We start from the raw sequence: 121,896 nt of genomic DNA on the forward strand, positions 1-121,896 counted from the left end.
GGGTCGCTACAAGTCGGATGCAACTGAAGCGACTTAGCAGCAGCAGCAGTAGAGAGTGCCAGGGGCCTGCTAACTCCCTGAGACCCAGAAACCAGGGAAGGGAGTGGTTTCTGGGGCCCTGGTAGACAGAGGGGACACCTGGAGAGGGGCAGTGACCTTCAGTGGTCAAGGGGTACAGACAGCCTTCAGCAACTCAGCAGGGAGGGAGAGGGGAACAAACATTTGGATTCATGCTCCTCTCTCCCTCCTCTGCTAGGAAGCCAGGTGGCAAAGGAGACACAGTTGTCACCCTCGAATGGATTGGCCTCTTGGGGTCCAGCTAACCAATAATCTTAATTCCATCTGCAAAGCACCTAGATTAGAATCTTGGAAATGTTAGAACTCAGCCAACTACAACAATAATCAGCATTTTGCCAAGCTTATGTTGCTGCTAAGTCACTTCAGTCGTGTCCAACTCTGTGCGACCCCATAGACAGCAGCCCACCAGGCTCCCCCGTCCCTGGGATTCTCCAGGCAGGAACACTGGAGTGGGTTGCCATTTCCTTCTCCAATGCATGAAAGTGAAAAGTGAAAGTGAAGTTGCTCAGTCGTGTCTGACTCTTAGTGACCCCATGGACTGCAGCCTACCAGGCTCCTCTGCCCATGGGATTTTCCAGGCAAGAGTACTGGAGTGGGGTGCCATTGCCTTCTCCGAAGCTTATGTTACTCGCTTTTTAAAAAAAATTACAGCTATCTTTTAAAAAGCAGATTTATTGAGATATAATTTACATGCCATGCAATTCACCCATGTAGTGTACATTCAGTGTTTTTTGGTATATTAGTAATTTTTTAAAATTGTGGTAGACTATATATTGCATAAAATTTGCCATTTTTAAGTGTACAATTCAGTGGCACTAAGTACATTCATAGTGTTCTGTAACCATCACCCCTATTTATATTCAAAACTGAATTACCCTAAGCAAAAACCCTGAAACCATAAAGCAATAACTCCCCATTCCTCCTGCCCCTAGCATCGGGTAGCCTCTAATCTACTTTGTGTCTTGATGAATATGTCTATTCACATAAGTGGAATAATAATATTCATTCCTTTGTGACTGGCTTATTTCATTTAGCATAATGACTTCAAGGTTTATCCATGTTACAGCGTATGTAAGAACTGCATATCTTTTTATGGCTTGGTATTACTCCATTGTATGTGTACATTAGATTTTGTTTCTCCTTTTGTCTGTGGATGGACTCAGGTTATTTTCATTTTCCGGATTTTTGTGAATAATGCTGCTGTAAACAGTGGTGTACTTAAAGCATCTGAGTCCCTGCTTTCAATTTTTTGGGTATATTCCTCCAAGTGAGTCATGTGGTAATTCTATATCCAACATTTTTAGGAACTACAAAACTGACTTCCATGGTGACTGCGCCATTTTACATTCCCAGTGGAATCACACAAGGGTTCCAATTCTCCACGTCCTCAACACTTGTTCCCTTCTGTTTCTGTTTTTGATAGCCATCCTCCGTCTTAATGGGTATGCAGTGGTATCTAATTGTGATTTTGATTGGCATTTCCGTAAAGAATAATAATGCTGACCATCTTTTCCCGTGCTTATTGGCCATTTGTATATCTTCTTTGAAAAAATGTTTATTCAAATCCTTTGTTTGTTTTTTAATTGGGTTGTTTTTGCTATTATTGATGAGTTGTAGTTCTTTATACATTCTGGATATTAACCATTATCAGATATAGGATTCACATATACTTTCTACCCTTTCATGGGTTGGTTGTCATTTCACTCTCTTGATAGTATCCTTTGATGCACAAAAGTTTTGAATTTTGATGAAGACCAGTTTTTCTTTAAAAAAATTTTTTTATTGGAGTGTAGTTGATTTCCAATGTTGCCGGGGTCCAGCCCCGGCTGATCCAGGGTATTCGAAGCGGGGACGGCGTCGGCGAGGATCAGGATACAATAGCTTCAATTAGATATTAATTAGAGATATAAAGAGTAATAGAATGAGGATAGCTCAGTAGGAAAATTCAGTGGAGAAAAGAGGCTGAGTAGCTTGGTTTACGCGGGAGACCAATAAAACTTCAAGACAAGAAGTTTGCACCACTTACGTAGGCCACAGGCTCCTTCCATTCTCCCGAAGGAGAGGAGACACTGAGGCCTCCCCGGTCGGATCTTAGAAGCCCAGGCATAATTAGTAAGCATGGCGGGTTCCGCGCTCCAGATGGAGACTCAGCCAGAGTGAGAGAGAGCGACATGGGGAGACCAGTCTTTCGAGAAACTGATCCCAATTCTTTATTTTCCATGGTCTACTTTTATACACTGAGATGTTATGCAAAAGTCACGTGGGGTCAGCAGTCCTGACTGTTACCAAAGTCAGGTGCTTCATACAAATGTATACAGAGGTTTTAGGGGTGTTACATCATCTTCTGGCCAGGGGGCCTGCTGACAATTTATGACCCTCTCCTTGTGACAGCGGTCAGTCAACCAGGACACTTATTTCTCCAGGGGTGATTATTCTTAAAACAGACGCCATCCAAATAAAGTTACATTCCTATAGGGTGAGGGTATAGTGGGTTTTAGTTAAGGAAAGAATTTACTTAGCCTAAGGTCTAACGTGATTTATATCAAAGGTTAATACTTATTTCTTCTATATATTCATTAATGTGTGTAAGGGCAGGGGATGTGGAGACTTAGCAACAAACATTGGCTCAACAAATGAAAAACCCTTCACCAATACAATTTCTAATCAGCCCACTATACTTATACTAATGTTTTTTCTAACTTCTCTAAAGAACCTGTTTTCAGAAGGTTTAAAGCATCTTGTGCCTCTCAGTTGGGAGGCTGTGAGCAATCACATGTGGCCAGACAAGCCTGTCAGGCAGGTAGAGAACCTTCAGAGGAGTTTGTAGGTTTAAACACTCTTGTCACGCCCAGGAGTTTTTATTAACTGAAGCTCCAAGTTAACTCCTTCTCCGAAAGAGGTGGTGGGGGACAGCCCCTCATAAAGTCAGAGGTGTAGGTGAGAGCACAAAGTAGCAAAGTAGGCAGGCTCTGGTTATGGGGGTAGATGCTCGAGGATTTCCAGGGGGACTCCTGAGGCTCAATCCCGCCTTTGCGTATGTCGAGCCTCCTTCCTAATGACCTTTGCCACGGGCCGAGTGCCTCACTCTGGCCCCCAACACAATGTTGTGTCACTTTCTGCTGTACAGCAAAGTGAATCAGTTATATGTATGCATATATCCAAACTTCCTTTAGATTCTTTTCCCATGTAGGTCATCACAGGGTGTTGAGTGGAGTTCCCTGTGCTATACAGTAGGTACTAACTAGTTGTCCAGTTTGCATATAGTAGTGTGTATATGTTTATCCTAATCTTCCAATTTATCCCTCCACCTCCCCCCCGATAACCATAAATTTGTTTTTTTTTTTTTTAATCTGTAACTACTTCTGTTCTGGAAATAAGTTCATTTGTACCGTTTTTTGAGTGCACAGCTAAGTGATATCACATGATATTTGTCTCTGTCTGGTTTACTTCACTCAGTATGACAATTTCTAGGTCCATCCATGGACCTAGATAATAAATAATGCTGCAAATGGCATTATTTCATTATTTTTATGGCTAAGTAATATTCCAATATACCACATCTTCTTTATCCATTCCTCAGTGAATGGACATTTTGGTTGTTTCCATGTCTTGGCTATTGTTAATAATGCTGCAGTGAACACTGAGGTGCATGTATCTTTTTGAATTACGGTGTTCTCTGGACCTATGCCCAGGAGTGGGTTTGCTGGATCATATGGCAACTCTTTTTTTTTTTTTAAAGGAACCTTTACATCATTCTCTGCCGGGAGCCGGCATATTGCATATTGAGTGCATATTGCATATTGAGTGCAGCACTTTCCATAGCATCATCTTTCAGGATCTGGAATAGCTCAACTAGAATTCTATCACTGCCGGGAGCCAGCGTGAGGAACTCCGCCCATGACAAAGGTCATGAGGAAGGAGGCTCGGCATACGCAAAGGCGGGATCGAGCCTCAGGAGTCTCCCTGGAAATTCTCGAGCATCTACCCCCAAAACCAGAGTCTGCCTACTTTCTGCTTTGTGCTTTCACCTACACCTCTGACTTTACGGGGGCTGTCCCCCACTACCTCTCTCTGAAAAAAGAGTTAGCTTACAGCTCCAGTTAATAATTCCTGGATGTGACAGTGTTTAACCTACCAACTCCTTTGGAAATCCTCTAGCCTGCCTGAATAGGTTTTTCTGGCCACATGTGATTGTTCAGAGCCTCCCATCTGTGAGAGGCAGGAGATGTTCTAAACTGTCCAAACACAGATTCCTTTGAGTAGTTAAAAGATTGATTAGAAATTGTATTGGTGAAGGGTTTTTCACTCATTGGGCCAATGTTTGCTGCTAAGTCTCCATACCCCTTACCTACTGTGTCCTTGGCAGTGTATTGATTGATATAATGGGTGTATAGAAATGTAAGTAGTAGCCTCAATGTTTGTAACCTTGGACCCTTGAGTTAATTCTTTTCTTGATTGAGCCCACCTCACCTTTGCCCTATAGGAATGCAGCTTTGTCTAGTGCTTTTTTGGAGGCTGGTGCCTGACTTTGGAATAAATCACCTTTAGAGAAAGATAAGTTTCTTAAAATGTTAACAGGCCTCCTGGCCAAAAGATGATGTAATTCACCTGAACTTTTGCATATGATAAGTTTGAAAGCCTGGCTTCGATTAGGACCAGGAACTGCTGTCCTTGCATGACTCCACCCCTTCCCCCATTATCCTCTATGCACAACTTAAGGTATAAAAACTACTTTGGAAAATAAAGTGCAGGCCTTGTTCACTGAAACTTGGTCTCCCCATGTCGCTCTCCCTCCCAAATTCTGGCTGAGTCTCCATCTGGAGCGCGGAACCCGCCATGCTTACTAATTATGCCTGGGCTTCTAAGATCCGACCGGGGAGGCCTCAGTGTCTCCTCTCCTTCGGGAGAATGGAAGGACGCCTGCGGCCTACGTAAGTGGTGCAAACTTCTTGTCTTGAAGTTTTATTGGTCTCCCACGTAAACCAAGCTACTCAGCCTCTTTTCTCCACTGAATTTTCCTACTGAGCTATCCTCATCCTATTACTCTTTATATCTTTGATAAAATATTTAAATAAATAGGTCGCCGACGCCGTCCCCGCTTCGAATACCCTGGATCAGCCGGGGCTGGTCCCCGGCAATTCTCCGTAATGGTTGTACCAATTTACATTCCCACCAATTAGGAGGGCTCCCTTTTCTCCACACCCTCTCCAGCAATTATGATTTGTTTTTGTCTTTTTCTTTTGTTGCCTGTGCTTTCGGTGTCATAGATAAGAAATTATTGCCAAATCCTATGTCAGGAAGATTTTTCCTCTATTCTGGCCCCCAAACAATTAGAAGCAGTAGTCAGAACCCACAAATCTGATTTTTGGAGAGCAATACTGGTTCTTATCGCTCAACCTGGTCTTAGTAAACTGTACTAGGAACATGGGCTGCTGTCGCCATAGCTGAGTGTCTTGGGGCTGGGGAAAGGGGATGGCTGCCACTATTAAGGGGAAGCTGAAACTTACCAGTCTCTTCATCAAACTCTCTCCTGGGTGCTGCAAGCATTCTACTAGACACAAAGTTCTAAAGTAGTTTATTCAGATGGCTCCTGCCAGTTCAACTATTGTTTTATAGAAGGGTGGATTCCTAAAGCTTCCTACTGCACCATCTTCCCTGACATCACTTTAATGTATCTAGATTTTATGACCAGAATAAAACACTGGTCTTAGCATTTAGCCCTAATATCAGTTGTCCGTCAGTAATTCCACAGCGGCAGGATGTATTAATAACTGATTCCATTGGTGGTGCCGTTTTATAGGCAGGCCCTGATGCACCAGGTCCCTTCTCTACAATGATTGCAACCTCATTCCTGCCATTTCTGAGCGCCCTTCACTCTGTCCAAGTCAAAGGCCCATTCTCATCCCCGTCAGGAACCAACAAAGGTAGCATTAGGCATTGGTGGCAGCTGAGAACAGACCAAGGGCCTCACTCCATGGCCAATGCCAGGAAGATAAATTTGTTACTTCTGGATATGAAAAGGGGGAAAAAACACAGCTCATCTTCAGAACTGAACCAGGAAATGCTACCGCCTGTAGCTAAAATTTTTATAAAAAATTAAAGCAATGTTTAAAAGTGTGAAGTCCATGATAGAATTATTTTAAAGTCAATTATCAGCCCCTAAGTTTGTGGAAAAGCAAGCGAGTTCCAGAAAAACATCTATTTCTGCTTTATTGACTATGCCAAAGCCTTTGACTGTGTGGATCACAATAAACTGTGGAAAATTCTGAAAGAGGTGGGAATACCAGACCACCTGACCTGCCTCTTGAGAAACCTATATGCAGGTCAGAAAAAAACAGAACTGGACATGGAACAACAGACTGGTTCCAAATAGGAAAAGGAGTATGTCAAGGCTGTATATTGTCACCCTGCTTATTTAACTTATATGCAGAGTACATCATGAGAAACCCTGGGCTGGAAGAAGCACAAGTTGGAATCAAGATTGCCAGGAGAAATATCAATAACCTCAGAAATGCAGATGACACCACCCTTATGGCAGAAAGTGAAGAGGAACTAAAAAGCCTCTTGATGAAAGTGAAAGAGGAAAGTGAAAAAGTTGACTTAAAGCTCAACATTCAGAAAACAAAGACCATGGCATCTGGTCCCATCACTTCATGGCAAATAGATGGGGAAACAATGGGAACAGTGACAGACTTTATTTTGTGGGGCTCCAAAATCCCTGCAGATGGTGACTGCAGCCATGAAATTAAAAGACGCTTACTCCTTGGAAGGGAAGTTATGACCAACCTAGATAGCATATTCAAAAGCAGAGACATTACTTTGTCAACAAAGGTCCATCTAGTCAAGGCTATGGTTTTTCCAGTGGTCATGTATGGATGTGAGAGTTGGACTATGAAGAGAGCTGAGCGCCAAAGAATTGATGCTTTTGAACTGTGGTGTTGGAAAAGACTCTTGAGAGTCCCTTGGACTGCAAGGAGATCCAACCAGTCCATCCTAAAGGAGACTGGTCCTGGGTGTTCATTGGAAGGACTGATGCTGAGGCTGAAACTCCAATACTTTGGCCATCTCATGCGAAGAACTGACTCATTGGAAAAGACCCTGATGCTGGGATGGATTGGGGGCAGGAGGAGAAGGGGATGACAGAGGATGAGATGGCTGGATGGCATCATCAACTCAATGCACATGAGTTTGGGTGAACTCTGGGAGTTGGTGATGGACAGGGAGGCCTGGTGTGCTGTGGTTCATGGGGTCGCAAAGAGTTGGACACGACTGAGTGACTGAACTGAACTGAAGTTTGTGGACTCACTTGGAGAAAAAAACCATCCCTTATAACACTAGGGGCTAAATAGGTTTTGCAGATTATTAAACGACTGTCTTTCCATTGTGAATCTGCCTCCTGAGATTAAGTATCTTCATTCAAACAAGATAAAAGGAGACTTTTTTAACAAAAAAAGTTTATTTTCTGCACTAAAATTTATACAGCTGTAAACTTAAGGAGTTATCCAATACTTGTACAAATCTGGGGAACAGTTAATAAGCACCTTCAATAGTTTCCACAGTTTAAGAATTTACCGTTTAAAAAATTTTTAGAATGAATCTAGCAAAATGAATAAAATAGCTATAAACATTATACAAAAATCATGACAAAACATTTGATATAGAGGGTTGGATATGGAATGATAAATAGAAAAGGAAAGTTAAACTAATTTATGTGGTTGGGCTATATAAAAGACTCATGTGTTCCCCAAACCTTGTGATTCTTGGGGATATAGTTGCTTCTCAAAACAAACTCCAATTATTCAAGGAAAGGCTCTTTCCATTCAGGCTCCTATGTGCTGTAGAAAAGCAGTGTGTGTACAGGGGAGTTCAGGGTACTGAGGTTTGCAGATTAGAAGAGGGATATCTTCCTTAAGGAGAAAAATAGGGAAATTCTTTCATGTCCATAAGTGTAGAAATGTCCTCTGGCAAAGAACATACCATTTTTTCTTTGGCATTATTTAAGAGCTTTTCTTATTGCTATTGTTAAATCTCCTCCTTTATCCTTCCTCTTGGGTTTTCCATTTCTGCTGTTGATCAATCTCTTCGTGATACTTTTCCCAGAGTCTTCTCACTTTTCATTGAGTCTTCTCACTTCCTTAACCCGATCTTAACTGACTCAAATTCCTTACCCTTAGCTTTCAATTCAAAATTTCCATTTTTTTAGGACTTTGGGAAGCAGTCATCGCACCCCGCCTCCAAATACCACTATCTATATATGGTCAGGAGATGTTTTCTAAACAAGCTCTAGAAACATAAATGTGAAATGTGGTAATGGTCCTTTTAATTACACCAATGAGGAACAAACAGTTTGGCCTTCCTGGATTGTGTCTGTGGATGAGACTACAGTGAGCAAGGGCCATGGATGGAGGATGAACAAAAGAGCACAGAGCTCACGATTGATTGCAGATTGGCTCTCATGGGTGGAGGGCAGAGATGAGGGACTTCAGGGGGTCCCCAGTCCCAGCCTGTATCTCAGATGGGTCTCCACGTGGAGGCTGGACACGGGTGCCAGCAGTGGGGCTGTGCTGCCCAAAGAACCAGATGCTAGGATCCAAGTACTTTGGATAAAGAGGAATACTTTGGTAATCTTTGGTATAATTTAAGGCACATCGATAAAATCCCCATCCTCAAACATCTGACTTTGCACCTTGAATTTCTCTGGACACACTTGATTTAAGCCTTTGCCTACCAACAACTACTTCAGAAATGCCAATAACTTATCTGGGAGAGGCTGCTCAGTGTCATCCACCAAATACCCATATATCTTTTGGGCACGGTGAGTTTTGACCAAAAGGCAGGGCTTGCTCGCATCCTGCCTTGGGCAGGATGCAGGATGCAGGTGATATAGAACTCAAGGGTTAAATGCTATGAGTATAAAGAGGGAAATCAGAGCACCAAGAAAAACTGTGGGAAAGCAAGCTCCCTCCTTCGCTCACAGCCTTGATGTGTCCAGCAGCTGATGGAACAATGGGTGTCTCAAAGTGAGGCTGAGCTCGTGAGGCCACAAGGAAGGGGGGCAGCTCAGGCCATGAGAAGCTCTGCTCACCATGGGGGTATGAAGGTTGGGGCCAGTTTCCAGCACAAGGATGGGGCATATAATCCTCACTCAGGGCTGTATAAGCTAGTCTGAGGGTTAGGGTCAGGGAGACTTTGTGTAGGAGTACAGGCTTTCCCATTCCAGAAGCTGAGGGCATGTGTTTTGGGGAACAAAGAAGGCAATGCTGTTGGGGCTCAGGCTGGGTTGGACCTGGGCCTGGTGGCCATTCAGCCACCAGGTCAGACAGTTTTCAGTCTGGACCCTTTCAAGAAGGGCGCTGCTGTGAAATACTTTGGAGAGCACACAAGGAACTCTTCATTTCCGCTCGATACAGTCAACTCCCAGGGTGTTGTCAGGGCAACGGCAGGTCCTGCTTCCTGGGGTGGCCAAGCAGAGGTGGGTGCAGCCACCGTTGTTCACTGAGCAGTAGTTGTGACCTGGAAAAGGCAGAAGTAAGCTCAGTGGTTCGATCAGTTGAGAGAGTGACCTCCATACTAGCCCCCTGTTTGGTCTCTGGGAGGCCAAGCTTAGGGGGGGTCCTGGAGAACAAGGAAGCTGTATAGAAAATTTAACTCAGCTTATCTCCTAGCTGTTTCCTCATCATTAAGGATTTGCCAAATGTGCAAAAACCTTGATTCCTGATCTGGGGGATATGCAGATTTACCATCGAAGCTATTAGCAGAGCTCAGGGGGGTTTTTTGGGTCTGGTCATAACATGGAGCTGGAATTTTAAAGCAGAATATGCTTTCTATGCAGTTTGGCTGCTTCGCTAGGGGGCAAGAGGGAAGCCAGGAAGGAGGGAGCCATAGCATAGACTCTGCAGCCAGGCTGCCTAACTTACCCCCATGTCTGCTGCCACGAGCACTGGAAGTGACCGTGTGACTCTGGGCAAGTGGTTTCAGTATCCTCATTTATAAAGTGGGCAAAATAATAACACCTACCTCATAGGGCTGCTATGAGGATTAAGTGAACCAGTGGATACAAAGCACGTAGTGACTTTTAATACACGGGATGTACCCAGCTCACAGGAAGTATCACATCCATGTTTGCAGTTATTATTGCTATCAATTATTGTTGTTGCTGTCTGGCCAAATGGATGAACTTTTAAAGCAGGAGAGACCCTAACACTGCTTTTCCTCCTTGGAGCCTGAAGACAGCATACTTTTAGACCCACTCGAAGAGTCAATACTTCTCCTCACCCTTATCCACTATCCACTTCATTCCCTAACATTTTCTGTTGATTCATCTGGTTTACCCACTAATTAATGAAGACCCTTGATGGAATGGACTAGGTCTCACCTGCCCTGTGATCCGGGCTACCACAGGCCACATAGGGGGCAGCCAGAGTGTGGGCTCTGAGCCCCAGGGGCCAACCCAGCCCCTGACTACATAGAGCACAGGTGAGTTACCTTCAGGACACTGAGACAGGGCGGAAGTGATGCCATAGAGCCGGGTCTGCTTGTGGGGGTGGAAGGAATCCGTCTCTTTGGAAACAGCGAGATCTACAGCGACCACAGAATTCCTACAAAGGATGGAAAGTTAAAACGCATCTAACAGCAGGATTTCCCTGATGGTCCAGTGGATAAGACTCTTCACTTTCAATGCAGGGGGCGTGGTTTGATCCCTCCTGCTATGCGGCATAGCCATACAAACAAAACCCAAAAATATACTAACAAAAAACACATATAACGGCTTGAACTTTTCTCTACAGGGCAACCTCTTTTGTCGCTTGGAGGATAAAGTGAACGCGTTAGTCTCTCGGTCCTGTCTGACTCTTTGTGACCCCATGGACTGTAACCTGCCAGGCTCCTCTGTCCATGGGATTCTCCAGGCAAGAACACTGGAGTGGGTATTCTCTTCTCCGGGGGATCTTCCCGACCCTGGGATTGAACCTGGGTCTCCTGCATTGCAGGTGGATTCTTTACCATCTGAGCCACCAGGGAAGCCCTTGGGGGATAAATTGGAGGCCATAAACGGCTTCCCAGGTGGCTCAGACAGCCAAGAATCTGCCTGCCCATGCAGGAGACACAGGAGACGTGGGTTTGATCTCTGGGTTGGGAATATCCCCTGGAGGAGGAAATGGCAACCCACTCAAGTATTCTTGCCAGGGAAATCCCATGGACAGAGAAGCCTGGTGGGCTACAGTCTGTGGGGTGGCAAAGAATCAGACAAGACAGCACAGACAGACACAAAAAAAACCAAACAGATACACTGGCCTTACTTCCTAGCCATCCCTCCCTCTTCCTGAAGCCTGCAATTCTCTGGCTTCTTAAAGAAAGGACGAAGGTCAGCTAGCTCTGCCCTCTGGCTCTAAATCCCAAGCTGGGAAATCCACTTTCTATATTGAAGCTCCTGCCACAGCCGCTTGCTTGGTTTAAGCCTACTTTTCTGCAGGAAAGGTCAAGAAGGAGCTTTGGGAATACTGCAGTTTAAGAATTAGTGGCATGGAGTAGGCATGGTCTCTCCTAGGGAGAGAAGGGACACACGCAGCAAGTCCCCATTTATGGACTTGAAGCTGCCCATCCAAGAGCGTCTAGATGATACATGGCACCCCCTGCTTCCCTAGGGTTACTGCCCTCTCCTTCCTTGCCCTCCTCTCTGACAACCAGAGGGCGAGGCAGAGGGGGCATCTCTGGAGGCGGGAAGGTCAAGCCAAGAAGCTGCTTGGAAAGGGTGTGGCCTCCAGAGAGGGCAGCAGGGCAGGTCCCCCAGCCCCCGCACTGCAGCAGCTGACGTACGTCTTCCAGTCTGTGTAGTACAGATTCTTCCCGAAGCTTGTAACGGCGAAAGGATACTGCAGCCCTTCAAGAACCTTGCGTCTGCTGGACTGACCAGGCTTCAGGCACTCGGCCCGGTGGGCGCCTGTGTGGGGTGAGAACAAGTCGCCCATTGTTCACACAAGAAATGGCCCCTTTGTGTCCAAAACGAAAAGCAAGGAGGGCAAATGTTACACGCTCAGATCCAAGAGAACACAAGATGTGCTCTTCTAAACTGGGAAGCTGTCTGTTATCCTCCCACGCCCCTCTCACTGCTCAGTCCCACCTCCATCCGGTACCCACACCTGGTTCTGATGGGGAGAAGGGAGCCAGAGCAGAGGAAGAGCACCCCATTTCACCCATTTCTGGAGCAGCCAGGGGCTTAGTAAGAAGGATGCCATCTTCCAGCTTCTGTTCAAATCCCTCCTGCCTGAAGCTCCTCTAGACCTCCCCTCCCTGTTTTCAGAGCCCTTAGAATTGCTAAGCTGCTCCCACTGGGTGAGCAGGTACGCACAGCCGCGCATCAGTGGCTGCATTATGACCAACTTAAGGCTTGGGTTTTCACTTAACTGTGCTGCTTTACTTCCTGCATCTCCCGTGGTACCTCACAGAGTCTAGAACAAAGGAGGAACTCAACAGAGACTTGATGGATGATTGACATTCTTTCCCAACTGAGCATCCTGCCCACATCAGGGGCACCCCAAATCTGCCCAGGCAGGAGCACACATCGGGACTGCCTTACTTTATCTTCCTTGGCTTCAAGTCCTGCCTTAGCCCTCCTTGGGGACAAGCAGGAGCTACAAAAATGTAAGTCATGAATTGCTTAATAGGTACCAGGATGAGGACAGGCTCTTGGGGGTCAGCAAACTTTTTCTTAAAGGGCCAGATAGTAACTATTTTAGGTTGTGTGAGCCAAGAGATGAAATCGAGGACATTATATAAGAATTTGCATAAGCTTTTAAAATGTAACATTTAAAAATGTGAAAACCTTTTAAAGCTCCCAGGTTATACTAAAACAGGTGGCCAAACCATTTGGCCCAAGGCTGTAGTTTGCTGACCCCTGACCTGGAAGATTAAGAATACTCCCTGGGCTACATCAAGCTGAGGGAAACAGTTTTAGAGCAAAGATATGCAGCTGATGTTTGTGCAGAAAAAAAGCAGTTATCTTATGCCTTATTCCCCACAATAGCTACTCTTGATAGTACAGTGGGTAACAATGATTATTTGGTAAAAAACGGTAAAAAACCCAGGAGCCAGGCCTGGGGCTTTCCGTCACCTGCATCCACCCAGCAGAGCTGAGACGAGTAGGCATCGAAGGTCAGCCCGTTGGGCAAGCCCAGGTCGTCCTGCACCAGGATCCTCCGGTTTGTGCCATCCATGTAGGAAGTTTCAATTTTGGGGTTATCTCTGTTCCAATCCGTCCAATAAAGATTCCTGGAGCAAAAGGAAGTGAAAGTGGAAGAGAAACAATGAAGATGTATGAGAAAAAGTTCACTTAAAGACACTTAAAAAGAACCTATGATAGGGAATTCCCTGGCAGTCCAGGGGTTAGAACTTTGCATTTCCACTGCAGGGGGCATGAGTTCAACCTGGCCAGGGAATTAAGATCCTGCAGGTCATACAGTGCAACCAAGAAATTTAAAAATAAAATAAAAATTAATGGCTATAAAGGATCTGGAGGTGCCAAGACACATTGCCTTTGTAAAGATCCTTCTATTTGGTTTTTCACTTGAATTGTTCTGTTAATAACAACTTCACTTCCCTTAAATATAACTGACATATCTCAATGAAACTGTTTTTAAAAAATAGAGCACCATAACTGACATAAACACATGTGGATTCTCATATGCTGTCAGCACTCAGGAAGGCACAGCAGACCCAGAGGATGAAGCCCAGAAGCAATGCTGGCAGGATAAGTGGTCAAGGCACCTGAAATCAGAGAGGCGGCCAAACAGCCACAGAACAAGAGATGTGGTCTCACGTCAAAGCATCAAGGAGACATGGGCCTAGGGTGTAAGACTCAGAGCCTGCAGTGAGGGAAAGAATGTGCTCACAAAACCCCTAGGGAGGGCCTCCAAGGTGTTCATGCTGGGTTGGGCCCCCGGAAGGAGCCCCAGGGGGACATTGATGCTCCCTTGATATTCTTCTGGGGTTGATACAACTCAAATATTTGATTAACATTCAATCCAAGTGGAAATATCCAATTTCTGAGCCGTCAACTTACAAAGCTCTCGGTAGAAGATTTGAAAGTGGAGCATGGTACTGAGTTCATGATTCCGGTGGATTATAATAAATGTTCTGGCTTCACCTCAGATATCTAGAAGCCACCAACTGTGGCCTCATTCATCCTAAACTCATTCATTTCAGGACAGCAATGCTGGAGTTACAGTCGAACTTTGAGAATATGCACAAGGGCAGATGCAAATAGAAGAGACACACACACAGATTTACACAGAGATACCCTTTCACGGGGGCTTCCCTGGTGGCAAGATCCCATCCCAGTGTCCTTGCCTGGAGAATTCCAAGGACAGAGGAGCCTGGCGGGCTATAGTCCACAGGGTCACACAGAGCCGGACACGACTGAAGCGACTTAGCATGCACGCACCCTCTCACGGAATCTGTTACGATGCCTCTGGGATTCACCAAGTCAGTCTCAAACAGCACCCGGCGCTGGGTCCCATCTAGCTTCGCAACTTCGATCCGATCCAGTTGAGAATCCGTCCAGAAGATGTTGCGTCCAAGGTGGTCAAGAGCAATGCCTTCGGGGCTGCCAAGATCTAGAAGTAAACACCAAACATTACTGGTTTGTTTTTTAAACGAGTAAGATGAGGTTTTTCTGATTACTCAGCGCTTTTTCATCTGGCATCCAACCCTTGCACTTTGAGAAAACCAATGGGCGTGTTAAATGCTTGTTAAGATAAACACTTAGTGACAAACGTTACGGTGCTACTCGTTCCCTTGATGGACGTCCATATGGCGAATGGACGGATGTGTACCATACTGGGAACCTGACCCATACGGATGCTGCAGCTGTGGCCCTGCCTTCAAGGAGCCCACGGCCAAGCACAATTCAGACTGAGTTCCAGGCTCTGTGGGAGCATGGAGCAGAAACACTGGACTTAGCCTGGGGAGACCAAGGAACACTTCCTGGGGGAGGCAATGCCTCATAAGGCTGGCTACTGCAGGAACAACAGGACTTTCTCAGGCAAAGACCCTGGTCAAGGTTTTCCGAGTAGTGAGACCAGCACACTGATATAAAGGAAGAATGGATATGGCTTGAAGTATACAATGTCATTCTGTGTGGCTGGAGACCCCGAGGGTGGAGAGTGGCCAGAGATGAAGTTAGGATGCATGTGTTAACAAGCTTAGAGCTTATCTCTTATGTAAAGGGGAGGCACAGGAAGATCTAAAGATGGGGAATGGGACAGACTTATCTTATTCATTAACGAGGGAAAATAGGTCATTGCCGAGAAATAATATATGCAAGAAATGACAGCTGTTATTACTTTCATACAAGTGTTAAGAGTACAAAGAAGGGGTATCAGTGATTGCAAATAACACCCCAGAAGTCTTTACTAGGCTCTAAGTAACTGATTTTCAAGCCAGGGGTTACCACAGTATAAGCTGACTGCAATGGGAGCCTTTAGCACCCACCAAACCTAATCAGGAGTTCAAGATTGCAATGGTTTCCTGACTATAAATACAACCAAAGGGTTTTACTGGGGTCACCTTGGACTCTTCCCCTCTGCTGATTATGGAGGTGAAGGTCATTTAGTATGGCTGGAAGTGGTAACAGGAAGGGGAAGAGCCAAGGATGGAGCTACCCTGCCCCAGGGACTTGGTATGAAACCAGCCCTGCAACACTGTGTTCTTTCATCAATAGCGAAGCAGTCCCAACCCTCAGCCCCCTCCGTATCAGCTTTCACTAAACTCCTACGATGATCATGACTATGAATGATGGAAACATCCAAGCCCCCCTGAAGGACTCCCACCAGAGAAAGCTTATTAAGAGTTAGAAACAATTGTTTCTAATTCTAAACAAGGTCTTTATTATTCCAACCCAAAGCAAAGATTTATAAAGTATAACAAACTGGTTCCAAATGGGGAAAGGACAACATCAAGGATGTATATTGTCACCCTGTTTATTTAAACTTATATATGCAGAGAACATCATGAGAAATGCCGGGCTGGATGAAGCACAAGCTGGAATCAAGATTGCCAGGAGAAATAGCAATAACCTCAGATATGCAGATGACACCACCCTTACGGCAGAAAGCGAAGAAGAACTAAAGAGCCTCTTAATGAAAGAAGAGAGTGAAAATGCTGGTTTAAAACTCAACATTCAGAAAACGAAGATCATGGCATCTGGTCCCATCACTTCATGGCAAGTAGATGGGGAAACAATGGAAACAGTGACAGACTTTATTTTGTGGGGCTCCAAAATCCCTGCAGATGGTGACTGCAGCCATGAAATTAAAAGACACTTGCTCCTTGGAAGAAAAGCTATGACCAACCTAGACAGCATAATAAAAAGCAGAGACATTACTTTGCTAACAAAGCTCCATCTAGTCAAAGCTATGGTTTTTCCAGTAGTCATGTATGGATGAGAGAGTTGGACTATAAAGAAAGCTGAGTGCCAAAGAACTGATGCTTTTGAACTGTGGTGTTGGAGAAGACTCTTGAGAGTTCTTTGGACAGCAAGCAGATCCAACCGGTCCATCCTAAAGGAAATAGGTCCTGAATATTCATTGGAAGGACTGATGCTGAAGATGAAGCTCTAATATTTTGGCCACCTGATGCGAAGAACTGACTCATTTGAAAGACCCTGAAGCTGGGAAAGATTGAAGGTGGGAGGAGAAGGGCATGACAGAGGATGAGATGGTTGGATGGCATCACTGACTCAATGGACATGAGTTTGGGTAAGCTCCGGGAGTTGGTGATGGACAGGGAAGCCTGGTGTGCTGCAGTCCATGGGGTCACAAAGAGTCGGACACAACTGAGCGACTGAACCAACTGAAAATATTTCCCACATCCTTGGAGGCAAAGGGACAATGAGACTGACTTCCAAAGACCCCTTCAGACCTTCAGACAAAATCAGAAGAAATCATTCTAGGGTATATTTGGACCGAGTACATCCTGTCTGAGAGGCACGGGCTATTCAGACATGGTGGGACCAGGGAAGACTGTTTAACAAGAGTATCTTTACAAGTTCCCGGAAGGAACTCCATGCCAATTGTCTTTTTAGAAACAGCCTGGTCTTGACGTCAAACCCAAGAGCAACCAGAACTCCTCCCCCAACCAGAAAAAAACTTCTTTAAAGGCTAAGGAGCCAAAAGGAAAGGCCTGGAAAACCTCATCCTTTACTGTGAGTCAGGACAAGATGGGAAAATTGCAGGGCTATATATTCCACACTGATTATATCAAAAGGAAACAGATGATGATACTTATTAAAGATATCTGGCTAGGACTTTAACTCAAGGAAAAACAGAGAAGCCCGGGATTCAGACATTATGAAATTAGGAAGAAAAAGAAAAGATACCCACTACCATTTTCACTCGCTAGGAAAATACCATGATGAGAATGTAAGTGGAAGCTTCTTTCTCTTTTTTGAAATTAAAAGGACAATGTATTCCTAGTGATCTTTCTTCTACAAAGATCACATTCTGATTTAATTCTGTATTTTCACAGTGGGCTTTTGTCTGGAATGTTTCTTACTGGTCTTAAAGCTTTCTTGGATCATTATCAGTTCCAAAAACAACAGGAAATAGCAAACGATGACCTACTCCCCACTTCCTGTGGGTTTTGAAGTCAAATTACAGATAATAGAAACAACATTTTCAACAGCATTAAGATGCAAAAAGCATTCTATTCATTAAAGCAAGCCATGAAAACTAGCAGACATTATTTAAATAGCACGGTGGCTTCCAGAAAAGTATTTGAGGTCTGTGTCCATAGTTGACCTGTGTAACTCAACCTCAGCTTAATTCCTGCTATATTATCTGTTATGAAGGAGCCAAGGAAGGAAAAATATATCCCAGGGGCTGTTCCACAGGCACAAGGGCCCTTCTGACATTATCAAAAGTTGTTAGAGAGACGTTAAATTAGAAAAGCTACACCTAGCCCTTGGAAGAAAAGCTATGACAAACCTAGACAGAGTATTAAAAAACAGAGACATGACTTTGCTGACAAAGGTTCGTCTAGTCAAGGCTTTGGTTTTTCCAGGAGTCATATTCAGATGTGAGCGTTGGACCATAAAGAGGGCTGAGTGCCAAAGAACTGATACTTTTGAATTGTGGTGCTGGAGAGGACTCTTGAGAGTTCTTTGGACTGCAAGGAGATCAAACCAGCCAATCCTAAAGGACATCAACCTGAATATTCATTGGAAGGACTGATGCTGAAGCTGAAGCTCCAAAACTTAAGCCACTTGATGCTAAAAGCAGACTCATTGGAAAAGACCCTGATGCTGGGAAAGACTGAAGGCAGGAAGAGAAGGGGATGACAGAGAATGAGATGGTTGGATGGCATCACTGACTCAATGGACATGAGTTTGAGCAAACTCCAGGAGATGGTAAGGGACAGGGAGGCCTGGCATGCTGCAGTCCATGGGGTTGCAAAGAGTCAGACACAACTTGGCAACTGAACAATAACACTCAGCCCCAAGCATCAGTAAAAAGAAATACCAAAGAGGCTCAAATATTTTAAAGATGTATCTTTGCTTTTTCCCCCAAGCCAGGAAGTCCTTAAAGATGTACCTTTGAGTGTTTTGCAGAGAAAACAAGATGATTTTACATAGCACATCTCATTGGCAAGGCAATGTTTTTTGACTGAAAATATCTGCAAGGCAGCTGGTTAAGTCACAGACTGAGCAATGTGCATTATTTGACCTTTTCAGTAGAGGAGAATTTTTACAGGTCCTTGGACTTTTTGTCATAATGGACTTGAATTTTGATAAAACATACTCATTTAAAATAGTCTTGACTTGTTGACTGTAGGCATTAAAATAGTAGAGTCCTTGGCTTAAATTGGCACCCGTAAGTTAAGGAATTGAGGTTAAATGTTGAGGGGTAGGCTGTGCCAAAGTGTCATGTGGTTTACCATTAGTGATGCAACAGAAACAGAAGTATCTATAAAAGTTCAGCCTAATTTGCTGTACTCCTCTGGCAATCTGAGCAAGGTCCAGTGAGGGTGAGATGGAATAGAGGAGACCCACCCCACCATGAGGTTACAGGTTGAAGTGATAACCCTTCAAATTGAAAACTGTCTTGGGAATAGACTCACCTCTCAGGGACAGTATTTGCCAATATGCTTGTGACCCTCCCATCTTTATGATTTTTCTGTTTATTGCCTCATGGACCACCCCAAGGGGCACACAGTCTGAGAATCAACTCGAGGCTCAGCAGCCAGAGGGAGATGCATATATCCAAACCGGATGGTTGAGTTTAGCCTTTATTATTCCTTAAAACTGGCTACATACGCTTTCAGAGACAGGCATGGACACTTACCCTGTTTTAATTTTATTTCAGCAACACATCCCAGCTAAGATGTTCATGATTTAGTGATGAGTCCTTGGACTATTCAGAGAAGGCTAGAAAGGGTGATGTTTGGGCCCGAGAACCCAACCCATCTCCAATCACCATATCCTGCAAGCAACCATACACCGCACGACTCTGCTCTCTCCCCCAAGAGCCACGTGGGCTACTAAAAGCAAAACCCAGAATGCTTGCTTGCCCACCTTGTCGAACGATGGTGGCTGGCTCTCCGCCATGCAGACTGGCTCTCCCGATGGAAGGTTGACTGATGTCGGTCCAGTAAACCATCTTGTCCACACAGTCGAAGGCCAGTCCGATGATGACTTTACCCTGGAAGTGTAGACCAGTGGTGAGAGGGTCCCTCTACTCGCGCCTCATGATAGTAGGGATCTTTCATGTGCTTACAGGCATTTGGACACCTTTCAAAATGAAGTGTCTTCGAGTCTTTTGTCCCTTTTTAAAATTAAATTATCGAGTGGCAGGAGTTTTTTTATAAACTTCAGATAAAAACCCGTTGTCATATAAGTATGTATACGTATGGGGCTTCCCAGGTGGCGCTGGTGGTAAAGAACCCATCTGCCAACGCAGGAGACGTAAGACACATGGGTTTGATCCCTGGGTCAGGAAGATGCCCTGGAGGAGGGCATGGCAACCTGCTTCAGTTTCTCTCAGCAAATAGCACTTTTTCATTTTCTTAAATGATGTTTTTTGGGAGCAAAAGTTTTCAATTTTTGTAAAGTCCAATTTATTATTCTTTTATGGATAATGCTTTTCGTATATTATCTAAGAAACCTTTGACAAACTGAAGATCATAAAAAAGAAATAAAACACATAAATATTGGAAAGGAAGAAGTAAAATGATTCTATTTTAAGACAATATGATTATTTATGTAGAAACTCCTGGGGAATCTATACTAATATTTTAATTAATAATTGAATCTAGCAAGGTTTCAGAATCCAAGATCAACATAAAACTGTATTTCAACATACCAGCAAGAAGTAGGATTTTAAGATAATAATGTTTATAATAGCAACAAAACCAAAATATTTTAGGCTGAATACTATAAGACATTGCATACCAAAATTAAAGAAGATGCAAATAAATGAAGAGATGTTAGTTTAATGGATCAAAGATCCAATGCTATCCATATCAAAATCCCAGAAGGCTTTTCTTTCTTTCCTTTTTATAAAGTAGAAACTTACAAGTTCACTCGAAAATATATATGGAAACATAAGTAAAGCCCCTGGACACCACAGAAGTAAAAGACCAGGAAGATGTTTTAGGAGAGAACCAGTTATCAGCACACACTTCCCCTTTAGAGGTCAGGTCATAAAGGACACAGAGACCCTCACCTTACACCGTATACAAAAATAAGCTCAAGATGAATCAGAAACCCAAATGTAACCATTAAAACTATAAATTTCTTAGAAGAAAACATGGTTGAAAGCCTCATAGTGTTTGATTTGGCAATAATTTCTTGGCTATGACATCAAAAGCAAAAAATAGATAAATTGGATCTTATCAAAATGGAAAACTTTTGTTCAGTAAAAGATACAGTCAACAAAGTGAAAAGGTAACCAACTCATGGAAGGTGAGGAAATATTTGCAAGTCATGTATCTGATGAGGGGTTGATAAAATATATGAAGAACTCCTACAGCTCAGTAACAACAACAAAATAACCCAACCACAAAATGGGCGAAGGATATGAATAGATATTTTTCCAAAGAAGATATATAAGTGGCCCTTAAGCACATGAAAAGATGCTAACAAATGTCCATCTAGTCAAAGCTATGGTTTTTCCAGTGGTCATGTATGGATGTGAGAGTTGGACTATAAAGAAAGCTGAGCACCAAAGAATTGATGCTTTTGAACTGTGGTGTTGGAGGAGACTCTTGAGAGTCCCTTGGACTGCAAGGAGATCCAACCAGTCCATCCTAAAGGAAATAGGTCCTGAATACTCATTGGAAGGACTGATGCTGAAGCTGAAACTCCAATACTCTGACCACCTGGTACAAAGAAGTGACTCATTGGAAAAGACTCTGACGCTGGGAAAGATTGAAGGTGGGAGGAGAAGGGGATGACAGAGGATGAGATGGTTGGATGGCATCACCGACTGAATGGACATGAGTTTGAGTAAGCTCTGAGAGTTGGTGATGGACAGGGAGGCCTGGCGTCTGCAGTCCATGGGGTTGCAAAGAGTCGGACAGGACTGAGCAACTGAACTGAACTGACCTGAACATCTCATTCACAATCCTTGTGAATGTGAAGTGAAAGTCACTCAGTCGTGTCCAACTCTTTGTGACCCCATGGATTATATAGTCCATGGAATTCTCCAGGCCAGAATCCTGGAGTGGGTAGCCTTTCCCTTCTCCAGGGGATCTTCCCAACCCAGGGATCGAACCCAGGTCTCCCACATTGCAGGAGGATTCTTTACCAGCTGAGCTACAAGGGAAGCCCAATAATACTGGAGGGGGTAGCCTATCCTTTCTCCAGGGGATCTTCCTGACCCAGGAACTGAACTGGGGTCTCCTGCATTGCAGATGCATTCTTTACCAACTAGAGAAATGCAAATCAAAATCACAAAATACCACTTCACACATATTAGTATGGCTACAATTAAAAAAATAATAATAATGTGTTAGCAAAGTAGCAGAGAAATTTGGAATTTTTGTGCTCTGGTGGTGGGAATGCAAAATGGTGCAGTTGCTAAGGAAAACAGTGTGGCAGTTCCTCAAAAAATTAAAAATAGAATTACCATGTAATTTCATGTCTGGTTTATTTCCAAAAGAAGTGAAAGTAAGGACTTGAACAGATGTTTGTAAACCCATGTTTATAGAAACATTAATCACAATAGTCAAAAAGCAGAAGCAGCCCAAGTTCTCCACTGATGAACAGATAAACAAAATATGAAATATCCATATGATGGAATATTACTCAGTCATAAAAAGGAAGAAAATTCTGACACATGTCACAATATGGATGAAATCTGAAGATATTATGTTAAGTGAAGTAAGCCAGTTACAAGAGACCAAGCACTGCATGACTCCACTTAGAGGAGTTTCCCTAGAACAGGCTAATTCATAGAAAGTAGAATGAGGTTGCAGAAGACTGGTGGAGGAGGAGGGAGCATTAGTGAATGGATCCAGAGTTTCAGTTTGGGACAATGGATGGTGATGACAGTGGGATTTAATGCCATTGAACGGTGGCCTTAGGTACAGTTAAACTATAATACCTAGATGGTAAAAACAGATAGCTAGATGGATGTATCCATAAATGGATAAATGATTGATAGATAATAGATAGGAAAGACACAGTGAACATTGTTTCAGCACCTTCCCCTCCATGGATCACATCTCAGTTTCCTGCTTCTCACAGCCTCATTTGACATTTAAGCCTCTCCCCTGGGTGTCGGGGGAATGGCTTTCCCGACTCCTACTACCTGGGAGTGTGTGCTGGTGGATACAAGAGAAGAACAATGATTGACCCTTGAGGGATTTGTGCTTCAGTGAGGCAATAGGAAATCATAAAGATCACTTATGCATTCCTTCAGTAAATACTTCTCAAGTGCCAAACACTGGGGTCTGGAAACAGCATTTGAAACAAACACCTCCATGAAACAGACGGACAACTTCTGGTCTTGGTGTGCTTACAGTCTTTTTTTTAATTGGGGTATAGTTGCTTTACAATGCTGAGTTAGTTTCTGCTGCACAACAAAGTGAATCAGCCATATGTATACGGCTATCTCCTCTCTCTTGGACCTCCCCCTGCCCATCCCCTCTAGGTCATCACAGCACTGAGCTGAGCTCCTGCCCATCCCCTCTAGGTCATCACAGCACTGAGCTGAGCTCCCTGTGCAAGACAGCAGGTTCCCATCAGCTATCTGTTTTACACATGGGAGTGCCCATGTCAATCCCAATCTCCCAATTCATCTTGCCTGCCATCCCCCACCCCCACCCCATCCACTCATCTGTTCCCTATGCCTGTGTCTATTCCTGTGTTGCAAATAGGTTCATCTGTACCGTTTTTCTAGATTCCACACACATGCTTTAGTGTATGATGCTTGTTTTTCTCTGATTTATTTCACTCTTTATGACAGACGTTAGGTCCATCCAGGTCTCTATTCTTGGTGGGAAGAGATACATGAGATACAGAACATGTACCCTGAGGAGTAGTGCTGAGTGTTTGCTAAAAGACAGAGAAGGGTGACTGGAGGCTGCAGTCTGAACAGGGCAGCCAGGACAGGCTTCTCCCAGAGGTGATGTGCAGCAGAAGTTTGTGTAAGGTACATGTGGCTGTGTCTATGTACATGTCAACCGTGCAACGTACATGTGAGCCGTGCCAGGGTCTAGAGCGAGAAAACTGCAGGCAGGGGCCAGCAGATGCAAATGCCCTGAGGTGCACGTGTGTGCGGCGAGTTGAGGATCAGCTGGAAGGCCAGAGGGCTGCGGCCAGTGAGTGAGGGGGCAGCTGCAGGAAATGGGGTTGGGACAGGTAGCCAAAGGCCACGAAAATAACTGATTTTTTTTCCCTCTGGGTGAAAGGGGAATCCATCAGAGGGCTTTGTGCTGGGGAAGAACAATCAAGGCTGCTTTGCAAGAGGCTTTTGAAAAGCATTTTTTACCATGGATGGACCTAAAGATGACCATCTCTAGTAAGTTAGTAAGCCAGAAACAGAAAGATGAATACCATACGACATCACTCACATGTGGAATCTAAAATATGACACAAGTGAGCTTATCTATGAAACAGAAACACACCCAGACAGAGAGCAGACTTGTGGTTGCCAGGGCAGTGGGGTGTGAAGGGGCAGGAACGGGAGTTTGGGATTAGCAGATAAAAACTATTGTGTAGAGAATGGATAAACAACAAGGCCCTACTGTAGAGCATAGGGAACTACATTCAATATCCTGTGAGAAACCATAATGGAAAAGGGTGTGAAAAACCATGTATATATGTGTGTGTGTGTGTATAACGGAGTCACTTTGCTGTACAACAGAAATTAACACGACATTGTAAATCAACTATACTTCAAGAAAATAAAATTTAAAAAAAGAAGCATTTTTACTTTGCAGACTTTTTTTGACCTTGGTCAAAAAGAAGAGCGGTATGGCCGTGTGTGGTACCTATGATGTGGAGATTGATGCAGGAAGAGAAAATAGGGCAGGCAGCAGAGACAGGGGAGTGGGGAAGGAAGACGAGAAGAAAGCAACATTTCTATCCAGAATTTTCAAGAAGGCTCTGCAACCAGCACTGAGGGGTGATGAGGATTTCTGCTGGACTTTCATCTCCAAGGCCAATCTCCAAGGCCTGATGGACCACTCACTGCTACTTCTCCCCTCCTTAGAGGACCCTGATGGCCCACCAGTGTCCTGGCACCCCCCCTGTAGTCCACATTTGGAAGCCTCCACCAGGTCTTAAGTTTGATTTCCTGGCAGAAGGTCAGGATCCCAGGTAAAACAACAGCTTCTCAGAGTGTCCGACCTCTATCTAACAGACAAAAATTCCCTAGCTCACAAAACACATCTTTGAAGCTTTGAAAAGCTCTGGTTACTGCCTCCAGGCAGACATGAAGATCTTGAGTTGAGTTGCTGCCAAAAGATGAGTCATTTTGTGAATTTAGCAGGGATGGTGAGATCAAACCTGACAGATGCTCGCAGATAAGATACAGTAAGCACAGGTGATGCCCCCCACTAGGGGTCAGATTCCAAAGTGGTCTCTAGCAGGCATTCCGTTTCTGTTCCCACCCTTGAATCTTCTGGAGGGAGGGGAGGGGACTTAGAAGTAAAGTGGTCTTATTTAGAGATAGACACCCAGGGTCACACAGAATGAAGAGGCCCTAGGTCCAGGGATCTAGTCCCAGTCCCTGGTCTGACCACACCCTGCTTGTTGCTCCAGGTCATGGAAGCAGAAATTGTCACTGAAGTGCCATCAGCCAACACTCACCGGGGCGTGAAGCAGTGTCTTGGCTTCCGACTTGGTCATGGTGCTTCCCTCCAGGGGAAGGCGCTCTATCTTCCCTGTCTGGGCGAAGAGTAGATGGGTCCCAGGAGGCAGGGGGATCACAGTGGTAGGGACCGGGGGTCCATAGTGAACTGGAGGAGCCACTGTACTCAGACCTGGGTGGCGGGAGACGGCACTGAGCAAGGCCCGAATGCAGCAGGAATGCACAAATACACGTGTGTGGGCACACACACACGGACTCATACACGTGCACCCACACGCCTGGTCACGCCACCTTCTCGGCACCACAAACTGCACAGTCACATGTGCCTATTAATATCTGAGAGCACAAGGAACAGAAGGACCACAGCCAATCAGAAAGCGTTTGTGATGAAGATGACACAGGGCTTGAGTATAACATTAAACGTCAAGTGGAAAAAACAGCTCAGCCTCTCCCTCAATGGAACTAACCTGGCTATGGGTGCCCTGCTCTGGATGCTGGGCATCCAGGCTGTGGCAGCGATCCAAAACAAAGAGACAGCAGAAACCCCGAAATCCTGGCCACAGGGAACTTGCACCCCCACGGGAAGCTGCTGAGTATTTTCATGCCCAGTGGACTTGAAAGTCTAGGCAAGTCCATCAGAGTGGACTTGCCCGCTCACCCCATCCCATGGGGGCAGGAGGGTCTCAGGCCCCACAAGCAGGAACAGAGTCCTTCTGGACTTTCCAGGACAAAACGAGGCGGGAGGCTCATCCTCCCTTAGACGCAGCCTTGCCTCCCCGCTGAGCTGCATGCCCAGCAGAGCTCTGGTTCACCTGGCAGAACCTCCCAGGAGGGGACATGCACCCTGGCTGAGGGTAAGGAACACACAGAGGGTGTCGGGGAACCTGGGTCCCCGACCTGGTCCTGCCACTCACCATGTGGACACATTATGGACCTCTGTAGTGAGAGGGCGGAACCAGGTCATGGCCAAGCTCATTTTCAGTTCTTTCCTCTGGTCCATCTTGCCTGTTATACCCACTCAGTGACATAAACCAATCTGGTGGATCTCTTTAAATCTCTAGAATCTATCCCTGAGGTGCAAGTCAACCCTCGCCATTTCTCACCTGGATTAACTGTAAATACTGCAGCAGCCCTCGGCTCCCCATGGCCATGGTCTCATTCCTTCCTCTCAGCTCTTCTAAAACTGAAACCTGGTCACATCAGCACCTGCTCAAAACCCTTCCTGGGCTCCCCTCCCCTGCTCTCAGGATCAAGCCAGATCCCTGCGCAGAGCCTCTGATGTCCTCACTTCCACTCTGCTCCCCCGGCATGGGACACAAACTCCTGATGGCTTCCTTCCTGCCCCTCAACGCACTCCTGACACTGGAGCACAGATCTCCTCAACCCCACTTCCCCAGTGCAGGTGACTCTGGTCCTGTCAAGGCCTTGGGTCAGGCGGTATTGCCTGCAAAGCCTTCCCTGGCCAGCCCACGACCCCCAAGGTCAGGGACACTGTGGTCCTTGGTCTGCCTCTCTCTGAGGGTTCCTTTCCCTAGCCTGCCTCTGTTTTCCTGCCCCCTGAGGTTCTAGGGCCCACACTGGGGCCTTTCCCTCTGCAGATGCCCGCAAGACCATGGCATCTGACACACCAGGTTAATGCTGGCTGGGTGGGATAATGAAGTTTGTGAGTGATCCCTTCTTAGCAGCCTCTTAGCAGCTCTGGGAAACTATCTGGTAGGGGATCAATTTATGATTATTGGCTATCTGGTGAACGGAGATGTCAAGAATGATTATATTCGATTTGGTAACTTGTGACAATTAGCCTTTTCTACATCTGGGACTGAATTTTAGAGCCAAGAAACATCTTAGAGATTATTTTGCTCAAGTGAGATGTTGAAGTCAAGGGCGCCAAAACTCAGGCAAGTGTCTGTCCAGTGTCACACAGCCTGGCCCTAGTCCCAACTTGACGCCTTCCTACCAGCACGGATTGTCGCAGAGCCAGCTGGCAGAAACCTTTGTGGCTGTTGGTTCCTGGCATCATTACAAATGGATCAAGCACCTAAAGGTCCAGGCACAACCTTGCAGGAGGCTGGTGTGACTAAGAGTTCCATGCCTGAGTAACAGGGTGCTGAGGAGGGGCTCTGGTTGGTCTCTCCTATGCCTGCCATGCCCCAGCACAGAGCCACTGAAAGGCCAGGCTGCCCAGCACAGGGTTTACCCAGAGGAGCCCCAAGCGCACACACACACTTTCTGCTATCAACTGCAATCTCATCCAGCAGGCCCTGCCCATCATTTGCACAAGACAGGTTTGCCCCGAAAAGGCAAAGAAAAGGGTGAGAGGAGGGAGAGGGTGAATGGGGAGAGATGGTGAAGAGGGCTGTGAGTTACAGGGAGATGGAAAAGGGGGCTGCAGAGGGGAGAGAGGAAGGGAGGGGACGGGCTTTGAGTCAGTGGAGCAGGTCAGGATTCAGGGCAGGCAGAAAGCGCCAGCTGTGCCCCAGGCAAAGGTCCCCAACAATGCTCGCGGATGCCCGGACATCCCATCTCTGGCGCGGCTCTCCGACTTACACGGTGGCCTCATCCCAGACCTAGTCCTGGTCCCCTGCACCTCTCGGCCGTCGCGGTCCACACACCAGCAGTAGCCAGTGCTGCTGTGGCACTGGGTGGGCACGTACTGCCCGTGCTCATCACATTCAGGGACAAAGAGCCCAGGGGGCCGGGGCCGCGAGGAGTCCGCCGTCCCCAGGATGTGCTCCCGCTCATGCTGGCATCGGGTTTTCTCCACTACTGTTAGAGAGAGGGGCAAAAAGAGGGTCGTCAGTTCAAGCCCCTGCACCCAACTCGGAACCTGGGGAGCTGCCTGGTCATTGCCCTGTTTTGTTTTATTAATTAAAAAAAATTTTTTTGTTCACCTTTATTGAAGGATGTTGGCTTACAATATTCTATTAGTTTCAGGTACATGACAATGATTCAAAATTTTTATAGATTATACTCCTTTTCAACTTATTATAAAACACTGATTTTATTCTCTATGTTGTTGCTATTGTTGTTCAGTCGCTCAGTCGCTCAGTCGTGTCTGACTCTTTGTGACACCATGGACTGTAGCCGGACAGGGTCCTCTGTCCCTGGCGTTTCCCAGGCAAGAATACTGGAGTGGGTTGCCATTTCCTCCTCCAGGGGATCTTCCTGACCCAGGGATCGAACTTGAGTATCCTTCTTGGCAGGCAGATTCCTTACCACTGAGCCACCTCAAAAGCCCTATATTCCCTATGTCATGCAATATATCCTTAGAGCTTATTTAAAATTTTTTTAATTTAATTTTTACTTTATATTGGAGTACAGTTGATTTACACTGTTGTGTTAGTTTCAAGTCTACAGCTAAGTGATTCCGTTATACATATACATATATGTACTCTTCTTCAGATTCTTTTCCCATACAGGTTATTACAGTGTATTGAGTGGAGTTCCTTGTGCTCTACGGTAGGCCCTTGTTGATTATCTTATATATAGAAGTGTCTATATGTTAATCCCAGATGTTTTATTAATTAAAAATTTTAAACATCATTATTAATTAGTGGACTTAACAGTCAAGAAGAGTATGTCTACATTTTCTTTTCCTTTCTAGGCCATTTATTTTTTCAGTTTTGAAAAACAGAGGCAAAATTGACATAATATATAAACAGCCGTTTTACAATGAACAATTCAGGGGTATTTAGTGCAGTCACAATGCTGAGTGACCACCACCTCCCTCTAGTAGTAGCAACACATTTTCCTTACCTCAAAAGGAAATCCCAGATCTATTAACTAGCTGTCTCCACTTCTTCCTTCCTCCCAGCCCCTGGCAACCACAAGTCTGCTTCTGTCTCTATGGATTTACCTATTTTGGTTTGTTCTCATAAATGGAATCTTACAATGTGTGACCTTCTGTGTCCAGCTGCTTTCACTCAGCAGGCTGTCTTCAAGGTTCATCCATACTGTGGCCATGTGACAGGGCTTAGTTCTCTATTCATAGCTGAATAATATTCTATTGCATGTCCACACCACATTTTGTTTACTATTCATCACTTTATGGACAGCACTGACATTTGTTTTAAGAAACTTTAAATTTTTCTTAAATGTGTTCTTTTTGTCATCACCAGCTTCTTGATTACCCAAACTGAGTCCAGGTCAAAGATATGGGTGACCATAGGGCACATTTACCAGCATACGTGTGTTTCCTTTTAATTATGGGCTAGTGTTTGGCATGAAATATGGCCTTTCAACTATGCAACTGATATCCCGAAGCTGGGAAATACCATTCCATCTGTGTGGAATTGCTGATGAGATGCTATATTCTATAATAAACAATTCTCAAGTATGCACCACCCCCATCACTTCACGGCATAGAAGGGGAAAAAGTGGAAGCAGTGATAGATTTTATTTTAGGGAGCTCCAAAATCACTGTGGGTGGTGACTGCAGCCATGAAATTAAAAGATGCTTGCTCCTTGGAAGGAAAGCTATGACAAACCCAGAGAGCATATTAAAAAGCAGAGACATCACTTTGCCAATAAAGATCCATATAGTCAAAGCTATAGTTTTTCCAGTAGTCATGTATGAATATGAGAGTTGGACCATAAAGAAGGCTGAATGCCAAAGAATTGATGCTTTTGAACTGTGGTGTTGGAGAAGACTCTTGATAATCCCCTGGACAGCAAGGAGATCAAACCAGTCAATCCTAAAGGAAATCAACCCCGAACATTCATTGAAAGAACTGATGCTGAGCTGAAGCTCCAATACTTTGGCTACCTGATATGAAGAGCCAGCTCATTGGAAAAGACCCTGATGCTGGGAAAGACTGAAGGCAAAAGGAGAAGGGGGCACCAGAGAATGAGATGGTTGGATGGCATCACTGACTCAATGGACATGAACTTTAGCAAACTCCAGGAGATAGTGAAGGACAGAGGAGCCTGGTGTGCTGCAGTACACGGGGTCACAAAGAGTCAGACATGACTAAACAACCAAACAACAACAAAAGCCGCTTCCACACTGACTAGAGCTTAGCCACGATAGCATCAGACAGATGCAGACAGGTCAGCGTCGCCATGGCCCGTGCAGCATCCTCCATGTAGAGATGCCCAGGCACAGCCGAGAGCCACACTTCAGCCAAACCGAACCATGGCAGCTGCCCTTCTTTTGCAGGCCTTTCCATTCCCCCCATTCATCCATTCATTCATTTATTGTGTGACTCCCCCTCCTCCTCCTCGGTGAATCCTTTAAGAATCAGCTCAGGCATGTGCTCCCTCCAGGAAGGCTTCTCAGGCCCTCCAAGAGTTCCCAGGGTGCTCTGGGTTCTCGTCACTCTGATGCTGAGCCTCAGAGGCTGCTCCCTGTCTGTCTCCCTGAGCAGATTTTAGGCTCTGAGAAGACAGTGAGTGACTGCATCCCCTTAGCCTTAACTTAGGAAGCACTTCCTGGGCTGGAGTCGGGATGCACATGGGAATAACTCCCAGGTCCTGCCCTCAAGGAGCTCATGGAGGGAAGGGAACAAGCAAACACAGAGTGACAATCCAGTGAGTCACTGCTTGACAGGAGAGCCTATGACACAAAAGATACACAAGACATCCTTTCCTTTTTTTTCTTGGCTGCACCACATGGCTTGCAGAATCTTAGTTCCCCAACCAGGGATCAAACCCGAGTCCTTGGCAGTGAGATTATGCAGTCCTAGCCATTGGACCATCAGGGAATTCCCAAAATATCCTCTCCGTAGGGCTTGGAGAGCAAAGGTGTGGTGGAGTCCTTTTTTATTTTAATCTTTATTGGAAGACTGTGGTTATACAATCCAGGGCAGGGCTCTACTGACTTTTTCTGCTAAGGAGCAGAGAGTAAATATTTGGGTTTTGTGGGCCATATGATCTCTGTCACAATTCAATTCTATGGATGTGGCACGAAAGCATCCAAGTTTAATATATAAATGAATGTGTGTTTCAATAAAACTTTATTAACAGACACAAATGGTGGGCCACATTTGGCCTGTGGGGGATGTAGCTTTCAACCCTGGCTCTAGGACATTGCTAGTTACATTAGGGAGAAACCTCATATAAATACTCATGTATTAATATATTACCGTGTTAATACCATATATATAGTAATAATAGAACAGATAATAATATATTACATATTTCATAGAATTTTACATCTAAAAAGTGTTTTTGTTCCTCAGTGCCACCACTTCTTCTCGTCAGCAATGCCGGTCAACCAGTGATGTCAGGAGTAACTAATCCCCTGGTATTATATGAGACAAGAGTGGAATGTGCTGAGACAATGTGCACGGCTGGAATTTTAAGCCCTGCACTCTATGTTCATCTGTGACTGTATCCTCACCAGGCCTTCGCAGCGCCATTCGGGGTGTGCTGCCAGTGAGTGTTTGAAGTGCCTTTGTCTGCACTGCCAGTTCTCACGTCAGCCTGCTGGATGTGGCCGCCCCCTTGATTACAAGCAGTAAGCCCGCCAGAAAAGTGTGTGTTGAGCCTGGCAAGGGGCAACTGGGTCTGTTCGTTTGTCCCAAAGGCTAATAGAAAAACCAAAAACAAGGTCCTACTGTACAGCATGGCGAGCTACATTCAATACTCTGTGATAAATCAGAATGGTAAAGAATATAAAAAAAAAGAATGTCCATATGAGTGAAACTGAGCCACCTCACTGTACAGCAGAGATTAGCACACACTGTAAATCAACTGTTTTTGTTCAGTCACCCAGTCGTGTCCAGCTCTTTGTGACCCCATGGACTGCAGCACACCAGGCTTCCCTATCCTTCAGTATACCTCAGTTAAAAAAAAGAAAAACAAACAAAAAGTATTTGATGTAGGAATAACCAAACAAAGATACAAAATAAGCCATCCGGTTGATAATAAAAATGTTGGTCTCGCTCACTCTTAGGGGTAGGGCTTGCTTACATCCTCAGTATCTTACATTTGTACAGGGTTTTAGTTTCTGTACCAGCTGTGTCTGTTCACACAGGGTTCACTTAATTCTCACTATAATCCTGTGCAACAGGCAACTATGGCTTTTACGTCAAATGAGAGAATTGAAGTTTGGATAGTTTCCCCCAGGCCACAACACTAGCAAATGCTTTAGCTCAAGCTAGAATCCAGGTCTCTGGATCCCCAGCCCAGCCCCGGGGCCTCTGCACACACATGCCCCGTGCCCAGGATGGCCTGTACGTGGTCTCTCTCTCTCTCTCTCTCTCTCACACACACACACACACACACACACACACACACACTGGCTTAACACACTCACCGAAATTATCTATGGCCCACAAACTTGTTTTCCTTCTGTCAGCATCTATATTTGGTGTTGCCTTTCCAATCAGAAAACACGCCTGGTGTTCTGTATACTGTCAACAAAACCAAACTTTTAAGGGAATGGGGGTACCTCTCTTTTCTGTGGCTGACAGGACTGTGTGAGCCAATACATGAAATCTCCAGTGATCTAGAATTTCCAGTGGAACTGTGAAGTGCTATATCTTGAACTTACGTAACAGTGGGGGGAGACCTCAATGGTGCCTCAGGAAACAGAACTTCAAGTGTGTTTACGGAGGCTGTGCTTATGATATCACTGTGTTCCTGGGAATGGCTTCTCAGCCTGGCCCACAGCGGCCCCTCCAGGCCCGCATGGGGAGGGTCCCACTATGGGTGGGGTAGGGGTGGGATGGTAAAGACACATATCCCGTCCTCGCTGCTGGTTGATAAAATGACAGCTGAGGCAAGATTCTCCTTCTTATTCTTTCCTCTCTTTACTCGTCTCTTTATTTGCTTGAGGATATACTAATCTGGAGAACAGCAGGGAGTCTGGGGTGACTTTTCTCAAACTGAGGACAAAGAGAATGGCAGGAGGTCCTTCAATAGATGAAGGATAAGAAAGGGATGGCAGAGGGAACTACAGATAGAAAAACAAGCTATGCTCCTAAATCCTTGACCCACAGAAACTGTGAGGTAATATACATTCACTATTTTAAGCTGCTAACTCTGGGGAATAATTTGTTTCAGAGACATAGATAACTAATATGGCAGTTTTCAAACTTCCTGACCATGATCCATAGAAATGCATTCCACTCTGCAATTCAGGACATACACACATACACACACACACATTTACACATAAACACATGTGCATACAACTCAGTCATGCACTGGACAAGGATATACAACTATCATTTCATGAGACAAGACTTATTCCTACTGCACATACTCTGCATACTCTATCTTCTTGATTATTGGTTTCTATTTCATTCCATTCCGTTCAAATGAAAATGGTAATAACAACCCACTAAGCTGATTTCACAATCCACACACGCATTTTGGGCAAAGCGTGCAGAAGGGCAGCAGAGAACAAGTCATCATTTTTTTCTGTTTTGCTTATCGTTGGTTGATACTGCAATAGCCATGACCTTAACTGACTAACCTCTAAAGCTAGTTTTTTATTTAAAAATCAATCCCCTCTGTATAGAGTAGGTATCAAAAAATGCTAAATGTCTAATCCCTACACTTCATTACATTTGGCAATAGGAGTTTGAATGATACTATACTTAATTTTTTTGTCAATATTTCATTAGGTATTCATTTGTCAATATTTCATTAGGTAGTCTTATAAAATTTTAAAAAACATGATGAAAACCTCAGTGTTCCTATTCCAACTGGAAATCCATTAGAAATACAAATGCAGCAAGGCTCCCTAACCCCAGTTTCCTCTCCTATCATAGAAGGTAACCTTTATCCTGAGGTTTTGGCTTCTCATTCTCATGTGTGCAGTTTATCATTTTATGGCATATGTATATACATATGCAGGTTTCTTTTCATATAGACATATTTTATATAAATGTAAGCACACTGCCTATATTCTTTTGCGACTATTTTTTTAATAGATAAGAAGTAAATTTATCAAGAGAGAGAGACACAGAGTGTGGGCCATCTCGAAAAGTGAGAGCTTTCTATGACTACATTTTTTGCCCAATAGACTGTTGAGATTTATTCATTAACTCTACTTCATTCATTTAATTAATTAATTTTGGGGGCCACACTGTATGGCTTGCGGGATCCTAGTTCCCTGAGCAGGGACTGAACCCAGGTCCACAGCAGTCAAAGTGCACAGTCCTAACCCCCGGACCACTAGGAATTCCCTTTAGTACACTCATTTCAACTACTGCTATATGTTACTTCATGGTATGAATTGTACCCAAACTCATTTGTCCACCTCTCCTGTTGGTAGTCTCTTAGATTTCTTTTCTCTTAGAAACAATACTTGATGGAGACATGTATATTTCTAAAGTACATTCTCTCTCGAGCATATAAATAGATGATGAATTTCTTGAGAAAACAGGATTAAATACTGAAACAATCCTAGCAAAGAACCCTGATTGGTTTTATCCGCTCTTGTATCCCAGGCTACAGGTCTGGGTTTGTTTCTGTGTAGTCAACAGAGCCAAGGGGGCAAGGAGTTGGGTCAAAAAAGCAAAAATAAAAAAAATGAAACATCTGCTTCCTTTTGAACTGGAAAGATGTGAAGGAAGCCTAAGGAAATAGTGACTTAGTCATTTTTAATAGTTGCTGGAATGTCTTAATTAATTTCAGGCACAAAAGGTTGATGCTGCCTGGGTTCATCTAGGCTGGGGGTTGGTAAATTTTTTCTGTCAAGGGCCACGTAGGAAATATTTCAGGTTTTGCAGGCCTTGAAGGCTCTGCCGCAACTACTGACCTCTGCCTTTATGGAATGAAAGCAGTTGTACACTATTCCTAAACTAAAGAGCCTGCGTGTTCCAATAAAACTTTATTTTCAAAACACAGGCAGTGGGCCAGATTTGACCTGCGAGTCATAGTTTACGGACCTCTGTCCTAACCAGAAGAAAACAATTTAGACCAGCAATATGTAGTATTATGCATCAAAATTTAAACTTAATTTAATATTTTTCTCATTTTAGATCCTCAACTATTCTAAAAACCAGTCACACCAGTCCTGCTGAGAGTATGAATAAATAAATACTTGTATATACCACAGTAGGAATGGAAACTAATGTAGTCACTTATTTCCTTGATAACTATAAAGAACCACGAGCCCTACCATGGACCACGTAATTCTGCTGGACACTGGAAACAGGAAAATAAAATGCACAGGTACCTATGCTCAAAGCACTCAAGGCTAGTGGAGGAGACAGACATTGAAACAGTTCTTAATCACTCAAAAAAGTGGTTATGTGGGAAGTTCCATGTATTTCTTATTGAAACATTGATAAATATACTTGACCAACAACAGTAGCAACAATTAAAGTAAATACCAGCACAACTGGTTAACTCCAGTTAGAGGTGTCAAATGCATCCTTAATCTCATGACAGGTTACCACGTGATTTGGGGAAGTGAATTCAGGTTAGAGTCCATTGGGCAGAGTTTAGTCTTAGAGTCTTAGTTCTGGCACTTACGACCTCTGGGATCTTGACTGTGCTTTTATTTCTTTATGTTTTAGCGTCCTTTATATAAATAGAAATAGTAACACTACTTGCTTTAAAGAGATGATGAGGAACATTACATGAAACGGGAGATAAAGTACCCAGCACACAGTAGGCGCCATACAAAAGGCAGCCAATGATACGTATTCATTCAAAAGTGTTTGCTGAGATCCAGGATCATTCCAGGTACAGAACTACGGCCATCATTGTCCTATGGTCTAACGAGATTATCACAGAAGTCTCAGGTCAGTAGGCAACTTTAGAAGCTCCACAGTCCAGGTATAACAGGTAATACAGACAATTCTGAAGAGTCCTCAGTCTGCCTGTTCCCATAACTGGTGGGCCTTCACCTTCCTCACCCCCACCCCAGCTCTGCTCCCCGTGATTCTTCAGAACCTGCAATGGTTAATTCTAGGTGTCAACTCGATTGGGCCACAGAATGCCCAGATATTTGGTCAAACATTATTCTGGGTGGTTTCTGTGAGGGTGTTTTTGCCTGAGACTAACCTTTCACTCCATAAAGTAGGTAAAGCAGATAGCCCTCCCTTACGTGGGTGGGCCTCATCCAATCAGTTGAAGGCCAGAATTGAACACAAATGTGGACCCTTCCTCAAGTAAAAAAGAATTCTCCCTTCTTGATGACCTATGAATGGAGCATGAGTTTTTTGTTGCCTTGGACTTGAACAGAAACACTGGCTATTCCTGGGTCTCCAGCCTGCTGACTACAGTCCTTGCAACTAACGGACCTCTATAACTGTGTGTAGGTCAATTCCTTCTAATAAGTCTCTTTATATGTAAATAAATACATTTCTCTCTCTCTCTTTCTCTACACACACTCACACACACGTTCATTAGATCTACTTCTCTGGAGAACCCTGAATAATACAGATCCGTTCTTACTCCTCTGATCTAGGTGTGGTACCCCTGGAACTGTGCAGTACACAACTGTACTGCTCAATACCACAGCTGTGCTCTGATCACCCACCTCAGCTCTCCACGAGCCTCCCACATACCCACCTTGTCTTCTCTCCCAGAGCTATATACTCATGGATACAGACAGCAAAGACCTATCTACTCCAAACACCCCAACACCTCACCTCCAGGCACACAATGGAAGCCGTCTCCTTGGTAACCAGATTTGCAGCGGCACGTGAAGGACCCTGGCGTGTTGTAGCAGAAAGCATCGGGGTGGCATCGGCTTGGCTGGCATTCATCCACATCTGCAAGACAGCCACCAAGCCCAAGGAGAGTGAGATTTCTTCCAGAATTCCTAGTTTACACAATAATATAAGCCACTCGCTCTCCATTTTTAGGGACCCAATTTCTGATCTGGGAACCACGATTTAAGAACTCACTAAACATTAATTATAAAAACACTGATTCATCGATTTCTATCTAGTGCATTTACAAATGCATTTCACTTTGATGTTTTCATGAAAAATCAAGCATACAAAAGGAAAAAAAAAGAAAGGATTTTTATTCATTATTTCCTTCTTATAAATGAGAGCTTCAAAAATGTCTAAGAGTTGAGAGACAGATGATTAACTGATTGACAGAAAAATCTCAGAGACCAGAGAAAATTCATATTCTCAGTAACAAAGAAAAAGTATTTCAGAAATCATGATCTCTTAGAAAGGCTTGGACTTTCCAGAAATACTCTAGGGCATAATGTTAAGTAATTTTGCAAACCAAGGGACCAGGAAACTTTGTTCAGAGTTATCTTATTTCAAACTATCTTGAACAGCATGCTGGCCACCAGCGATCGGCTGATCTGAGATCTGAGAGAATTTTATGAGTCATTTATTCTCTGCCTCTGCAGTCAAAAAGGGGACTTAATTTTTGGGGAAGCACAAAATTAGAGGAGGCCAGATGAACAACTGTATGCTGCTGCTGCTGCTGCTGCTGCTAAGTCACCCTTAGACAGCAGCCCACCAGGCTCCCCCGTCCCTGGGATTCTCCAGGCAAGAACACTGGAGTGGGTTGCCATTTTCTTCTCCAATGCATGAAAGTGAAAAGTGAAAGTGAAGTCGCTCAGTCGTGTCTGACCCTTCCAGGCTCCTCCATCCATGGGATTTTCCAGGCAAGAGTACTCGAGTGGGGTGCCATTGCCTTCTCCGGAACAACTGTATATATCTTAGTGAATAAAAGGCTGGACTTTAAGTTACATGTGTGTAAGCATTGTTAGTTTTTTCATGAAAGACAAACAATCTCCTTAGTCCCTAGCAGACAGCAGGCGTTTAATTATGCCTGAACAAGCAAGTGACATGGAACAAATAGTACAGGGAGAACGGGTGTCTTCTCCAACAAGACACAGCTCCCCAAATAAAACGCATAATTCAAACTACCAGAGACACAAAATTCAGCCTGTTTACTCAATAGAGTTGACAGATTTTGTTGTTGTTTAGTTGCTAAGTTGTGTTTGTGACCCCATGGACTGTAGCCTGCCAGGGTCCTCTGGCCATGGGATTTCCCAGGCAAGAATACTGGAGTGGGTTGCTGTTTCCTAGAGAGAATAATTCTCTTGGATTCAGAGGTGGGTGAGTAACTAGCATATGATAAGCATCACCTGGGGAATTGTTTCAGGTCTCACAGAAAGGAAAGTCAGAGCAACCACGCACCTTGGCAGGCTCGGCCATCCCCAGAGAAGCCTGGGAGGCAGGAGCAGGTGTAGGAGGAGCCACCCATGTAGATGCACCGGGCCCGCTGGGGGATGTCACAGTCGTGAAGGCCAGTCTCGCAGTGGTTGACGGGGCGCAGGCCCACGGCAGCTTCAGACAGAAAGTTAACACACAGTGTTTAGGTGAGTCCCCTAAGCAGTCCCCAGGCCTTCCAAGCAGTGTAGTCCAATGAGCTGGAGACTGTGCCTGGGGCCCAGCCTCCCGGACATCCCTTCAGGCTCATCCCCGCTCACAGCGGGGTGCTGTCCCTGCTCTCCTTTGTTTCCTCCCCTGATCCCACCTCTGCTAAGCGTGCACAGGCTGACCCCACAGTGGGTCATACAGCCTGGCTTCCGACCTCAACTTCAACCCAGGGCTCTGTCTCAGGCACTCTCCACACCCAGTGACCGGAACCCGATTCCCACTTCATCCGGATGTGGAGGTGGACCGCTGCAGGCAGACACGCTTCCTGTGTAACTGTTGGTGGAGCGTTTGGGCCTGAGGGTCTGAGACTGCCACACAGTATTTTTGACTTTGGTTCACTGTGCGTGCCTGAAGTCACTTCAGTCACGCCCAACTCTTTGTGACCCTGTGGACTGTAGCCCACCAGGCTCCTCTGTCCATGGGATTCTCCAGGCAAGAATATTGGAGTGGGTAGCCATGACCTCCTCCAGGGGGTCTTCCTGACCCAGGGATCGAACCTGTGTCTCTTACGTCTCCTGCATTGGCAGGCGGGTTCTTCACCACTGAGCCACCTGGGAAGCCCTTGGCTCACTAGGTGGGAGGAATATTTATTATGAATGCCAAAGTCAAAGTCACCCAACTTCCCACCAAGGAAGGAGAAATCAACTCCCAGGAAGTGAGACAGGGAGAGTGGAATGACTGCAGGGCTCTGGGGAGGGGAGCCCTGGGTTTCAACCAGGTGCATATGAGTCCACTATGTGACTTTGGATAAATCCTACTAACTTTCCAGAGTTGCACTTTCTTCCTCTGTAGAACAGGAATGACTTCCAGCTTTTCAAGCACAGACAGGTCCAGGAGATGGGTTTATTATTTTCTAAAGGGTCCTGATAACAAGACTCCTAGGATGAGGACTCAGGAAGCAGGCATGTGACACAGAGGCTAGACAATCAGACTCCAGCTTGTACTCTTGCCTCAAGATGACAGTCAAGGGTTGAGATGAACTAACTCAATAAAAAATGCTTGAAATAATCAAGGAAACTTGAATATGGACTGGGTATTCAATCATGTTAAGAAATTGTTCATTTTGTTAGGTATGGTAACAGCTTTGTATTTGTATTAAAAAAATTGCCCTTATATGTCAGATATATATTATGCATATAATGTGCATAAAAAACTAGTAACTCTAGTTAGATGACAGGATATTGGGGGTTTTCTTTAAAGACTGAAATATACCAGCAAAATACTACCAGCCTCCCCAGCAGTAGCAGTAGTAGTAATAAGGATGGAAAAGATCTTCACGACCAAGATAATCGCGATGGTATGATCACTCACCTAGAGCCAGACATCCTGGAATGTGAAGTCAAGTGGGCCTTAGAAAGCATCACTACGAACAAAGCTAGTGGAGGTGATGGAATTCCAGTTGAGCTATTCCAAATCCTGAAAGATGATGCTGTGAAAGTGCTGCACTCAATATGCCAGCAAATTTGGAAAACTCAGCAGTGGCCACAGGACTGGAAAAGGTCAGTTTTCATTCCAGTCCCAAAGAAAGGCAATGCCAAAGAATGCTCAAACTACCGCACAATTGCACTCATCACACACGCTAGTAAAGTAATGCTCAAAATTCTCCAAGCCAGGCTTCAGCAATATGTGAACCGTGAACTTCCAGATGTTCAAGCTGGTTTTAGAAAAGGCAGAGGAACCAGAGATCAAATTGCCAACATCCGCTGGATCATCAAAAAAGCAACAGAGTTCCAGAAAAACATCTATTTCTGCTTTATTGACTATGCCAAAGCCTTTGACTGTGTGGATCACAATAAACTGGAAAATTCTGAAAGAGATGGGAATACCAGACCACCTGACCTGCCTCTTGAGAAACCTGTATGCAGGTCAGGAAGCAACAGTTAGAACTGGACATGGAACAACAGACTGGTTCCAAATAGGAAAAGGAGTACGTCAAGGCTGTATATTGTCACCCTGCTTATTTAACTTCTATGCAGAATACATCATGAGAAACGATGGGCTGGAAGAAGCACAAGCTGGAATCAAGATTGCCGGGAGAAATATCAATAACCTCAGAAATGCAGATGACACCACCCTTATGGCAGAAAGTGAAGAGGAACTAAAAAGCCTCTTGATGAAAGTGAAAGAGGAGAGTGAAAAAGTTGGCTTAAAACTCAACATTCAGAAAACTAAGATCATGGCATCTGGTCCCATCACTTCATGGGAAATAGATGGGGAAACAGTGGAAACAGTGTCAGACTTTATTTTGGGGGGCTCCAAAATCACTGCAGATGGTGATTACAGCCATGAAATTAAAAGATGCTTACTCCTTGGAAAAAAAGTTATGACCAACCTAGATAGCATATTCAAAAGCAGAGACATTACTTTGCCAACAAAGGTCCGTCTAGTCAAGGCTATGGTTTTTCCTGTGGTCATGTATGGATGTGAGAGTTGGCCTGTGAAGAAAGCTGAGCACCGAAGAATTGATGCTTTTGAACTGTGGTGTTGGAGAAGACTCTTGAGAGTCCCTTGGACTGCAAGGAGATCCTACCAGTCCATTCTAAAGGAGATCAGTTCTGGGATTTCTTTGGAAGGACTGATGCTAAAGCTGAAACTCCAGTACTTTGGCCACCTCATGCAAAGTATTGACTTACTGGAAAAGACTCTGATGCTGGGAGGGATTGGGGGCAGGACGAGAAGGGAACGACAGAGGATGAGATGGCTGGATGGCATCACTGACTTGATGGACGTGAGTTTGAGTGAACTCCGGAAGGTGGTGATGGACAGGGAGGCCTGGCGTGCTGCAATTCATGGGGTCGCAGAGTCAGACACGACTGAGTGACTGAACTGAACAAAATGCTTTATAAAATGGAAATTGAATAATAGGTACAGCAGGGTTCACTATGTTTTTCTCTCTACTTCTGTATATGTTTGAAATTATCCATAATAACAATAATTTAAGCCTAAAAAAAGTCAAGGGCTGAGGTCTAGGAGGTGATTTCCGATGGCTGGTTCAGATACTCTGGGGTTCATAAGGTACTTTAACTTCTGGTTTTATAGTTCTAAGGCCCAGGTCAGAGTCGTGGCCCTCACAATGTCATAATAGAACCTTTCCTTCCCTCCAAGGAGGCCCTCAGTGTTTAGATTATACTGGATACAAGAGAACTCCTCATCTTTTTCCTCAATGAGTCTTTCCAAGATTAATTCCAGTTTATCCTGCCTCAAGGGCTTCAGGAGAGAGAGTTCTTAACACTGCCAGAGGACAGGTAAAGAAGAGGATGCTCTTCAAAGGTCTGGGTCCATGCTGCTGCTGCTGCTAAGTCACTTCAGTCGTGTCCGACTCTGTGCGACCCCATAGACGGCAGCCCACCAGGCTCCCCCATCCCTGGGATTCTCCAGGCAAGAACACTGGAGTGGGTTGCCATTTCCTTCTCCAATGCATGAAAGGGAAAAGTGAAAGTCAAGTCACTCAGTCGTGTCTGACCCTCAGCGACCCCATGGACTGCAGCCTACCAGGCTCCTCCGTCCATGGGATTTTCCAGGCAAGAGTACTGGAGTGGGGTGCCATTGCCTTCTCCGCTGGGTCCATGAGAGGTTGGCAAAGTACCGTATTGGTGGATGAAGGCCCAGCCTGTGGACTTAGCAGCTTAAACTCCTGAAGTTGAAATGTTAACTAACTCCCATGGATTGGAACAGGGATCACTGAAGGAACTCCTATGGGCTAGAGGGTTACTAGATTTTAAATTGCTAAAGTGGTCCAAATTTCTGTCTGGAAAACAGAAAACCAGATTACACGGAACCAACCCAAAGCCACACTCTGTTTCCTTGAACCCCTCTCGTCGTCTCACTTCCCATCGTTTTTAACGTTCTTCTTTCCTCCAGGGTCCTCTCTTGACCAGTTCCTTCAGCTCACAAAATGTGAAAAGGACACACTTGGAGAATTGGGGTCAAACAAAGGTAGAAAAAATGTATTCAGACAGAATAACCAGCAAAGGAGTCTCAGTCCTCCTCCATTAAATATTTGTCATTTAAAGAATGCGAGTGATCACTCCACAGGTTGTGTTTGCTCCTGCCTCACTTTGCCCCACCCGTCATAACAGGGAAGGACCTTGCCACAGCCTAGATGGATGGGTCCTGCTCAGCCATCACCTTCATCTATGCTTCTGTTTATTTTATTATTATGTGGGGGGCAGCCAAGCTGCGAGGCTTGAGGTACCTTACTCCTCCAACCAGGGGTTGAAACGGTGCCCCTGCAGTGGAAGCAGGGAGTCTTTTAACCACTGGACCACCAGTTCCCAGGATCCAGTTTGAACAAGGAATGCCGGGAGAGTGAAACTGACCACTAAATTATCCAATGATGAGCCAGAGTATATTTTTTGCTTTCAGGCAGACTTGGTTTTATCCAGTGAGCCATCACTCTGTGTGGTTAAGTCTCAAAGGAGCCAATTAAAAGAGACAAAAGGCCAAGTAAAATGGAATTGCGTAGAGGCTACTGACAGGGGGAGAAGCACTTGAACTCGATGATCTTCAAGTGGTTTTCATACTTGTTTCTAAGCAATGGGATCCATTACTCAAACAAAATGTTACTCGAAATTTCATATACAGGAAAATGAAATACTCTGTCCTTGGCTTACTTGTGTCCCTATTGGCAGATCCTGGGCATCTCTAAGGGCTCCTTGGGACACAGGAAGCCCATGGTCCAGTCTAATCACCTCATTTTACAGGTGACAGAGAAGTTAAGTGTCCTCCTCAAAATCAAAAGCCTAGGAGTAGACATTTGCTTACCACCTGTGTTATACCCTGCTCTAGCCCTTCCATGAGGGTGGATGCCAGGAAAAGCTGGAAACAGAAACCCAGGACATCATGCCTCACACATGTCTGTCCCAGCATTGTTCATGTCACCACCCAAGGGTTAAAGGATCTGCCACCCAAGTTTGAGCCGAAATGTAATGTAAATGGTACTGCCACAAAAATAGACCTTTGAATCTCCTTCATTGAAAAAAGCAGAGAAAGAAAGGCCAAATTCAAAGAAATTGTTGTTCTCAATGGGAAAAAAAAAGATAGAGGTAACTTTAGCAGAGCTGAAATCTCAGCTCTGTGCAAAGGGACCTGGCTGTATCTCAGTACACAGATGTTTGGGTCATACTCAAAATATGAGAACGGCCTGTTCCCTCCACCCTCAAGACACCACCTCACCCTGGGACCTTGGCGGCCTCATATGAGTTTCAAGACACAGCAAACACAAAGCCTGCTAGGGTTTAGTAAACAGCAAGGAAGGGGAAAAGAGATGGTTCCTTGATGCAGTGAAAGAGAAATATGTTTTAAATTCGGAATAAATGTTGAGCTCAGATGCCCCTTCAGCATGTTGCCCTCCAGACCTAGAAATATCCAAGAATCTTTGAACCTGAAAGTCTTGGAAACTACAGGTCAAAGTGCAACAGTGGGTAAAGGGGGGGAAATTTAAATAATCTGGCTCTTTGTAGTCGGCCCATCATCACCACCACGTGGGATCTTAGTTCCCCAGTCAGGGATTGAACCCAGGGCCTCTGCCGTGGCAGATGCAATCTTAACCACTTAATCTTCCGCCAAGGAAGTCCCCTTAACTTCTAACTTTGATAGGCTATGAAGTTATGCTAGTACTTGTGGTTTGTAAAACAGAAATCCACAAACAGAAAGGCCCCAAATGAGTTTTAGATGCAAACCAAGAAGAATTTAATCAAAGGCAGATAATGACACAAATACCTAAAAGGTGTTCCCTCCACATGAATCCCAAGGCCACTGATTATAAGGAGAAACATGTCTAATTGTTTGAGTAGCTATTTAAAGAATAATGGAAAGAATTAAAAGGAGTTTTATAAGAAGAGAATGGTATTACTAGTGCAGACAAATAATACTGCTTATGCCTTGTACCTGTGACTCTCCAGGTAGTCAGAAGAAAGGAGCAGAGACTGATTCACCTTTGTAAACGGCCCTCCCCAACAACAAAACCAGGAATCTTCCATCTCAGCCAGGCTAATTACTGAGGCAATACCATTCACACAGGCACTGACATACATCCTATGAACACTCGTTTTGAAAAGTCATCTACTCACAGACATAAAGAACAGACTGGTGGTTGCCTGGGGAAGGGAGGTGGGAAAGGGAAGGATTGGGACTTTGGGGTTAGCAGATCCAAACTCTTATGTAGAGAATAAACAGCAAGGTCCTACTGGGTAATGCAAGGAGCTGTACTCAATATCCTGGGATAAACTATAATAGAAAAGAATATGGTAAAAGAACATAAACAAAAGTCACCCACAGCACTTACCCACACATGTTCCCGCCTCTGAAAACTGGTAGCCCTCCACACACTCACAGCGGAAGGTTCCTGGGTGGTTATTGCAGATCGCGTGATTGCCACACACCGAGGGCTGCTCTGAACATTCGTCGATATCTAAAGCAAAATTTTGTTTTAAGTGCAGACTTAAAAAAAACACCTCTCCCAACATCACTATACATAATAAAATATAAAGTATTTTGGCCTGCAAATGGATCCATTTTAAAACACATTTTTAGTATTCCAAAAGTATCGCTAAATATTTTCTTCTGTGCATAACTGGAGATAGTGATCCCAAGGCCCTCCTCATAAATAAAACTTGCTTCTCCCACCTCCCCCCAACCCTTTCCACCTTCCATCTCCTGGAGTTAGTTGTTGACCCAGGGACCACTAACATCAGATGGGCACATCTGTATTAGAAAGATGTACAGACAAGTCTCCCAACTCTGAATAAGGTTCCTAAGCTACAGACTGTAATTAAATATGCTCTGGTGGTGCCAGTGGTAAAGAACCAGCCTTCAATGCAGGAGACATAAGAGATGCAGGTTCGATTCTTGGGTGGGGAAGATCCCCTGGAAGAAGGCATGTATTTTTGCCTGGAGAATCCCATGGACAGAGGAGTCTGGTGGGCTCCACCAGAGTCAGACATGACTGATCACGCATGTGCCACCATCTTGAGTTTAAGGCACTAAAAGGCAAATCATTAACTCATAAGATTAAAAGTGATGTTCTCTCATAGGATAATTCTGCGGTCATCGAGTGGTATGACGGGAACAAAGAAATACACATTTCAAAGCTGAACACACACATACATATACACGTGTTAGTTGCTCACTCGTGTCTGACTCTGTGACCCCATGGACTGTAGCCCGCCAGGCTCCTCTGTCCATGGAATTCTCCAGGCAAGAATACTGGAGCTGAACACAGCTAGGTTCAAATCCTGCCTCCTTTGGTGACTAGCTTGTGTGGTCCTGGAGAAGCTGCCAAACTACTCTGCCTCAGTTTCCCTGTTAGTAAGTACGTACACTACTATTTATCTTGAGAAGTCCTTCTGAAGATTACAGAAAATAGATGCAAGCCTGACCTGCTCAAGCAATGTACCTATTGGGACTTGCCTAGTGGTCCAGTGGTTAAGACTTCATGCTTCCAGTGCAGGGGCATGGGTTTGATCCCTGGTTGGAAAACTAAGATTTCTCATGTCATGTGGTATGGCCAAAAAAAGAAAAAAAATTAAAAATAAAAGAAATGTGCCTATATTAAGTATAATACCTATACCACCAGCATGAGGCTGTTCCATTTCTAGGAACACAGACCTTGGATGGCCACGGCATTGGGAGGCCAGTCTGTAGTTACCACTGCTGTAAGGCTGGTTGACCCAGACAAAAAAATCAAGCTGATGTGTCATCTCCTTGGTTACCTGCCCACTGATGATTTGAAATAAACACAGTCACACAAGGTCCCTCTGTGCCAACCTCATTCTCAGGGTGTAGTTACTTCTGGCATTTTTCGAACTCTTGGAGATGCATGTGAGGAAGATTTCATAAGGTCTGAGACCACACAACTCCCCTCCCCTCTCAACCTCCCCTCCTCAACTCCATAACATGAATCTTGCTCGTGCGTTTACCTCCAGTGGCCTGTCTAGCCAGTCTCTTTCCTGATGAGGCAAAAGTCCTGCTGGCTTATTAGACAATGTCACACAACACAAGCATTTTTGCCACTTCAGCCCTACAGTTGGACCTACGCTCAGACAAAACACAAACCAAATGGCATTCAGCTTTTTGAAGCCATACTGCAACGTACATTTCTGTGACATGCTTAAGATATAAAATCTCATATCACTTACATGTGGAATCTAAACTATGGCACAAAGGAACCTACACACAAAACAGATCAAACCAGTCCATCCTAAAGGAAATCAATCTTGAATATTCACTGAAGGACTGATGCTGAAGCTGACGCTCCAATACTCTGGCCACCTGATGTGAAGAGCCGACTCACTGAAAAAGACCCTGATGCTGGGACAGATTGAAGGCAGGAGGAAAAGGGGGCGACAGAGGATGAGATGGTTGGATGGCACCACTGACTCAATGGACATGGGTTTGAGCAAACTCCGGGAGATGGTGAAGGACAGGGAAACCCGGTGTGCTGCAGTCCATTGGGTTACAAAGAGTTGGACGTGACTTAACAACTGAACAACAACAACTGAACACAAACTGACGCATAGACATAAAGAACAGACTTGTGGTTGCCAAGAGGCAGGGTGGGCGGAATGGATCGGGAGTCTGGGTTTGGTACATGCAAACTATTACATTTAGAACGGATAAAAACCAAGGCCCTACTGTATAGCACAGGAAACTATATTCAATATCGTGAGATAAACCATAATGGAAAAGAAGATTCATTTTGATATTTGGCAAAACTAATACAATTATGTAAAGTTTAAAAATAAAATAAAATTGGAAGATTTAAAAAAAAAATAAAGTGATTATTGATAAAAAAAAAATAAAATAAAATAAAAAGCCAAGTATACATGTGTATAACTGAGTTCTTTACTGTAGAGCAAAGACTGGCACAACACTGTAAGTCAACTATACTTCAGTCAAAAAAAAAGCGCTGCAAGATGTCAGCCCAGGGGACAAGTCCAAGTACTGCTGGAAGGTTGCAGAACAAAGCCCCACCGAAGCCCCCTTTTAAGAAGCTGGAGCTGGGCTGGGGTAGAGGGATATTCAGCAAGTGTGGCTTCCTGGCTCTATCCACCAGCTGCTGCCTCAGCAACATGGGAGGAAAAGTCATTCTGGCTTCACTGCCTCTGCACTGCAGCTCTCAGAGGACACCCCGTGCAGACTGCAGGGCTCCACAGCCGAGACTGAGCTGCCAGAGCACAGAGCAGCAGTTTTCAATCACAGGGACAGAACACAATCACCAGGGGATATTTTCCAAGCTTCATTTCCCCCGGAAGGTTTTTTAAAAAGTATTTATTTATCTGGCTGTGCTGGGTCTTAGTTGCGGCATGTGGGATCTTTAGTTGCAGTATGTGAGCACCTTAGTTCCTTGACCAGGGATGAAACTCAGGCTCCCTGCACTGGGAGTGCAGAGTCTTATCCACTGGATCACCAGGGAAGTCTGCCACTGGGAGGTTTATGGAAAGGGAGATTGCATGTTTCAAGAAAGCTTCTTAGGTGATTGGAAGGATGTCCTCTGGCAGGCCCTACTGGGAGAACCACTGGCAAATAGGATCTGGGGGCTCCTGGGATGAGGGAGGGAATGGTTCCCCAGCACCATTCCCACCTCCACAAAGGTCTACACGTAAGAGCCAAGCTGGGTGATGCCTTTTTTTTTTTTTTTTTTTACAGCAAAACCCTAGCAATCTCCCTGCTGATATCTCACGGTCCTTATAGTTTGGAAATTCTTTGAATGTCTGATTGAAACCCTCTTCTGTAAATGGAAGCTAGGACTCTAATCCATTCTTCAGTAGAAACAATGAACTAGTGATAACTGTTCCTTATAGAATATCACAATATTTCCTTGAAGATTATTGTTCTTGTTTGTGTGTGTATATGTGTGTGTGCATATGCTCTCAGTTGTGTCCAACTCTTTGTGACCCTGTGGACTGTAGCCCTCCAGGCTCCTCTGTCCATGGAATTTTCCAGGCAAGAAAACTGGAGTGGGTTGCCATTTCCTACTCCAGGGATCTTCCTGACTCAGGAATGGAAGCTGCGTCTCTTCTGTCTCCTGCATTGGCAGGCGGGTTCCTTACCACTGAAGCACCTGGAAGTCCATTACTGTTCTTACTGGTCAATATCTGGACAACATTTTCTCTAGGAAGAGATTTCCTCTCAAATAAATCATTCCCTAACCCAACAGGAAGATCCTGAATTATTCTTGTAATCACTGCTTCCGTTTTGACTTTTTTTCTGAGTGGCTACTTTTCACATATTTTCAAAAACTCCAACAAATAATAGTTTCTCCAGTGTGTCCTCCTCATAAATGCCAGGCTCTGGGAGGAGACTCGTCTCAGGACAGATTTGTTAAATGCCTTGAGTGCACTCAAAATTACTCAATGAGAGATTGTCCAAAACTCTCTCTTACAGCCTCCCAACTGAGAAATACAGGGAAGCCGTCCTACCAGGCACCAGAGCTCTGATTCAACTGGAAATCTTCTCCAAATTACCCTGAACGGTCACCTTGCAGTATCCAACCAACCCCATCCTTGTTCTGGATGTCATCTATCATTATATCAATGCGACACACGCTGAATGACAAAGGCTCATCCTCATTCTTCTCTTCTGAGGCACTTTCCAGGTCAAAATAATATGTGAAGTGATCTGCTTAATGCAATTTCCTACCAACAGCCTGGTGTCTCAATGCATTAATACTACGAGGCTTATTCTCGTGACTCAGAACAAAAAGTAGCAGGACTGGGAACAGACCCACGTGCAGATTCCATGGGGCAAATCTGCCACGCTGAGGGCTAACCATAGGGCAAAACCAGGTACACATGAACATGTCTTCGTGGGCGAGGACATAAGAAGGGTTTCCAGGACAGCAACACATCAATCCATAAAGCATGGCTGGTTGTGCCTTGGGAGATGAAGCAGCCAGCCAAAGCAGGATTAGCCCAAGGTTATGGCTTCAGCGAGGCGGGCATGGCAACCCACTCCAGTATTCCTGCCTGGAGACTCCCTTGGACAGAGGAGCCTGGTGGGCTACAGTCCATAAGGCTTCAAAGAGTTGGACACGTCTAGAGCGACTAAGCATTCATGCACGTATGGCTTTAGCAGTTGGAGAAGATGGCTCCATGTTTTATTACTGTTCAATTTGCTTAGGAAGCTGAAGCTGGGCTGCATAAAGACTACAGAGTTGGAGGCTTCTGCTAGAGAAATGGGGTCGCCCCATCTCTATGTGTTGTCTGGCAGGGCTCTGCTCACACACACACGGGATCATGCTGCTCTAAACCGGCCTGAGCCAATTCAGCCATTCAAGACTGGTGGGCTCTCTGGGGAAATACTGGGAAACTCTGAAGATCAGAGGTGAGTAGGAACTATGTCCCCTACACAGTGGTATGTTACAAGGGAAACAAGTCTCAGACTGAATTCTGTCACACAGACAAAGATATCAGCAAGCTGGCTGAACAATCGTACAAGCTGTTCCCGTAAGCCTAGTTTCTGTTCTTCATCCTTTCAGGCGTTCCAGTGAACACCATTCGTAAATTTCACTCTGAAGCAAATGCAGCATGATCAGCTAACCTTCACACTAAATCAGCACACTAAAGCTGCCATTAATTGGAGGCATTCAGTGGATTCAATTCAGTGGATTCCAGACCACAGGCATCATTCCCATACTCCAAATTCTGCTGGGCTACACAGATTATTTTGGCTACAGTCATTCAAGGGGGCTGCTCATCATTCTAACCAAACAGACATGTGCACACTACCCATTTCACTAGGGAAGCTTACCTCTAGCATTCCTTACATTTGTTGGTGAGCATACCGTGGCAGGTTAAGGAAGCATTCGACATTGTGGGTTTTTGGCCATAAGGCTCAGCTTGTGGGATCTTAGTCCCCCAGTCAGGGATCAAACCTGTGCCCCTTGCAGTAGGAACTCAGAGTCCTAACCACTGGACCACCAGGGCATTCCTAGCATTTGCTATTCTTACACTAGTTGCATCTGTGTGGATTTTTCATCAAGATAGGAGTCAACTAACTGTCTTTTGGTGGCAAATTAAAATTTAGTAACAAACATAAATATCAAGCTGTTTATGTGAAAGTATTCAAAGTGAAATTTTAAGTAATAAGTATTATACAATGAAGACAGTGGAATAGAGGCACTTAAGTCAGGTACTCAAGGTCCAACATTCTAATATCCTTGGTTCCAGTTTCCCATCTGTAAAAACAGGAGTAAACTTCCCACCCATGAGGGTGGCTGCTATCAAAAAAACAAAACAAGTGTTGGCAAGGATGTGCAGAAATTGCAGCCCTTGTGTACTGGTGGTGGGATATAAAATGATGCAGCTGCTGTGGAAAACAACGTGACGGTTCTTCAAAAAAGTCAAACACAGAGTTGATGTGATCCAGCAATTCTACTTCTGGGTATATCCCCAGAAGAGTTGAAAGCAGAGTCTTAAACAGATATTTGTACCCCTATGTTCACAGGAGAAATATTCACAAGAGCCCAAGAAGTAAAGCAACCCAACTGTCCACAGACAAATGAATGGTTTTTGTAAAAAAATGAATATATGCATATCATGGACTATTTCTCAGTTTTACAAAGGAGGGAAGGGGGTTAAGGGGGAAGGGACAAACTGGAAGATTGGGATAACACAAACACACTACTATATATAAAATAGATAACTAATAAGGGCCTACTGTTTCGCACAGGGAACTCTACTCAATACTCTGTAATGGTCTATAAGGGCAAAGAATCTAAAAAGGAGTAGATATATGTAAAACATATTCACTTTGCTGTACAGCTGAAACTAATACCACATTGTAAATCAACCATAGTCCAATAAATTTTTTTTTTTAAGTAAGGAAATTGTGACACAGGCTACAATATGTATGAACCTTGAGGATATGATGCTATGTGAAATAAGCCAGTCACAAAAGGACAAATAGTACATGATTCCACTTACATGAGTTACCTAGAGTCCTGGAATTTGTAGAAAGTAGAATGGTGGTTGCCAGGGGCTGGGGCCAGGGGCTATGGAAAGTCATTATTTAATGGCAATAGGGTTTCAATTCTGCAAATGAAAAGAGATCTGGACATGGACGGTGGTGATGGTCACACAACGTGAAAGTACTTAATGCCACTGAACCGTACACTTAAAAATGGTTAGAATGATCAATTTTATATTATGTGCACTTTACCACAATTAAAAATGATTTTTAAAAGACAGAAATGAAAACATCTATCAGAGCTGCTGAATTAGATGAGACGGTGTTTGTGAAGCACCTAACACAACAATGTTACTAACAGTTATGGACACATGTTAAGTCACTTGAGTCACGTCAGACTCTTTGTGACCCCATGGACCGTAGCCCCACCAGGCTCCTCTGTCCCTGGGATTTTCCAGACAAGCATAACGGAGTGGGTTGCCATTTCCTACTCCATATGGTCATATTATGTGTAGTTATAAGCAGCCCTGACTTTCTCTTTCCTTTAAACCTGTGTATTCTCAAGATGAAGTGGTGTATGGCCTTATAAATTCTGCTCTGCTGCTTAGAGTCGGGGCATCTGATCAGATGATGAAGGGGCCAGGACCCTTACCATCGTGGGGAAACACCAAGTGTGGGGCTTAAACAACTCGGCACACCCATCAGTATTTATCTCCCCTGTGTTTCCTTGCCTCTCCCAGCTCTCTGCTTTACAGTATCTGTTTGCCCCCCGCAAGCCTCCCCACACATGTCAGAGCGAATGGCTGTACCATAGCAGGTCCGTCCGTCTCCTCGGAAGCCGATGGAGCACTCGCAGGTGAACTGGGTCCCTGGGCCAGGGCGACAGGCCGCATTGGAGTCACACCCATGACTGCCAATGTAGCAAGGATTCTGAAGGGCATCAGGGGAGCCATCTGCAAAGGCAGAGACATTGAAACCACGTGAGGATTCAGAAACACTTACAGGTTACCTCCTCCCCCAGAAAGTAGGACAGGATTGATGACCAGGAAACCTGCTGACTCCTGCTCACTTGAAGTGGGATCAGCAAACTACATCCCTTTGGACTCATGTCTATTTTTATAAAGTTTTATTGGAAACCGGCCACATGCATTTACTTGAAAGTGGTCTATGGCTGTTTTTGTGCTACAGTTGTAGAACTGCACTCATGACAGAAACTGCATGATGAGCAAAGCCTCCAGGATTTGCTGTTTGGCCTTCTAAGAAAAAATATGCCAACCCCTGATGCCTGGAGCTACAGCAGTCAAAGGAGGGAGAGAAACACCTGCCCTCTTCTGGTGTATGGAGAGCCAAGGGCCAATCTGACCAGCTGGAGAAGTGACCTGAGTATGGAGGGAGAACCAAAAATAACTGAGATAGAGAAATACCACACCCAGACACCAAATATACGGAACCTCTAGGGCTTAAAGACTTGGACTACGTGCGACCTTGAGGCTGGGCTATCACACTGGCTCCAGCTTCTTCCACAACCAGAAGCAGCCCAGACCAGACCCCAGCTCCACATTGTGCTGTCCCAGGGCAGAGAGCTCGCTGTAGGCTCTGGGCCTGACTTTTAGCAGATTTGATTTGGATTTCCCCAAGCCCTGAGCACACATTCCTTTCACAGTGAGTGTCAGAGTTTTTTAAAATAGGCACATGAAAAGATGCTCAATATCACTAACTATCAGGTAAATGCAAATAAAAACTACAAGGGGTACTACCTTTCGCCAGTCAGAATGGCCATCATTAAAAAGTCTACACATAACAATGGTGGAAAGGGTGTGCAGAAAATGGAACCCTCGTGCACTGTGAGGGAATGTAAATTTGTGTAGCTACTATGGAAAATGGTTTGGAGGTTCCTCAAAAAGCTAAAAACCAGAGTTGCAATATGATCCAGCAATCCCACTCCTGGGCATATATCCAGACAAAACTACAAAAAGATACATGTCCCTATGTTCACAGCAGCCAAGACAGGGAAGAACCTAAGCGCCCATTGACAGATGAATGGATAAAGGTGTGGTACATATATACAACAGAATATTACTCAGCCATAAAAGGGAAAAGGGAATAATGTCATTTTGCAGCTACATGGATGGACCTAGAGACTACCTTACTAAGTGAAGAAGTCAGAAAGACAAATACCTATGTTATCATTTATATGTGCGACCTAAAATATGACACAAAGAACTTATTTACAAAACAGAAACAGGCTCACAGACACAGACAACAGACCTGTGTTGTCAAGTGTGGGGGGCAGGGGTGGGCGAGAAGGGGAGGGTAGGACTGGGGAGTTTGGGATTAGCAGATACAGACTATTACATATAGAATGGTATAGAATGGATAAAGAACAAGGCCCTACTGTATAGCACAGGGAACTATATTCAATATTCTGTAATAAATCATAATGGAAAAGAGTAGAAAATAAATACAGAAATAAAAATAAATGCCCGGCTGCACGCAGGTGCAGCCCTTGAATGGTCTACTCTTTACCTTAGGTTTTCTAAGAATCATAGATGAGAAGATGTTTATTTTTGTCAGGAGCTATTTTAGCATGACTTTCTTCTTACCGAGAACAAGAGATGAAGAACAACACGTCAAAAACACAGAGAGGGCCACACAGGTGGACACACACACACACACACACACAACTCCCAGTCCGAGCCGCCACCTCTTACCCCTCACAGGACCAATGGAGTTGCTGAGAGCGTAGCGCAGGATCCTCTCCTCCTGGTTGTACAGGACAAACACGCTGTCCACAGAGAGCTGCTGGGTGCTGGGCAGGGCCGGCCGGGAGTCGTCGTGGAGGCACTCCCGGAAGGTGATGGTCTGGCGCCACCGGTAAGTGTGGGCGTGCGAAGGGGCAGTGCCATGTCGCTCGGGCTCCGTCACCGTGTACTCCCGGGTGGAGAATGATGTGATCACTGGACATGGGTGGAAGCAGGAGACAGAGGAGAGAGCTTGAGGATGCAAGAGGCTTAGGACATGAAAATCATCAGCAGGGCTTCCCTGGTAGCTCAGTGGTAAAGAATCTGCCTGCCAATGCAGGGGACATGGGTTCGATCCCTGGTCCGGGAAGATACCACATGCTGTGGAGCAACTAAACCCCTGCACCAAAACTATTGAGCCGGTGCTCTAGAGCCCAGGAGCTGCAACTGCCGAAGCCCTGGGACCGTAGAGCCGTTGTTCCGTAACAAGCGAAGCCACTGCGATGAGAAGCCTGCCCCCCGCAACTAGAGAGCAGCCCCCACTGGCAGAAACTAGAGGAAAAGCCTGACCAGGCCACTGCGATGAGAAGCCTGCCCCCCGCAACTAGAGAGCAGCCCCCACTGGAAGAAACTAGAGGAAAAGCCTGACCAGGCTACTGCGATGAGAAGCCTGCCCCCCGCAACTAGAGAGCAGCCCCCACTGGAAGAAACTAGAGGAAAAGCCTGACCAGAAGTGCAGACCCAGCAAAACCCAAAATAAATAAATGAAATAATCAGCAGTATTCTCTGCTCATAATGTGACCAGATGAGAGGTCAGATGGAACAGGATAAATAAGACCATTTATTTCAGTGTTGAGATTCATTCTGCTACCTAGATTTCCTATTATTGCTGTTATTTGCATTAGGAATATTTATTGCTTTTTCTCATCAAGTGTTTCTCTGTAAGTTCCTTAGTCAACCCCGGGACTAAGGCCTGATGGAAAGAGCACCAGCTTGGAAAGAGATACTCGAGAATTCACAACTTGGACCTTCATTCACAAGGAGCATGATCACAGACCAGTTACTAACTTCTTTACCCTGTTTCCTTTACAACATGGACTGGGGTAAGGATGAGATAATATATATAGAATGTCTGGAATCAAGCAGGCTAATCCTCTACAAGACAAACTACCATTTATGGAGCACTGACCATGTGACAAGCAGAGTGCTGACTGCTTTCTATGGGTCATCTCACTTAGGATTCAATAAACAGTGGCTGCTATAAATAACTCTAGATTAAACGGTTCTCTGATGTATAAAAATGAGACACTAATAGGTTTCAGTAGCCAATTTCTATAAATTACTGAAGAGCTGTGAGCAAATCTCAATAGAGAAGAGAGACAGTCTTCCCTACTCAGAAGAGAGCTAGTTTACTTTTGGCCCATGCAGTGAAAAATCTTGACTTCCTATTTTAAAAAAAAGAAGTACAAAAGGCTCTTTATATTTGTGTGCTCTGCTGTAGTTGGTAATAAAAGCCAGAGGATAAATAAAAGATTGGTGTAAGCTGCCTCTTGTCCAGTTCCCATGTGCTGGACTGCCAGAAACACCATCTGGTCACAGCCTGACTTGCAGGTGGGGTCCTCCTGATACTCCTCCCACCTCCTACCCATCCTCTCATTTTCCCCAGGAGAGCCCGAGCAGGCCACGAAGTCATGGTAACTGGTACAACTTTTCTAGATGGCAATTTAGTAAGAGACTTTAAAGAGTTTCCTTTGACTCATCACTTCTATTTCTAGGAATTCGGTCAGAAAAGAACCAGAAATTTGGTCAAGGTTTATGATGAAGATGATCATTGCAACTCATGGAGACAAGGAAAATTGGAAATAATGTAAGCTTTAGAAAAGAGAATGGTTTAAATTGACAGCCATACAATAAAATGGTATAGATTCATTGAAAGTGTTTGCAAAGCCTATTTAATGGAACTATCAAGCAGTCATGATTTGACCTAACCGGAAAAGTGAACATACAATAATGCGGTATGATTGCAATTTAAATCAAAACTATATACTTGACTGTAGAGTATACAACAGTATTGCATCAATGTTAAAGTTCCTGATTTTGATGATTGTACTGGGACCATGAGAGAATATTCTTGTCATTAGAAAAAACATGTGAAATATTGTAAAATATTTAGGAGATGCAGGATCACAGCATCTACAACTTACTCTCTCTTATATATAAGGAAGGGAGAGAACAATTAAGAGAATGTAGCAAAATGTTAACAATCGGTGAAGCTGGGGAAATGGTATGTGGATATGGTGCTATTTTCAACTTTCTGTAAATTTGAAATGAAAAGTTTAAAAACTACATATAGATATATAATAAAATTATTTTATTCTGAAATTATATCATATGATGAGCTATTTATGTTGGGCTAGTATACATGTTGATATATATGTGAATATATGTGTAATATACATATGTTGGGATATTTTTATATGTAAAGAGAAGTACATGATTTTTCATATATAAGGATAGAATACATGTTGATATATAAATATATATATGTGAGGTATATATATGTTGGGATATATTTTGTATATAAGGAAAAGGCTGAAAGAAATACACTTAATTTAATAATTGTGTCCTGGTTTTAGGTCTGTAAGTCATGCTTATTTTCTTTTCTGCGCTAAAGTCTCTCCAATGAGCATGCTCAATGTCTGTAATTAAGGGAAGGTGATCTGAGTAAGGTAACCCCTGCGTTTCCCTTTCTGGAGGCCAGGAGACAGCATGAGCTCAGGCTGGAGCCCACGTGCAGCGCTGCCCTGGGTTGAAGGATGCGGGACGCGGCTCACCCTGCCGTGAGTAGTGGTAGAGCTCCGTGTAGGGTTCGATGTGCACCGAGGAGCCAAAGGCGATCTGCGGCACGCGGCCCTCCAGCTCCGTGTCAATGGTCAGGTGTCCGTGCTCATCAAAGCCGCTGAACTGCTGCTTAATGATCAGCTTGTCCCGGTGCCCCACAAAGGTCACCTCAGCCTGGCGGGTGAACTCCCCCCCTGCAAAGCAAGGTCAGTCTGTCACTTTGCTGTCAAAGAAGTCACATTCATGCCTGCCCGGACTCATGGTGGGGACAGGTTCACACCTCCTCTACAGACGCTTTAGTCTGGTGAGTAGAAATAGGGCCGGTGATGTCGAGGAAAGGGCCATCCTCTCAGCCCAACTCAGTCACGCACAAGGAACAAAGCCATTTCCCATCTGAAAACTAGCATCTGAGACAGGCGGGCTCAGGATTTGTGCTGGAAAAAGCAGGGTATTGGGGTTTGTGCTCAGTACTGGTCGGGTAAACTTGAATGAGTTACTTACACCCACTGAGCCTCCATTTCCTGATGATGAAACTGGTGTACAATATCTATCTTGCGGAAATTAGATAAGTATGTTAAAAAGTGCTCTGCCAAATGTCAAGTGCTCTAAGACATCAGTTAAGGGGATGACTATTGTTCACAGCTACGCCCCAGCCAGGATGGGTGAGTTGTTCAGGGCAAACCATCACCAAGTCCAGATACCATCCTAGAAGCACATACCATGGGTGCTGGCTCAGGAACTCCCCTTGGTCTATGCAGGGCAGCAGCCCCAAACAAGCAGGAAAAACACATTCCACCTTCTTCCAGCTTCCTCCCTTTTCCACGTATGCAGTCTCCCCTGATAGCATGGCTGGCAGCTATTTCATGATATGTGAAAATTATATGAAATTTACATTTCAGTGCCCATGAATAATTTCATTGGAACACAGTCATGCTCATTGATTTGTGTATTATCTATGCCTGGTTTCAACTGATAAAAACAGAGCTGAATAGCTGCAACAGAGAACGAATAGCCCAAAATATTTAGGCAAAGCTTAAACTATTTATTCTCTGGCTCTTTGCAGAAAAAGTCTGACAACTCCTGCTTTACAGTCCCCAGGTCCAGGCAGATATCCCGCTGATAACACATATTCTGGGGCAGTTAAGAAGGACCACTGTAGAAACAAATATTTGCTGTTGTAGGGAATTTGTAAAGATTACCTCTGCCTCCCTGAAGTTGGTGTAAGTCACAATGTAACTTCAATTTAAATCGACCCATATACAAAGCATCACCAATATGAAACCGCTCCCTGATCAAAATGTAATTCTAGACAGTCTTAGTTAATGTGTTGTTGCTGTTCAGTCGCTCAGTCGTGTGCAACTCTTTGTGACCCCATGAACTGCAGCACGCCTGGCTTCTCTGTCCTTCACAGTCTCCCAGAGTTTGCTCAAACTTATGTCTGCTGATGCCATCTAGCATCTCATCATCTCTCGCCCCTTCTCCTCCTGCCCTCAATCTTTTCCAGCATCACATTCTTTTCCAATGAGTCGGTTCTTCGCTTTAAGTGGCCAAAGTAATGGAGCTTCAGCATCAGTCCTCCCAATGAATTCAGGGTTGATTTCCTTTAGGATTGACTGGTCTCATCTCCTTGTATACTAATGAAAAACTTGATGATTTTACCCTAACACCTTACTTCCAGAGCCACAAAATACTTATTTGTAACTTATCTGCAGACACAGAGTTCCCTTTCCATTCAACCCAGCCCATTAATTTTAAGGTCAATTACCTGTGATGCTGAAGCCATTCTTGAATCCGTCTTGCTCCACTGCAAACATCCATCCAATGATGCCTCCAATAGGGGCCAGAGGAAGCAGAGAGTACCCGACAGTCTCAGGAATGGTGCTGATGGCTGTGTAGGACCGCCCATGGTTCATTACCACGTACGAATGGAGGTCGGTGTTCTCAAAGACAATGGGGACCTGGCTGTCCCCCACAAAGATCCTCCCTTTCACCTTGCCGTTAACTCGCTGCGGGGAACCTGAACGAGAAATGAAGAAAGAAGCCAGCCCTTCAGAATAGAATAGTGTGTCTGGTGGGCTCTGTACCCATAAAGCAAAGAGCCCAGCAGTGCTGGGGTAAAGGGGTTTTCGGGTAAGTGAAGGAAGTCCTTCCCAAGACGAAGGCAGTCCCTGCAGCTGTGGCTATGAGCTGCAGAAATTCCAACTTTCTTCCTCTCTTCCATATTGATGGATAATGGATAGCAGAAAAGTGGGACCCACTGTATGATGAAGGAACATCAGAGGCAAATAACACAATTTCAGGAGAATAGCATCATGGGTGATCCAGAACTAGGTGATATATAACTGATTACTTTTGAGAATATCAGGGACAGAATTAGTCATTTCACTGGGACAATGGGGCTAAACTGGATGGGACATTAGGTTGTCTGATTTATAACTTATCTTTAAAAAAAAATATTTTTGGCTGAGCTAGGTCTTTGTTGCTCTGCATGGGCTTGGTTTAGATGCAGTATGCAGGGGCCGGGGGAGCTACTCTTCACTGCGATGTGCGGGATTCTCATTGCAGTGGCTTCTCTTGTTTCAGAGCACGGCCTCTAGGTGCCCGGGCACAGGCTCTAGGTGCCCAGGCTTCAGTGGTTGTGGTGCATGGGTTTAGTTGCTCCACAGCATGTGGAACCTTCTTGGATCAGGGATCAAATCCATGTCCCCCGCACTGGCAGGTGGATTCTCACCTACTGGGCCACCAGGGAAGTCCCTAAGACTCTTAGGAACTTCCCTTAAAGAGCATCTCTGGCTCAAATATAAGTTGGCCAGTCTGGTCATTTCCTTTAGATAACTGGGAAAGATGTGAAACTTACTATGGCATATTTACAAGCTTTTTTCACATATTACCAAATAGTATATGTAGGACCCCATTTTAAAAAATTGCATTAATGATAGATGCTAGCATACTCATAGAGGAAAAATGTCTGAAGAGAGCTACACAAAATTGCTAATAGAGGTTAATTCAGGGTGATGTGGTGAACTTTCATTTTCTACACTATATATCTCTATAATGTTGGGATATTAATAACTTACGTGTATTTATTATTGCTTAATCAGGAAAAGAAAAAATCTCAAGAAATCAAGTTGTTCTTGTATTTGAATAAGAAAATGGAAGGTTCCCATATGACCCAGCAATTCCAACTCCTGAGTATATACCCAAGAAAACAGAAAACATATGTTCACTTGAAAACTTGTACATGAATGTTCTTAGCAGCATTATTCATTAACAGCCAAAATGGGAAAGCACTCAAATGTCCATCAACTGACGCACAGATAAATAAAATGTGGAAAATCCATACAATAGAATATTATTTAGCTAGGAAAAAAGAATAAGCTACTGGTACATCTTAAACATGGATACACCCTGAAAACATTATGCTAAGTAAAAGAAGCCAAACACGAAGGTCCCATGATATATGATTCCATTTATATGGAATGTCCAGAACAGGAAAACCCACATGGACAGACAGCAGATTAGGTGTTGACAGAGCCTGGGAATGAGGATGAATTGAGGGTGGCAGCTAAAAGATCCAGGTTTGCTTCTGGCATGATGAAAATGCTCTAAAATTAGAGGTAACAGTTGAATAACTTAGTGAATATACTAAAAACCACCAAATGGTATACTTTGATTGTGTTACTGACATCTTAAAAAACAAAAGCTGAAGGAAGAGGTAAGTACATCAGGTTTGATGTAGAATTAAATTCCACCACTTATTGATTGTACATATCATGTTTCTCTTCCTAGACTGTAAATGACTAGAGACAGGACCTTCACACCCAACTCCCTGGTTCCGTCGTAGCAGTTTTCTGTACATGGTAAGTTCTACAGTAAAGCCTGTAGACTAACCTCAGACAAATGAGCTCTCACCTGAGCACTGTCGTCTGTGTTCTAACGACTTTCTGCTGTGTTTAATATATCCTAGGGCTTCCCTGGTGGCTCAGACAGTAAAGAATCCGCCTGCAATGTGGGAGACCTGAGTTCGATCCCTGCATTGGGGAGATCCCCTGGAGGAGGACATGGCAACCCACTCCAGTATTCTTGCCTGCTGAACCCCCAGGACAGAGGAGCCTGGTGAGTTACAGTCCATGGGGTCACAAAGAGTCAGACACGATTGAGCAACTAAGCACAGCACAGCTGCTAAACAGGGTCACTGAGGGCCTTCCCTGGCAGTCCAGCAGTTAAGATTCCACACTTGCACTGGAGGGGGCACGGGTTCAATCCCTGGTTGGGCCCTCATGCCACACAGTATGGCCCCCAAAGCAACAAAACCCCCCAAAACAAGGTCACTGACAAGCCAAGGCAGATTCGACACACAGAGTATTTCTGCACATAAACGGTGTCATTACACTGGGGGAATGCTATGGAGTTAGAAGACTAATATCGAAAAAATGCCTCCCCCAAACAATTACAGAAACAAGCAGGAAAGCCAAGGGAAGAAAACCACATTTTTTCCGTCAAACTTGGAGCTAGAAAAACATTTCAAAAGTAGTAAGATTCCAACAAATATTTAAACCACAAAACTATGACAGGGCGTGTTTAGAACGTCAAAAAACGTAGCTGAGCAATCTTTCATATCCAAGCTTGCTGCCAAATGCAACCTGTCAGCATTTCCAGCTCTGACATTTGGCATGGAAAGAGCTCATGAGATCGATCTTTGAGAAGAAGGGTTCATTGTAAATTGTGGAAGTTCTTCCCAGGGCAAGCAAAATATAAAAGCCAAGCCTAAAACAAAGCAGCAAAAGCATGTCATTCCTGGGGCAACGGGCAAGAAAAGAGATAACACATTTATAGATGTTAAAAACATCCCCCCAAATCAATATGCAAAGCATACAGAATTTTCTGACCTTGCTAAAGACAATATTTAACAAAACCTAGAAGGAACTTTTTTTTTTGAACCTTTCTTTTTTTTAAGCAAATTAAAATAACTGATTTAACTTTAGCTATGGCAGGAAATCTGAAAAACAGAAAAGCATTCCTCCAACTGAGTTTTATTTAGTCATATTTTGCCAAGCAACTGAGGTTCCTCCGTAAACATATGAGGAAAATGACGGGTGATAAGTGAAGTGATCTGGCATCTGCAGAGACGTGTTCAGTATGGTTTGCTTTATTTTTGCTTTCATTCTAATTTATGGTCTTGGGTTCCCATAAGTCTCCCTCTCTAAGTAAACTGTTATCCGGACCCTCTAGACTTTTGCAAAGATTTTTCAGAACATCTGAGAACATCAAGACTGGTTGATCCTTTTTTGGGGGTGCAGAGCTCAGGACTGATGCCAGCCCACAGCCAAATATGTTTTGGAGTTGACAGCACAATGGGTCTGGTCTCCAAAGTTAGCTGTGATGCGCCCCTTCTGCTCCTCCATCACCATGCTGGGGTTCCGGGAACACAAGGACAGGAATACCAGAGAGTAGGGGGACTGGAATAGTCCTTACCCCCTACATATTGCTTTGGCCAGAAAGTTGGTTTGGTTTTAAGTACAAATAAAAGACACATTTTTCATTTTCACCAAGACCTTTACTGAACAAAGTACTTATTGAACAAACTTTTGGGCCAACCCAACATTTTGGTCTTCACCAGCCCACCATGGCCCTGCTGGAGTTGAACCACCATCAGCATAGTCTGAGCGATGCCAAAAGAAGAGGTTTGAAAGAAACAGGAACGAGGGGGCCTGACAATTCATGGTCCAGGTTGCATAATTTCAACATTTCAGCCTGAAGATGGGTTCACAATGGCCATCATTTCAGAGATGGAGAAACACCACAGGAAAGAAAGAGGCCTCCCCTTATTAGTAAAAAGGGCATTCCCTAGGACCTCTTCCCCCTCACCCCCATAGAGAAATACAGGCAAGAACGAGGAATGAGAGATGTTTTCACTGCCCAGCTGAAAACACCACCTACCTTTAGAGATCTGGGTAAAGGCAAGATTTCAAAACAAGCACCAAAACAAAACCACTCCTCCCTTTTCTCCCCCTTAAAAAGGATCAGACAAAGACACAGTACCTTCTGCAACACACTGCCGGCCGTTTCCCGTGTAGCCAGCAACACAGCGGCAACAGAAGCCGGTGGCAAAGTCCCTGCACTCTGCGTGCACAGAGCACTGGTGCCTGTTGTTTGCGCATGTCTGCCGGGAATCTGTGTTGTATCTGAAAACTGCTCGGAGAGAACACAGCACACCAGTAAGCACTTCACCGGCTCCGGACGAGGAGCCTTTAGAACACTGCACCCTCAGCTGTGCAAGACTGGACGTCTGCTCAGGCCGTTCAGACACAGGCCTCTCTATCTGTGGCCACTTAACTAGTACAGTGGTTCCATCACTCAAATCACTGAGGCATGTAGGTCTAAAAGGAGTTTGAGAAATCACATGGGTGAATTATTACTATTTTAATTTTTACTTTTGGGCTGTGCCATGAGGGATGTGGGATCTTAGTTCCCTGACCAGGGATTGAACCTGCTCCCCTTGCGATGGAAATATGGGGTCTTAACCACTGGACTGCCGGGGAAGTCGCAAGGGTGAATTTTTTAAAAATGCTATAATCCAATGTCCTTAGTATCAATGAATCAACATTGGGTGATAGCTGTCCAATGTCAGTCTTAATATGGCATCCATCAAACATCATCAGATATGCATCAGACCAACCTTTCTAATAAAAACAGCATCAAATTTGGGTGCAGACGTTAAAATATTTTAAAATTATATTTTATCGTGGTAAAAATACATACAACATAAAATGTGCCATTTTAATGAGCTTAAAGTATTTTAAACTTTTTGGCCCCATTCTTCTCACCAGGGGATAAATCAGAAGCTCTTAGAGTTAAAAGCTGGTTAGAAATAATTCCTCAGTCATACCTGCTCTAACAGCCTTTGGCCCAAGAAACATGAATTTCTCCCTAGTGCAAATGGTTCTCCCTCCCAGGTTGATTTTATTAGAATGATGAGCCAGCTCATTAAACTTAAAAATGCAGAGCACACTAATTTGGAATGAATTCAAAAGCACAAGGAGGGATGAACTTTTGGAGGGGATAATGACCCAGTTTATAATTGGTATGAGTGAAAATAAAAGTAAAGTTTGACCCCAGGTAGATTCCAGGAGTTCTACACACCCAGAAGGGAATTTCCGGGATGTATAAATGGCATTTGAAGCCAAGAACCCTTGGGCCCTGAGCTGAACGCATGTGATGCTACTGATTGCTTAAGCTCAGCTCCCAGTGGGTCTGTTATAGCTGATGTATCTGTGGATGACTATTCAAATAACACCAGGAATGCACTGCTGGCTACAGAAGACTGACCTTTCTAATAAAAACAGTGAAATAACTCGGATCAAGGGCAGAGAAAGATCTCTTTTAAACACAGTTGGGGTTCAGATCTAGGCTTTTTGTTGTTGTTGTTATCAGTACCAAGTAATATATTACCATGAGTTGTTGGGACTAGCTATGCTCTCATTTCAAAGTGATGGCTTCACAAATGAGAATTTCAGAGACACCTATGTGAGGTGAAAACAGGATGAGACTCAAAACTCAACATGCATGGAGGCATGCTAAGTCACTTCAGTTGTGTCTTATTTTTTGCTGACTTTGACCATAGCTCGCCAGGCTCTGTCCATGGAATTCTCTAGACAAGAATACTGGAGTGGGTTGCCATGCCCTCTTCCAGGGGATCTTCTCAACCCAGGGATCAAGCCCGTCTCTTTTACATCTTCTGCAATGGCAGGTGAGTTCTTTACCACTAAGAGGTTTCCCTGGTGGATCTGACAGTAAAGAGTCTGTCTGCAATGCAGGAAACCTGGGTTCAACCTGGGTTGGGAAGATATCCTGGAGGAGGGCATGGCAACCGACTCCAGTCTTCTTGCCTGGAGAACTTCATGGACAGAGGAGCCTGGTGGCCTGTAGCCCATGGGGTCACAAAGAGTAGGACACGACTGAGCGACTAACACTTTCTTTACCACTAGCACCACGTGGGAAGCCCTCAGAACTCAACATATGCAAACAAACATGCCCATGACCTACCTTGGGGAGATCACTCTGAGACCCAGCTGTAAGAGCAGAGTGCCACATGCTAGATGTCAGCATCACCCCAGGAAATCCAGGGTGCCATGTGTGTAAGGGGAGCCCTGAGACATGAACCCATGTCTGCATGATGTCACTAAATGTCACTTCTCCATCTCTGTGCCTCAGAAGTAAGTAAGAACACTTCCCTGGCCACCAGATCCTGTCCATGCTTTGGGATACTCGATAAGAACAAACATTTATGATTATTGCTATGAGACAAACCACAGCAAGTAAGGAGAAATAAAAATGGGTAAATAACGTGGAATGGGATAGATTTTTCTTTTTTTGAGTGTGATTATTTGTTTATTATTAGCTTCTACTATATTTCTTCAAGGTTTTCAAGTGTGGGAAATGTGACTTTGTTTATCTTAAACTCTTTTTTTGGGGGGGGGAGATTTTTTGAGGGCCTTATGATAACTTCATAGTAGAAACAATCATAGTAATTATCATTTAAAGGCTTGGGCCATCCCCTTGACAGGAATATTACTGGTCAACCTGAAGGGCAAAAAAAAAAAAAAAAAGAACACAGTCTAGTTCCAATGTCTTTTATAAGACATCAAAGCATGCTGGGATTCAAATGGTATACTTGAAAATGCTACATTTTCCTCTGAAACTAGCAAAAATCTGATACATTCCGTTCAGTTCAGTTCAGTATCTCAGTCCTGTCCCACTCTTTGCAACCCCGTGGACTGCAACATGCCAGGCTTCCCTGTCTATCACCAACTCCCGGAGCTTGCTCAAACTCATGTCCATTGAGTCACTGATGCCATCCAACCATCTCATCCTCTGTCGTCCCCTTCTCCTCCTGCCTTCAATCTTTCCCAGCATCAGGGTCTTTTCAAATGAGTCAGTTCTTTGCATCAGGTGGCCAAAGTATTGGAGCTTCAGCTTTAGCATCAGTCCTTCCAGTGAATATTCAGGACTGATTTCCTTTAGGATGGACCGGTTGGATCTGCTTGTTGTCCAAAGGACTCTCAAGAGTCTTCTCCAACACCACAGTTCAAAAGCATCAATTCTTTAGCGCTCAGCTTTCTTTATATTCCAACTCTCACATCCACACATGACTACTGGAAAAACCATAGCTTTGACTAGACGGACCTTTGTTGGTAAAGTAATGTCTCTGCTTTTTAGTATGCTGTCTAGGTTGGTCATAGCTTTTCTTCCAAGGAGCAAGCTTCTTTTAATTTCATGGCTGCAGTCACCATCTGAAGTGATTTTGGAGCCAAAGAAAATAAAGTGTGTCACTGTTTCCATTGTTTTCCCATCTATTTGCCATGAAGTAATGGTCTGATATATTGATTTGGCCAAAAAGTTAAGTTCATTTGGGTTTTTCCATAACATATTATGGAAAAAACAGATGTTATACTTTAAAACCATCCTTGAAAAGTGGATCTGGTTATTTTGTATTTTTAATGTTCACAAACTAACTCTGAAACTGACTGGAGCCTGGAGGAAAAATAATCAACCATCCTCCTTCCATAAACCAAGAGGAAATAAATGTCAAAGATAAACCGTGTCAACAGAGGAACTTCTAAAATGTTTTTTCAGGTGGGTGAATATATTGCTGATCTCAGAAATCACAAATAAGGAAATCTGACTTTCAAAATAATTCTAAAGCACTTTTCTCTTTAAAACACACACAAAAAGAAGAACAGGAAACTTGAAAGAGGACACATTCTACAGTCTCCCTAACCCCAGCCCTAATCTTGGACCCCTTGGTGTCTTTGCAGCCTTTAGGTCCCTCCACCCCATGCTCTGGTGGCTCCGATGGTAAAGAATATGCCTTCAACGTGTGAGACCTGGGTTCAGTCCCTGGGTCAGGAGGATCCCCTAGAGAAGGATATGGCTACCCACTTCAGCATTCTTGCCTGGAGAATTCCATGGACAGAGGAACCTGGCAGGCTACAGTCCATGGGGCCGCAAAGAGTCGGGCACGACTGAGCAGCTAACACTTTCACTTTTCACTTCACCTATGCTCTGTCGCTGTAAGTTCCACCCCTCCTTCTCCACTCTCATCCTTACAAACCTCCAAATAATGCACACAGCTGACACCCCCCAGTAATGCTCCCCTGTGTGGAAATCCAAGTATCCAACAACATACCACATGCCACACAAATGGCCTTACCAATTTCTGTTTCCTCAACTTCATCCACATCTATGACTTGGGGCTGCTGCTGGGGAAACCTCTCCCCGGGCAGCTGGAAAGATCTGGTCTTCTCCGTGGGAGGTGTGAGGGGTCTCTCAGTAGCCATGCGGCGGGGGGAGAGGTCACTGGGCGTGTTGTATGTGCCACTGTCTCCCCTTCCTGGGGCCTCATAGGGGAAGGATGTAGTAACCGCGTCTTCCAGGCCCACACGCGTCACTGAGTCATAATCCTCGTCGTCATACTCTGTTCCGTCGTCCAGTCCCAGGTTCACGTCTGCGGGGACCACGCCGCTGGCCGTGGCCGGACTCCCGATCTCAAACACCCAGATGCCCTGTAGCCCAGAGTTGCTGCTCCTACAGGGAAAGACAGGCTTCTTGGAAACAGGCCAGCAACTTACAAACAGCCCCTACCAACCAAGCAGAAGGAGCCCTGGAGATCCATGTCACTTAAAAACCCCATGGCCTGCTACTACCCACAGCCTCGGTGCAGGATAGGAGAGCAGATGTGGTCCTGTCTGGTCCTCACAGAGCTGAGACCATCCAGCAGGATATGGTGGAGCTGCATCCAGTGGGCACAACCCTAGCAAAGGCTTCTTCTCAGCCATTCCAGAGGCATGCTCAGGGATATTTTCAGACCTTAAAATGTGTTTATACGAATCACTGGTCAGTATGAGCAACATGTTGACTGGATTTGTGTGCATTTTTTTCCGTTATGCTCTTTCTGGAGACATGCTGTGATATGATAGTATTTGGTCTTTGTCTCTGGTTCTGGCATATAACCCCCAAATCCTTGTAATCTCTGCAGTGATAAGAATGCCTTTTTGTATGCTAATGAGATGGCTAGTGGCTGGGGACCCTGGGTAGCTTCAGAAAGGCGGTTGGTAACTAGGAAGACCAAGGCATGATTATAGGGTTGGAATTTTCAGCCCCACACCCTGACTTCCAGGAAGGGGGTGGGGAAGTGGGGTTGGAGATTAGTTAATCACCAATGGCCAATGATTTAATCAATCATGGCTATGTAATAAAAATTCCTAAGTTATCCGGCTGACAGAGCTTTTGGACTGGTGGACACAGTTGAGGTGTGCTAGGAGGGTGGTGTGCCCAGAGAGGGCATGGAAGCCCCTCACCTCCTCCTCCCCTCAAACAGGGCCCCCTGCCCTATGTATCTCTTCTATTTGGCTATTCCTGAGTTGCATCCTTTATAATAAACTAGTAATAGTCAGTAAAGTACTTTCCTGGATTCTGTGAGCCATTCTAGCAAATTATCAAACCTGAGCAGGGAGTCATGGAGCCCCAATTTATAGCTGGTTGATAGGAAGTGTAGGCAGCAGCCTGGGACTGTGGAGGGATGTCTGAAGGCGGGCAGCCTTGGAGGACTGAGCCCTTACGCTATGAGGTCTGTGCTGATTCCAAGCAGTTAGTGTCAGAATTGAATTATAGGATACCCAGTTGGTATCTGGAGAGTTGAAGAATTAGTTGGTAAGAGGGAAAAAAACCCCATGTATTTAGTGTCAAACGTTATCAGTGAAAACAGGACAGACTTGGTTTCCTAGAAATCCTAACACTGTTAGCTGTGGAACCGTGGATAGGTCTCAGTTTACCTTTTTATGCTCAGAGGGTATAGTAAAATGCAAAGGATATTCAGAATCTAAAGGCATCTTATAGTTATAAAACACAACAGGATAACCCTAATCTCTACTTCTTGCCCTACCATTTTTACTGTTCTGATACTGTTTTACTATCAGAAATTGTCTAAATTGACCAGATTATACGATAGAAAGAAGGGACATACACTATTCAGTGGAGAACACTGAGCAAAAGACTGGGCTGGGACAGGGAATGAGAAATCAAGAAAAGTCCTGCAGAAATCGGACGTCTAATTGGTCTGTCTACCTGGGACTTGAGTAAAGGCAGTGATGTACAGGAGCTTGCTTGAACCAGCTTATAAAAAATCAAATTATATAAACTTACAATTTAACTATATTAAAAGCAGAGTCAATAAATGCTCCAAACTCATCCCATATGAATTATGTTCCTATTGGCTATGTTCTTGAAGTTATCTGAATCTACTGCACCTCTAGGGTGAGAATACTATATAATGGTTCACCTTTTCTCAACCTCCAGGTGAGTGACATGATGTAACAGCTGAAAACTGGACATGGTAGAAGTGTTTATACCATGGAAATAGGCAAATCCTATAAATGAGTGAGGGCTTCCCCAACCTGCACAAAGTCAGTTGTTAAATATTTACCAGTATACTGTCGAGGAGTTTTAGACTCCATTGACAAAGTGAAATTGGGAGGAGGAGGTGCTTCATTTTTTAAAGGATAATTAAGTTTAATTATTAGAAAAAAAAGTCTGAGCTTTTCCCCCTTTTGCCAAATTCTACAAAATAGACCAAGAAAGCACTGTTTCTATTATAACAACATTCCCCACCCCCAGTCAGTGTAGGGAAAAACCCTCTCAGCCATGGGTTCATAGCAAGAGATAGTTTTGAATAATTTGTATTTCTAACTTTATAGAAGAGATGATAAAACTGTTTCAAATGAAAATGATATCTAAAAACTTGGATGCCTTTCATTCTACGAGTATATTCCCTGAGTTCATCAGGAAAAAAGTACTATATAATATAAAAACTATATACAAAATTAAAAATTTTTATTTGTTTTTGGTCACACTGCATAGCTTAAAGGATTTTAATTCCCCAACCAGGGATTGAACCTGGGCTGTCGGCAGTGGGAGTGCAGAGTCCTAACTATTGAACTGCCAGGAAAGTCCCCTACAGGATTTAAATCCACATTTTTAGGTAATATTCTATAAAGCCCATTACATTATTCTTATAAAACAGTCAGATGAGAATCTTATTAAAGGGAGAATCTACTGAAAAATAAAAAAGCATACTTGGCCAGATTTCCAATTGATTCTTTGTCATTAGCAAATATATTATAAGCTCCGTCACTCTTCCATATTAATCCTACTAAACCTTGGCTGAAAGCAACCACCGCAGGAACCTGGTTCTCCTCCTTCTTTGAGAACGTCGTGTAGAACTGCAGACCATCCTCAGGATAAAGGAAAATGGCGTAGGTGCTGGAATCAGAGGAGGCCAGAATGGACTGGAATGTGTTTCTCTGTGAAGATGAGTTAAGATTCAGTTACTCGGGATCTTAAACTGTGCTATTCACCAGACTACATATAAAAAATACAGAGATGGCACTATTTGTACCTTATTCTAAAGAAATATTTTTGTAGCAAGGACAGTATTCCGGGATAATTCCACTTAAATATCTCTAAGGCTATGTCAACATGAAATTTTGTAATTAGTCAATGAATACCTTCTGCGTAACTGTGACCTTAAGGTTAACCAAAAATTATAGAGATGTTACCTCTATCTCTCAAGCAAATTTGCAAATTCTTATCCCTAGAATTTGTTTCCACAGCCATTAAACATATTCAACCACATTTATTATTTAGTTTATTAAGCCCTAGCACTGTTCAGTAAGAAAGAACATGAGCTTTGGAAGAAAACAGATCTGGATCCAACTCCTTGCCCTCATCACTGGCTGAGTGACCTTGGGCATGTTACCTCTCTGAACCTTGATTTTTGAATCTGTAAAATGGAAAGAAAATCATCTACTGCACAGAAATGTTAGGAGGACTATGTGAGCCAGCATATGAGAATCGGGCAGAGAATGTATTCCTTCACGTTAGAATGTATTCCTTTCCTGTGCACCAGACATCGCCCCAAACACTGTGAAGACGAAGGATAATACATGATCCTGGCACTTGAGAATTTTCAGTTTAGGTGGGAAGACTGACATCTGAACAAAACATTCCCAAACTAAAGAATGGATTCTGTAACCAAGCTGCGTGCAGGCAAAGTGCCCAGGGCTGGAAGGGGTGGGGGCAGAGGAGGCTGAGTGAACAAGCAGGCGCTTAACACGAGCAGTGAGGGTCAGGGAGAGGCCATCGCAAGCAGAGCACAACTAGTGCATGAGATAGTGGCTAAAACAAACAAGCACAAAGCCTCATCAGGGAATTGCAAATAATCTGGTCCAGCTGCTACAGTGGGGAGTGGAGAAGTCAGGATGAGAGGAGACTGGGCCCACGAGGCAGGCAGGAGCTCTGTACAATGGGTCGGGCAGTTATTACTCAAGTAAAGAGGATGCACACTTGAGAAATTTAAGGTTTTATTTTATTGACTTATTTTTTTGCCATGCCATCTGGCATGTGGGATCTTAGTTCCCCCACCAGGGAAGGAATCTGGTGTCTTAACCACTGGACCACCACGGAAGTCCCATAAAATTGAAGGTTTTAAACAGTTTTCAAGCGTGCCACTCAGGCGGGTACAGGTGGCAAAGCAAAACGTGTCAGATTTCTCCAAGTGTGCTCTATGGGATGCAATGTGTCTTATTTGGGAGGGAAAACGGTACAGCCAAGAGGTTTAGGGATGACTAAATTAAACTAAGTTAAGCAGGTTTCTGTACTGTAGGGCTTTCCAGAGTGAGACACCAAGAGGAACCTATAGTTCTAGCATTTCCCAAACTCATTTGGCCCAAGGAGTCTTTTTCCTCAAGGACTCTCTGTAAGACCAGTATTCTGTGGTACACACTTTGGGAACCAGCAGCCTGGACCATTGCCTCCATTTAAAGATGCTTTTGGACCTTTCAAGTTGTACTCTACCCTGTCATGCTATAAAACTTAAATAATGGTGGAGTGAAATTATTTTTCCATGGAGAAACTGAAGCATGTCCTAAAGTCTCACTTCAGATCTACAGATGGGCTTCTTGACCTGCTCAAAAATTCCCCTTCTTAGGAAAGAGACACGTGTACCCCAATGTTCATCGCAGCACTGTTTATAATAGCCAGGACATGGAAGCAACCTAGATGTCCATCAGCAGATGAATGGATAAGAAAGCTGTGGTACATATACACAATGGAGTATTACTCAGCCACAGTTCTAATGAGGTGGATGAAACTGGAGCCTATTATACAGAGTGAAGTAAGCCAGAAAGAAAAACGCCAATACAGTATACTAACGCATATATATGGAATTTAGAAAGATGCTAACAATAACCCTGTGTACGAGACAGTAAAAGAGACACTGATGTATAGAACAGTCTTATGGACTCTGTTGCAGAGGGAGAGGGTGGGAAGATTTGTGAGAATGGCATTGAAACATGTATAATATCATGTATGAAACAAGTTGCCAGTCCAGGTTTGATGCACGATACTGGATGCTTGGGGCTAGTGCACTGGGACAACCCAGAGGGATGGTATGGGGAGGGAGGAGGGAGGAGGGTTCAGGATGGGGAACACATGTATACCTGTGGCAGATTCATTTTGATATTTGGCAAAACTAATACAATTTGTAAAGTTTAAAAAAAAAAAAAAAAGAATCGGGAAAAAAAAAAAATTCCCCTTCTAAGCACAGGTCCAAGCTCTACACACCCTAACATCTTTCCCAACCGCTGAATCTAAAAAAACCGCAGCCCTGCTTATGAAGAAACCTGTGTCCTGAACCATTCACATGGTACAAATAGATGATGGGTGGGTTGTTCCCCCAACTAGAACATGGGTCTTATCTTTAGTTCTTCACATCCCTTGGGACTGCTTTATTATTTTAATTTATCACTGCATATTCATAAACTTGTAATAAATTCTCTATCTAGAAACCACCTCCCAAAGTAAGAGCAGCTAGGGCTGTAATTTATCAACTCTGTTCTTGCCATGTGGCTCGTTATCTCAGGGATCTTGGCTTTCTTTACATCTGATCATCATTACAACACAGATTTAGGTAGCCTGCAGATAAGATTTTGGACATTTCAGATCTGCAATAAATAGCTTATTAGATTTTGCTTTGGATGTCCTATCTTTATCAATCGCATGGACGTGGTGTACATCAGAGTAGCACAAACCAGAAGACCAAAGTGCGCAAAGCCAACGTATTAGACTCTTTGCCCCTGTGCCTGGACGGGTGCTTACCTTGCCTTCCAGGGTGGGGTCCTTGCTAGGCCCTTGGTAGGGAGCCACGGATTCCCAAGTGACAACCACTGCACTGCTGGGCTTGAAAGAGACTTCTGGGAACCCTCTCTGGACACACTCTGCTGCCAGCTGAGTGACAGAGGGAGACAAGTCTTCCCGATAGTAGACCTTCCCCAGGCCATCTGTTGTGTCCAAGTCCGCCAGGAAAGGGGCGACTGCTCCAAAGGTTGGTGGGAAGGGCCCAGGGTGGGTTTCTTTGGCTGGGGGTTCACTCATGGCAATGATGCCATTGGTGGTGACCTGTAAAAAACCAAGCATCATTAAAAGGAGTGCAGAGACTTAGAACCAAATTTTGTGCATGCTCAGTCATGTCCAGCTCTTTATGACCCTATGGGACTGTAGCCCACCAGGCTCCTCTGTCCATGGGATTCTCCAGGCAAGAATACTGGAGCGGGTTGCCATTTCCTGACCCAGGGATTGAACCCACATCTCCTGCATCTCCTGCACTGGCAGGGGGATTCTTTATCATTGAGCCACCTGGGAAGCCCAACCAAATATTGGGAACCACCCAGATACCCATCAACAAGAGAACAGGTAAATAAATTCTGGTCTTAGCATACAGTGGAATACTATACAGTGATTTTTAAAAATACACAAAACAACATGAGTGAATCTTATACATATTAAGCCGAGCAAAAGGATCCAGACACAACCATAGTATATGCTACATAATTTCACTTATATGAGGTTCAGATACAACAGAATTGGCAAAAGACATGATCTGGAATTATAAAACTCAGCATTCTCTTCCTAGAGAGGACAGCCTACTGGAAGGAGCAAGGGCAAGAATCATAGACCTTGGGCCTTCCCTGGTAATCCAGTGGTTAAGAATCTGCCTTGCAATGCAGGTGACACAGGTTTGATTCAGTTGGGGAACTAAGATCCCACATGCCTTAGAGCAACCAAGCCCTAACACAGCAACTAGAGAGCCCAGGAGCTGCAACTAAGACCTGACCCAGCTAAATAAATACATAAATAAAAGAATCACAAGACCTGACTCTGGCATATGACTTGGGCAAGGGTCCTAAACTTCAAGTCTCAGACTTCCTATGTGTGTGCTTTGTGGCACAAAAAGCACCCTTCAAACATAAGTCATCACCAAAGCCTGGCTTAATTTACTCAACAGATGAACTAATCGTGACAAACCAGGGCTGCGCTAGAGCTGTGGGTCCACAAATGGGCACCACCCAGACTCTGCTTTCAAGGCGCCCACCATCCAGAGGATGTGGAGGACTAACGCAAAAGACGACGGGACAATAAGTAAATGAGAGTCAAGAAGCAGATGTGACGGCGCCACAAGACTGTCACTACTGTGAACAGATTAATGACCTACATCAATAGCTAACTGTATTGGATGCTTACCATGTTCCAGACCTCTTATTACTATCGAATCCTCAGAAGAACCCATAAGAATAGCTAGTACTATTTTTTAAAATTCTGAGGGTCATTTTTATTCCAGTAAATTTGCTTTTTCCCCCAAATTTTCAAGATACATGTATTATGTGAATGATCAGAAAACAAAGTTCATATGTAAATAAAAGAACATTAAGATTCCAATGGGAAGCAGGCCAAAGGGTATTTCAAACAGTTTTCAAGAAGAAAGACCAATAAGAGGAATATGTTCCATTTCAACCTCACCAGTTAGCAAAAGGTGCCAAGAAAAGCAACCAGGTGCTACTCTCAGCTGACAGTGTTTTTAACAGCCCTGCTATCTGGGATCCCAAAGATGTGTGCATTTGAATTTCTTCTAAAATAGGAAAAATGAGTATGACAATGAATCAAACCTAGATTAAACCTGTCTTTTGCCAATGAAGTTGTCAAATAGAACTTTTGCTGTTTGTCATGTAGGAAGGACCCAAGAAAAGCCATTGGTATTATCCACATTTTTCTGAAGTGGAAAATAAGGTATTAATAAGTGAATCAATTTGTCCAAAGTTACCAATAAGTGGCAGCACCAGGATTTGAACCCAGGGAGACCAACTCCACATCGACCCTTCTTAATCACTATGTTCACTTAATTCACTTAGTTCACTGTGTTCACTTAATCACTTAATTCAGCCTTCTTGAAACCAGTTATCAGTTACCACTTCTTGAAATCAGTCATCATGTTTTTTCTTTTTTGTCTGCACTGGATCTTTGTTGCTGTACAAGGGCTTCCTCTAGTTGCGGCAAGCAAGGCTACTTTCTGGTTGCAATGCTTGGGTTTCTCACTGTGGTGGCTTTTCTTGTTGCAGAGCATGGGGCTCTAGAGTTCAGGCTCAGTAGTTGTGGCATATGGGATCAGTTGCCCCATGGCATGTGGGATCCTCCAGGACCAGGGATCAAACGCACGTCTCCTGCATTGGCAGGCAGATTCTTAACCACTGGACCACCAGGGAAGTCCAGTTAACACTTCTTGAAAGCAGTCTAAAGCCTATGAAAATATTGCTGTGTTCTTACCCAAGTAAAATCCACATTCCCTGGGAAAATGGGGAAGTGTCCATAGACCCCTGGTGGTGGGCATGCTTGGGCCTCCTTGCAAAACCAGGCTTAGGATGAGGCTTTGAGTCTCTCCTATATCCTTCCAGGGCTTCCCTGGTGACTCAGTGGTAAAGAATCTGCCCGCAATGTAGGAGATCCAGGGTCAGGAATATCCCCTGGAGAAGAAAATGGCAACCCACTCCAGTATTCTGGCCTGGAGAATTCCAAGGACAGAGGAACCTGGTAGGCTACAGTTCAAGGGATCACAAAGAGTCGGACACGACTGAGTGATGAACACACACATATCCTTCTTAATTGGAGAAAGCAATGGCACCCCACTCCAGTACTCTTGCCTGGAAAATCCCATGGACGGAGGAGCCTGGTAGGCTGCAGTCCATGGGGTTTCGAAGAGTCGGACACGACTGAGCGACTTCACTTTCACTTTTCCCTTTCATGCATTGGAGAAGGAAATAGCAACCCACTCCAGTGTTCTTGCCTGGAGAATCCCAGGGATGGGGGAACCTGGTGGGCCGCCGTCTATGGGGTCGCACAGAGTCGGACACGACTGAAGCGACTTGGCAGCATCCTTCTTAATGCATAGTCCGCTGGGGGCAAAGAACACCACACAAGTGGTCTTTTTACTTCTGGAGTCCATGAATTTTTAAAAAAATCCTGACTGCAATGGGAGTGACTTTGCATATGGTCGCCTAGTTTGCACTTCAAGAAGCTACAGACTGGAAGAACAGGAATGCATGGAAGGGAGTTGCAGCTGTTCAGTTGATTAGAAGTCCTGTGAGTTTTCCAGGTGACTTCCTTCCCTCCCTCCACTTCCCATGGCCTCATCATTCAGTCACTTCAGACCTCATTCCTAGAGGAGGGGGCAGGGGCAGACAAGAAACCCTACAACATGCCAAGAACCAGATAAAAAGGTTCAGCGTTGATGGAGCCAATTTGGGCCCTGGGAAGGGAGAAGAGCAACAGGTTTGGGAGTTACTGTAGACTTAGCAAAACCCTCCCATTTTACCAAGTTCATGGGCTGTTAAGTGTTCAGGTGACATAATTTCCATCACCACCTGGCACCAGCAATGATTGTCTGGAATGCATGGACAGGCTGTAGAGAAGGGAGTTGGGGAAGGAGCTTGTCCAGCTGGTCTCTTGCCCTTTTTGCCCCAACCCCATCCAAACATCTCCCAGCACAAACATCCTGATTGGGTTGCCGTGTGGGAGCGTGGGAAACAGCTCACTTTCTCAAGCCACCAGAAGTTGGCAGTTACCAGCTGCCAGTGGGAAGTGATCACACGGAGGCCCCATACAGACAACTTGGTTTTAAAAAGCTGTTTTCCAGTGAAATTTAAATCAGGCCAACAGTTTTGAAAACGCTCCCGGTGTCTTTTATTATTGAGAATCTGGGCACAGGAATGTTCCTATTTTCACAAGAAATGCTTTAGGAATTGAGGTTTTAGACAAGTATCATGAATCCCTGCCTGCAAATACTTTGGACAAAGACCAGATAACCCTCATTAATATTAGCACTATTAGGAAAATTACTTTTCAGCCAGTTTTATGGCACATTCAACTCACTTCTCTGTGATAATGAAAAAAAGATGTCATATACAGAACATCCCGAAGTTTTGATTCTTAAACGTCTCTGTAAACACTTTTGATTTTGTTTTTGTTTCCTCCAGATGTAACAGTTAATGGCAGAGCTGATGAACAACGTTCTCTTACATTTGGGTGCCAGTCTCATCTCACAAATCCATCCAGCTTGTAATGCTCCTACTGGACTGGTTCCTTTTCTCAACCTTTTTCAAGTTGAGCAATTCAATAGAAGGGCAGGCGCACAGAAAGAAGGGCCTAAAAGGCCCCTAGTGGACCAGGAGAGACTGAGTACAACTGAGACAGGCTTCGAGCGCCTGCACTTGGACCTGGACAAATGCCTCCCCCAGCAACAGAATATAAAGAAACTATAAAGTACTAAAAATAACCACACGCATGGGCAGTTGAGACACATTGAGAACAATAAGATACAAAAGGGCCACAAACCAAGGGCCACTTCTGAGGAGCCTGGAGCAAAAGCAGGTAACTGCACATGATCCCTGCACACAGCACCACCAAGGGGGCAGGCAGACCACATAGGCCTCCTCTTCGGCCCAGCTCGCCAATCTGCCCCCATCCTCACCCTGTTTAGGGGACCAGTTCACTTCTCTCTAGGAGAGCGAGCAAGGGCACCTGTTTCTTGTTCTTGCTCCCTCGTGCTACAGCATGAGTCCCCATAGAGCCTTGCCTGAGTTTCTTGTCTGGCTTCTTATCAATTTCTATTGATTAAAGAGTCCAAGAATCAGGTGCGTAACAGCTTCTCCAAGGGGACAAGACTGCAGGCCACAGAGAGTCATGCAGTCCCCCTGTCCAGCTGCCCAGGGCTGTGCCCATAACAGCCACTGATTGACCCAGCTGCTTAAGCCAGGAGACCTGGCATTCGGCCTTGATTCCTTCCTCTTTCTCATCCCATGTTCTGTGTGTCCTATCTCTGAAGTATACAGCACTTTCTCCATCCCTGAGACCACCAGCACCCTCTTCCCCACCTCTTGCATCCACATAATGGGCTATTTCTCACATCTTCCAGGGCGCCACTGAAATAACACCTTCTGAGATTTCTTTGGGTAGTATAGTCATTTTCACAATACTGATTCTTCCAAGAACATGGTATATCTCTCCATCTGTTTGTGTCATCTTTGATTTCTTTCATCAGTTCAGTTCAGTTCACTCACTTAGTCGTGTCCAACTCTTTGTGACCCCATGAATCGCAGCATGCCAGGCCTCCCTGTCCATCACCATCTTCCAGAGTTCACTCAAACTCACGTCAATCGAGTTGGTGATGCCATCCAGCCATCTCATCCTCTGTCGTCCCCTTCTCCTCCTGCTCCCAATCCCTCCCAGCATCAGAGTCTTTTCCAGTGAGTCAACTCTTCACATGAGGTGGCCAAAGTACTGGAGTTTCAGCTTTAGCATCATTCCTTCCAAAGAAATCCCAGGGCTGATCTCCTTCAGAATGGACTAGTTGGATCTCCTTGCAGTCCAAGGGACTCTCAAGAGTCTTCTCCAGCACCACAGTTCAAAAGCATCAATTCTTCGGCGCTCAGCTTTCTTCACAGTCCAACTCTCACATCCATACATGACCACTGGAAAAACCAGAGCCTTGACTAGACGGACCTTTGTTGGCAAAGTAATGTCTCTGCTTTTCAATATGCTGTCTAGGTTGGTCATAACTCTCCTTCAAAGAAGTAAGCGTCTTTTAATTTCATGGCTGCAGTCACCATCTGCAGTGATTTTGGAGCCCCCCAAAATAAAGTCTGACACTGTTTCCACTGTTTCCCCATCTATTTCCCATGAAGTGATGGGACCAGATGCCATGATCTTCATAATTTTCTGCATACAGGTCTTTAATCCCTTTAGGTAGGTTTATTCCTAGGTATCTTTCAAAAGAACTAGGCCAAAAAATTTCACAATTTGTATGGAAACACAAAAGACCCTGAGTAGCCAAAGCAATCTTGGGAAAGAAAAATGGAACTGGTGGAATCAATCTCCTCGACTTCAGACTATACTACAAAGTCACAGTCATCAGGAGAGTATGGTACTGGCACAAAAAAACAGACATCTAGACCAACGGAACAAAATAGAAAGCCTAGAGATAAACCATGCACCAATGGGTACCTTATCTTTGACAAAGGATGAAAGAATATACAATGGAGAAAAGACAGCCTCTTCAATAAGTGGTGTTAGGACAACTGGACGGTGACATATAAAAGAATGAATTAGACACTTCCTAACACAATACACAAATATGAATTCAAAATGGATTAAAAACTTAAATGTAAGGCCAGAAACTATAAAACTCTTAGAGGAAAACACAGGTAGAACACTCTGACGTAAATCAAAGAAAGATCCTCTTTGACCCACCTCCAAGCTCAATGGAAATAAAAACAAAAATAAACAAATGGGATATAATTAAATTTACAAGCTTTTGCACAGCAAAGGAAACTATAAACAAGAAGAAAAGACAACTCTTAGAACAGGAAAAAATAATTACAAATGAAACAATCAACAAAGGATTAATTTCCAAAATGTATAAGCAGCTCATGCAATTCAATATTAGAAAAACAAGCAATCCAATTAAAAAAAATGGGCAGAAGACCTAAGTAGACAGTTCTCCAAAGAAGACACACAGATGGCCAATAAACATATGAAAAGATGCTCAATACTGCTCATTATTAGAGAAATGCAAGTCAAAACTACAATGAGGTACCACATCACACCAGTCAGAATGGCTATCATCAAAAAATCCACAAACTATAAATGCTGGAGAGGATGTGGAGAAAAGGAAACCTTCTTGCACTGCTGGTGGGAATGTAAACTGATACAGCTGCTATGGAGATTCTTGAAAAAACTAGGACTAAAGCTACCATATGACTCAGCAATCCCACTACCGGCCATATACCCTGAGAAAACCACAATTCTAAAAGACACATGTACCCCTTGGGTACCTTCAGGCTTCCCACTAGTGGTAAAGAACCTGCCTGCCAATACAGGAGATGTAGAGAATCGGGTTTGGTCCCTGGGTTGGGAAGATCCTCTGGAGAAGGAAATGGTAACCCACTACAGTATTCTTGCCTGGAGAATCCCATGGACAGAGGAGTCTGGTGGGCCACAGTCCATGGGGTTTCAAAGAGTCAGACATGACTGAAGCAGCTTAGCAGCAGCAGCAGCACCCCAATATTCATTGCAACACTATTTACAATAGCCAGGACATGAAAGCAACCTAAATGTCCTTCAACAGATGAATGGATAAGAAGTTACTTTACATATATACAAAGGAACATTACTCGGCCATAAAAAAGAACAAATTTGAGTAAGTTGTAGTGAAGTGTATGAACCTAGAGCCTATTAATACAGAGTGAAGTAAGACAGAAAGAGAAAAGCAAATATTGTATATTAATGCATATATATGGAATCTAGAAAAATGATATGGATGAACCTATTTGCAGGGAAGGAATGGAGACACAGATGTGGAGAATGGACTTGTGGACACAGCAGGGGATGTAGAGGATGTGACAAATTGAGAAAGTACTATTGACATATATGCACCACCATCTGTAAAACAGATAACTAGCGGGAAGCTGCTACATAACATAGGGAGCCCAGCCTGGTGCTCTGTGACAACCTAGAGGGGCAGGATGGCAGAGCGGGGGTGGAAAGGGGTGAGGAGAAATGGGTGGTAAGGAGAAGGCTAAAGTAGAAATAGATGTGCTAGGAAAATTTGTTTAATTGCTTACACTTCTCCAAACTCACCATGGTGTTTCACCTACTTAACTGCATAAAAGGTTTTGCATCTATGTTTCCCTTGGCCTCAGAGATCCTTGCTTAGCTTTCATCCTTGGCAAAGTCCCATTTCTCCCTGTGAAGCCCTCCTGCCCTCTCCAAGTAGGGTTTACCACCAGCTCCCGTACATCTGCACCTCTCTCTCTTTCGTTAAAAAACAACAGAAAAAAAAAAAAAAAGGAGCAAACAACAATAACAAAAAAGGAAAAAACAAACAAATAAAAAGACAACATGCCCAAAATGGAGTCACTTATGCTAAGCCCCACATCACCAAATCGAGGCTTAATTATAGTTTCCACTATATGCAGGAACCATCTGATTAGCAGTAGTGAAGTAATCTGCTGGGTAGACCCCTGCTACCTTAAAGAAAAATAACTTTGCAATAACACAACCTACTTTTTTCTTTTGCCAGATAACTTTCCTCTTCCCACTCCCTTCTGCCTAATAAAGTCTTTCATTTCATACAGCTCCTCAGAGCTCCTTTTTATTTGCTAGATAGGATGCTGCCCAATTCAAATCAATTTTTGCTCATATAAACTCTTAATTTTTTAAAATATATGCCTCAGTTTATCTTTTAACAGTTTGCAAATTAGCACCTTGGAATCCTGATTCAGGTTCCCTGAGTTGCGATGGCACCAGCACATTCCTTGCTGTAGATTATGTAATCAGATCAGATCAGTCGCTCAGTCGTGTCTGGCTCCCTGCGACCCCATGAATTGCAGCACGCCAGGCCTCCCTGTCCATCACCAACTCCCGGAGTTCACTCAGACTCACATCCATCGAGTCAGTGATGCCATCCAGCCACCTCATCCTCTGGCGTCCCTTTCTCCTCTTGCCCCCAATCCCTCCCAGCATCAGAGTCTTTTCCAATGAGTCAACTCTTCGCATGAGGTGGCCAAAGTACTGGAGTTTCAGCTTTAGCATCATTCCTTCCAAAGAAATCCCAGGGCTGATCTCCTTCAGAATGGACTGGTTGGATCTCCTTGCAGTCCAAGAGACTCTCAAGAGTCTTCTCCAACACCACAGTTCAAAAGCATCAATTCTTCGGCGCTCAGCTTTCTTCACAGTCCAACTCTCACATCCATACATGACCACAGGAAAAACCATAGCCTTGACTAGACAAACCTTTGTTGGCAAAGTAATGTCTCTGCTTTTGAATATGCTATCTAGGTTGGTCATAACTTTCCTTCCAAGGAGTGAGCGTCTTTTAATTTCATGGCTGCAGTCACCATCTGTAGTGATTTTGGAGCCCAGAAAAATAGTCTGACACTGTTTCCACTGTTTCCCCATCTATTTCCCATGAAGTGATGGGACCGGATGCCATGATCTTCGTTTTCTGAATGTTGAGCTTTAAGCCAACTTTTTCACTCTCCACTTTCACTTTCATCAAGATTATGTGATATTTCATCAAGATTATGTATTATATTATATTAACACATATATTATTTATATATTAAATTAATTAATTTTAATATAATATATATTAATAATCATCATTAATATTTCATCAAGATTATGTAATAGGGAAGAGCAAATCTGACTCCATATTGGATCTTTCTTTTCCTTTATCCTTTGTATCCTATTGCTTTTGCTACAAGAATGTTGCCTAGGGCCTGAAATATACAGGCATTTTCAAGGCTCTGACCTTTAAAGGTATAACACTTTCCATTCACTAGAGATAAAAAGTTGCAGAACAGAGAATAACATTTGTCTTGTTGAAGTTTATAGGGACATTGTCACCAAACCTACATGGAGGACTGTTGTAAGAGCAAAGGATTCTCACACCAAAAAGTTTGCAGCAACCAACACCCCTTCCTGTTTGGTATAAAAAACAACCTGACTCGTAACTCAGGAAAGATGGTTTTTTGGGACACAAATCCACCATCTCCTTGGTCTGCGGACTTTCTGAAAAAGCCACTATTCCTTGCCCCAACCACTCTCATTTATTGGCTTGTCATGAGGCAAGCAGTATGAGCTTGGACTTGGTAACTGTTACATGGCAAAACTCTTGTGAATTTGGTGGAGGGGAGGGGGGTGCTGTGCCATGTGGCTTGTGGAACCTTAGTTCCCTGACCAGAGATTGAACCTGTGTCCCTTGCAGTGGAAGCTCAGAGTCCTAACCAGTGCACTGCCAGGGAATTTCCAAAACTCTTCTGAACTGAATGCATTGCTGAGAAAGTCTGTCTGGATCATTGAGGGCTAAAGTAGTAATAATATTATTGTCTTAGGGTAACTCTCACCAAATACTGCCTAGCTGAGGTTTTTGGTAGAGTAAATAATACCTTGCTTCTTTATTGAAAAACAGCCACATACAGCACATTGAATCTTGCTGACAGTTTACACTGCGAAAAAAGAAGTTCCTTCAGCAAAGGTACTGTTCAGCCTAACATTTTACTAGCACAACTTAACACCCCTGTACAAAACACACCTATTCATTCACCCCAAGGAACACACCAAACACCAGGCTCTTCATCCAGCTGCACCATCAATTACATCACAAAATGCCTCTGGTGAAAATGCAAGCCCCACACAGCTAACAGCTGGATCCACTTACAATCCTTTCAACTCTGTTGACAGTAAGAAGACGTGGGACGGAGCACAAACTCACAATGGAGGAGTGGTCCCTATTTTAAAAAGCACTTCCAATCTCCATGCATCTTTAAAGTGAACTTAGAGACATGTGAAGACACGTGAAGGAGAAAGTCAAAGGCAGATACTCCAAACATTAAAATTATGTGTTAGATTTCTCACATTTAAGTGCACACTGAGGCAATGAAATTAACATCCATTTTTTGGCTCCAATGAGCCTAGTAGCAGAACCTCAGGGCAGAAAGCAGCCTGCAACACTGAGGGGAAAGCCTACTTTAGAACAGATGTGGTTAAGAATACTTGAGGTAGGCACAAATAAGAAACAAATGGGCCCCTTTTAGAAATGCAAATAGCTGTACTGGGAAGACAATGAAATTGGTAGGAGTTGCAAAAGCAAACTCCAAGGGTGGGAGGAAGCAGGAATCTAAGGTAAAGTAATTTGGGGCCAAGAAGGAAAAGGCAGCAAATGCTTCCTGCTAAGTTTGAGGCCTTTTACTAAAGCTGTTCACACTTTTAAAAGTTTAATACCACCACCTGCTTTTCAGGTGTATGAAACAGATAAAGAAATGACAAGATTTAATTTAGCTTCCAGTCACACAGTCCGCAAGAGATGGGACCAAGATTTGAACCCACACCTGGTCGGGTCCATGACCTGCGCTCTTTCTGTTATATTCAGCCATGTAGTTTAGAGAAATTGGGAGCAAAAGTCCTGGAAGTTGCAAAGCTTCATGGGGTGGCTTCATGCTTAGAGGTCGGGTAGCTAGGAAAAGCTGGAAAACAAAAAGGGCCTAAGAAAACAAAAACTTGAGGAAGAAGCCCCTGAAATAGCCTGAACTAGTAACAGTCAAGGTGGTGGAGATCGACTGATTCCAGCTTAGAGCCCAAAGCGGGACCTGGGGCCTGCCCCACTTTTTTTTGTAATTTGGCTGCAGCATGTGGGATCTAGTTCCCTTACTAGGGATTGAACCCAGGCCCCCTGTGCTGGGAACTTGGAGTCTTAGCCACTGGACCACCAGGAAACCCCTGACCCACTTTTGTTGTATTTGACAGTTTACAAAGCATTTTTACTCCAGCTATCACAAAGTGCTCAGTTGCTCAGTCGTGTCCAACTCTTTGTGGCTGCATGGACTGTAGCCTGCCAGGCTCCTCTGTCCATGGAATTTTCCCAGCAAGAATACTGGAGTGCGTTGTCATTTCCTACTCCAGAGGATCTTCCCAACCCAGGGATTAAATCTGCGTCTCTCATGTCTCACTGCATTGGCAGGCAGATTCAGTATCATATTCATCCTTCCTTTGAGAAAAAAATGAATTTCCGTTTATAAGACTTGCCTAACATCATACACTAAAAGCGAAAGAGGAAACAGACAGAACAGGCTCCATCTTGAAAACAGGACCCTATCTTGGGCTGGACTATGGACTTTGAACTATATGCCCAGTATTTATGGAAACAACATACCAACTGGAAAACCAGGCCCCCTGAATGGAAGAGCCCCAGGGCTCGAACCCAGACTCTTTGTTGCCTAAAAGAATATCCTAATTATCTGTGTAACCGAATAGAATCATAAATTCTATTATGCTTACCGGGGTATGACCACAGGCCTGTTGATAATTGTTCACTGTTAACTACCTAGGCTTAAGGCATATGGATCCAGGCTAACTTTGATTGCATCTTTCTTTTCCTTTGTTCAGACCAGTTTCAGGGAATTTGGGGAGGTGGGTTTGGGCACATGCACTTAGGGTATATAAGGTTTTCAGAAAAACTAGTTAGGGTCCTTGGCTAAGAGGAGACTCTGCCTTGGACCCACCGGTGGAATAAACTGCACTCCACTATCTGCATTGTCCTTCTGAGTGAGTTTGTTTCCCAGAACACGTGGCTACAACATTTGGTGCATGGGCCGGGAAACACCTCACTTTGAGAAGACAAGTCCCATCTGGGACTACTCTGAGGCCTTGCGGCTCGAATCTTCTAGAGGAGGGATGGCGCCTCGCCCTTCTGGAAGGATTCTGCTTCTCAATGCCCAGACCCTTCATGTTAGCAGATAGTGGACGGCAGCAGGGGAACTGAGCGCTCAGGTGAGAAGGAACCCACCCGGTAGGATGGAAGAGAGGGCCTGATCACCCCTCTGGGAGGGACTAGAAGGAGCGGGGACCCACAGGAGCCTGGAATTGGCAGGTGGCAACACGCTGACGAGTGTGTTAAGGCTTAGGAAGGAAATTTGTGAAGGTCATTTAGGAGGTGGTGTCCACGCCGTCTAGGGGAAAATTATTACCAAGCCATTGCCAGGGGATTTTTAGGAGAAGAAATTTGGTTTTTGTGTGTTCGTATTCTGCTCTCCCCAAGGAGGTGTCCCATCTGCTATGAAATTCTTGACCCCCTCAGAATTGTCAGGCTAGAAGAAGGGGGATACATAAGTGAGTACAAATTGGCTTTTCCACAGACGGCCTGGGACATGGGATATTTAACCCATCTGTATTTTCATCCGCATCTGATCAAGCCCACCAAGGCAGAATGGACTTTAAAAGTTAAGGGAGACACAGTCTTGGACCACGTGGTGTTCTGGTTCGGCTATGCTGACCGGCAGGTGAAGACACACAGATCCCCCTTCTCCCTCTGGGATCTGGCAGGTAAGGCTCTTCTCACCCCAATTAGGAAGGAGGCAGAATGGCAATTTAAGTGTCATTGAGTGGAAATATCAGAAGTACATAGGGTACTGAGAACTTCGTAGACAGAACAAAAAGGAAAAGTAGAAGAAGGTCCGAGAAGGTAAGCAAGATGGGGGAAGTGAATCTAAGGCAACTGTATTGGAGCACATGATTAAACATTTAAAGAAGGGATTAGGAGGAGACTATGGGGTGAAGATGAAGCCTAACTGCCTCCACATACTCTGTGAGGTCGAATGGCCCCCTACGGGAGTAGGATGGCCACCAGAGAACACCACGAACTTACAAATAGTGGAAGCAGTCTAGACAGTAGACTGTTGGGATATGCAGTAGTCATGGAAGAAACCATCGTTGGGGCTAGCTCTCTGCCATCACACTGGTCCGCTCAACAGGCCGAACTATATGCTCTAACCCAGGCCCTCCAGCTGTCAAAAGGTAAGAAGACAAACATTTATGCAGACTCCAGGTATGCTTTTGCCACATTACAGGGCTCTGTATAAGGAGAGAGGCCTCTGATAGCTAGTGAAAAAGATATTAAAAATAAGGAAGAAATTAAGACTCTATTAGTGTTCTTGCCTGGAGAATCCCAGGGATGGGGGAGACTGGTGGGCTGCCGTCTATGGGGTCACAGAGTCGGACACAACTGAAGTGACTCAGCAGCAGCAGCAGCAGATGCTGCTTGGGAACCACAAAGGGTTGCAGTCATACACTGCTGAGGATGTCACAAGGAGGATACCCCCTGGGCTCAGGGAACAGACTGGCAGATAAGACCGCTAAACAAGCGGCTGAGGGCTTGGGGGTGACAAGTGAAGCCCCTGTTAAAGCTCTCATATTGGCGGAGCTACCTGAGCTAACGTTAGACTCTCCAAAATACACTGGAGCCCAAAACCAACTAGCCAAGGCAGAGGGGGCCATCAAGACTGAAAAGGGATGGTGAAAATTGCCAAGTGGCAAATTATTAGTACCGGAGGAGCTGGCACCCACTCTGTAAGCCAAACGCACCAAGCAACCCATCTAGGCCATGATAAACTGGAAGAGCTAATCTGAAAATATTTCTTGGTTTCGCGCCTCTCTTCCCTAGGCAGGACAGAATCTCAAAACTGCCCTGCCTGCTCACAGGTCAATGCTGCCTCTCGGCACAGACAGAAACCTCCAGGGATTCAAGTAAGAGACTCGCTGCCCTTTGAATACCTGGAAGTGGACTTCACTGAAATGAAACCTCACCGACACCACCATTACCTGCTGGTCATAGTATGTACGTTCTTGGGATGAGTAGAAGCTTTTCCTACCCGGACTGAAAGAGCATCACAAGTAGCCTGGTGCCTGCTCAGGGAGATAGTTCCCAGATTTGGATTTCCTACCAGCATTGGATCAGACAATGGCCCGGCTTTCGTAGCTGATTTAGTATAACGAGTAAGCAAAACTTTGAATATCAAGTGGAAATTACATACAGCATATAGGTCCCAGAGTTCTGGGATGGTGGAAGGAACCAACTGGACACTTAAAGAGACAGTCTCTAAGTGGATCTTAGAGACTGACAGTTCCTGGGTGGACTTGTTTCTGATGGTTCTGTTCAGACTCATGATGACCCCACAGTCCCATGGCTCTTCTCCGTACAAAATTGTGTATGGGAGGCCCTCTCCCATAATAAAACAGGTGTCAACAAATTTGCCTCAGGTAAGGGGAGATGAGATTTCACAGCAGATGGAACAACTGGGTAAGGTAATAAATCAGGTAACTAAGTTTGTACAAGAAAGGGTGCCATTCCCCCTTGGGGAACGGATTCACGAATTTGTGCCTGGGGATCAGGTGTGATCAAGGACTGGAAACACGACTCCTTGGCCCCACATTGGAAGGGTCCATACACTGTTGCTCTAACCAGCCCTACGGCAGTTAAAGTTGCAGGTGTCACTCCCTGGATCCACCACATGAGGGTGAAGAGAGCATACCACGCAGACCCGGACGACGCTGAGCGGACTACACAACAGGACCCCACTGACCCCTGTGAAACCAAGGTCATCTTAAAGAAGAACAAGAGGTGAAGCTCTACAATCAACTGCTGCTACAAGGACTTGCTGGTATCATCTTGAGACTAACCATAGTTTCAGTAGAAAGAGGGACCTGTGCTTTAATTAAAGTTGAATGTTGTGTATATATTCCTGATTTATCCAGCTATATATCAACCATCCTAGATGACATGAGTCGGACACGACTGGAGTGACAGCAGTAGCAGCAGCAGCAGATGACATGAAAGGTCAGGTAAAAGTTATGTCTGATGATAATCTTTCTTTTTGGACTTTGGTCCTATCTGGGTGAAGGATGGTTAGTGGAAAACTATATTTAGCATTGTCATAGTTGCCTTGATAGTTCTGCTTTGTGGACCCTTTATTTTACAATGTGTTATGAACTTGTAACCCAAAGGTTGTTGTTCTCCCAAACTGGAGGTCAGAGAGTCAGGGCGCAATATATCCCTATGAGTGATGTGCATACTATGAGTTATGAGCATCAAGAGAGGGGAGTGAAGGAGGAAACAGACAGAACAGGCTCCATCTTGAAAGCAGGACCCTATCTTGGGCGAGACTATGGACTTGGAGCCCTATGCCCAGTATCTTTGGAAACGACATACCAACTGGAAAACCAGGCCCCCTGAATGGAAGAGCCCCAGGGCTTGTACCTAGACTCTCCATTGCCTAAAAGAGTACCCAAATTATCTGTGTAACCGAATAGAATCATAAATTCTATTATGCTTATTGGGGTATGACCACAGGCCTATTGATAATTGTCCACTGTTAACTACCTAGGCTTAAGGTATATGAATCACAGGTTAACTTTGATTTTGTATCTTTCTTTTCCTTTGTTCAGACTAGTTTCAGGGAATTTGGGGAGGTGGGTTTGGGCCCGTACACTTAGGGTATATAAGGTTTTCAGAAAAACTGGTTAGGGTCCTTGGCTAAGAGGAGACTCTGCCTTGGGCCCGCCGGTGGAATAAACTGCACCCCACTATCTGCACTGTCCTTCTGAGTGAGTTTGTTTCCCAGAACGCGTGGCTACAACAAAAGTACCAGAACAAAACTCTTGAGTCTAAATTGCAAATGTTTTCTCTTAACCCCACTGATCCAGGGAAATGACTCTGGCTTGAATTAGAAACAGAAACAAAAGGATTAGCAGATTAAGAACAAGGGGCAACCTAGGGGTAATAGTTAAAAGATGAGCCAATGTTCTAAACTTAATCCAGCTAATGCCTAATGAGAGGCTCTGGATCAGTTAGCCATTTCTTATGCAGGGAATTACTATTGAGACACTGAGAAGTGGTTGAGAGTCTTTAAATGTTAACTTCTGATGTGTCTATCACAGAAGAGGTAGAAGTGTCCTTTTGCATTCCAGAACAGTAGGTGATCAGGGAAGGGAAGAGAAGGACCTAGTCCAAACCGGCAGTCTCTAGGGAGAAGCCTGACTCTCTAACACCTCTGATGGAGAAATCAGAAGTTTACCTGTGCTGACTAGGGCACCAGGACTCCCTGAATTTGGATTATATCAACCCCTTAATTTGAACATCAAATATCACAAGGAAAGAATTAAGCACTCATCTGCCTTTCCAGAATGAACCATGTCAGTATAGCCCCAAAGCCCCATTTGATGAAGGACTTTCACTTCACTCACTTCACATGTGAAGCCAGCTAATAATGTATTAACTGAAAGAATGCTAGAAACCAACCAGCAAAGGCAACAAGCCAACAGCAAGACAAAATAGAACACCATTTTGCAACCCTTAATTTAGTAATTGATTTAGGCAAAGAGTATCAATAGTTGCCAGAGACATTAAGTGAAAGGTTGGTGGGCAAGAGGACAGCTGTGTAAAGTCAAAGTATCACCCCATTGCTTGCCCTCTGCTCACAAGGGGAAAAATGTAACCCAACAGACATGATCTAAGCTGTCATCACCTTAACACAAGCAGCTAACAGAGATCACTTGCCTCCTGATGTTATACAGTGTGACATGCACAGCTTCATTCATGAAATATTCTTGTTAAATGTTTAACGTACTCATCAATGAAAATATGAAACCAATTAAAAATGAGCAAGGGATATCCAACAGCCAATAAGGACATGAAAATATGCTCAACATCATTAGCATCAGGGACATGCAAATCAAAAGCACAATGAGATACCACATTACACCCACTAGGATGGCTAAAATCATAAAGTTAGATAACAACAAGTGTTGAGGATGATGTGCAGAAACTGGACCCCTCATACGTTGCTGATGGGAATGTTAAATGGTACAGCTTCTTTGAAAGCTGGTTTGACAGTTCGTCAAAATGTTAAACATAGAGTTACCCTAAGATCTAGCAATTCCACTCCTAGGTATATCTAACAGACCTGAAAGCAGATGTCCACACAAAACCTGGACACGACAGCATTATTCCTAACAGCCAGAAAGGAGAAACAAGCTGAATATCCATGAGCTTATGGATGGACAAAGTCAACAACAGAATATTATTCAGTCATAGAACCGGGAACTGATATGTACAGCAGAGTGGACGAGCCTTGAAAATGTTATGCTGGGTGAAAGGAGCCCGTCACAAGGGATCACATGTTGTATGATTCTATTTATGTGAAAAGTCCAGCACAGACACATCCATAGAGACGGGCAGTAGATAAGTGGTTTCCAGGGGCTGGGGGAGGTGGGGAGAGATGGGAATGATTGCTAAAGGTTACTGGGTTTGTTTGGGCAGGGGTGGGCTGGGGTGGGGTGAGGTGTGAGCAAAATATTCCAGAGTTAGACCATGCTGCTGCTGCTGCTAAGTCACTTCAGTCGTGTCCGACTCTGTGCGACCTCTACCACAGACGGCAGCCCACCAGACCATGATGATGGTTGCACAATTCCCTGGGATATACAAAATCATTGAATTGTACAGTGTAAAGGGGTAAATTTTATAGTACGTAAATTATATCTCATAAAGCTGTGATTTAGAAAATCAAGGAAGTGTACAAAACAAGAGGGAATGTGCACATACACATGTTTGTACATTTGAGAATCTCTCTGCAAGGAGATAAAAAATTCATGAATAGTAATATTCTCTGGGGAGAGAACAATGGGGCTGAAGGCCAGGCTAGTAAGAAAACTTAGCACTGTTTTGGCGAGTTTTTTTTTTAACCCATTTGCACTGTCTTACTATTTCCCAAGTTAATTTTAAAATAAAATTCTACGTTTTCTAACAAAAACAATGTTTAACCTGAATATTTCCAAATTACCAGTTTTCTATAGAGATGCAATTACAGGCTAGACTACATTACAAAAAAAGTCAAATGCAGAAAATAGGACATTATATAGGACAATAAGCAGTGACCCTTAAATAACTTGATAAATCAAAAGTGGGGAGAGGATCAGTAAAATTAAAAGAGACTTAAGAGTCAAATGCAGCGCTTGCCATTCTTTGGTCCCCAGTCCGAATAATTCTAGCTTGTAAAGACAGCTTTGGGGATATCAGAGATTTGATATGGACAAGGCATAAATTGAAAATAGGAAATTATTATTGATTTTGTTTTTGTCATTATTGATTTTGTTAGGGCTTCCTTGGTGGCTCAGGCAGTAAAGAATCTGCCTGCAATGCAGGAGACCTGGGTTTGATCCCTGGGTCGGGAAGATACCCTGGAGGAGAAAATGGCAACCCATTCCAATATTCTTGCCTGGAGAATTCCATGGACAGATAAGTCTGGCAGGCTACACTCTATGGGATCACAAGGAGTCAGACACGACTGTGTGACTAACACACACAAGTTGATTTTGTTTAGTGTGATAAAAGTATGCTGGTTAGTTAGGGAAATGCTATTATTGTTTTAGGAATGCATATAAATGTCATACTGACTTTAATTTATTTTGGATACATGAGTAAAGAAGAATCAATTAAATAGGGAAAATGCTAACAATGGTTACATTTATGTAATGTGTCTATGGGTGTTCGTGATACTAATTTCTCCCCTTTTTTGTATGCGTGTGAAAACACTTCTGAGTAAAAATTAAAGGGACTTCCCTAGCAGTCAAGTAGCACTTCCACTGCATGGGGCATTGGTTCAACCACTGGTTGGGAAACTAAGATCCCATATGCCTCGTGCCACAGCCAGAAAAAAAAAAAAAAAGAAAAAATTTACCTGAGGAAAAAGCAGTCAATAAGCCTGCTCCTTAAGGACTAAGAACCAACTTTTTTCACAAGCAATGCAATGGTGAGTGTTGTGATGTGTATGTTGGGATGCAGTATGCGTGGTGTGTCAGTAGTGAGTTCCATGGCAGCAGGAACCATATGAGGTGTCACTCAACATCTGATGTAGCCACACACACCTGGCCCCCAAATCTGTACACCACAGTGCTGATCAGAGACTGTGAAACGAATAAACCAGTGAAGGAAGGGAAGAAATCAGCGTCCAAAGTGGCACAGTACAAAGACCATGGAACTCGGAATGGTAAGATCTGAGTTCAAGGTCCACCTCAGCACTAGCTGAGTGTATTTTGACAAGGTATTTGACAAGCTGCAGGGGTCAGTTTTCCTCTCTATAACATGGGGCTGGTCCTAGCAGCTGCCCGAATGACCTCACAAGGCGGCTGTATGTCTCAGATGTGATAACACGCGAGCAAGCCTCCTTACACACACAACCCCTGTCCAGACACTGTCACACCCTCCCCTGGACGCTGGCAACAGGTCTCTAGCTGTGGACTTTACTCTTCCTCCTCCACACTTCCCCCCAAAATCCTCTATCCAGAGGCAGCCTAATTTTTTAAAAGCTTCTTATGATAAGATTACTTATAAGGGAAAAATTTCAAACACACAATGAAGAATCACCAAAAGTATCCACACGCTCTAGTTCTCATTTTATCTGTTTTTTCCACATATGTGCATTATTTGTTTTTTTTTCCTCTTTTGAAGTATTTTAAATGAAATCCAAGGCATCAGATTATTTCACCCATCAATAACTCCATATGTAGCTCTTCTAGAAAAGCAGTTTGTCTCAAAAAGGTCTTTTCCGGCCACTTTGTCTCCATCAGGATTCAACAAAGTCTTCACTTTGCATTTGACTAACTTGTTTCTAAAACCCTTTTAATCTAAGCAGTTGTCCCTCCTTTTTCTCTAACACCATTTTTTTGTTGAGGAAATGGAAATCTTTTAAAAATAAATCATGTCAGGAAGGGATGGGGATAAATTAGGATCGTGGGATTGACATTACACACTGCTATATTTAAAACAGATAACCAACAAGGATATTGTTGTTGATAACCAACAAGGATACTGTATAACACAGGGAAGTCTATTCAATATTCTATAATAACCTAAATCGGAAAATAATTTGAAAAATAAATATATGCAGTAATTATGTATAACTGAATCACTTTGAATACCTGAAATTAATGCAACATTGTAAATCAATTAAAATCCCATGGACGGAGGAGCCTGGTAGGCTGCAGTCCATGGGGTCGCTAGAGTCGGACACAACTGAGCGACTTCACTTTCACTTTTCACTTTCCTGCACTGGAGAAGGAAATGGCAACCCACTCCAGTGTTCTTGCCTGGAGAATCCCAGGGACAGGGGAGCCTGGTGGGCTGCCATCTATGGGGTCGAACAGAGTCGGACACGACTGAAGCGACTTAGCAACAGCAGCAGCAGCATACTCCAATATTGGAGAAGGAAATGGCAACACACTCCAGTACTCTTGCCAGAGAATTCCATGGACTGAGGAACCTGGCAGGCTACAGTCCATGGGGTCGCAAAGAGTTAACACGACTGAGCAATTAACACACACACATACTCCAATATAAAATAAAAATTTTTTTAAATCAAGTCACTCATCAACTCAGAATCTCTAGTGGCATCCCACTGCTTTATAGAATAAAGAAATACCTAGAAGTCATTCCTTCCTTCATTCATTCAACAAACCATAACAAAGGCCCTGCTGTCCCCCAGACACTACTCCTGGTATCAGGCAGAGAGCGGTGAATAAGGCAGGTCAGACTACGCCTCCTTCAAAGGGCTCAGAGTCTAATGAAAAAAGACGAGTAACAAACAAGTGAACAAATAAACAAACTAGTTTTAGGTGGCTATACATGCTGGGATGAAATTAAGACAATGCAACAAAACATCACACACGGGGGTCTGCGTGTGAGCAGAGACCTGCGTGACGGGAAGGTGCAGACACATGGAGATCAGAGGAGAGAGAAGAGCCTACACCAGCGTGGGACAAGCTGGCTGTACTCAAGGAAGAAAAAGTGGCTGGTGAGGCATCAGTCTGGCATGAGAGAAGAGCGGGGTAATAGGATGAGGGCAGAGAGCCAGCACGGCTGTACCATGTAAGTTGCAGACACGTGGTGAGAAGCTGGCTATCAAGTGCAAAAGGAAATGCTCGGAGGGCTTTGAGCTGGTGTGTCCAAGTCTGACGTAGCTCCTCCAGTTCTTGCCCCGCCACTCTCACTCACATCGGCTCTCATCCCATCCCAAAGACATGCCAAGCTCTTCCTCTCTACATGCTCCTGGTCTTACACTCAGTAGTGAGCCACCATCCTGACCTTTCCCTTTTTCACATGGCTAACCCCCTTTTTCCAGGCTTCAGTTTCAGGTTGAGAGGATCCTCCTGACCCTCCACCTACCTCAGTTTCACCACAATACATTAACTTCTTCTTCATAGCACTTATCATAGCGGCAATTGGTCAATGATCTGTATCATTACTGATTTAATGCCTGTCTTCCTCACTAGACTATGAAGAGCAAAAACAACACTGGTCTGGGTTCAATCTCTAGCTCCAAAGCTTAGCACTGGTCCTGGCATGTTAGGAAACAGAGTAAATATTTGTTGAATGACTAGACGATGTATTTCAACACTGCACTGCATTTTATAAGAAACAGCCAGTGTCCTGAAATAGGGCTTCCTAGGTGGTGCAGTGGTAAAGAACCCACCTGCCATCGCAGGAGACTCAAGAGACACGGGTTTGATCTTTGGGTCAAGAAGATCCCCTGGAGTAGGAAATGGTAACCCACTCCAGTATTCTTGCCTGGAAAATTTCATGGACAGAGGAGCCTGGTGGGCTACAGTCCACGGGGGTCTCAGAGTCAGATGCTATTGAGTGAGTAAAGGTACCTATTCAACATCTGGTCACTTGATCAGAGAACATCAAAGATCCACGATAAAATGAACCTTAGAGATAATCTTGTCAAATCTCTTCATTTAATAATAAAAAGAGGTCTGGAATAGTAAACGGGTGATATATGAAGTGACTGGACCTCAATTATAAATCAGTTAATCAACATGATTCATCAATTTCCTTTTCACTTCTGATGGAAATTAATACTCTATTAAGTATTCTGTGACCCAGCCAGGGCCACTGTTAGACCGTAGGAGGCCTTTAGGCAAAACAGAAGCAGGCACCCTTTTCTCTGAATGGAAAGGCCCATGCTGAGGTTCAGGGCTTGGTGAGTGGCCTGTGGGCTGGACTTTAGCCAATCTGTCCTCTCAGCCAGAGCCCTGTGCTGCAAACCACTTGCATAACCATGGGTGGTGGTCTTGGACTTAACCGTAAACTTCCTTTGTGCCAGTAAGTGCGGCAGGTCCATGAGTGATGGCAAGAGGCATACAACAACCTCACGGAGCCAGGCTGGCCTGCAAGCCACTCACAACTAGGACAGAGTTGCATGCAACCTCCCATCCAACCCAGACTCTAGCCTCCCCCAAAAAAGTCATGGGAACATGTTGAATATGGAGAAACATCTATTCAGCTTGCAGTCTGCCAAAAAAGAACTTAATCAGAGTGCCAAGACATATGAGAAATTATAAAAGGTTGGAAAGGCCAAGATTAAAAAACCAATTCAGAAGAGCAATCCAGAAGTTACAAGAACACACGTTGAAAATGCAATCCACCAGAAGAGCCAAACAATTAACTTCTTTTTTGTTATTTATTTTTAATCGAAGGATAATTGCTTTACAGTACTGTGTTGGTTTCTGCCATACATCAACATGAATCAGCCGTAGGTATACAAGCAAGCAATTAATTTCTTGAGCAGGAACACTGGGCTTCCTGCTGCGGCAGCGGGAAGTTCAAACTACCAGCAAAGTGACAAAGTTCACAGCTGCTGGTTGGGTCTGTAGATGCTACATTAAGGAATATGAACCTTGAAAAGATTTTGCCATGATAGGTACATGAGAACACCAACTGGAAATGCTGAAGGTTCAAACACAACAAAAGGAAGACGCAACGAGTAGTCCCACACCCTAACACCACCACAAAACCAAGGGGGTATGTTGCTTCAGGGAATGGCAGATGACACTATTGATAAACAGATAACTAATGAGTACCTCGGAGAAGGCGATGGCACCCCACTCCAGTACTCTTGCCTGGAAAATCCCATGGATGGAGGAGCCTGGTGGGCTGCAGTCCATGGGGTCCCTAAGAGTCGGACACGACTGAGCGACTTCACTTTCCCTTTTCACTTTCATGCATTGGAGAAGGCAATGGCAACCCACTCCAGTGTTCTTGCCTGGAGAATCCCAGGGACGGGGAGCCTGGTGGGCTGCCGTCTATGGGGTCACACAGAGTCTGACACGACTGAAGTGACTTAGCAGTAGCAGCAGCAGTGAGAACCTACTGTATGGCACAGGGAAATCTACTCAGTGCTCTGTGGTGACCTAAATGCGAGGGAATCCAAAAAAGAGATATATGTATACATACAGCTAATTCACTTTGCTGTACAGTGGAAACTAAAACCACGTTGTAAAACAACTAGACCCGAATAAAAAATTTTTTTAATAAGTAATAGAAAAAAAGGAAATGCCAGATGAAGCTGGTCATGATCTCAAATCCAACGGCCACGGAGTCAGTAGGTTCTGTGGGCACAAGTGTTGCCTCGATGAAACACCATGAACTATGCAAGAGACTTACTTGCCTGCATGATCAAGAGTAATTTACAGAACTGGTGCTTCCGTTTACTTTACTCGCTTCTAAAATATTTAGTGTGTATATACAGAAAAGTTTCGTTCCAATTACACTAAGAACACTATATATGCCAGAATGTCTAAACACTATTTGTCTGTAATGCTTTATTTTGCTTTGCTATACTTCCTAACACATTAAGAAATTGCAGGGCGTTTCCACTTTGACTTTTTTTGTGGTTCTGTATATTATGTGTACAAGGGACATCTTTTCGTTGATGTCTTTGAAAGAGTAGCATTGGTTTGTTGTGCGTGAAACATGTTTCTCAAAAGTTACATCAAAAAACTGAACACCACAGACTTCCCTGGTGGTCCAGGCTAAGACTCCTCACTCCCAATGCAGGGGGCCCAAGTTTGACCCTTGGTCAGGGAACTAGATCCCACATGCGGAAACTAAGCATTTGCATGCCACAACTAAAGATCCTGCATGCAGAAACTAAGAGCTGGCTCAGTCCAATGAATAAATAAAAATAAATATTAAAAAATCTAATACCAAGAGTGAAGTATAGAAGAAAGGTTTGGATTTAAAAAAAAAAAAAAAAAAGATGCGATCTCTGCTCTCAGTGGAGAAGCAAGCCCAGTTTTAGAGCACACTGCCTTAGGATAGTGCTTTAAACACAACCCAGAGACGCTGCCATGGAGCAAGCAGATGTAGCCACAGAGTTTGGTTACAATCCCCAAAGAAAGGAAAAACTGAACAAAGGAAATACACTCTACAACTTTAGGGGCTTTGTCATTTGTTTGTGGACAGACAGAATAGAGGATGAGATCAGCAATGATCACAGTACAATGTTTCAAGGACTTAGCTCAAACCTACTAGGGTCAGGGACTGAACCCGGTTGAGTGGAGCTCGTCTGGAGACTCTGAGCTCCTCAAGTGTTGAGTGTTGTTCCTTTATCACGATTCACAGTGCAGGGCACTGGGACCACCTGTTCCTCTGTGGCTCCCTCCTGACACCGGGACTTCCTTGAGGGCACGGATCTGGTCATATTCAGAAGCTGCATTTCACATGGTTTAAAGTCCCAGCGCCTTGCACAGTCCCATACAACACACAAGAATCTCTTGGTAATCCCTTGGTGGGAATGAAGCAAGTTTTGAAGAAAATGAGCAGCCTATATTGGCATAGAAGCTAGGGTAAAAGTTGGAAGAATATTAGAAGGTCTTAAAAGGAGAGTTAAATTTACCCTACCTAAGGAAAGATTCCTATGTGTAAGTGATATAATGAAAATCAATTTGTGGAAGATGTGGTGTGTGTGTAAGAGAGACACAGACAGTCGTACACAAGGAAGATGAGGAGATGAGTCAGGAGAGTCAGGATACAATCTTTTTTCTTCCAAGGATATCCTTTTATTGTTTTTCCATCACAGGAAGAATTTTATTTCCCACACCAACTGAACGTATTAAATAATAACTAATTCATTTCACCATGTGTATGAATCAAGACATAAAGAATATCGTATGCAACTGAATCACGTTCTAGAATTTCTTCTATTGGCCTACAGGCAATTAGAGCTTTCAATCAGCATGAGATAACCAGCCTTAGTAAATCGAGGTAATAAGATTCCAAACAAAAGAAGCAAATGTCTTGATTGTTCTGCACAACTGCATTGTGTTTTTGAAGAACTCTTGCCTGGGGGAGTTCACAGCATTGGCCAAGGCAGCAGAGCTGGCTAAGCAGATTTACAGACTGGCCCACTCCCCACTCATTATCCAGGATAGGGTCCAAAGAATGACTGGCTTCATCACTGGGACTGCCACTTCAAAAATAAGAGGTTATTCCACAGGGAGAAAAAGATCTTATCATGCAACAGCCCACAAGAGCAAGGTGGGCAACCAAGAGGGCCCCTCGCCCCACCATGGCTCAGTCATGAGACTTGCTTTAGTCTGTGAGGTGTTAGGAAATGTGACCCAAAAGAGAAGACTTGAAAAAGCACTATGCAGTTCCACTTACTCTCTTACATTTTTGACATCCCCATGAAAAAAGAACATGCTGGCCCTCTGAAACATCACCATCTAATAGCATTTTTAGTGGTAATGCATACATTCAACAGCAGCAATGTCAGCTATTGTGATTCAAAAGCTGAAATTTTAATATTATTTCATTTTAATCAATTTAATTTAAAATAGCTATACATAGCTAAACGGCTATCATATTAGGCAAAACAGCTATGCTAAGTGATAGACACTTCCCACATCCCTGCCTAGAGTAGAACCAGATCATCCCAGTTGCTCCTGCTGAAGCCACCCTATATGAACCCACCATCTACTAATTCCAGACACATGAGCAACAGATGCTTATTGTTACATGCCACTGAGGTTTTGTGGTTGTTCATTACACAGCAAGAGCTAGCTGATACGTTTATTTTCTGACTCCCATCTGCCTATCCCAGGAAGAATCCTCCTATTCCAACAAAAACACTCTGCTCCAGTGGGGTCATATTCCTCACTTTCCCAGCACCTGCCAAGCTTGTTCCACCGTCATGCACTTGCCCCAGCAGTATCTTCTATTTCTGGCCTCTCCATTTCTGCCTCTGTCTACTGAAACTGGACTCTTCTTTCAAATCTTAAATGTAATCTCCTCTGTAAAATCTTCCCCCATGACTCTAATTCATAGCAATCCCTTTGGTCCATCACATGTTTTAGGGTTGATGTTGAAAGCATTATGAGTCAGACACAGACTTGGGCTGATATCCTAGCTTGGGCATTTTTAATTGATGCTATGCAGATGACACCACCCTTATGGCAGAAAGTGAAGAGGAACTCAAAAGCCTCTTGATGAAAATGAAAGTGGAGAGTGAAAAAGTTGGCTTAAAGCTCAACATTCAGAAAACGAAGATCATGGCATCCGGTCCCACCACTTCATGGGAAATAGATGGGGAAACAGTGGAAACAGTGTCAGACTTTATTTTTCTGGGCTCCAAAATCACTGCAGATGGTGACTGCAGCCATGAAATTAAAAGACGCTTACTCCTTGGAAGAAAAGTTATGACCAACCTAGATAGCATATTCAAAAGCAGAGACATTACTTTGCCAACAAAGGTCCGTCTAGTCAAGGCTATGGTTTTTCCTGTGGTCATGTATGGATGTGACAGTTGGACTGTGAAGAAAGCTGAGCGCCAAATAATTGATGCTTTTGAACTGTGGTGTTGGAGAAGACTCTTGGAGAGTCCCTTGGACTGCAAGGAGATCCAACCAGTCCATTCTGAAGGAGATCAGCCCTGGGATTTCTTTGGAAGGAATGATGCTAAAGCTGAAACTCCAGTACTTTGGCCACCTCATGTGAAGAGTTGACTCATTGGAAAGACTCTGATGCTGGGAGGGATTGGGGGCAAGAGGAGAAGGGGATGTCAGAGGATGAGATGGCTGGATGGCATCACTGACTCAATGGACGTGAGTCTCAGTGAACTCCGGGAGTTGGTGTTGGACAGGGAGGCCTGGCATGCTGCGATTCATGGGGTTGCAAAGAGTCGTACACAACTGAGCGACTGATCTGATCTGATCTGATGGCCTTGAGTAATTACTAATTATTATTTCTTCATCTGAAAAAAGAGGGGCAAGTTGCTGTGAGGATTAAATAATGTAAGACTAGCTAGACCCTGACACATGTACTCACCCAGTAACTGTTTTCCATTTCGATGGCTTTCCTTTCTTTTTCCTAATCTAGTGCCCAGAACAGTACAGACCATCTAGTTCATACTCACACTCCCTGTCAATTCACTTTTTCATTCAGAGCCCTGTAAGGGTTTCCACCAGCTAAAAGAGCATCTACACAACAGATAGTGGTGGACGCTGTGACATGGCACCAGATCCCTCTTCAGCTCCCAGGAATGCAGCCCACAGCCCTCCTCTTTGATAGTGCCTCTTGTTTCCATGGAAAAAACTGCCTCACCCAAGGGTCATAACTCCTTCCAGGGCTGCTGCTGCTGCTGCTGCTAAGTCACTTCAGTCGTGTCCAACTCTGTGCGATCCCACAGACGGCAGCCCACCAGGCTCCGCCATCCCTGGGATTCTCCAGGCAAGAACACTGGAGTGGGTTCCCATTTCCTTCCAGGGCAGCCCTAATCTAATCACTGATCACCTTCTCAGGATACTTGAGAGCTCTGAAAGTCTTATCCCACCTTGAGAGCTCCCAGAGGGGTGGCAGGCATCTTGCTGATCTGCATTGCAGCTCAGCTACTTCACTGCCCTCCCTTCCACAGGGGTGGATCTGAGGAGCTCCCCCTAATGAAATAACCTGCCTGCTAATCTCTATCTCAGGGCTTCCCGGGTGGCTCAGACAGTAAAGAATCTGCATGCAATTTGGGAGACCTGGGTTTGATCACGGACGGGGTCGGGAAGATCCCCTGGAGAAGGGACTGGCAACCCACTCCAATATTCTTCCTGGAGAGTCCCATGGACAGAGGAGCCTGGCCAGCTATAGTCCATGGGGTTGCAAAGAGTCCAACATGACTAAGTGACTAACGCTTTCACTTACAATCTCTATCTCAGGGTCCTTCCTGGGAACTGAACCTGTAGCACAGAAGTTAAGATGTGCAGAGAGCTCTGGGAGTCTTTCTCCTTGATATGTAGATTAAAACCCCAAATAGGCTCAGGGGACTTCCCTGGTGGTCCAGGGGCTAATACTCCATGCTCCCAACGCAGAGAGCTAGGGTTCGATCCCTGGTCAGAGAACTAGATTCCATATGCCACAACTAAGGGTTCCAAAGCCCCAACTTAAAAAGAAAAACAAAAGATACTTCAGGCTGCAACTAAAGACTCTGCATGCCACAATCAAGACCCGGTGCAGCCAAATATATAAACATTTTTATAAACAAACAAATAGGCTCAAAAGGTGTGGATTGACAGGAATCACTTTTCAACAATAGATTTTCTAGGTCTGCAGAATGTAATGTGTTTAGTCTGATGCCACAAGTAAAGGAGAGGAGAAGAGCCCTAATTTAACATAGAGGTTCTGAGCTTAGGATCCAATGACCACCTACCCCCCATAGAACTCATGGGTCTGTTAACTTAGAAAAATAAACTTCATCTTAATTTTCAGTAGCCCATAACCCAAATTTAGCATTTCCTTCCATTGTAAGTGTAGGTAACAATTGTATTAGCACTTAATGACTATGCCACTAATAGAAGTCACAGATATGCTCCTATCACTATATAGTCATTATAGTAGGTGTAGGTGTATAGTAGGTGTCTCTGAATACTGTTTACAGTCCCATGACCTTGAAAGTTCAGTCATTAGCTGACCATACAATGGAGCCACTGCTTCACCTTGTTATTTAATATAATTTTTTTTAAATGACATATATTCAAACAATTTTTTTAAAAAATATTTTAACACGTATTTCAACAGAATTGATTTCCTTGACAATCCTATGGATTTTATCTTGCACATTTAAAAACCTAAGAGGGAGTTTTCTAGGCTACAGGAGACTGCCCAAGGAGTTCAGGGCGGTGGGGATAGCAAGGGGACACCCTCTGTGGGTGGAGACTTCAAGGACTCACTCTTTTTCTGCAAAGCCGACAAGCTCCACGTGGGTGTTGTCCCGGGCGCAGTCTGCCGGGATCAGACCAGCAGAGCCATTTCAGGGGCAGGACAGGCTCCAGCCGCTGTTGGAGCTGTTCCCCCGCCCCTCTTCTGGAATGCACACAGCTTTATATGAAATCCACATGGTGCGCGGCAGCGACAGGAGGCGGCACGAAAGGACTTTACCAAGTTGACAGCGTCCCCGCGCCCAGCCAGTCCGGAGAACGCTCCAGAGAGCCAAAGGTCCCTCCCTGTCCCTCTCCCCATCTGGCTCCCCACCCCCCATGGTGACAATGGTCGGCTACAGGAAATTGGATCACCGAGGCACTCTGCTTTCCCAGCCCTGAACTCTGGACACAGAGCAGAATCATTGCCAAGATGTATCCGGAATCCGCACACACAAATGCAGGGGCTGTCGACTGCATTCCCGGGGCCGAGAGCTGGGCTTGGCGGTCTTTTTCTGCCCCGGCACCTACAGTAATCCCGGGGCCCGCGAGACGGCCGCTACCCAGCTCTGGCCTTCGTCCGGCGCCTGGTCCCAAGCGGACCGGGTCCTGTCCCCCAAAAGCAGGGGACAATGGCTAGATGCGGACAGACTTCCCGGCCCACTGCCGCGGGAGAGGAAACTCCGCCCGGGTCCCGGGGTCCCAGGTCACAGAGTCCCGGAGCCTGGCACTGCGCGCGCGGGGCGGCGCAGACGGGGCGAACTCCCCAGAACCCAGTGACCCTCCTCGAGCGACCGTGACCAGGCGGCGGGGAGGTCGGCTGGCCGGGCGGAGGCGGGAGCCCACTTGGGTTTGGAGACGGAGCGCCGCACCCCGCGCCCCGGCGGCCACCGGGTGCGGGTGCCCGCCCACGACGCTCCGGTCCGTCCGGCTCCGCGGGCGCCCCCGGCCCGCCCGGGCCTTCCTTCAGACGCCGCCTCAGCCCCTCGCGGCCTCTCGCCCAAGTGCCCCCACCTCCCGCCCGGGGTCGCACTCACGTAGACCGAGTCGATATCGGATCTGTCGAAGAAGTGGAGCGCAGTGCTCAGCTCCAGGGCTGGAGAGACGAGGTCGTCCCCGGCCTCCAGCTCCAAGTCCCCATGTTCGGGGCCGAAAGGAAAGAGCTCCTGGCGGCTCAAGCAGCCCCCAGGCCCCGCTAACAGCAGCTGCAGCAGCAGCGCCCGCGTCCACGCAGCTCCGCTCCGGCGGACCGTGGCCAACATGTTCCCGGAGCGCCGTCCCACAAACCGAGGAGCTCTGCGGCCGGAGGGTGAGGAAGGCGGAGATGTAACCGGACGCCCCTCTGCAGCCCCTCCGCGCCTCCCGCCTCGCGAGGTTCCCACACCGGGAAATAGGGGAGGGGAACCGAGGGGAGATGGGGAGGGCCCTGCCCCGCCCCGCCCCGTCCGCGGAGGCTGCCCAATGGCCGCGAGGGGGAGGGCGAGGGGCGACACCGAATCCCCCAGCCGTTCGGGTCCGGTCGCCCTCGTTCCCCGCCGGGTAATGGGCGCTAGAGGCCGCGATTCCCAAAACCAACCCAGTTCCGACCGAACGGCCCCTGCGGGAGGTAGGAATAGAGTGCCAGGCTTTGCACCATTGTCCTTGGCCCAGGGCTAAGTCGTAGAGATCCGGGGACGTGGAACTACCCCGCGTTCGGACACGGTCCACCCCAAAGCTGTTTGGTGGCGTCCGGAGGTCGGACTCACATGGTCAGACTGGTAGGAAGAGGGGGTACTAGATGCTGAGGATTAACAAGAAGGGATCCGGCCAGGACCACGGCTATTGACTCAAACATCCATTCTTTCAACCTAACAGTGAGTGTGGGATCCTGTGCTTCGTAATGGAAAGTTGGGCCAAAAATCCGGTCCAACCTCCAGAGTCAAAGTCATGAGTGTAGAACATCATTCAGGCAGGCTAAGGCCCCCAAGTGATAAAGGACATCAGGACTGGAATAATTGGTCAAGGATAGCGTCTCTGGGGTTATGGAAATCAAATCAGGTCTTCCGGAAAAGATAAAATTTCACCCAGGGGACTGGAGAAGGTACGTTCTAGAAGCTGGAGTTGGTGCCGTTCCCCCAGGAAAGGAATCCTATGCCTAGTAAAACCTTTAATACCAAAGCTAGGAATTTGAACTCTCTCTAACATCTACAGAAGAACTATTTAGAGTTTTTGACAAAGGGAGATAAAACGGTGTAAATTGTATCCTAAATAATCCCTTGATCATTAATTTGGCCCTGGGTTGAAAGAAGAGACGCAGGGGTCATCCAAGGATCATTGACAGGAAAAATAAAAAAAGGATGAGAAAAAAAAGTGGAAGTTGAGGAAAAAATGAATTTAAAAGGCATTACAATGAAAGAAGGAATAAAACCTGATTATAAATTTGATATGGGAAGGGAGAGGGGAGAAACGTTTAACTTGAGTGGAAAGTTTTGAGTCTCAATTCAGTTCAGTTCAGTTTAGTCGCTCAGTTGTGTTTGACTCTTTGCCTAGAGCATTGCAAACCTCTGCTGCCTTTTGAAGTCAGGGGATGGGAGCTGGGACTTTGGGAGTTCCATTTGTTTGATGTCAGACTTGTTAACCTGGAGAGGTCAACAGGGTATCAATCCTTCCCTCGCCCACCCCCACCCCCCACCCCCAGCCCTGTTGCCAGCTAAAATTAAGGACCTGGGACCCAGTCTGGGAGAATTCTCCCAAAAAACAGCGAATTCTGTATCACATTTAGATATTTAGGGAACATGAGTCCTGAACCAGTAGAAACTACAAGGAAAGTCAATGAAATACACCCTTGTTTTGCAATCACAATAACCCAAGGAGACAGAAAGCACCTCCACATACAGAAGATGGACAGAGAGAGCCAGAGAGGTTTAAATCACTTTGCCAGAGTTACACATCTGGAAGCCTGTATGGGGACCCAGGGTGGTCCGATTCCAGGGACCTCTTAACCACAACGTTAAGTGGAACCATTATTGCCACAATTGTTTCCCTTGATGCTAAAGAGTGATTAACACAGCCTGCAATCTGTTCCCAAATTTAGTGGCTTTTCCTTCAATTCCTTCCCAGAAATGCAGTACCCTGGAGCCTCTGTCCTGCCCCGGAAGCCCTCTGACTCTATCCCATGCTATCCATAGTGGCCTCAGCTGCTGCACCACCCATTTCGGTGCTTTTGGTCTCTGGGAGACTCATCTTCCTCCTCTGTGCTCACCTGAATGGCCTCAAATTTCCCGGTGTGTGCCTGGCCAGCTTCATCCCGCCTGCCCTTCAGATTTTCCCCTTCCAAACCTCCTCCCCACACCTTTTATCTCACATCACTGCCGGCTCTGAAGCCTCAGCCTGCCCCTGGAATGATCTCACCCCTTCTCCTGAATTCTCTGCCTTTTTAGTACTCAGACAGCTTCTGAAACTCCCATTGGTCCATGGAAATCTCCTTCGCTAACACAGAAGCAAGAGCCATTCTCCTCTCTGCCAGTTCAGGGTAGCTTGGAGTCCAGTCTGTCTGAGGCTCTGCCATTTACTATCCCTGTTAACTTGGGCAGGTTTCTATATCCTTCTCATTTGCATGGAATGTTCATACCTACAATCAAAGAAGTGTTATGGGAATTACCCAAGATGATCCACAAAATGCTCCTAGCACCAAATTGGAGCATAAAGGAAGTACTCAGTTAATATTAAGCCATCATTATCTAAATGTATATTTTTCATGATTTTTATTATTTCCGCAATTACTAAGAATCCATTTGGAGTCAGACACTGTACTAGGAATTCTAAATACAAAGACTGTTAACTCATAATCCCTTTTGCAAGCAGCTCATAGTCTGTTGGGAAAGACAGACACACCTTTAACACCATGGGATGTTTAACAGATAGAAAGCAACAGCAGACACCCCTCGTTGAATGCCTGCTTTTGCTAGATGCTTTATGGAGCATCAGATTTAATACTAAAAACAACGGTGCAAGCTAGTAGTTTTATAGTAGATGCAGGGGAAATGAGATCTGCAAAAGTTAATGTGCTCTGTAAGGTATAGCTCAGGCCGAGGCAGAAAGAGGAAAGATGACCTCAACAGAAGTAGGTTACCTTTATTCAGACAAGGAGGGGCAACAGTCGGCCAGAGGACCAGGCTGAGCACAAAGGACCAGGCTGAGTGCGCAGAGGGATCAGGGAGGCTCCATATTTATAGGAAGGTTTGCGTAATCGATAAGAGAAACGTTAATCAGGCGGGATGTTTTGGGTATACTTTAGTTGAGATGGCATTTGTAGTTGGGCAGGGGGTGATAAATCTTCTGGACAGGTGTAGGGGGTGGAAGGTTTCCGGACAGGTGGTGATAAGTCTCAGATAGATGCAACTGGCCTAGAGCATCAAGGCGGGGCCTAAAGTTCTGTTTTGTTTTCTCCAAAGTTAGATGATTCAACGAGGGCCTTTGAAACTGTTGTTTTCTTTTCTAGGCCCCAAAGACTCCTTCATGCCCAGTTTCACACAGTTAGTGGAAGAGCCGGGTTTGAATCCCAGTGTATCTGAAACCAAAGCTGATATTTCTACCACACCTTCCTGCTTATCTGTAGATGGAGAGCTTTCATCCTCAATTTCCATCTGCAAAATATATTTGCTCCCTTGTTTATTATACACAGTGTTCACGCTCTATTTATGTATGCTTGCTAAGTGTGCGCTAAGTCGTGTCAGTTGTGTCCAATTCTATATAACCTTATGTAGTGTAGCCTGCCAGGTTCCTTTGTCCATGGGATTCTCTAGGCAAGAATACTGGAGTGGGTTGCCATGCCCTCCTCCAGAGGGTCTTCCTGACCCAGGGACTGAACCCTCTTACGCCTTACTTCTTCTGCATTGGCAGGCAGGTTCTTTACCAGTAGCGCCACCTGGGAAGCCTATTTACATATGTGTCTGTTCCCTAATGTCATTAGTATCATCTTGCTTCATAAATCTGGGGTATACTGTAAACTGTCTGTCATTTCCTCTTTATAGCCTTGCACTCACTGCACGTTTCGTGGGCTGGGGGAACGTGACATCTATGCTGTGCCTCCCATTAGAAGAATATGGGCTGAGTGCCAGCCACTTTAGAATGTATAGTTTCAAATACATCTAGGGTGTAATCACAATCTACATCATAGAATATTTAATTTCATACTTTGCTCTAGTCATTATCTAAGTGGTTTTAACACCTACATGTTTCTAGTTGTTTTTTGTGTTTTTTCTTTCCCAATATAAGCTTCTTGGAGTGAGGATCATGTGTTCTTTTCTTTTCCAAAGTTCACGGAACCTAACCCAACACTGTATGTAACCTTTAATAAAAGTCAACAGTTTCAGAATTCCCTAGTACTTTTAAGAGTCATTTGATATCTGCAGTAGCATTCAGTTCAGTTCAGTTGCTCAGTTGTGTCTGACTCTGTGTTCTGCAGCACGCCAGACTTCCTTGTCCATCACCAACTCCTGGAGCTTGCTCAAACTCATGTCCATCAAGTCGGTGATGCCATCCAACCATCTCATATATGCACTCACAGTTACATGATTACACCAGTTTTTTCCTACAGCTGGAAATGTAAACCCTTGCATATATTATATTCTTTTAAAAGGGCAGCAGAGGATGAGATAGATAGCATCACCAACTCAATGGACATGAATTTGAGTAAATTCCAGGAGATAATGAAAGACAGGGAAGCCTGGCGTGCGGCAGTCCATGGGGTAGCAAAAAGTCAGGCATGACTTAGCAGCTGAACAACAACAAAAATTGACTTTTGGGCTGTGCTGTGTCTTTGTTGCTATGTGAACTTTTCTCTAGTTGCAGTGTGTGGGCTTCTCATCGCAGTGGCCTCTCTTGTTGGGGAGCATGGGCTCCAGGGCGTGCGGGCTTCAGTAGCTGTGGTACATGGGCTCAGTAGTGGCATATCTGAGGTTATTGATATTTCTCCCGGCAATCTTGATTCCAGCTTGTGTTTCATCCAGCCTGGCATTTAACATGATGTACTCTGCATATAAGTTAAATAAGCAAGGTGACAATGTGCAGCATTGATATACTCCTTTCCCAAGTTGGAACCAGTCTGTTGTTCCATGTCCAGTTCTATCTGTTGCTTCTTGACCTGCAGATTTCTCAGGAGGCAGGTCAGGTGGTCTGGTATTCCCATCTCTATTATAAGAATTTTCCATAGTTTGTTGTGATCCATACAGTCAAAGCTTTGACATAGTCAATAATGCAGAAGTAGATGTTTTTCTGGAACTCTCTTGCTTTCTCTATGTTGGCAATTTGATCTCTGGTTCCTCTGCCTTTTCTAAATCCAGCTTGAACATCTGGAAGTTCACAGTTCACATTCTGTTGAAGCCTGGCTTGGAGAATTTTGAGCATTACTTTGCTTGCATATAAGATGAATACAATTGTGTGGTAGTTTGAACATTCTTTGGCATTGCCTTTGAGATTGGAATGAAAACTGACCTTTTCCAGTGCTGTGGCCACTGCTGAGTTTTCCAGATTTGCTGGCATATTGAGTGCAGCACTTTCACAGCATCATCTTTCAGGATTTGAAATAGCTCCACTGGAATTCTATCACCACCACTAGCTTTGGTCACAGTGATGCTTCCGAAGGCCCACTTGACTTCCCATTCCAGGATGTCTGGCTCTAGGTGAGTGATCACACCATCGTGGTTATCTGGGTCATGATGATCTTTTTTGTATAGTTCTTCTATGTATTCTTGCCACCTCTTCTTAATATCTCCTGCTTCTGTTAGGTCCATACCATGTCTGTCCTTTCTTGTGCCCATCTTTGCATGAAACGTTCCCTTGGTATCTCCAATTTTCTTGAAGAGATCTCTAGTCTTTCTCATTCTGTTGTTTTCCTCTGTTTCTTTGCATTGATCACTGAGGAAGGCTTTCTTATCTCTCCTTGCTATTCTTTGGAACTCTACATTCAAATGGATATATCTTTCCTTTTCTCCTTTGCCTTTCACATCTTGTCTTTTCTTAGCTATTTGTAAGTCTTTCTCAGACAACCATTTTGCCTTTTTGCATTTCTTTTTCTTGGGGATGGTCTTGACCACTGCCTCCTGTACAATGTCGTGAACCTCTGTCCATAGTTCTTCAGGCACTTTGTCTATCAGATCTAATCACTTGAATCTATTTGTCACTTCCACGTATACTTGTATGGGATTTGATTTAGGTCATACCTGAATGGTCTAGTGGTTTTCCCTACTTTCTTCAAGTTAAGTCTGAATTTTGCAATAAGGAGTTCATGGTCTGAGCCACAGTCACAGGAAGCCTAGCTCAGTGCTTTGTGATGTCCTAGATGGGTGGGATGGAGGTTTGGGAGGGAGGTCCATGAGGGAGGGGATATATGTATACACATAGAGGATTCACTTCATTGTACAGCAGGAACTAACACAACATTGTAAAGCAATTATGCTCCAATTTTTAAAAAAGAATTTACACGGGTGGGTGTGAGAGATAGTTTGATTTGGGGTGATCAGGGAAGCCATATTCAAGGATCTGTTTTGGAGTAGAGGTCTGAGGAAGTGAGGGAGTGAGCTGTAGTGGTGCAGGGTGAAGGAGATTTCCAATTGAATGTCTGGGCACGGCTGCACTGGGGCACCAGGGACTGCAGATTTCAAGTTCCTGAACAACAATGGACTCCCTCTGTTCAAAGAATAGCGATTGAGCCAAGGAGGCAGAGCTGAGTGAGCCCCAGTAAGGGCTTTGGACAGTTGGCCATCACCTGACAATAATTCAGTAACCACCAGCCCATGTGGTTTTCCATGAGGCAGTTGGGGTGATTTGGGAAATGATATTCCAGAAAATTCCTCAGCCAGCCATTCCCTAAGAAAAGGTATGTGTTTGTGCTAGTCAGCTCTGACTTGTATAAGACTTCTACGTCAAAACCCTCACTTTAGGCAGGTCTCCCAGCTGTCCCTCTGGACATTCAGGGTTCTGCTGAGTTTGACCCGAATGTACCTCTTCGAACTTACTTCCACTGGCTGACTTCAGTACCCTTCTTTTCTAGTGAGTTCTTTGCTGTCAGAAGGTAATTTTTGCTGGTGGTTTTCCAGCTCTCCAGGTGAAATGCTGCCAGGTTGTAGAATACCTCAAGTGGGGTCTTATCAAACCTCTTACACACCCATTCACTCCTCCTGAAACTCTACTGGGTTGCAAAAGCAAGCCCACGTTCCCTGAAGATAAAATCCAAGTGCAATTTCTCACTGCATAACCAGAACCAACTTTTTGTGTTTTCTGTGGGTTAAATAACAACCCTAGGAACAATTACATTGCAGTTACATCATGATGATCAGTCAATAGATAAGAAAGGTCAGTCTAGGGCGTCAAGAGGCTGGAAGAGCAGGCCTGGCCCAGCTTATCACACAGGTCAGGGATGGGGGTATATTTTCAGGCAATGAGGAGCCACTGATAGTATCTGAGTGGTGATATAAGCGGAGTTGTCCTCTGAGAAGATTACTCTATCAGTAAGCTTTAAATGGAACTAGTGAAGAGATGTCATGAAAATGAGAGTGTCTGGGACAATGGAAAGATATCAATGCATTATGGAGATGAACTCAAGCAGGGGAGAAAGGAACAGGGGGTTGTGGTAGCCATGGAGCTGTGCTGCTCTGATCTGAATCAGCGAGGACAGTTGACTGACAGCACTGGTTGCAGGCCTCCTGCACCCACTGCCATATCAGGCCGTGGCCCCACTTTCTTGAGTTCGATGTGCAGCCCCCCTCCTGCAGGATGCAGTTACTCCCTTCGGGTGACATGGACAAGAGTCATGCCACAGCCTGAGTGTCTTCCCACCCATCCTCTCACTTCCCCCATCTCCTGTCACAGGTGTGAGACCTGTACTGAGTCTGATGGTCCTCCCTGCCTTCTCCTGCTCCCTTGATCCTCCTCAAGCCCAAGAAAATGGGTCCAGGTTGGGGACCAGCTGACTCACCGCCTGGTGGTCAAAGAGGATGGTTACATCTGTGCCATTCACAAAGTACTCAGGTTGGCCAAAAAGTTCAATCAGCTTTTTCTGTACGATCTTATGGAAAATCTGAATGAACTTTCTCACCAACCTCATATGTATCACAGGGCTTCCCAGGTGGCCCAGTGGTAAAGAATTGGCCTGACAATGCAGGAGGCACAGGAGACTCAGGTTCAAGCCCTGGGTTGGGAAGATTCCCTGGTGTAGGAAATGGCAACCTTCTCCAGTATTCTTGCCTGGAAAATTCCATGGACAGAGGAGCCTGGCGGACTACAGTCCATGAGGGTCCCATAGAGCTGGACACGACTGAGTGACTGAGCATGCACTAACTATTACAGCAGCCTTGTAAGAGGCTATGATAGTCTTCATTTTACTGGTGAGGAAACTGCTACTGCTAAGTCACTTCAGTCATGTCCGACTCTGTGCGACCCCATAGACAGCAGCCCACCAGGCTCTCCCGTCCCTGGGATTCTCCAGGCAAGAACACTGGAGTGGATTGCCATTTCCAGTTTAAATGGTTGCCCAAGGTCTCAATAGCTAATAAATGTTATAGCTGAGGTTAAAGAATGTGGTCTTCTTCTAACGGCAAGCAGGATACTCTTTCTACTCCTGTAATGATATTCAAGTGTTTGTGTAAACATTTTTTAAGCCAGTCTGAGACTACTCCTTTGCTGACAAAGGTCCACCTAGTCAAAGCTATGGTTTTTCCAGTAGTCGTGTGTGGATGTGAGAGTTGGACTATAAAGAAAGCTGAGCGCCGAAGAATTGATGCTTTTAAACTGTGGTGTTGGAGAAGACTCTTGAGAGTCCCTTGGACTGCAAGAAGATCCAACCAGTCCATCCTAAAGGAAATCAGGCCTGAATATTCATTGGAAGGACTGATGCTGAAGCTGAAACTCCAATACTTTGGCCACCTGATGCGAAGAACTGACTCATTGGAAAAGACCCTGATGCTGGGAAGGATTGAAGGCAGGAGGAGAAGGGGACAACAGAAGATGAGATGGCTGGATGGCATTTCTAACTCGATGGACGTGAGTTGCAAAGAGTCGGACATGACTGAGAGACTGAACAGAAGACCATTCCTGAAATACAGGTATTTTTTTTGTATTCTAATCTGCTCATATATGCAAATATTCTATACAGAGCTGCAATTAGAGGTTACATTATTGTTGTTTAGTCACTAAGTTGCCTCTGGCTTTTTGCAACCCTGTGGTCTGTAGCCTGCCAGGCTTCTCTGTCCATGGGATTTCCCAGGCAAGAATACTGAAGTGGGTTGCATTTCCTCTCCAGAGAATCCGTCTGACCCAGGGTTCACACCTGCATCTCCTGCATTGGCAGGCGATTTCTTTACCACTGAGCCACCACCACTTTATATTCATTTTTTTCTAGATAGCATGATAATGTCCATGTTGTGACAAAGCTTTCATAATTATTACTTTGCAAACATTGCACCTATTAGCACTTAATTAATCTGAGCATTTCCCATCTGTTAACATTTAGGGTGTTTCCTTTTGAGGCACTATTATTAAAAAACATCTGCAGTGAATATTGCTCTTTCTCTCTGGGCATTATTTCTTCCCATCTTCTTCCCCAAATAGAATTACTGGGTTAAAGAATGTGAATGTTTTTATGGTCCTCGATAATGTATTGCCACTGCTGGGAGTGAGGGTAGGGAGAGGTGAGAGGGAGAATGTGGACAAAATCACCACTGACACTGGAGAAATGAGACGTGTGCCTTTTACTTTTTCTCTTTGTGTGTGTGCGTGGGCGCTCAGTCGTGTCTGACCCTTTGCAACCCCATGGACTGTAGCCTGCCAGTCTCCTCTGTCTGTGGGATTTACCAGGCCTGAATAATGGAGCGGTTTGCCATTTCCTCCTCCAGGGGATCTTCCTGACTCAGGAATCGAACCTGAGTCTCTGCATTGGCAGGTGTATTTACTGCTGAGCCACCAGGGGAGCCCTCGCACTCTACCAGATCAATGATTATAGCAACATCTCATCTTGGTTGAGAACTCTTTAGTTTACAAAGTATATCTACAATCTCATCTATTCTGCAGGAATACTTTAAACCTCATCTTACAGATGAGGAAACTGAGGTTCAGACTAAATACTTGGCTCAGGGACACTCAATTAGCAAAAGGCAGTGCTCGGTCTTCAAAGGCAGAGCTCTTCCCTTTAAAGAGCTATAAGAGGACAACTCAGATCAATAGTGACCATTTGGTCTTTGTCCAAAGAGGCTGCTGCCCAAGAGTTGGCTACATTGGCTTTTTGAAATAGTGCTGACTTCTACACTTGGCTAGGCAGCCTCTTCAACTTTCAGAAACTCCACTAGGTTCCAGAAAAACACTGTCTTCCAGAAGAGTGGTTCCCAGCAGGGTGGGCTGAGAGGTGAGAGGCAAGGAGAAGGGGTGTGGGGTCAGAATTCCCTTCCCTGGATTCCAGTAAGCTTGGGTGTGTGCCCAGGTCTGGGAAGTAGGTGGGACAGCAAGGTGGGAAGGAAGGGGCTGGATAGATGGAGAATCATTGATCAAACCTGACCATCTGCTGACTGTTGGAACTGAACTTTGTCCTCAGGCTCCATTCCAGATAATTCCCATCATTCCATTTAGTTCTGATTACAAATAACCCATTCCTTATGCACAAACAAAGAAGTTGTAAGAACAAAGAAAATTTAAGCCCAGACAATGGAAAGAGATCAAGGAGGGGCATTTCAACCTTTCTTCGTTCTTCTTTTTTTTTTTTTTTGAAGTTTATTTTATTGAAGGATAGTTGATTTATCATATTACTTTTCATATTTTTCCATTATAGTTTATCATAGGATGTTGAATATAGTTCTCTGTTCTATACAGTAGGACCTTGTTTTTTCTCCATCTTATGCATACAGTTTGAAGCTGCTAATCTCAACAAACTTGGGCTTCCCTGGTAGCTCAAATGGTAAAGAATCTGCCTGCAATGCAGGAGACCCAGGTTCCATCCCTGGGTCGGGAAGATCCTCTGGAGTAGGAAATGGCAACCCACTCCAGTATTCTTGCCTGGAGAATTCCATAGACAGAGGAGCCTGGTGGGTTTCAGTCCATACCTCCCCTTGGCAACCACAGGTCTGATTTCTATTGAGTTCTTTGATTAAAAGGAAAATGGTGTTCATTTATTCATTTGTTCATTCTTTCAGCATCTGCTATGTGCTGGGTATTGCTTTAGGCTGGGATAGGTGAATGCTTTCTGTAAAGGGCCAAATAGTAAATAAAGACTTTAGTCTTTGTGGGTCAAGAGGTAATAACCTCAGCTCTTAAAACAATTTTCTCTCCAAAAGGCTAAATAGTGAGTTTTTGTTGTTGTTTTGGTTTGTTTTTTTTTAAAAAAGCATTTTAAAATGTAAAAAATTTCTGCATTAAACTTATATTAAATCTATATTCAAATGAAATATAGATAATGATATAGATGTGTGGGTGACCTCTCTAATAAATTAAACAATGGTCTAAATTGTGGATTCTGAGACTAAATATTGAATGGTGTCAGTCTTCAAAAAAAAAAAGGAAGCTATTTTTACAACTTAAAAGAAATTTTAAAGTTCTTATTTCAACTTTCAATTTAGAAATTCACTGGTCTTGGCGTTCTATATCCCTGGCTAAGTCAATAATTATTTCATATAAGCTTATTTTTTAATCATTTCATTACACTGTTTTTCCATCAAAATAAATAAAATATAGTAAAATAATAAAATGTAAAAATATTTCTGAGCTTACTGACTATTACTAAAACTAGGGTGGGTGGGATTTGGCCAGTGGCTATTATTTGCTGACCCCTGGTTTTAGGCCCTGGGGATGGAGCATTGAATGAAAGGGTTAACTTTCCTTCTATCATGGAACTGACATTCTAATTGAGAGAGTCAGAAAATAAATATAATAAGTAAATTATCTAATATGTAAAAAAGGATAAGTGCTATCAAGAAAACAGAGATGAGCTGGGTATTGGGAATGTAGTGATAGAAGGAAAGTATGGATTTTGTTTATTTATCAAAGTATAGTTTCTGTACAATACTGGGTTACTTTCTGCCATAGGGGAGTGTGAGTTTTAAATAAGGTGGTCAAGGAAAGTCTCACTGTAAAGGTGTCAACTGAGGAAAAACTAAGAGGAAGCCAAGGAATGAGCTGTGAGTGTTCCAGGCAGAGGGAGCCGTCCGTGCAAAGGTCCTGAGGCAGGAACCAGCCTGGTGTGTGAGGCAGTCAGAGTGGCTGAGCAGGGTGAGAGAGGGGAGTGGTAGGTGAGGTCAGTGTTAGACGCATGTATGTGTGCATGTGTGTGAGTGTGTGTGCTGTGTATATGTGTGCTTCTGTGGTGTTTGGGGTGTGAAGAACAGCTGCTGAAAGGGCCACCACCTGGTGTCTGAATTCTGCCTGATTTTCTGAGCCTGATTCTGTTCTGCTCCTCCCAATTAAACCACAAAGGGTCTGCTATGAGTCCTTGCCCAGGGTCATCTCCCCTGATTCTCTCCAGTCTGTGCAATGGCTTGACCCAGGCCTGCCGCTTCTCCTGGCCTGTGGGGAAGAGCCAGAGTTAGCAGTACAAGCTAATGAGCAGGGCCTCTGTTTTAAGGGGGAGTCAACAACTCACTAGAACATCAGTTAACCTCTCAGATTGGAAATGAAGGGAAAATATAAAGGATTTCCTATTAGAGGTGAAAGGACAAATGGGAGGGGGATGGATATTTTGGGTGGTTGTTTTTCAGGATCTTTACTGGAGGAGGGAAAAACGAACCACTTCCTGGGAAAGGAAAGACCCACCCCACCCCTACCCCCAGCCTATGTGTACCAAAAGGAGGGGAACACAGATGGTGCTGTCTGTTTTAGGGCATCACATAGTGCAGCCAGGCCAGCTGGGACCCTATTCTTAATATCTCTTTTACTAGCTCCCAGAATTGTGGAATCCTGAGACCTATGAAATTTAAAGTGAAATTTGAGGGGCTCAAGAGAGAATCAGCAACTTTCTATTGTCAACACCATTATTTGATAAATGACAGGACAATTTCACACTCAAATATAGGAATGACACAGGGTCAGAATCAAGAAGAGTTCTTTTAATTGCATATGGTTAATTATGAAAAATACACTTTACATAAAGAATGAAAAGTGGAAGCGTTAGTTGCCCAGTTATGTCTGACTCTTTGTGACCCTATGGATTGTAGCCTGCCAGGCTCCTCTGTCCATGGGATTCTCCAGGCAAGAATACTGGAGTGGGTTGCCATTTGCTTCTCCAGGGGATCTTCCAACCCAGGGATCAAACCTGGGTCTCCTATATTGCAGGCAAATTCTTTATCATCTGAGCCACCAGGGAGTGAAAGTGAAAGTCACTTAGTCGTGTCCAACTCTTTGCGACCCCATGGACTGTATAGTTCATGGAATTCTCTAGGCCAGAATACTGGAGTGGGTAGCCTTTCCCTTCTCCAGGGAATCTTCCCAACCCAGGGATCGAACCCAGATCTCCAGCATTGCAGGCCAATTCTTTACCTGCTAAGCCACCAGGGAAGACCCACATAAAGAATATAGAAATGTGTATGTAACTACATATGTCTGCCAGCTTGGGGCTCCCATGGTGTTGTGTGTAATGCACATGAATTTTCTCTTGGCCTTGAAACCCTGCAGATAAATAAATGGCCAGAAACCCCTGAGGTCATTTATTTTTGTGAGTGTACAGACCTACTACCCATACAGTTTATACAGTTTATTTATGTCTGGTAACTGTAGACCTAATAGTTTTCATTTGAGTTAGAAGATCTGAAACAAAAGCCATCAGCCGTCCACTCATTTCAGCCCAAATAAGGTGTGACGTTTTGGTTCAGAACATATGCCCCATGGGGTTGTCCTGCAGCCCAGGGAGGTTTAGCAAAGTCAAGTACTTTTCTTCTTCCAGGAACTTGAATGCTAAATATTTACAAATGTAAAGAGAGACAGCACGCCTGAGATCCTCTCAGGGGAGGAGTGTTTAGCTGAGACAGTTTTTTTTTTGCTTTCTAGGTTTATACTAATGATAGATTATGGCAAAACAAATGATGAAAAATGAGAAGCGTGTTGAACTGGTTGTTTGGACAATATCTCACCAGCTGGCTAGTCTGGCCCACCTGTGGGGCAGTTCAGTCTCATTCTGCTCATCTTAGCTTTCGACCCACCCTTTACTACTGTCCTGTTACAGTACCAGGGCTTTCTACCCACTTCCCTGCTCTCTCTGAGGCTGAGGGAGCCATTAGAACCCAGAAGTGGGTTGTCTTCTATTAAAAAAAAATTTATATTTTTGGCTCTGCCAGGTCTTTGTGGTGGCATGAGGGATCTAGTTCCCTGACCAGGGATTGAACCCCAGACCCCCTGCATTGGGAACATGGAGTCTTAGCCACTGGACCACCAGGGAAATCCCTGTCTTCTTTTCTGAGCCGCATTTTAAGCTAATGTTTTACCTCTCTCCATGGTGTGTATTTCCCACTAAAATATCTAGACTTAAACTTCCCTTTTCTAAATTATGAAAACAGGTGCATGCCTATTATAAAAACTTCAAACATTCTAGCCTGTATAACGTTCAAAAGAAAGTTTCTCTTTTCCGCTGCCTGCAGCCCATACTCTAGAGGTTATTAGGGATTTCTCTTAGGAACATGGCCTCTGAAGTCAGTGCCTAGGTGCAACTCTGCCACGCTTCTTGGAAGACCCTAGGCAAGTCCCTTGATCTCCTCATGTTTCAGTTTTCGCATCTGTAAAATGGGGACAATTACAGGATTCACCTCATAGGGCTGTTGTGAGGATTAAACAAGCTATTGCATTTCAAGTGGCTGGAGTAGAGCATGGCACGTAATAAGCACTAGATGTATGTTCGTTACGGTTATTAGCAGTGGTAGTACTATAAATACATACCATGTTACTTAGAATATAAGGTTAACTGTTACAGTAAATCAAACAAGATAGATGTTTCTGTCTCTTTCTAGAAGTGTTTGGAGGAGTGGTGGAAGGCAGGTAGTTGCCTCTGTTCCATGAGGTTTCATCCCCTACTAGGGGTCCTTGTCTGCATCAAAGCCTTATCTCTGGGCGCAGCTGCAGGAAGGGGATAGAGGAAGTGAACCACTAACTTCCTTTAGAAGGATGTGACCACTTGGTTGCACAAATTACTTCTGCTCGCATCCCATTGGCCAGAATTTAGGCTCTCTGCCAAAGTTGGCTAAAAGGGAGCTTTTTGGTCACCCACTTAAATGTAGGATTGGGCTACATCACCCCCACCTAAGCTAATGTGGTCTTTGTGCATTAGTTGCTTAGTCACGTCCGACGCCTGGAGACCCCTTGGGCTGTAGCCCACCAGGCTCCTCTGTCCATGGGATTCTCCAGGCAAGAATACTGGAGTGAGTAGCCATTCCCTTCTCCAGGGGATCTTCCCAACCCAGGGATCGAACCCAGGTCTCCTGGTTTTGCAGGCAGATTCTTTACCATCTGAGCCACAGGGAAACCCAATATCATCTTTAGCTACCCACTTACTAATAAAATGGACAAAAGTGGGAGGAGACATGAATTCTATTACTAAAGGAAATAAAGAAGGGATTCTGCAAACAACTAGCTATCTCTGCCCCCTGTACTTTCTTTAATGGTATCATTTAATGATACTATTAGTAATATTAATGGTATCATTCCAGACATAGATTTTCCATTTAGCAATATATTGAGTAGGTTTCCCTGTATTAATATAGACAAAGCTACTTTATGTTGCCTCTTAGCTCACTATATTCCAGGGAATGGAATATAATGAATGTCATTCAATGAATGTCATTCATTGAACCAAGCCTTAGTGATGGGCATTGAAGTTGTTTTCAACCCTTGTTCTTACAAAGGGGCAATGTGCATCCTTCTACATAGATATTTTTTTGCTAGCACTTCCATGTCATAGGGTTACAGAAGTGGGTTGCTAAGGAAAAGAGCATATGCATTTCGAATTTTTGCATACTGTGAAATTCTCTTCTGAAAATATTGTACCAGTTTGTGCTCTCATGACAATACAGGGCTTCCCAGGTGGCTCAGTGGTTTAAAAAAAAAAAAATCCACCTGCCAATGCAGGAGGTGCAAGAGACGTGGGTTCAATCCTTGGGTTGGGAAGATGCCCTGGAGGAGGAAATGGCAACCTGTTCCAGTAGTCTTGCCTGGGAAATCCCATGGACAGAGGATCCTGGACGGTTATAGTTCTTGGGGTTGCAAAGAGTCGGACATGACTGAGTGAGCATGAGCATGAACAATATAGGAGAGTCTTCCTGTCATTGTATCTACAGAGGTGAAATCTGCCCTTTGGAGTGACAACTGTCTCCATCTGAAAACTGTGGAGAGAGGATATGGAGCAACAATGGTCCTCCCCAGCCATACATGATCATCTTAATTTATAGTTGGCCCTGTCAGTGGGACTTGAACCCACTGTCTTTTAGTTGAAATCACACACCTGGTCTCAGGACTTAATGAAGCTTGAGTTCTTTGTGTCTGGTCACAGAAAGAATTCAGTAAGAGACAAAGAGATAGGTAAGAAATGGATTGCCCTGCTCCTTCCCTCCTGTTTCACAAGGATGACGTTATTACATGTAAAATACTATAAATAATGTCTGGGTCCACTAAGCATCAGGGATGGGTTTGCTATTCTTTCCCCATCATCCTCATCACTATGGACCTAGAAGTCAACTAAACTGGATTTCATTGGCATCCCAAGATTTCCTTGCACAAAATAACCATCCAGATGATACTGAGGGTCTGTGCACACTCAGCATAGTGGGGGACTTGAGCTATCTTAGGGCAAGTACCCCAGCCTTTGATTATGAGACACAGTTGTCTAGTCCATGGAGGGAGCTTTAAGGGGCATCTTTTGCAGTTTTTCACTAAGACACTCTTTCATGGCAGGAGGCAGAATTTGGCAGTCAATGGAGCAGCAGAGGTAGTGCGTGCCGTCACTTCAGTTGTGCCCAACTCTTTCATGACCCCACGCACTGTAGCCCACCAGGCTCCTCTGTGCATAAGATTCTCCAGGCAAGAATAGTGGAATAGGTTGCCATGACCTCCTCCAAGGGATCTTTCCAACTCAGGGATCAAACCCATGTCTGTTAGGCCTCCTACATGGGCAGGTCAGTTCTTAACCACTAGCGTCTCCTGGGAAGCCCAGGACAGGTAGAGCTCCACACTAATCTGCTGACAGTGGCAACAAATATTAAGGGTTCCCATCTATTAGTTCCACTCAGTCAAACTCTGAACACGTGGTTATACTTAATCAAATTACATAAATATAGCCTCTTGCCTGCCCCAGACATGCATGGTATTGTCACAAAACGAGACAAGCTTTAAAGTTAATTTGAAATGCATGTGTCCTCTGCAATGCCAAAGATGGTAAAGCAACTGCATTGCATTCCCACGGACCTCCAACACTTCCTTCCTTCCTGGCTAGAGTATTTAACCCACTTCTCAAAGTACTGACTGTGTGGGGCTGGAAGGTGACGTGGGACATCTGGTCTCCCTGGTCCACCCACGTAATGCATTCAGAGGATCTGCCTTCTACATGGGGGCTCACAGCCTCCACCTTATAAGCAGAGACAGGCAGAAAAACTGCAAGTGAAGTTTTTTTTTTTTTTTTATTCATAAGGAAGAGAGAAGAAAGCAAAGAGGAAACTGAAACAGAATCACAGACCATTAAAGGGACGTTTGAGGGGCTCTTAGAGCCTTCTTGTAAGCTTCTTCTAAGTGTTTGTCCTGTCTGTCTTTGTGAGCTGCCCTGCAGAAAGCAGGCACCCACCCACTGGATGGCAGCACCTCTTCTAGGGGGGCCTCCCTCTTCCATCAGCAACTATCCCAGCATCCTTGTTGAGGGCCCTTCTTCTGCCCCCTCTTCATGCTGGTGTCCTCCAAGTTTTCTCCTCTGCCTTCTTG

At 44.5% G+C, this 121,896-nt stretch overlaps 1 protein-coding gene across 2 annotated transcripts; it reads right to left on the reverse strand.

Moving 5' to 3' along the window:
- Positions 1-7,958: 7,958 nt before the first annotated feature.
- Positions 7,959-104,406, reverse strand: NID1 (nidogen 1). 2 transcript variants are annotated; one of them, XM_061404906.1, is made up of 20 exons: positions 104,028-104,406; positions 73,411-73,710; positions 70,330-70,556; positions 67,409-67,782; positions 63,238-63,387; positions 58,961-59,212; positions 57,189-57,389; positions 54,325-54,570; positions 52,423-52,566; positions 44,991-45,116; positions 38,462-38,611; positions 36,941-37,063; positions 27,933-28,151; positions 25,385-25,557; positions 19,643-19,769; positions 14,516-14,687; positions 13,187-13,344; positions 11,893-12,016; positions 10,564-10,676; positions 7,959-9,591 (listed from the first exon to the last, which is right to left on the reverse strand). In XM_061404906.1, exons 1-20 carry the CDS (start codon positions 104,250-104,252, stop codon positions 9,470-9,472), a joined length of 3,726 nt encoding a protein of 1,241 aa, XP_061260890.1. In that variant the 5' UTR covers positions 104,253-104,406; the 3' UTR covers positions 7,959-9,469. The 2 variants fall into 2 exon arrangements, with proteins under 2 accessions (XP_061260890.1, XP_061260891.1); XM_061404907.1 differs by having other exon boundaries at positions 27,933-28,148; positions 104,028-104,391.
- Between the last annotated feature and the right edge of the window lie 17,490 nt (positions 104,407-121,896).

This window comes from Bos javanicus, chromosome 28 (genome assembly GCF_032452875.1).
Source record: "Bos javanicus breed banteng chromosome 28, ARS-OSU_banteng_1.0, whole genome shotgun sequence".
Lineage (NCBI taxonomy): Eukaryota > Metazoa > Chordata > Mammalia > Artiodactyla > Bovidae > Bos > Bos javanicus.

What these genes read in the sequence shown, in the direction of transcription:
- NID1 (XM_061404906.1), bottom strand. Translation starts at nt 104,252, where the DNA reads ATGTTGGCCACGGTCCGCCGGAGCGGAGCTGCGTGGACGCGGGCGCTG. An exon ending in AGTTGAGGAAACAGAAATTG is followed by an intron (nt 63,388 to 67,408) that starts GTAAGGCCATTT and finishes CTCTCCGAGCAG; the next exon opens with TTTTCAGATACAACACAGAT. An exon ending in AGAGGCGGGAACATGTGTGG is followed by an intron (nt 38,612 to 44,990) that starts GTAAGTGCTGTG and finishes TTCTGTCTGAAG; the next exon opens with CTGCCGTGGGCCTGCGCCCC.